Genomic DNA, 121,896 nt, shown 5'->3' with positions numbered 1-121,896 from the left:
GTGATGGACAGGATGACCTCTTTCCCCACTATGGGAGATGCTCTTAGCACTCACCTGACTGAAACTGCTCATGGGAACATTTTGAACAACATAGGAAGTGCCAGGGGATAATGCCCACAGGGCAGTCTTCAACTCATAATTGAAGGGATCAGTGTCAGCTCTTTATTCCCTCAAGTGGGGTATCAGAACCATGCTCTACACTTTCCCAGAGTTCTCGTGGGACTGTGCCCTCCCAGTGTCCCACGATGGTAACCTGCTCCACACACCCCATGTGGGGGGTCCTTCACTTCCCCACCATGCACCTTCCAGCTCTACAACTTGTACTCGAGTCTGTTTCAGTGTCTGCATTTGAAGGAACTATGACACATACCACAATTACACTGAATTTCACAGATGTCTCCTACTAAGAGTGGAGATAAGAAGAAGTTGCACATTACTCTGGAACTTCTAAAAATAATTTTCTCAAAATGAAATAGCAAAAACCCTCTCTCCACCCAAATGCAGTTTATCTCCTTTCAGCCTCTCTGATCCTGAGTGAGAATCGTCTTCTCACCCAGCAGCATGATGCCCCTTGAACTTAATCACATGGGGTCTGGTGTCTTCAGAGGTCTGTGTCAGGGTGTGGGGCTGGGGAAAGGAGGGCAGATCGCCTGTGGTGTCACAAGTTATTGCCACAAGCAAATACTTCACAAAGCACTTTGTAGGCTTTGAGAAGCCAATGACTATTCTAAACCTTTACCTGGACCTTGTTTCCAAGTTCCAGAATGTAGGGACCTCTGCTCACCTGAAGCCACCATGGGATGCCTTTCAAACTGGAAGATTGCCTTCCCTCCCCACCAAAGATGCTTCTCCTCCAGCCCCATCAGCCTCTCTCCAAGCCTGGCTGTCAGAGTGATTCCTTCTTCTCTGTCATTTTCCATACTCAATCTATCACCACATGTCATGGGTTTTTCTTGCAACCACCTCCAGAGTCTATCCTTGTCTCTGCACATCCACTGTCACTCCAGTAGTAGATCGCATCACTTTTCTCAGTTCTTCACTCACCCTGAGTCCATATCCTTTGCCATGTGACTTTGCAGCCCCTCCCACTAGAGGTGGTATGTTCTTCCATATGCCTTGACCTTGGGCTTGGCCATGTTGACTTACTTCAGCCAATGAGATGTCACAAAGACTTGAAATGTGCTTGTGTGGCAGGGCTTGCTGACTTGCACCTCAGACATCATCAAGAGAACACGTGCTGGCTAGCCCCTGGGCCCTGGAGAATGACAGACGTACGGGGCAGAGCTGCAGCAGGAAATAGAACTATCCCAACTGCTCCTTACCAATTACCATTGTTTTAAGGGGCTTGTTTGTTACACAGCTATATTGTGGCAATAGCTGACTAATATACCCCTGTAGTCCAAATGACCACAGTTTTGTTTTTCAACTTCCATAGTAATCTCTTAACCAGTTTGCATGTTTTAATTTTGCCCCTTGCCACTCCATTGTATAAACGGCAGCCACTGTGATATTTTTATTGTAAATTCAATTGCATCTTTTCCTAGTTTAAATGATTTCAATGGCATCCCATTGTAATTTTTTTAAAGATCAATTTTTTAAGATCAAGCACTTCTAACAGTCTAGTCATTAAAGGGTTTGTGTAGATCTCAAGAAGAAAAACAGAAGGCAAATACACTTATCAAGTTAAGGAAGAAATGTAAAAAAATATATATTGGGAACAAAGAAATCCTATGCCATCTCTTCTACAAATAAAATTTCTCAAAACCACACTCAGAAACAATGCTAAGTTTATACAAGTGTGTTTGTAACACTAAACAAAACTAGAATTACAGAAAGCTCTCAATTTATTCTATACTCCATCTCTGTTTTGGACTCTGCAGTAGCTCGCACTGTGTCAACCAAGCTAAGCTGGAGTCATATCTCCCAGAATTCCCTCCCCTTGGTGCGTCCAGGTCAGGGCTGGCCACAGGAGTAACTTGTGCAAGATTTGGAAAGAGACAGACAGCAGCAGCAGCAGCTGTTACATTTGGAAGATGGGTGTAGGCTTTAGATGCCACTACAGCTGCCTCTGTCCCCATCCCCATGGCCTCATCTGCCTGAGGTCAGTCAGACCGACAGCTCCTGTTCCTCACACTGGATCTCCTACATGGGCAGCTCTGAGGGTTTTTAAAATTTTTTAATTTTTTGGATGCAGGGTCTCACTCTGTTGTCCAGGCTGGAGTGCAGTGGCACAATCACAGCTCACTGCAGCCTCGACCTCTTGGGCTCAAACAATCTTCTCACTTCTCAGCCTCCTGAGTAGCTGGGACTACAGGCATGCACCACCATGCCTGGCTAATTTTTGTATTTTTTGGAAAGATTGGGTTTCTCCATGTTGACTAGGCTGGTCTTGAACATTTGGGCTCAAGCAATCCTTCTGCCTCGCTCTCCCAAAGTGTTGGGATTACAGGCGTCAGCCACCTGCGCCCAACCCACAGATATCTTCCGTAGGTCATCCTGGATGTATGAAAGACAGCCAGGTTCCAATTTGTCCTCATGGGTTTTGCTGTGGCTTCCTGGGTCTCCATTCATGTTTGCTTTTTCCCACTTCGTGTCAAGCTTTTCTTTGTAGCCTGCCCTGGCTGACCCAGGTTTACCACTACACACAAAGAACAGCCTTCTATCGATTTTTTTCCATCATTTCCCCTGTGACATCTTTCTGATCTTCAAGTAATCCTTACAGGTTTTACCTCACCAGCTTTTCCCACAAGGACATAAGGTCTAACTCCTATAATAAATCTGTGATTCAAGGGCATCCTATTGCAATAGGAACAAACCCCCAGCTCCTCATCATGGCCTGCAATACAAGGCATGACGTGGCCTCTCCCATCTCATCTTAGGTCTGTCTCGTCCCTGCTTGCCTGGGTACGGTGTCATCATTCCTTCAGAACAAGAGCCAATTGACTAGATATCGTAATCACATTCTCTGTTGAGTCACTTAGCTGCTTCAAGGCTCTCCTCCCCACGTTCCCTGGTTGCCTGAGTCTGGGGAGGAAGAGGTTAAGCTTGTTGGAAGGCCTGGATAGCTTGGGCCTGTTCTCAATCAGAGCACAGCAGGAAGGCGTGGGGCTGCTTGCTGGGTCGGGGAAGTCTCCATAGCAAAGCGATTAGGTCAAGTGTGGGAGAGAACATGCTGAACGTTCATCTCTGTGCATGGAAGAGGGTGGGCTGGGCCAGGGGCAGGAAGGATGGGCGGTCAAGGTCTCAAAGTGGTAAAGCCCTGGGAGTTGGCTTTGCCTCTGCAGAGATTTGGCCAGCTCTGGGCGGAGGGTCAGCGTCTCAGGCATCTCATGACAGGCTGGAACGGGTCAATGGACCAGTCTTGCTGGCTGTGCTGTCTCCAGCCCTCCCCTCCCTGGCTTCTTCCTGAGATTTCTTGGCCCAGGAAGCATGTCTGTCCTCCAAGAAACTTCTCCCAGCTGGCTCCTCTCAGCCGGCTCTGCATCACCATGAGAGGTGGCGTTGGCTCCCCGTCTGGCCCTACAGTTTGGACCAAGTACACACATAGGGGAAGGTGAGTTGTGTCCCTGAAACACCACAGGAATCAGGGAACTTGACTTGTCTTGAATTTTGTTTCTTGGCTGCATAAGTGGAACATGAAACGCCTTTCACCTCCCACCTTCTGTTCCAGTCACACTGGACCACACGCTGTTCTCTGGTTGAGCCAGGCTCCCTCACGGCTTTGAACGTGCTGCTGCCTCTGCTGAAAATGTCCATTCCCATCTCACCCTTAAGACCTGACCCAGTTGTTACTTCCTTTGTGAGGCCTCCCCTTCTACAATGAGTCCTGTCTTCCTAGGGGCTTCTGTGTGGTGACTGTGTTACATCCCCGGTCTCCACCTTTAACCTCCACACAGAGCACCTGAAACTTTTAAAAAATATATAATTTAGGTGGGGCGCAGTGGCTCACGCCTGTAATCCCAGCATGTTGGGAGGCCGAGGGGGGCGAATCACAAGGTCAGGAGATCGAGACCATCCTGGCCAACACGGTGAAACCCCGTCTTTACTAAAAGTACAAAAATTAGGTGAGCATGGTGGTGGGCGCCTGTAGTCCCAGCTACTCAGGAGGCTGAGGCAGGAGAATAGCTTAAACCCAGAAGGTGGAGGTTGCATGAGCCGAGATCACGCCACTGCACTCCAGTCTGGGTGACAGAGCAAGACTCCGTCTCAAAAAAAAAAAAAAGAAAAAAGAAAAAAAATTTAATCTCTACTTTGAACCTCGATTTGGCTGGCAGCAAAAATCATGCTGGTCAATTTCTGAGAAATGTGGTCATTTTAGGTTAAAATTCACTTAATTCTGAAATGTTCCTTTCTGCAGTCCCATTCCTACCTTCTCACCAGAGTCTCGTCTCTGTTTCGGTGGTGGTGGGCTGATGGAACATGGGTGTTATCATGGTTCTGGGCACAGCATTCTTCCTCCCTGGCTACTCCCAAGATGTTTGAGCTTCCATGTGGTCCCTGGCAAGACTCATGGTCCCCTTGTTCCAACCATGAGGTGCCCTCAGGTCCCCAACTTTCTCCCATCTGACTTCCATGCGCTTCTCAGGGTTATGGGAAATGTTAGCCACTCTCCTATAACATCCTGCAATCCCTAGAAGCTCTCTGGGTCTACTTAGGTCCCTCTGCTGCCAAAGATGCCTGGACAGCCCTATGCTATGGGTACCATGTTACACCAGATGACTGACGGGAAGTGGGGCAGGTCTCTACCTTCAGATCCCAAACTCATATGAAATCTGAGGGTCTTATTGTCCACTCCCATCCTTCTAGATATAACCCTAGAGAGAGGGTAGCATGCAGGACACTTTCTCAGGATCCATCCCCTCCAGCATCAAAATGACTTGCTTCCTCAGCTCACCTCTCCCTACCTGCCTTCCCCCTGACCCTCTTCCCTGCCCCTAGGATCTTTACCTTTTAATCCTTTTTTTCAAGCCGGGATCTCACTCTCACCCAGGCTGGAGTGCAGTGGTGCAATTTCAGCTCACTGAAGTGTACACCTTTCAGGCTCAAGTGAGCCTCCTACCTCAGCCTCTTGAGTAGCTGGGATGACAGGTGCAAGCCACCATGTTTGGCTAATTTTTTATTTTTTAATTTTTTGTAGAGATGGGGTCTCTCTATGTTGCCCAGGCTGATCTCAAAGTCCTGGCCTTAAGCAATCCTCTTGCCTTGGCTTAACTTTTTTTTTTTTTTTTTGACTAGTTAATATATGCACATGGAACAAAAGGAAGTCAAATAGTACAAAAGAACACTCATATTTGTATATAATTTATTTAATCCTACATTTCTTAGGATGCAATCAACTGACTTCACCAAGAGTAATGACAAAACCCCTTTCTCCCAAATCGTCTCTTTTCTCTCCTCCATTCAGTTTGGACCGGTTATTGCTATTATTAGTTCTACTGCTTTACTGCTCCATAGGGACACTGAGTGTTTGTATGAGAAAAATCGCCTTTGTTCAAGACAGTCAAGCATTTTGCAGTTTGCTCATTATCTTTGGTCCCCACACACTAAATGACATCAACACTGCCCAAGCTCCAAGACCACCAAAGAAGCAGACGCTACCTCTGGCCAACAGCCTCTCTCTAGAGGATTCTTGTATAACTTCACACTTATTTGTATCTCTAATAGCTAGGCTACAGACTTTAAACGTATCTTTTTGTGGCCTTCAATTACAAAAAAATGAGAAAATCAAGATACTTAACACATTCTTACCTTCATTGGTTTTTACAGTTTCTGCTTTATAATGGTTTATAACATTCGTTTTGTTTCACAACCATAGTTCCAATAGTTGTTTTAATTGTAATCCCGAAACATAAATGTATTCAGTGCTCACTACTGGTGTTTTTGCTTCTGTTTCTCATTTGTTTACTAAACTTAGTCTTTTTGTATTTTCTTCAAGGTAGCTGAATTTTTGTAGTTTTGAAAATATGTGCATGTTCTATATTTGGACTACAGTTTGGGTTGATATGAAGTTCCTGAATCATGTTTTCTTTCTCTGAGGACACCATAGGAGCATATGTGGCACAAGATTGTTTCATTGTATTCTAGCTTTGAATCTTACTGTGCTGATGTTTATAGTCAATCTGATTTTTTTAGCTTTAAGTTCGGGGGTGCACGTGTAGGTTTGTTAGATGGGTAGATTGAGTGTCACAGGGGTTTGGTATACAGATTATTTCATTATCCAGATAATAAGCATTGTACCTGATAGGAACTATTTACAATCCTCATCTCCCTCCCACACTCCACCGTCAAGTAGGCACCAGTACTCAATGTTTAGCTCCCACTTAAGTGAGAACATGCAGTATATGATTTTCTGTTACTATGTTAGTTCACTTAGGATAATTGCCTACAGCTTCATCCGTGTTGCTGCAAAGGACAAGATCTTGTTTTTTTATGGCTGTGTAGTATTCCATGGTGTATATGTTCATCACAGCACTGTTTTCTCAAACTTTTTAATTGTTTTGCAGATTCAGGGTCTCACTATGTTGCTCAGGCTGGTCACGAACTCCTGGGTTCAAGTGATCCTCCAGTCTTGGCCTCCCAGAGTGCTGACATTACAAGTGTGAGCTACCACACTTGGCCCTGATGGGACTATTCACAATAGCAAAGACATGGTGTTATTTTTTGTTGGATGATCTGATCTTTCTACTGAGTAACCAAAAACTCTTTATCTTTGAATTAGGGCAATATTAATAGGATATATTGGTATTAGTTAATCTGTTCCTTTAGCAATTCATTTAGTGAATGTTCACTGGGGGCTCCTAGATGCCAGGCATTATTTTAAGCATTGGGAAAACAGCAATAAACAAAAAAGGACAAAAATCCCCATTCTCATATCTCAAAGAACATACATTTGGGTGTAAACATACATTGGGTATAGTTTAGAAAAAACTATATCCATTTTCCCAGAATATAGTATTGTCTTTCAATCTATAAATTCACATTTTCAGTTTAGGGAAGTTTTTTTAATGTATATATTTGAATGCCAATTCAAATGTTCATATGTTGACTTTCTTCTGTATTTGTTCCATAGCTATTATTTCTTCTCATCTTAAAATTCACGGTTATTCTCCATGTTACTGCATTCATTTTTCCGAAATGTACTTTCCAGGCTTCTAGCTTAATTTTCATAGCGTTTTGCTCCTTCATTGGGTCTTTCATTTCTGTGATAGTTTTATTCTTCTCTTTCACTTTTTTCCTGAGTCCTGGTAGCTTATATTTCTCTTCTTTCCCTTGTCTTGTAATTCTTTTCTGGTATACTTGTAATTTCTCTTTTTTTTTTTCGTTTCTTTGTCTTCTTTCAGTCTTTCGTGCTTGCTTGCTTTCTTGCTTTCTTTTTTTTTTTTTTGGACAGGCTCTCGCTTTGTTGCCCAGACTGGAGTGCAGGTGCAGTGGCATCATCTGGCTCACTGCAGCCTTGACCACTTGGACTCAAGTGATCCTCCCACCTCAGCCTCCCAAGTAGTACAGGCAAGCGCCACCATGCCCAGCTAATTTTAAAATTTTTTTTTGTAGAGACAGGTTTTTGCCATGTTGCCCAGGCTGGTCTCAAATTTCTGGTCTCAAATGATCTATGTGCTTTGGCCTCCCAAGGTGCTGGGATGACAGGTGTGAGTCACTGCGCCTGGCCTGTAACTTTTCTTGGAGTAATTGTTTACAGATAATTTGTTTTCATTAAGTTACTGAATTCATGAGAAAATTCTTGGTCCCAATGATCATCTATCCAAGACAAAGTCTTTCTCAAATGTTAGCAAGAAGTCTCTTTCTGGCTTATTGGAAAGCTCTGAACAATAGAGTTGTGTGTGTGCGTGGTGGGTGTGGTGGTAGTTTGGCCTTTCCTATGCCAAACACAGACTGTATAGTTCACCATGGTTATATATATATATATCAATATCTATAATTTTGAATGTGTATGCAATTTGTATTGATGGGGTAACATTTTTCCCACCAAGTAATTGGTATTTCCTTCCAAAAATGGAAGGGGAGCTTTGGTGGAATGTAACCCTGGGGTTAAAAAAACTTGAATGGATTCCTAGGAAAATTATATGACATATCCCACCTAATTTGAAACATGGTTCAGTTACCAAATTGTTTATAAGCACTTTGTTTAGCAGGAAGGTGGCCAAGAGAGAGTTTAGCCTTGAGGCTGTCTATCAAACACTTTTTGTGAAAAGAGACAAAAGGTGGAAATGAATAAGTTTAGATTATGTACTTTAGGTCCTTTTCTTTTTGTTTTTTCTCTTACCAGCACCTGTTCATGTTTTAACTGAAGAGGGAAAGCCTAGTAAGATAGGTCTCCTGTCTGGGGCCCGAGACATGGGCACATGAGCCTTCTTAGATATCAGCTGAGCGAGAGCTTCAATCCACTCTCCCATCTGCAAGGATGGATCCAGGCACTGTGTCATATAAATATTTTAAATGCTATAGAAATTTCTTAGTGGTGGATAAAATGAACTCTTTTAATTAAGATAGTCCTGCCCCATGAAAGATAAACTTGTAGAGTTCAGTGACAAAATCTTTGTTACTCAAATTTCCCTTGGTCTCTCAAGTTTATGAGAACAAATGGAGTCACATTAAAAGCCATAAATCTAAATGTCACCAACTCACTCAGACTTAAACCATTTGAAAATACCTCTTATAGGCTGGGCACGGTGGCTCACGCCTGTAATCCCAGCACTTTGGGAGGTCGAGGAGGGCAGATCATGAGGTCAGGAGATCAAGACCATCCTGGGTAACATGGTGAAACCCCGTCTCTACTAAAAATATAAAAAAAAAATTAGCCGGCCGTGGTGGCGGGCACCTGTAGTCCCAGCTACTCGGGAGGCTAAAGCAGGAGAATGGTGTGAATCCGGGAGGTGGAGCTTGCAGTGAGCCAAGATCGCGCCACTGCACTCCAGCCTGGGTGACAAAGTGAGACTCCCTCTCAAAAAAAAAGAAAAAAAAAAAAAAAGAAAATACCTCTTATGCTGCTTTGGTGGTGGGGGGCAAGGGCAGGGGCACAGGGCTGGCAGTGGGGACGAATTCCTAGAGGTAACTCGCGCAAGCTCATTAGCAAATCCAGGGGACTTCAGAGTTGTATCTGCTCAATACCCTGGTCATGTCAGCCTTGACTGCAGGATCCTGTTAAGTTCTTTAACAGTTCACTATTGCTATAAAACAAACTACGCCAAACCTTAGTGGCTTAAAGTGACAACCATCTGTTTTGTTTATGCTTTTTATCAGCTGGCTATTTGGGCTAGACTCAGCTGGGTTCCCTCATGCGTTGGTGGTCAGCTCTGGATTTGGGTATGGGACTTGACAGATCTTGGTTGGGCTCTTTCACATGCCTGGGGCTTTGGCTGGGACAACCGGGCCCACTTGGCTCTGGGCTGTGTGGTCTCTCATCCTCCAGCCAGCTAGCTCAGGCTTGTTCAATGGTACAGGTAATGTTCCAATAGAGAGAGTGGGAGAATGCAAGGCTTCTTGAGGCCCAGGCTCTGAAAAGGCACAACGTGACTTCTGCCTCATTCTATTGGCCAAAGCAAGCCACACTGTCTGCCCAAATTCAAGGTGGAGATATAGACTCCACTTCCTTATTGGAGGAACTGCAGAGTCACATTGCAAACAGCATGTGTGCTGGGAGCCAGTAGTTGTGACCATTTTGGCAATCAATCTGTCTCTTTCTAGGTCGTGTTGTCAACATAACAAGCTCTTGAAATAGAGAAGCTGAACAGTGGAGGGTTGGCCCCTTAAGTTTCTTGGGTCTCAGAGTACCTGGAAGTTTACAAAACATCCCCTTCAGTTGTAACCTAAAACCCCTTCTTCTTTCCAGGAGCCCCCTACTGTGTGTCCAAGGGACCAGATTGGGAGCAGAGTTGAGTGACAATCTCATTAACCTTCTGTCAACTCAAGCCTTGTTACCACTTGTTTTCTTCTTTCCTTAGAATGCAAATTCTCTCCCAAGAGGGTCTTTTTTCGCCTGTCAAGCAGATATCCAACCGGCATGCCATGCTGGTGCACCAGATATGTGAAGAGGTGGCGGCAGCCCAGGGGTAGACTTCACTTAGGCTTCCTTATTTCTCTATATCTCATTGGATCTTCCTCTGTAAATTCTTACCTCCTGGATAGCAGAGGGAAAAAATATCTGAATATTAGTCTGGTAAATGAAGTCTTATGCAATAATCTAAACAGTCCCTCTGGTCTTCTTATGTAAACACTCTCTCAGAGTTCTTCCTTCCTGCCCAGCTCTTTTTAAGATGCATCTTTGGGAGAAGTTGTACCTTAATCTCATGGTGGCACGTGAGGCTGGTACTCAGGATCACAGGGAGGCCTCTGGGTCCTCCCTGGGCCCCACTGCAGATGGCCTGCTCTGGACCCTCCCTTGACAGCAGAATGCTGAACATGCTGCTCCCATTCCTGAGTACTGGGCTGGCATCTACTGCTGACGTCTGCAGCGTGTGCAGTTTAGGGTCTGGGTGCTCCAGGCTCTTTCAGATCTCTGCTCCCTGATCTTCACTCTGCCTTCGCTGATGCACCCTCTGGGTCTCCATTATGTCCTCCTGCCAGCCCCTGACTTAGGCAGCCCCTGATTTAGTCTCCCTGCCCCTCTTCATCCTAGGGCTTAGAGCAGAGGATTTGTGTGTTCTGTGTCGCATCCCCTCTGCCTATGTCTCATCCCAGCAGAGCAGTGGCGGATGGCTCCACGAACAGGAACTCGTTCCACCTTAAGGGACAATGGCTACTGTTTCTCTTTTTTCTTTCTTTTCTCTTGTGATGGATTTTTGTTCTGTTGCTCAGACTGGAGTACAGTGGTGTGATCTCGGCTTACTGCTACTGCAACTCCCCGCCTCCCAGGTTCAAGCAATTCTCCTGCCGCAGCCTGCCGAGTAGCTTACAGGCATGCGCCACCATGCCTGGCTAATTTTTGTATTTTTAGTAGAGATGGGGTTTCACTATGTTGGCCAGGCTGGTCTTGAACGCCTGACCTCTGGTGATCTGCCCGCCTCGGCCTTCCAAAGTGCTGGGATTACAGGCGTGAGCCACCGCGCCTGGCTGACTCCTGTTTTTCTGCCTCAGTTGTTTCTTTTAGGCCAAATAAGTCCTCACAAACCAGGAGGTAAGAGGAGGTGAGCTCAACTAGTGGAGAATGAGAGGAGTCAGCAGATGAATGCCCCAACCCCCGGCCTTTAATGAGATAATTCTAAGGTGCGTTCTACACAGTTCCTTAGACGGTTCTCAGAGAAGTCAAGTCCCAGTTGCCCACAGCAGTAACCTGTCCAATAATGCACCTTCCCCACTCTCCACTTCTTCCCTCCCTCCCTCCTGCTTTCTGGGTCCTCCTCAGTAAATGATCTGCACCCAAGTCCTTGTCTCAGGCTCTGCTCTTGAGGGAGTTCAAACTAAGATAGGCCCTGTTAAAACACCTGTGGCTCACACAACTCAGATTCCTTCTGAAGCCCCTGGTCCTTGGGAGCAGGTAGGAACTTTGGCATCACATCTACGCCACACAGGGATTGTGGGTGACCCCAGGAAGCTGAACCCAGGCCCTACCTCTGTGTACTCGTGGTGCTCCACTGAGCTGACCGGTATGAAGCTGTCTAGGTTGGAGGAGAAGCGAGTGGGCAGCCGGGGTGTTCATTTTTTTTTTTTAGGCAGAGTTTTGCTCCTGTAGCCCAGGCTGGAGTGCAATGGTGCCATCTCCGCTCACTGCAACCTCTGCCTGCCAGGTTCAAGCAATTCTCCCACCTCAGCCTCCTGAGTAGCTGGGATTACAGATGCCCACCACCACGCCCAGCTAATTTTTGTAATTTTATTAGAAATGGGGTTTCACCATGTTGGCCAGGCTGGTCTCGAACTCCTGACCTCAGGTGATTCTCTTGCCTCGGCCTCCCAAAGTGTTGGGATTACAGACGTGAGCCACTGCATCTGGCCTGTAATCCTTGATTCTGTCCCCAGAACTCCACTTAACCCACCAACATACCTCTGCTTTAAGGTCAAAGGTCATAAATCAGGGAGATGCAGCATCCAGGACTTTCTGTCTTTGTCCCTTTTCCCAGAATCCACTGGAAACTGAGGAGTGGGCTTTGGGCCTCTCAGTTCTCTGCATAGCCAGCCTCCTTTTCCCAAGCCACACAGGAGAACTCTGATCTAGTAGCAAGATCTGCCTCTCCAGTTGTTATAGGGGGAGACAAAGAAATGTAGAAGCTCCTTTTTCTTTCTCTGGCCATGCTTGTCATTCCCACTACTGTTTTGCTGAGGGAAAAAGGCACTTAGCTTTGAGACTCCAAACTCATCAGTGGCCTCCTTGTTCTGTAAACCTGTGCTGTCCCAAGCTGGTAGCCTGTGGTTATTGAACACTTGCAACATGGCGAATACCCCCGAGGAACTGATTTTTTTTGTTTTGAGACGGAGTCTCGCTCTGTCGCCCAGGTTGGAGCGCAGTAGCGCTATCTCAGCTCACTGCAAGCTCCGCCTCCCAGGTTCATGCCATTCTCCTGCCTCAGCCTCCCGAGTAGCTGGGACTACAGGCGCCCGCCACCACGCCCGGCTAATTTTTTGTATTTTTAGTAGAGACGGGGTTTCACCGTGTTAGCCAGGATGGTCTCCATCTTCTGACCTTGTGATCTGCCCGTCTCCGCCTCCCAAAGTGCTGGGATTACAGGCGTGAGCCACCGCGCCAAGCCACAAGTTGTGTTTCTATTGGAGAATTTTAGACAATTGTAGACAATGCTCACCTGTTGCTTCCTGGGCCATGAGCCTCTTCGTCTGTCCTCTGGTGGTAGAAACCCATAAGAAAACATGGTCTGGTTGGGTGCGGTGGCTCATGCCTGTAATCCCAACACTTTAGGAGGCCGAGGTGGGTGGATCACAAGGTCAGGAGTTCCGGGCCAGCCTGTCTAACATGGTGAAACTCTGTCTCTAAAAATAATACAAAAAATTAGCTGGGCACGGTGGTACATGCCTGTAATCCCAGCTACTCAGGAGGCTGAGGCAGGAGAATCTTGAACCTGGGAGGAGGAGGTTGTGGTGCGCAAAGATCACGCCATTGCACTCCAGCCTGGGCAACAAAAGCAAAACTGCATCCAAAAAAAAAAAAAAAAAGAAAACAAGGAAAAAAAAAAAGAAAATACAGTTTAAGGGTAGACTTTAATTATTAGTTTAATATATGCAAAATATTATCCCTGTTCAAATGTGTTGCTCAATTCTGCCTTGAAGGATGAAGGATGAAGGGCTATTCCTTTCTCTCCTGTGGCTTTGGTAGGCAGAAATTGATGAATGGGAACACGTTTTCTGTTGTCATGCACGAATGAATCCATCAATCAATCAATTTATTCACTAAGATGGAGAATCTAAGTAGAGACAAATGTGTTCATGGCTTGGCAAGATGGCTTATGCTTGTAATCCCAGCACTTTGGAAGGCTGAGGGGGAGGATTGCTTGAGGCCAGGAGTTTAAGACTAGCCTGGGCAACATAGTGAGACCCCATCTCTACAAAAGATAGAAAAATTAGCTGGGCATGGTGGCACATGCCTGTAGTTCCAGCTACTCGGGAGGCTGAGGCAGGAGGGTCTCTTGAGCCCAGGAGATTGAGGCTGCAGTGAGCTATGATCATGCCACTGCACTCCAGCCTGGATGACAGAGTGAGACCCCATCTCAAAATTACAAAACAAAACAAAAACAAAAGTAATGGGTTTAGTTTTAAATAGGGCCTAGGTTCAGGATTTCTGGCAGCCCAGTTTGGACAACCTGAGCTCATCCCTAGCCCCACCGTCACAGGAGGGTGAGCTGCTCTTTTGGGAGATTAGAGAATAAGGGATTCTAGCAGCATCTGTCTGATTTCCTGTACAGCAGAGCTCCAAGCCCCAGTGATAGAAGTCATGGCCACCCTTCACCAAGTGTCTGGGGTGCAGGGAGGGCCAGTCTGTGATGAAGGAGAAGAAAGAACCCCTCAGGGAAGACTTTCTGGTTACTGGAAGCCCTTTAGGCTCTGGATTTGCCTCTTATACTGAGCTCTCCATGCAGTTCTGACACTGAGATTAGATGAGATTATCTAGAAACCACTGCATCTGCAAATGCATTCCCCTAAGGTTATTTCTATTACCTGCAAAGGAAAGAAGCTTAACTAATAGAGTAGTGGGTCCAGATGGGGAAACTTAATGGGAGAGCTTTAACTTATTTAATTTATAGTGTTTATAGCTCAAGAAGAAAGAACCAGAAGATATATACATATTTTTTCTACAAATAAAGCTGATCAGTGGCTTTCTTTTTCAGGGTAGCTGACACAGTTCTCAGCACCACCCTACAGCTGCATTTTGGGTTCAACAGACTTTTGTGGCTGGCCTGGGAAGCAGATCACCATTTATAACATTGTTTCTAAGGGAGACACATTCCAAGATCCAAACAATGAATTTAGCAAAGAATGCTTGGCTTCCAGGCTGGATGAGCTCGGCTGGTTGTACCTTGGGGGTTGGCCTGAGGCTCCCTTTCCCTTTGGTCAGTAGACACTGCAGGGTTGGGGGTAGGCACGTGAGGGGGAGAGCTCTGAACAGATAGGGAACCTGCAGCCGGGCTGCTCAAGGGCCTCCTGTGTGCTGGGGGCGCCAGGAGGTCCAGGGATGGAAGAGGGGGAGGTGAGAAATGGACAAAGAAACTTGGCCTCCTTGGCATTGCTGTCACGTCTGGCCGGCCCGCCAAGTCGAAGGGGCCTGTTTAGCCCCTGTCCGGCTCAAACTCTTTTGGGAATAAGCTGGGGTGTTAGAAAAAAAAAAAAAAAAAAATCCCACAGCCTCTGCCTGGCGAACCCGGGCCGCTGGAGGTGGGCTTGGTGGGGCAGCGTGTTTGTTCCCTGGGAGTGGCTGTCACAGCGCCGGGTGAACCAAGCAGCTTGGGCCAAGTCTCCATCCCTCTTGGAGAGGGCAGCAGCAATGAGGTGAGGGGAGCCAGCTCATCCTCCCCAACCCTGCACTCCCACCCCCTCCCCACCCCCAGCCCGGAAGAATCGCTGGCGGCGGGAGCCTGGACGAGCTGGCGGGGAAGGGGACGCAGCTACAGCATTGTCTGGGAGGGAGGGGAGAAGCTCCGCCCCTAGAGGGGAGGGGAGAAGAGGAGGGGGCGGGAGACAAGGGGAGGAAGAAAGGCGAAGGCAAGGCGAAGGGGTGTGGAGTGATATGAAGATCGAGAGAAAAGAGGGGACAGCGGACTAGCAGACCCGGTAGGGGCTGAAAAAGGCCAAGGGGCGGGAGGGAGGGAGAGGAAAGAGGAGGGGAGCGAGGAGGGCGGGGCGCCCGGTCCCCAATCGCGCGGCCACCGCCTGCCCAGCCTGGCTGGATTTGAGCCCTGCCCGCCGATCGCTGGCCGAGGCGCCCCCACTTTTCAACTCCACGGTTCCCGCGGCGCGGGCGCGATGCAGCTGGCCCGGGGTACAGGCAAGGCGCGGGGCGCGGGGCACTGGGAGCTGGGCACTGGCGCGGGATGCCGGGCGCAAGGTGCAGGGCGCGGGCCACTCTCTTTCCGCGTCCCCCCACCTCGCCAAAGTTTTTCCACGATGGTCCCTATCCCGGCTGGGTCAGCCCCTTAGTCCTCGCCTGCTTCTTGTCTCCTCTTTCCTCCCCCAAGCGTGGAGCTCCCGGGGCGCGCCGACTGCCCCTCCTCACCCCCCCGGGGCCATGTAGGCGCAGAGCCCCAGCCGGCCTGCCTTGCATCCGAAGAAAGTTGTGGCTTGGAGCTTGGAAAGCCTCCGAGAAAGGAGGCTTCTCGGACCCCTGGGGGTGTCCTTACTTCTTTTCGAGCCCACGATGGGAAGGTGCTCCCACCCCATCCCCGGGGTCTCTGAGACTTCCTGGCGAGGTGGGGCGGCGTGGCAGGTGCAGGATTCCAGAGGCCCTGACAGACCCGGAGAGTGCCCGACCCCAATCCGCCGCCGTCTTCTAGGCAGATTTCCCCGAGGCGGGTCCTAGTCCCCGGCTCGGGGAGGCGGCGAGCTTCAGAAGGGCACAGGGTGAGCGGGGGCCCTTGGCCTCCGGGCACTTCCCCTTTGCGGTCTCCCCGCCCTTCTTCGGAGCTGGTGCCTGAGGTCGCTGGGGACCTCAGCCTGGCGTCTTCTCTCGCCCCAAGCGAGGCAGGTGCCGTGGGCGGCCCCGGCTACTTCTGCATTTCCAGCGCTTACTTTGCATTCAGCTCTAAGCCGGAGAGTTCTGGGGACAGCCGAGAGTGCCAGTGGCCTCACTGGGAGACTGAGGGTTCTGTTTCACCTCTGGGGCGCTGCATGGGTCCGGGCTGTCCACAGCCCCCACCGCGCCTCAGTGACAGGAGAAGCCGAGCACGAGGCCTCTCATCACTGCGTGCACTCTATTTCCCAGGTATCTGGAATCCTGGCGCCTAGAACGTGTTTTTCGGGAGAGCAGAGGCTGTGTCTAGGGCAGGCTGGGGTTATAGTAAGTACCTTGTAAATGGTGAATGAATGTATGAACCAATCAGCTGACAAACAACAATTTGTCCTGGAGGGGGACCCAGTTCCTGCCACAGTTGATCTTAGTACAATGGGAGGAAAGAATTAGAAACAATGATTCTTTTAAACAGCCGGGAAGACACAGCCAGGGGCCTTCTTTCAGGAACATCTGGATGAGGAATCTGTAGCTAGGCTTATTTGACTAATACATCCACATTTACTTACTAGGCACTTTTTCTGCAGGTGGTCTGAAGAATTAAAGAAATCTCGCATGGCAAAGATATATCGGGTTGTTTGAGGAGAGTCAATTTGCAAAAAAACCAAAACACTCGTGTTCAAATGTAGTGTCCCAGGGACACAGTGTGGCATCTTCCTGGGTGGTGGCCATTTGGGATCAGAGACCCTTGCGTGGGGGCATTGGGTGTGGGCAGCAGCTGCGTTTTCTCCTCTGGACAGGTCAGCCTGATGCCTAGGGGCTGTGGCAGTCCAGCAGGCCTCACAGGGGTAGAAGAGGGCCTCAAATGATGGCTGAGCTTGGAGAGGGGGTAGTTTGGGAAAGAGTGGGAGCTCTTCCCCTGGGAGAAGGTGGAGGCATAGTGTACAGCCTGCCTGGGCACCTGCAGTGTGGACTGGTACAGCTTGGGAGTCCCTCTGCTGGGGAGGCTGGAAGGCGAGTTCCGCTCCTCCTTCAGCAGATGGAAGAGCAGAGGTGGAATATCGGGGAGACACATGGTAAGCCTTGGGGTGCAGCCTAGACATATCCCAAGTGCTCCACTCCCCTCATTTTTATGCTGTTGAAATTGGGTTGGAATCATGATGGCCCCTTTGAGAAGACTGGCTGAGAGGAGACCAGGGATCTGAGGTCCCTTTTCATGCCTTCCTCCAGGGGAAGGGGACTGTGTGCCCTCCACATCTGGCCAACTGGGGCTGTGCCCGCATCTGCTGCATCTCCAGCCAGCATCATCCCCACTTTCCCGAGCGTGGCCTCACTCTGTCCCTGGTGCTCCACAGCCTACCTCTCTGCGTCTCTACATGGCTTCTGTTTGGAGGTTCAGGTCTTCTCGCCAGTTTGTGTCATCTTAGGAGTCAGTTGGTGTGGTGGACAACCCTATGCCTTGTTTTCAATCCTTTGGATGCTCTGACCCACCTGAGACATCCCAGTTGCTATTGGTTTTGCTTTTACTTCTTGGTCTATTTCCTGGTGCCCCGGAGTCAGGCTTCATGTCTGCGTTCCATGCGTGAGCTGCTTAGGAATGGCTGAGCGACTCGGCTGGAGAGGTGCCCAGGGTGTGCATCTGCTGTCTCAGAGGGCTGGACGACGTTGCTTGCCAGAGAAGGGACCTGTCATCAAAGCACAAAAGAACCTGGGCCTGATTATTGCTTTCAGACCTCTTTAGGATATTTTGGCAGGAAGTGTCCTTACTGAGTGGGAGGTGGGGACAGAGAGGCAGGGTCAGGTTGCCAGAGAGTCTCACAGAGAGGCTGGGAGATGGACTGAGTGACCCCATGAGTAGTCCCAGGACTCATCTCCCCCAGAGCGAGAAACAGGGCAGATCTCAGCAGTGTGCTTGGAATGGAACAAGATGTTCAGCATCTATCTTCAATCTGTAGTAGCTGAGAGCTGCCACAGCTGGGTTTATAAAGCGAGGGTAGCAATTCCCTCCTGCTACCTCCCTAATACTCTTCACAATGTGGTCCAGTTGTTTACTCCAATGACACACTGTCCTATTTCAATACCTCCCTGTCTACAAGAAGAATTTTTATTTTTTATTTGTATTTATTATTTATTTTTTTGACATGGGGTCTCTGTTGCCCAGGCTGGAGTGCAGTGGTGCAATAATGGCTTACTGCAGCCTCCATCTCCCGGGCCCAAACAATCCTCCCACCTCAGCCTCTTGAGTAGCTGAGACCCCAGGCATAGGCCACCATACCCAGTTACGTTTTTATTTTATTTTTTTAATAGAGATGAAGTCTTGCTATGTTACCCAGGCTGGTCTCAAACACCTGGGCTCAAGCCATCCTCCTGCCTCAGCCTCCACAGCCTACACCTGCAGGATTACAGGTGTGAGCCACTGTGCCTGGCCCAGAAGAATGTATAAATGTCCTCAAGGTGGAGTGAGCCCCCACAGGTCTCCCTGCTGGTTTCATTTATTTGGCCTCTTGTGGGTTCCCATGGACCACGTGGCCGTGTGAGGTGGGGGTTGGGAATGGGGCAGGAAGCACCAGGGAAGGAGGGTGGCACATCCTCTGACTTGGGCTGGGCAGCCAGTGGGTCATTTTTTATCATTTCTGGGATGGCAGACTCTAAAGCCTGTCATTACAGGTTGATGCAGCTGTTTGGGGTGACGGCTTGGGGCTGGGGAACTGCTGCTCAAGGCAGCTGTGGTGGTACCAGAGAAAGACCCTCTCATCCATTCCTGTGGAACAGGCAAAGTGACTTCCAAGGGCTTTTCCTATTCCTTCAATTGGTGAAAATTGGCAGAGAAATACCTGTGCTTTCTTTGAACATGTCGACCCAAAGTGATTTGGCAAAGTCGATTTACTTCATCGGCATTGTGCTTTAACTGTCGTTGGCATCCAGTGAAGTGCTCATTTTTATAAATGTCATGAAAAGAATATTGGATTTGGAGTTTGAATTGCATCTTACCATTTCCTAGCTGTGGGATACTGGATAATGTAATAGATGCTGTCAGCCTCCTGCCCATGTTCCACTGGTCTCAACCAATGACTGATGGGAGAAGGTGTGCAAATACTCCAGCTTCCTCGCCTCTCTGTTGGGATAAGTTTGGGGCATGTTCTGTGCTGTCTCTAAGAGTTCCCTTGCAGGACTGAATCCCGACTGCTCATAGTGTTAGCTCACTCACTTCCTCATCTCACTTTCCCACTCCCTTTGTACTTGAACTTGAGTTCTTGTTTCACGATCTACTTTTGGGTGAAACCAACCTAAGACAGGTTTTAATCTATAGTTAAAAGTCATTAAAAGTTTCAGTTTCGGGCGGGGCACGGTGGCTCACACCTGTAATCCCAGTACTTTGGGAGGCCGAGGCGGGTGGATCACTTGAGGTCGGGAGTTCAAGACCAGCCTGACCAACAAGGTGAAACCTCGTCTCTACTGAAAATACAAAAATTAGCCAGGCATGGTGGCGGGCGCCTGTCATCCCAGCTGCTCAGGAGGCTGAGGCAGGAGAGTCGCTTGAACCTGGGAAGCAGGGGTTGCAGTGAGCTGAGATCTTGCCATTGTGCTCCAGCCTTGGCAACAAGAATAAAACTTCCTCTCAAAAAAAAAAAAAAAAAAGAAAAGAAAAGAAAGAAAAGACTCAGTTTCCCCAACTGTAAGATGGAAATTATAATAACTATCTCACAGCAATATTGTGAGGGTCAAATGAGCTATCATATGTGCTCAGCCTGGCACATAGCAAGCGAGTAGAAAACCATTTGCCGGCTAGAAGCAGGCTATGATGGATTTGGGAGTGTGTATTTTGGTGGAACATAGAGAGTTACAATGCTTGGAAAGAGAGGCTGCTTTTAGGTTAGTTGAGGAAGCTGAGGTCACCTGCACATGGTTTGCATTCCTAGGTTGTGACCAGTGATGTGCTGGTAAATATTTAACACCTGGCTCTTGGTAAGGGTTTTGGGGGAAGCCCTGCTTTGTGGTGTTTTCCAATTTGTGTGATATAAATAAATATTCCCACTAGGGCTGATTTCACTCTACCAACCTGGTGTCAGTGAACACTCAGTTGGGAAGAGTTGTGCGCCACTGGCACCTGAGAGCCAGTAGGAGCTGGCCCCAGCACACATCTGGCCATGACTAAGTCAGCATGTGACCCCAGTGATTTCAATTTCCAATTCTGTACATGGGAAGGGGAGGATAAGATTTGTACTATGCATCCAAGACATGGGATATGTTCAAGCGCTGCCCTGAACCAGTTGAACCTCACCTGCATGTGAGATACTTCTGGGGTACATTTAATGATTATAATTATTATTGTTTTTTTGAGATGGAGTCTCACTCTGTTGCCCAGGCTGGAATGCAGTGGCATGATCTTGGCTCACTGCAACCTCTACATCCTGAGTTCAAGCGATTCTCCTGCCTCAGCCTCCCAAGTAGCTGGGACTACAGGTGCATGCCACCACGCCCAGCTAATTTTTGTATTTTTAGTAGATACGGGGTTTCACCATGTTGGCCGGGCTGGTCTTGAACTCCTGACCTCAAGTGACCCACCTGTCTCAGCCTCCCAAAATGCTGTGATTATAGGCATGAGCCACTGCGTCTGGCTAATGATTATTGAAATATTTATGCTGTGAGACTTTCTGACTCTCAGTTTCCCCATCTCCAAGGCAAGGGATTAAATGATTCCACGTGTCCCTTCTAACCCTTGACCTCTTTCAGAAGAGTCATCGCCTTGTCCTTCTGTCTATACAAGAACAAAACCTTTAAAAACCTTTAATGACAAAAAACCTTTTGTGTGGACTACATATGTGGCACCCACCATGAGACCCCCGGCACTGGCCCTTCCTAGAGTCCTTCCTGCTGGGAATTCAGTGGACATTAACCCAGTATAATCCTGCTTGTCTTGTATATCAGTTTCACCTCAGGGCTCCAGCATGGTGTGTCTCCAGAGGAGGACTGGAGAGGTCGGGGCGGGGAGGGACTGGTTTCTTACGGAATGGACGGTCCCTTCCTTTCTGAATCACTATGCAACATTATAGACACCCGAGTGGAGTCTGCTCACGGTTTACATTACATTCCTAGGTTATGACCAGTGATGTGCTGGTAAATGTTTAATACCTGGCTCTTTTTGGAAGGAGGTCTGGAGAAAAGTCTGTGTGGAGAAAGAGAACTTTCTGTGACAGAATTCAACATCTTGGTGTAATTTTACTCTTAATGCTCTGTTGACAACCCTCCCAAACAAGTCCCTGACTCAGCAGTTCCACCCCTAGGAATTCTTCCCCTACGGATGTAATTGGATAAATGCAGAAAAGTATGTACATGGGGATGTCCCTCGCAGCATTATTTATAATAATGACAACACTCTATAGTGACAAATGGAGACCAAATGCCCAACAGTCATACATTAGTTAACCATGGCATATCTATACTTTGGAATACCATGTGGCTACAAAAACATAGGCTGCCGGTGTGTAGCTATTAACATGGAAGAATATGATATATATATTTTTTGAGACGAAGTTTCACTCTTGTTGCCCAGGCTGGAGTGCAATGGTGTGATCTCAGCTCACTGCAATCTCCGCCTCCCAGGTTCAAGCAATTCTCCTGCCTCAGCCTCCCGAGTAGCTGGGATTACAGGTGCACCACCACGCCCGGCTAATTTTTTGTATTTTTAGTAGAGATGGGATTTCACCATGTTGGCCAGGCTGGTTTTGAACTCCTGATCTCAGGTGATCCACCTGCCTTGGTCTCCCAAAGTGCTGGCATTACAGGTGTGAGCCACCGGAATAGGATATATTTTTAAGAAGCAGGTTACCAAACTGTGTGCTATTTTTACAAACTGTATCACCCATTTATATTAGCATCTGGAAGGATGTATGGTAAAATGTTAATAGTGATTATCTCTGGGTGGTGGAGTTTTGGGAGATTTCAATCTTCATCTTTTTTCATATGTAATAGTTTATTTTTATTTTTTATTGTGGTAAAATATGCATACCATAAAATTTACCCTTTTAACCATTTGTAAGTGTACAAATTAGTGGCATTAACTATATTCACAATGTTGTACAACCCATCACCATTATCCACATCCAGAACTTTTTTGTCATTCCAAACAGAAACTCCGTACCCATTAAACAATAACCCCCTCATTCCTATCTCCTTCCAGCTCCTGGTAGCTTTTAGTCTACTTACTGTCTTTATGAATTTGCCTCTTCTAGCTACCTCATATAAATGGGATCAAACAATATTTGTCCTTTTGTGGATATTAATCTTTTCATTTATCTATATATATTTTTCTTTTTTGTTTTTGAGACAGGGTCTCACTCTGTTGCCCTTGCTAGAGTACACTGGTACAGTCATGGCTGTCTGCAGCCTCCACCTCCCGGGCTCAAGTCATCCTCCCACCTCACCTCAGCCTCCCAAGTAGCTGGGACTACAGGTGCATGCCACCAAACCCAGCTAATTTTTTATTTTTTGTAGAGACAAGATTTTGCCTTGTTGCCTGAGCTGGTCTTGAACTCCTGCATGCAAGCGATGCTCCTGTCTTGGCCTCCCAAATTGCTGGGATCACAGGTGTGAGCCATGGAACCTGACCTATATTTTAAAAATAAAACAAAAAAATGTTTATTTTACTTATGTAATAGAAAGGAAAGGGAAGCCCTGGCAGGCAGTTGTGGTATTTGGCCCCTGGTGATTCCGTCTCAAGCTGGGTCATGTGGTCCTGACTATCCTTCCCGGCCCGGGCAGTGTCAGGGTGCTGCCTCCATCTCAGCCTCACAGGACGAAAGTGGCCAGGGTGCAGGTGTGCAGCACCACTGGCTTGGGAGCTGACCACAGCGTGGCTTGCTGGCTGCTGGCTGCTGGCCCACGGGGCCCAGACCCCCTGCTGCTGAATCTCAGGGTTTTCTGTGTGGTGATGGGTTTGGAAGGGTGGGCTCATGATTCGCCGTGACTTTGATGGAGCAGCTGCCATGCAGAGAGAGAGAGATTCAAACCAGGTAGAGGTGGAGTTGTGTGGAGACTAGCTTCCTTGAAGCTCGAGAAGGAGGGTCTCTGCCTTTCTATTTCAAGCATCCTTTGTGTGTGCCAAACCCCTGCCCTGTTAAACACCCATCCCAGCGGCTGTAGGGCTGGCTGTTGAATGTTTTGTCCATAGCATGGCATGGGATGCAGGGGGCTTTGGTGGGGTCCACGAGGCCTCAGGTACTCTGGGGAGATGGGTGGTAGCCTCAGATAATCAGTGCCCCTTCCTAAAGTGCCATGTAGGGCCTTACAGCTGATCACACAGACATTTGGGGCAAGGATGGCTCTTTTGTGTACAGTCGGGGCCATGGTGCCATGGAGTGGGGGGCTGGTGAGGCAGAGTGTGCCCGCAGGTCAGCTCAGGAAACTGCGGGACCCAGAACTGGGAAACCAGGTCACATGACTGTATTCAGGGGTCACGGGAGTGGGTCAGGTGGCTTTTCTCTGGGACATTTGCTCTGAGGCAAATGCTGTGAGTTCCTTGTTAGGTGAGTTCCCTGAAGTGCCCGCGGCTCCTCCAGTGAGTTGGTAAGAGCGTGAGCCTGGGAGAGCACTCACCGTCTCTTCACCTGGCCGTGCCTAGTGGGCAGCTGCCCTTTGAATCTTAGGCAGTCGTGGGGGTGTACAGAGGTTTGATAGAGCCGCCTCTGCAGGCCGTGTGGAGGAGCAGTTCTGCTTTACATGGGGCTGACTTTCCTTTAGGGCTGGTCAGCTGTGCCCAGGGTAGACAGAGGAAGGTGTGAATGTGCTACTGTGGCAAACTTCCCCTGGAAATGGTCTGGAAACCCCCCGATGTGCCATTTCTCCTGGCACTAGGAGGGGTTTGAGATTTGCTGTGAGCGGGGAATTTCCCCACACATGTTGCTGGGTGCGTTAACTCGAGGTTAAAGGAGGGGGGATGTCAGATGCGCTGCAGTGACTGCTGCCCCCACCACACCGGAGGGCTCTGGACACACCCAGCACTTCCTTTGCTCTTCCCACTCACTGCTTTTCAAGTCCAAGGAACCTGCTGGGGTCTGGGGGTGGAGGCCAGCGATCTTAGCTTTTAGGTTTTCAGTCCTGTCCCCAGGTGTCGAGTAGAGGAAACCCCAAGATCACTGCACACAGAGCTCAGAGTCTCAGCCTATAGCACCAAAAAAGGAAGAATGCTGGGGTTCCCTTGAGGAAGGGGATGTGAAGTCAGAGATGAGTCTGAGTGGCCTGTGACTTGGAAATCACGCAGTAAACAGGAAGTGTGGCTACCAAAGAAATCTGAACTTGTAGGAAACAGGGGACCCGGAGCCAGCCCCTCCTTACCTGCTTGGATCAGTCTGTCTCTCTCTCTGCAAAGCTGGGAGAAGAACCCTCAGATAGGCCAGCAGGAGCACTTGGGGACACAGGCCTCGGGCTCTCTCTGCAGGGTGGCCTCCCTTAAATCCCGTAGTTACTGGATGGGAGGAAAGCTTACCTTGCTCTTCCCCAGGTAGACATTAAAACTACCCTATAAACTGGCTTGGCTTTGAGAAATGCAGGCCAGGGAGTATCTCGTCTTATTTGCTTTATTGGGGCCAGTGTTGTCTCCGCCAACTTCCCACTCTCCCCTTGGGTTCCACAGCCACAGGGAATTTGTCACTTGGTTGAATTGGAACCCACAAGAGGCTGTCTTGGCTGGTTAGCATTCTAGGTCTTTAGTTTCTCTGAGCCAGAGTCTAGTTCTACACATACCAAGCACACACACCATGCATGTGGACACACACATACACACATACACAGCGATACACCACTCCCCAACCATACGCTCCATCCACACACTGGACTCTCACTCACACACCGGGAGCTATGCTCACACCCACGCACACACAGCTGCTTCTTTCTGGAGTCTGTGCTTCCTCTATGCTTCCTTTTTTGTCCTGCTTCAGCGCCCTGGCTCTCTGATTAGAGGCTAAGAGCTCTGAGTTTCCTTCTACAACATCCATCCTAAAGGTCAGGCACTTGTGGACCTGGTGGGGCTTCCCTGTAAACATGTGGCTGCTTCTCTGGCCTGCGAGGCCATTGTCTGGGTGGGCCCAGGACTGCTTCCTCCCATCTCCCGCAGTCGCGTCTGGGAACCCAGGCTTGGGCAGGGAGGGCTGGGCTGGGCCGCAGTTGGTGGTGGAAGAGCCGGGTCTTCGTAGGCTGACCTGCGTGAAGAAACCCCAGCATGGCTCTTGGTGCGTCTCAGTTCCTCCTGTGTCGGTGGGCCAGGCAGGGGCAGGTCCGGGGATGGGAGTGGGGTAGCTTGCCAGGAAGGGCCTGTACCTGTCATTTACCAAGCATCGAGGCTTTTCTGGGAATGGGGTGGGGATGGTCTGTGGGGTCTGTGAGTGGGAGGGGTAGTTCATTGTCCCCTCAGTGTCCCACCCAGTGTGTGATACAGGACTGAGATTCGATGACTCTGTGACTGCAAGTACCCACGTCCTCGACCTGTGGCTCTGGGCCTCTCTCCTTGGTCCCTGCAGGGTCTGCTTTTTCCACAGCTTGTCCTCTAGGCTGGTCACTCACTCACCTCCCATCCCCAGGACCCCCCAGCCTGCTGTGGGCTGGTAACTGGAGCCAACCTGCTCCTGCTGCTCCATAGTGAGCCTCTCAGATCCAGTGCTCAGCCAGAGAGCCATAGGAGAGCACTGGGCTTCGTGTCGGCTCTGCCACCTGGGACAAGCCACCTAACCTCTGGGACCTTCTGTTTCTCATCTGTAAAATGGCTAAAGTGAAGCCTTCCCCATGAGGTTCTTGGAAGGACTAAGATAAAGCACCTAGAGCCAGCTACCAGCAGCAGCAGCAGCAGCCCCGGGTGCTTATTAGGACTGTACCTTCTCAGACCCCACCCCAGAATTACTGAATCAGAAACTGGGACAAAGGGACCTGCAATCTGTATTTTAACAAGCCCTCAGAGGGATTCCAAAACACACTCAAGTGGGAGAACCACTCCTCCAGAATACAGTTGGGTTGACTGATTTTTGGCTGAAAGCACTGTCTTCCTTACCACCTCAAGAGAAGTTGTGGTCTATTGTTGGGTTCCGCTTGGCAGCTGCACCGCCCTGGATTTGAGCCTCAGCTCCGCCCCTTCCTAGCTGTGTGTCTTGGGGCAAGTGGCATAGCTTCTTTGTGCCTCAACTGTTCAGCTGCAAAATGAGGATAATAAAGTTTCTTTCTTAATGAGGTTGGTGTAGGGGTTAAAAGAGTCCAAGCAGTGATGGGGCTCCTGTTCCATAATGCAGGAAGGCAGAAGGCAGAGTGTGCCATTTCCTTCTGAGGCAGCCTGCATTTCGCCCATGCCCAGGACAGGCTTGGGTTTGGGAAGCATGATCTGGCATCTCTTACCATCTCTAGGTCTTGGCAGGGCCCCAGCCTGCAGCTCAAGTCTCCTTCCTCATGTGGTGCAATGGGGCTGGGGTTTCCTGTTTGCCATCCACACCACTTCCTGCCCCACTACGAGGGGTCTGAAGTGCAGAGGGATCAGCACTATCTCCTCTGCCATTGCTTGGTTACAAAGCAGATTCCCTCAGGAGACCTGGCCAGTTGGTCTTTAACACTGTAGTGGAAAGCACTGTGCCCAGCAACTTTCTTCTCCAACCCAGGAGATCCAGGGTGTCCTCAGAGGGAGGTGCAGGGCTCAGAGAAGAGGCGTGCACAGGCCCCAAAAGGGGAAGCTATAGGCCCCCAGTGAGCGTTTCCTTTGCATCAGACCTGGGGCCTGGGGCTGGGGTCCGGCTTCTGTGACATGGTGCCCTGGCTTGCAAGAAGGAGCCCTTTGCATCAGCTCAGTGCCTGCACACATGGACCCTGCAGGACGCTCTACACTGTCCCCTTTCTTCTTGGAAATATTAGTAGCAGGGAGACGGTGCTAAATACCCAACTCAGTTTGTTTTTAGAAAATTCCACCCCTTCCTTTCTTGAAGGGCTGCTTTGAAATACTTATGGTGATGTCCTCAGTCTACACAGTTCTTTCCTACAGGTTCCACAGTGGTGCTCAGCCCTGGATGTACACTGGCATGACCTGGGGAGGCTTTGAAAATGCTTCTGCCTGGGCCCCTCCCCTAGAGTCTGATGTAATTGATCTGGGCTGCAATCTGGATGTCAGGATTTTAATTTATTTTATTTTTTAAAGACAGGGGTTCACTCCATCACCCAGACTGGAGTGCAGTGGTACCATCATAGCCCACTGCAACCTCGAACTCCTGTGCTCAAGCGATCCTCCCACTTCAGCCTCCTGAGTAGCTAGGACTACAGGGGTGCACCTCCTGAGTTGCTAGGACCACAGGCATTAACCGTGCCTGGCTAATTTTTTATTTTTTAATTTTTTGTAGAGATGGGGTCTCACTATGTTGCCCAGGTTGATCTTGAACTCCTGGACCCAAGCCATCCTTGTGCCATGGTCTCCCGAAGTGCTGCAATTACAGGCAGGAGCCACCATGCCCTCGCTGACATCAGGATTTTTTTTTTTTTTTTTTTTGAGACGGAGTCTTGCTTTGTAGCCCGGGCTGGAGTGCAGTGGCCGGATCTCAGCTCACTGCAAGCTCCGCCTCCCGGGTTTACGCCATTCTCCTGCCTCAGCCTCCGGAGTAGCTGGGACTACAGGCGCCCGCCACCTCGCCCGGCTAGTTTTTTTTTTGTGTTTTTAGTAGAAACGGGGTTTCACGGTGTTAGCCAGGATGGTCTCGATCTCCTGACCTCGTGATCCGCCCGTCTCGGCCTCCCAAAGTGCTGGGATTACAGGCTTGAGCCACCGCGCCCGGCCTGACATCAGGATTTTTAAAGCAACCCCTTTCTCTACTCCCTCCCTGCCCCCGCTCTGGGAGTTTAATGAGCACCCAGAGTCAGAATCCCTGCGATGTCGGGTGTCTGTAAGCCACCTCTTCCCACTGCCTCCCATCCTTGGTTTCAGTCAAGGCTTTGGCAAGTGCCCAGCCCTCCCACTGGTCAGGTGGTGGCTCTGTGGGGTTTGCCACCCCGGGAATTCTCCATGGAAAGCCCTCTGCTCCCCAAGCCTGTCTCAGAGACTGGGGCTGCCTGGATCCTATAGAACAACTGTTGCTCTCCCTCCCTTACCCCCACTGGGAGCTGAGAGGGGGGTGGTTGGAGCCTGGCCCCTGCTCTACAACCAGGAAGACAATTCAGAAAACAAGAAGCAAAAGTGACCACCAAAGGGGGGCTCTTCCCCTCTCTCACCCTGGACTTTCCTGCCAGGGCTGCCCCTCCCTTGGAGGACTTTCCAATTCATAAATGAGAGGTGCTGGGTCTCCAGGCTGGAAGTGAAACCATGTAGGTTGAGCCAGGGTCCTGGGGATGCTCTGAGACCAAGGAAAGGTGGCACATTCTCCGGGATCCTGACCGTGGAGCGTTTGGAGGAAGCAAGACCTAACAGCAGAGGGGATTCTACTGTCTTTGTTGGGAGCTCCAGATGCCTCTCCCACCTCCGAGAGCGTCTTGAGGACTTGGTGTGTGCTCTCCTCTCAGGAAGCTGAGCCTGTGAATTTCAAAGGCTTGGCCAGCCCTGCATTTATTCTTGAGGAGGCCTCGTGTGGGAGGCTGGAAACACCTGCGAGTGGGGTCTGCGGGAAGGCAGGGAAAGGATGCTTTGTGCAATTGCTGCAGCTTCAGCTGGTCCAGAGCTTGGGCGATGCTGACCCTGTTCCTGCAGCCTAGGCTCCAGCACCAGGCTGGTCCTGAGTGGGCAGCTGTTTCCTCCCAACCGGAGAGTGAGTGGGGGACAGTGAGAGACCCAGTAGTTGCTTCAATCTTGATATGGAGCAGGTGTAATGGATGCTGCTGTACCACCCAGGCCCCCTTAATCTGTGGCATGCTGTGCGTGTTGACGGTGCTGGGTCTTAGCTGCACACGTTTCCTGAGAATTGCTCTTGCAGGGAAATGCCTAGGGGCTGGCTCTCTGCCAGTAACGGACACGCAGTGGTCTAGAAGCGCCACCTGCCCGCCTCCAAGTAGGACAACTCTGGGGGCCCTTCACACCACAGAGCTCCCCAAGGGATCAGCTGTGGCTGGGCTCCAGCTGAACCCACCTCATTCCTAGCTCCTCCCGCTGCCCCCGTCCTGCCTCCCCAACTCCCTTACCGGTTTCTCCTGAAAACACCTGCACAATAAATCACATGCCAAAGCTTTCTCTCAGGCTAGGCTTCTTGGAATCCCCTGGCCTAAGGTAGCAGGTTAGTGTCCCTGGACAGACTGCTGATCCCCTTCCTGGAAACAGTAATCACGATAACCCAGGTGCGGGAGAGAGGCCCAGGCTGGGAGCTGGGGGCTGGGGACCAGAAAGGAAGCTCCAGGCCCACGGGGGGACAGAAACACCAGCAGGTGACTTCTGTGTGGGGTACGTGCTGTGCTGAAGGGCAGGCCGAAGTGGGAGTGCCTGTCCCTACGTTGTCCAGGGGCCTCAGGGTTCGTTTATAGGGGGAGGTAAGTTTTGATGAGGGTCGAGGCTAGAACATGTGAATCTGGGTCTGAGGGGGTGCATGGGCACACTCACAGAGCATAAAAAGTAGGCTCAGAAAGTTCTCTGTGACTGGGATGTCATCATATTAAACGGCCAGAGGACCTTCCCTTTGTCCTGCTAAGACCTTCCCTTTGTGAAGACGTGCTCTTGGGTCTTAGGGAAGGTCTTACCCACAAGTTGTCTTTCAGGCAGTCAGGAAGTCATGAATGGGTCTCCACGTAACCAGCTGAATTCCACTGACGAGCAGAATGCATTGCCCGGGCATTTAATGGAGCTGAGGAGAATCTGGAACATTCTGCCGAAGCATGAAGCCAGTGCCAGAGGGAAAACTGACTGGTTGGTAGCCCCAACAGGGTTCCAGCATGACTGGAACCTGGGAGGCTCATGTCTCAATGAGGCAAGCTCACATCTCTAGCTATTTTAGTAGACATGCTTTGTGGTCAGTAGACATTCAATATATGCTTTATTTTCTAAAGTGTTGTTTCTAAAAAGAAGTACCGATTTATAATTCTAGATGGGGTAAGTAACTATGTTCATAGAGGAAGTTCAGTAGATTTAAATATGTTTTTGACTTCCAAAGACCGGCTCCATATTAAAAATGATTTTTGAGCCAGGAGAGGTGGCTCGTACCTTTAATCACAGCACTGTGGGAAGCCAAAACAGGAGGATCACTTGAGGCCAGGAGTTTGAAACCAGCCTGAGCAACATAGCGAGTCTCCATCTCCACAAAAAATAAAAAATTAGCTAGGTATGGTGCACGTGGTATGGACCACGTGCACCTGTGGTCCCAGCTACTCAGGAGACTGAGGTGACAGAATCACTTGAGCCCAAGAGATCAAGGCTGCAGTGAGCTGTGATTGTGCCACTGCATTCCAGCCTGGGTGACAGAATGAGACCCTGTCTCAAAAAAAAAAAGGATTTGTGTAAATTCTGCCTCTTCTTTCTTGTCCCCTTTCTGCCCCTCTTCTCCTTTCTCTGTGTGGTAGACTATGAGGTATTTTGGTTCTGTGCCTAGATGCTGGCTGATGTGGGAAGTCCCTCATTCCTCCTTGCCTCAGTTTCCCTCCTATAAGACATAACAACCATTAGTCTGTATTCCCAAGGCACTGTGGGAAGTGATGATCGTAAATGGTTCTTACAAGGCGTTTTGGAGCCCAGGAGAGCACCATAAATTCTGGATAATAACAGGGGAGGCAGAAGCGTTGCAACCAGCCAGCTGAACGAATCCCTGTCTCCAAGGCCACAGATACTGGCAGACACCCTCAGAGGAAGTGTCCAGTTGAATCCAATTGAGTCCACATTCCTGTTCCACCACGCTTCTTCCTCTGACCTTCCTTGTGTGAGAACAATGCTCTGTTTAAGGCATATCAGAATTAACTGTGAATTTCTGGTCCTCTGTTAGTGCTGCTGCTGCTGCTGCTGCTGCTGCTGCTGCTGCTGCTGCTGCTGCTGCTGCTGCTGTTTGCCCTAAGGTGGATGTGAATGTAGCTTAGTTTCTTTAGCTGGCTGCAGGGAGCCAGTGCTTTGTGAGGGTGGTTGGAAAGTTTGTGAAGAAAGCTGCAGATGCCCTAAGGTGGGCAAAAGAGGAACTGGGTCCTAGAGTCACCTACCTATAATTTCAGTTCAACTATGGGGTAGCCTATGTAAATATTTTCTTAACACTCTTTTCCCAAGAAATGTAAAAGTAAGAAAAAAGGTGGGGAGAAGTCAGGCCATAGACAAAGATGGGGCAACATGAGCCCATAGGTCGGGGTTATAGCTGTGGCTTTCGTGAGATCACCCAACAGGTAGAGAGTGGCTGAGCCCTAGAAAATTCCCACAGTTGGGGCCATCAGACTGATTTGTACCAATCTGGTAAGTAAAAAGGAGGGACATGAGGGAAGTTGAACACCGTTTCACGGATTTATTAATTACTTGTATTGAGTTTTCCATGAACTATTGTGCATGTCCTTTTCCCATTTTATACATGAGCATAGGACCTTTTTCTTACTGATTTATTAAAGCCCTTTATGTATTAAGGACATTAGCCCTTTATCGTATGTTTTGTAAATATTTTCCCTCAGTTTTTAATTTGCCTTTTTGACTTTGTATAGCGTACTCTTTTTTCTAAACAGAAGTTGAAAATTTTCACAGATTGGTATCAATGTCTTCAGCATTTTAGTTTTTAGTGCTTAATTTTTTTATTCAATTATTTCTTTTGGTGGAAGGAGTAAGGTAGTGATTTCGTTTCCCTGTCTTCCCCCTTCCAAAGGCCAGCCAGTTCTCTAGTGATATTTTTAAAAATTAAGCTACCTTTCCCCTGCTATTTAGAACTGCTACTTACAATCCATGTTCCCAGATATATTTGGGTCTATTTCTCTATGTTTATTGTTTTGTTGCTCTATTTTTTTCTGCACAACCAAATAGGTTTAAGAATCAAATTCTCTAACTGGTATTCTCAGTGGATTTAAGAAGACATGGTATCAAAAATAATTGTCTTAAGAGCAGGATAGATGCAGAACTAAATTACCAAATGATAGGTTATGTTGGAGGCAAAGAAAGAAAGAGTCCAGGAGAAAATTCAGTTGGTGAATTAGATTAGCTGGAGAATTCTGAGAAAAATAAGGAGATAGAGGGTAGCTGCTGGGATGGATGGATGCATAGTGCTAGAGAAGAGATCGCAGAAGAACCAAGAATGGAGTGGGTGTAGTGGTTCACTATAATCCCAGCACTTTGGGAGGCTGAGGTGGGAGAATCACTTGTGGCCAGGAGTTCAAGACCAGCTTGGTTAACATAACAAGACCCTGTCTCTATAAAAGAAAAATTAAGAAAAAATTATCTGGGTGTGGTGGCTCATGCCTGCAGTCCCTTCGGGAGGCTGAGGTGGGAGGATCGCTTGAGGCCAGGAGTTTGAGGCTGCAGTGAGCTATGATGGCTCCACTGTACCCCAACCTGGCTGACAGAACCAGACACTGTCTCAAAAAAAAAACCAAGAGTGGGAGGAAGAGGGAAAATAATCAAAGAAAGATAGAATAACATTTCCTCTGACTGAAGAAAGACTCCAGTGTTGAGAGTGAGAAGGGCTGCTGACAGCAGGCGCTGCTCACCTGATTTCCACTCCAACCAGGCTGTGCCATCAGCCTGGCTGAGATCCCCCATGACCTTTATGTGGTTTAACAGAGGCTACTCAGGATTCCCCTTCCCTGGACTCCGACCACCAGCTCCTGGCTCTGCTGACCTTGGCCTCCTTCTCAAGGCCCCTAGGCTTCCTTGGTTTCCTGGGCTTCCTTGGTACCATGTCTCCTGTTTTCCCTCTTTCTCCAGGGACTCCTTCCTCTGGCCATGCTGACCCACTGGGTTAATCAGAACCCTGCCCTCAGCCCTGCCCGCTTCGCCCCTTCTGTTCTTTCTTGATGACTTCATCCTCTTCCCTGACCTCACGTGCCAGGAATCGCTCTCTGGGGTCCCAGGCCTGCTGTACTTCTGGTTATCTGCACTGGAAGTTTCCATGGGCCTGCCTGAAACTCAGTCTCGGTCCTCACATCAGCGACTGTGAAGGTGGCACCTCTGCCTACATTGCGGTCCTCGCCAGCAGCCCGTGTATCACCAGGACTCTGCCTGTCACCCCACGTTTCATCCTGCAGCACACCTGGCACACCGGCAGCACAAGAGGGTGTGCTTTCCACATCATGACTTTCCTCTTCCTCTTCGAACTCTCTAGAGTCTGTCTCTCCAACTCGGGCTCCAGCCTGGCAACTGGTCCCCTGGCCGCTCTTCTCCCGGATTATTTCTCCACAAAGCAAGGCGTTGGGTGGGTGACCTTTCTAAAATGCGCATCAGATCGCATCCCTGCCCTCAGAATTCCCCTGGTTTTCCTCTTGCTGCCGAGAAAAATGACTACGGTCTTGGTGGTTTGAAACAACAGAAATGTAATACTCATATTCTGGAGTCCAGAAGTTTGAAGTCAGTTTCTCTGGGCCAAAACTGAGCCGGTGGTAGGGCTCTGCTCGCACCAGGGGCTCTGGGGCAAATCTGTGTCCTTGCCTTTCCTGGCTTGTGAGCTGCCTTCAAGGTTCATGGCCCCTTTCTCCGTCTTTGTCCACAGTGCAGTGTCTTCAGATTTCTCCCTCTGCTGCAGTTGTCATGTCGCCTTCTCTCTGCTGGGGCAGAGCCTCCCTCTTATAAGGACACTGGTGGTTACATTTAAGGCCCCCCTGATAATCCAGGATAGTCTCTTCATTTCAAGATCCTTCATTTAATCACATCTTCAGAGTCCCTGTTACCATATAAGGTAATATTCACAGGCTCCAGGTTGGGACCCAGGTGTCTCTGGGGGCCATTCTTCATCCTCCACATACACACGGCCCAGCATTGCCCACCAGATGAAGTCCAGACTCCTCTCCAGGTTGGGGTTCTGCTTGTGCCACCCCATCTCGCACAGTTCCGAGTTGCCTGCTTTTTCTGCCTGGACCCACTTGCCTCTCATCTTTGCTGACACTGAGGTCTCAGTTTAGAGGTCCCTTCCCCCAGGATACCACCTTTATCCGTAGGTGTCCTTCTTGTTTGCTACCATAGCACTCACCCTCCCTTGACAGAGCCCTCTGCCCCCACACATCCCCCTCCTCCTGCACCATGTACCAGTGCTGGGATTACAGGTTTCCTTGGCTGCTGAGCCACCATCGCGAGCACGACGCTTGGCACGTTGTAGACACACAATAAATGCTTGTTGAATGTATAAATTTACACATGTATAGAAGCGGCACCTTTTTACAAAAAGGGGCACTGACTAGTTATGGGTAATTGTCACTTAAAAAAGAAAAGCTTTGGCTGGTGTGGTGGCTCATGCCTGTAATCCCAGCACTTTGGGAGGCTGAGGCGGGCAGATCACTTGAGGTTAGGAGTTCGAGACCAGCCTTGCCAGCATGGTGAAACCCCATCTCCACCAAAAATACAAAAAATTAGCTGAGCTTGGTGTCACGTACCTGTAATCCCAGCCACTCAGGAGGCTGAGGCAGGAGAATCGCTAGAACCTGGGAGGCAGAGTTTGCAGTGAGCTGAGATCGTGCCACTGCACTCCAGCCTGGGTGACAGAGCTAGACTCTGTCTAAAAAAAAAAAAAGAAAAAAAAAGTCTTTCTCACTAGCTTGACTTTCCTTTTTCTGCATTACATGTGCACTCTGGTTTTCATGATCAGATTCTTCTTCTTTTTTGGAAAAGTAAAAAAAAAACCATAAAATTTAAAATTTAGAGAGACCAATTGTGTTCTCAGGGTACCACTTTTGGGTACACTGGTAGGGTCCGAGTTTTCTTTTTTTTGAGATGGAGTCTTGCTCTGTCGCCCAGGCTGGAGTGCAGTGGCATGATCTCGGCTCACTGCAAGCTCTGCCTCCCGGGTTTACGCCATGCTTCTGCCTCAACCTCCTGGGTAGCTGGGACTACAGGCGCCTGCCACCACACCCGGCTAATTTTTTGTATTTTTAGTAGAGTCAGGGTTTCACCGTGTTAGCCAGGATGGTCTCGATCTCCTGACCTCATGATCTGCCCTCCTCGGCCTCCCAAGGTGCTGGGATTACAGGTGTGAGCCACTGCGCCCAGCCGGGTCTAAGTTTTCTGAATGGAATCAGCCCATGGTAACTTGCAGTAACAATTTACCAAAACTTAGTGGCTTAAAATAACACTAATTCATTTTTATTTTATTTTATTATTTAATTAATTAATTTTGAGATGGGCTTACTCTGTTGACCAGGCTAGAGTGCAGTGGCGTGATTGTGGCTCACTGCAGCCTTGACCTCCTGGGCTCAGTTTATCCTCCTGCCTCAGCCTCCCTAGTAACTGGGACCAGAGGTGCACGCTACCACATCTGGCTAACTTTTTATTTTTTGTAGAGATGGGATCTCCCCATGTTGCCCAGGCTGGTCTTGAACTCCTGGACTCAAGCGATCCTTCCTCCTTGGCTTCCCGAAGTGCTGAGATTAGAGGTGTAAGCCACTGCGCCTGGCCTTATTTTATTGTTTTTTTTTTTTTTTTTTTTTTTTTTTTTTTTTTTTTAAGAGACAAGGTCTTACTCTGTTGCCCAGGCTGGAGTACAGTGGTGCGATCATAGCTCACTGCAGCCCTGAGCTCCTGGGCTGAAGCAATCCTCCTACCTTAGACTCCCAAGTAGCTATAGGACTACAGGTGTGTGCCACCACATCCAGCTAATTTTAAAATTTCTTTGTAGAGACGGGGTCTCCTGCCGTTGCCCAGGTTGGTCTCGAACTCCTCCTGCCTTGGCTTCATGAAGTATTGCAGTCATAGGCAGGAGCCACCACGCTTGGCCAACACTAACTGATTATCTCACAGTTCTGTAGTTCAAAGGTCTGACATGAATCTCACTGGGCTAACATCAAGGTATCAACAGGGATGTGTTCTTTTCTGGAGACTCTAGGACAAGTCCATTTTCTTGCTCTTCCGGCTTCTAGAGGCTGTCTGTGTCCCTTGGGTCATGGATCCTTCTTCCAGAAGGTTGAATCCTTCTCACATGGTGTCACTGTAATACTGGTTCCCATTCCTCCCTCTTCCACTTAAAACATATATTGTGGAGTGGGTGCAGTGGCTCTCACCTGTAATCCTAGCACTTTGGGAGGCCGAGGTGAGCAGGTTGTTTGAGTCCAGGAGTTCAAGACCAGCCTGGGCAACATGGCAATACCCCGTCTCTACTAAAATTCAAGAAACTAGCTGGGCATCCGTGGCACATGCCTTTAGTCCCAGCTACTTGGGAGGCTGAGGTGGGAGGATCACTGGAGCCTGGGGAGGTCGAGGATGCAGTGAGCTGAGATTATGCCACTGCACTCCAGCCTGGGTGACAGAGTGAGTCTCTGTCTCAAAAAAAAAAAAAAAAAAAAAAAAAAAATATATATATATATATATATATATATATGTACACACACACACACATATATATGTATATAGTGGTAAAATACACATAAAGTTTACCATCTTAACCATTTTAAAGTGTCCAGTTCAGTGGCATTAAGTACCTTCACATGTTGTAGAACCATCACCACCATCTATCTCCAGAGCTCTCTTCCTCTTGCACACTCTGTTCCCATTAAGAAACTCTCCATTTCCCCTTCCTCTCAGCCCCTGGCAACCACTGTTCTGTGTTTTGAAGCATCACCATTCTATAAAATCAGTCTCTGATTTTGTCTACTCTAGGTACCTCATAAAAGTGGAATCATACGGTATTTTTCTTTTTGGGTGTGGCCTGTTATAATGTCTTCAAGGTTCACCCATGTTCTAGCATGTGCCAGCATTTCCTTCCTTTTTAAGGCTGAATAATGATCCACTGGATGCATATACTCCGTTTTGCTTATCTGCTCACCCATCAGTGGACACTTGGGTGGCTTCCACCTTTGGGCTGTTGTGAGTAATGTGATTTTGCCCCTGAGGGCACTTAGTAGTGTCTGGCAATAGTTTTGGTTGTCATCACTGGGGTAGTGCTGCTGGCATCTAGTGAGTAGAAGCCAGAGATGCTGCTAAACATCTGCGATGCACAAGACAGTCCCACGCCAAAGAACAGTCCCAGGCCAGGGGCGGTGGGGCACAACTGTAGTCCCAGCTACTCGGGAGGCTGAGACAGGGGGATCGATGGAGCCCAGGGATTTGAGGCTGCAGTGAGCTATGATCATGCCACTGCACTCCCAGCCCAGGTGACAAAGTGACATCCCATCTCTACAAATAGAAATAAAAAAAGAATGGGCCAGGTCCAAATGGTAATAGTGCTGCTGGGCGTGGTGGCTCATGCCTGTAATCCCAGGACTTTGGGAGGCCATGGCAGGTGGATCACCTGAGGTCAGGAGTTTGAGACCAGCCTGGCCAACATGGTGAAACCCCCCTCTACTAAAAATACAAAAAATTAGCCAAGCGTGATGGTGGGCACCTGTAGTCCCAGCTACTTGGGAGGCTGAGGCAGTAGAACCTGGGAGATGGAGGTTGCACTGAGCCGAGATCACACTACTGCACTCCAGCCTGGGCGAAGAGAGAGAGACTCCTTGTCAAAAAACAAAACAAAACAAAACAAATGGTAATAGTGCCAAGGTGGAGAAATCCTGACATATATATATATACCTATCTGAATAAATATTTATACATGTAAATGTGTGTATGTATATGCATATTTTATACTTACATAGATTTTAAACAAAATTGGACCCATAGTTTTGTTACCTGTGTTTTTGTAATGTATAGTTATAATTAAATTGTCTTTCACATTGTCATATTTTAGTGGTGTCTGTAGACACATACTGTGATTTCTCACACTCGGCTATATTTGGGCATTTGTAGGTGGTTTACCCATCCTCAGTAGACCTCAGTAGAATCGGGCTGTCCCTGAGATAACTCTCTATTCTGTGTTGTGGTGGTCTCTTCTGAGAGGGGGACTCATCAGTCGTCCTTGGAGCCAACGTGGGTGTCAGTGTGCTCTGTGGCTGGGGCATTCGTGCTTGGATTGTCCAAGGGTTGTCGTCTTTCCTTTGGATGTTTATTCTCAGAGGCTGTGGTAAGCCAAGGCAGCAGCCAGCAGTGTTGCCTCTCACAGCCTTGGGTCAGTGTTAGCTGTGGATCTGGGTGGGGAGGAATGGAGAGCCATGGCATCCAATTTTGTGTCCGCTCCCCACCCCAGGTTCTGCTGAGCTCCCAAGGACACAACCTGACTTTAACCTCTGTCTTCTCCTTCCAAATATAGGCCTCTCCTTCCGATGAAAAGAGAAAGGAAGAATGGACTACAGTCACCAAACGTCCCTAGTCCCGTGTGGACAAGATAAATACATTTCCAAGTAAGACGTTTTGCTAGAGAGTTTTGTCCCCAGTGACCAGTCCCACGCTGGGATGTTGTGGGTGGACCGCAGCCGCTGGCACAGGGGCCTCCCCTGTGTATCAGACTGGCGGGGCTCCTGTGTGTGGGAAGGAGTCAAGCGGCTGAACTTGGACTTGTGAGAGCATCAGGGCGGCTGCTATAGATAAAAACATGCCCCCAGAGCCTGGCCTGGAGGTGAAGTAAAGGGGATGTCAAGACGCAGTACCTTTGGGGGCTCAAAAGATGTGGTGTCTTGGAAGGCTTCCAGGAGGAGCAGTTGGCTGGTGGCAGTTTGCTATCTTCTGAATGTTTGTGTCTCCCCCAAATTCCTATGTGGAAACTTCACCCCAAGGTGCCGGTATAAGAGGTGGAGCCTAGGCCGGGCGCGGTGGCTCAAGCCTGTAATCCCAGCACTTTGGGAGGCCGAGACAGGCAGATCACGAGGTCAGGAGATCGAGACCATCCTGGCTAACACGGTGAAACCCCGTCTCTACTAAAAAATACAAAAAACTAGCCGGGCGAGGTGGCGGGCGCCTGTAGTCCCAGTTACTCCGGAGGCTGAGGCAGGAGAATGGCGTGAACCCGGGAGGCACGGCTTGCAGTGAGCTGAGATCCGGCCACTGCACTCCAGCCTGGGCGACAGAGCGAGACTCCGTCTCAAAAAAAAAAAAAAAAAAAAGAGGGGGAGCCTCTGGGATGTGATTAGATCTAAGTACCCTTATAAAAGGCCAAGGGAGCTTGTTTTTCCTCCACAGTGTGAGGACGCAGTGAGAAGGCACTGTCTGTGAGGATAGGGCTGTCACCAGACCCTGACTCTACCTTAACCTTGGACTTCCTGGCCACCAGAGCTGTGAGAAATGAATTTCTGTTGCTTCGAAGCCACCCAGTCTATGGTCCGGCAGCCAGAACGGACAGAGACACTGCTCCCCGTCCTGTCTGTGGTGTTCCTGGGGAGTCCTGGCTGGGGTAATGTGTCCCTGGGCTTCTCTGGTTCTCGCTGAATTTGGCACAGGTGCGGGCGCCTGTAGTCCCAGCTACTGGGGAGGCTGAGGCAGGAGAATGGCGTGAACCCGGGAGGCGGAGCTTGCAGTGAGCTGAGATCCGGCCACTGCACTCCAGCCTGGGCGGCAGAGCGAGACTCCGTCTCAAAAAAAAAAAAAAAAAAAAAAAAAAGAAGGGACAATTTAATTGCTTTCTATGCACTGAAGTCTCTTGAGCTCAGGCTTTTTGCTAATGTGACTGGGCTTGAGCCAAAATAGACCCTTGAATTGGAAGTTCGAAGACGTATTTTCATGTCCAGCATAGGGATTTCTTTATCTTTTTTTTTTTAGAAGGGATCTCCCTCCTCACCTAGGCTGGAGTGCAGTGGCGTCATCTCAGTTCATGGCAACCTCTGCCTCCTGAGTTCAAGTGATTCTCCTGCCTCAGCCTCCTGAGTAGCTGGGATTACAGGCATGCGCCGCCACACCCAGCTAATTTTTTAATTTTTAGTAGAGATGGGGTTTCACCATGTTGGCCGGGCTGGTCTTGAACTCCTGACCTCAAGTGATCCACCTGCCTCAGCCTCCCAAAGTGCTGGAATTACAGGCGTGAGCCACCATGCCCAGCTAGAATTTCTCTCTCTTAATGAAATATTTAATTTATCTGAGATCAAATTGTTTGAAGTCCTTAGACACACTTAACACATGTTTTGTAACATCTGACCATTCTTACCTCTTTATGGACAGATTTCCCCAGGGACTTCTACCAACCAGTGATTTTCTATCCCGGTTCAGATCTGTGTGTTCAAAAGTACCAAACAGCCTTTTGTCTTAGGTTATATGGAATCACATTTTCCACGAATTCATTTCAGCTTGCCTAGAACCACGTTGATTTATCTAGGTTTAACTTGTCAGGAGTTTCTTGGCATTTCCAGTGGGTTTTGACTCCTGGCATGGTCCAAAATCTCTCCACTGAATGGTTAGGTTCAGAGAGACTGAACTCTGTTACCCCTTACTTGAGACTAGACAAAAGCGCGCAGCGGCCCCCCCACCTCTCTCCACTCTCATCCCACCTGGAGTGCAAAACACGCACTTTCAGATGAAACTTGACTCATGCATTCTCAGGGTTGATGAGGGATTTCCCTGATCACAAAGTGGGTGAAATCTCCTCTCTGGCCACGTGCAGTAGAACTGTGTACTCTCAGGGCAGCCACTTGGAAAACTTGATGGCTAACGAGGTCCAGTACTGGGCTTCAGAGTGGGAGTTTCTAAGGATTTTTATTTTTTATTTTTTAAATTTTTATGAACTGAAAAAGTATTGCCAGGGCCCAGAAGCCACCTCATGCCCACTTCTTGTCACTACTCCCCAAGGTGAACCACTATCCTGAATTCTAACACTCCATTTTGAACTTTATATCAATTGAATATGATCTGTGCTTTTTTGTGAAAGAAACTAGACACAAGAAAAGCACAGATCCTGTAATTCCCATGAGTTACACACATGCGTGTAGTTCATTCACATTCTCTTCGCTGAGAGTTTTCCATTGTGTAGCTATTACTTCCTTTATTCACCCATTCTGACGCTGATGGGGGTTTGCAATTTTTTTTTTTTGGAGACGGAGTCTCGCTCTGTTGCCCAGGCTAGAGTGCAGTGGCACGATCTCGGTTCACTGCAACCTCCACCTCCGTTGTTCGAGCAATTCCCCTGCCTCAGCCTCCTGAATAGCTGGTATTACAGGTGCATGCCACCATGCCTGGCTAATTTATTTTTTATTTTTTATTTTTAGTAGAAATAGGGTTTCACCACGTTGGCCAGACTGGTCTTGAATTCCTGACCTCAGGCAGTCTGCCCATCTCAGCCTCCCAAAGTGCTGGGATTACAGGCGTGAGCCACTGCTCCTGGCCACAAGTTTTTAAACACATGATAAGGTCATGTCTATGAAGCATAGGTTAGTGTGGCTCAAACCTGTCCCATTTCGCTTCTGAACAGCCTGGAAACTTCTGAGTCTTTTATATTTTTTCTGAGACAGAGTTTCACTCTGTCGCCCAAGCTGGAGTGCAGTGGCATGATCTCAGCTCACAGCAACCTCTGCCTCCGAGGTTCAGGTGACTCTCCTGCCTCAGCCTCCTGAGTAGCTGGGAATACAGGTGTGCACCACCATGCCTGGCTGATTTTTTTGTATTTTTATTAGAGATGGGTTTGTACCATGTTGGCCAGGCTGGTCTTGAACTCCTGACCTCAAGTGATCTGCTGGTCTTGGCCTCTCAAAGTGCTGGGATTACAGGCGTGAGCCCACCGTGCCTGGCTAGCTTCCGAGTCTTACGAAGGCCTGTCATTATTGTCCTTTCCTCACACACAGCGTGCTTGAGGGAGAAGAGGCCACAGCCAGGCAGGAGAATGGCTGTCTGTGGGCTCTGAAGTGCTTGCCTCAGTGAATCCATGGCTTATTAACACCTGCTCATTCGGCTTGAGTTTGGGAGTATTGTCAGCAGACGAGGCCTGCCTTGGTGTCCTGGAATTGCTCTTTACATTCAGCATTGTTCTGGGGTGGTGCTCACTCTTGACTTTGATCCTGGGGGAACATGGTTATGGGGTGGTGGTGGCAGAACTCTGTGCGCATGTGCATGTGTGTGTACGTACATGTGGACAAACACCAAAGTGCGGTGACTGAAGGCCAGGTGAGAGGTGAGAGAAAGAGGGAACAACTGCATTATAAGTGGCTTCAGCTGATCATGTTTTACCTCTTATATTTTCCCCCTAAGAAATGAACTTCTCTTGCATCTGAAGACCTACAACTTGTACTATGAAGGCCAGAATTTACAGCTTCGGCACCGGGAGGTGAGGAGTCTCCAGGGAAGGCCCTGATTGGCTAGTCCAGACCTTGTCCCCGTGTGTCCTGGATCTGAAGGTCCCTGAGGTTCCGAGAGATCCCTGCCTCTCCTGCTTCTCATTTAGGATGCTAGTGGGGGTCCTTGGGGTTCTTTGGAAGAAGACTCCAGGCCCAGTTTTGTTGTAAAAAGGGTGAATGTTTCAGAGATGTGTTCCAGAGACATTCCTGTAGAAGTGTGGCTGGGCTAGCACAGTCTCATGGGGGAGATTCTCCAGAGGGAGCTTTCATGAAATGACCTTTCCAGGTGGCTCCCAAGCAGGCGTCCTCTCGTTGGGCAATTCGGGAGCCCCACCCAGTCCTCTGTGTTTAAACATTTGGGCCCAAGTCCTGTCGCTGCAGTGACCTGGGCAAAGCACATAAGCTCTTGATGGTAGCACTTGGCCCATCCCCACACCTGGTCATCCTAGTTTGCTTTTGTTATTCATCTGGTTCCCATCCCGAAACCGAGCTTCCTCATCCTGTATCCATTTCTCTAAAGCCTGTTATCAGATAGATGGTGAGTTATAAAGGAGTCTGGTAGGGTACTTTATACCCAAGCACTCGTGACTGATAAAAAGGTCCATATGTGTAATGCCCTTTGAAACACATTTTCAGGTTATCAGGCTGTGGAGATTTAATCCATAGAAACAGATAACAGATGGTGGAATTTCAGCTGCTAGGGCAGGTTGCTTGGGGACAGTATGTGGGATGTAGTGGCCTATTCTGTCCCTCAAACCACCCCACTTAGATAAAATCCTGTTTTGGGTTAAATTTTGACCTACAGTTGTGTAAAGTGATGATGCCCACCTTGACGAGGGGAAGGCCATGTAAATTGCCAATGTTTACATAAAGCCTTCCTCCCTGGGACTCCTAAGTGCCCTAAAATTGTTTCATTTCTCTCCTTCCCTCTTTTATTCCTTCCTCCCTCTTTGAGGATGATGTTGGGCCTCATTGGGCTGATGTCATTTTCACCTATGGGGCTTGTCCTGAAGATGTGGCTCATGACCCAGATCTACCACTTGATCAGCCCATAAAACATGGCTTCAAAAAGGTTCTTCTGAGACTGAAGGGAGGAGAACGGATTCTTTTCGGGATTGCCCTTCAAGCTTTTACTCATCAGCAACTGGGCCATGCAAGATTTTAAATAGTTTGTAAATAGCTTTCCTGGGTTATGTCCTATCGAATAAATGATTAAAAGTGCTCCATGATTAAAGGATTTCATAGTCATAAGCGAGTCCCAAGTCTTTGGGATAGAACATATAAATGCCTTTAGAATGGTTTTACATTTAACGTATTTAACGTCTAATTAGTCAGCAACCTTTGAGAATAAACTGGGGACTCCTGCAAGATTTATTCACCTGTTGCAGAGTTGTCATTTAGCCCGTTAGTTGATTACAGAACCTGGGACGTTCTGCTGTTTGGAAATCTGATTAGCACAGCCTCTCCCAGCTCATGATCACTTGACACCCTTTTAAAGACAACAGTTCATCTGCTAGAGGAGGTGGTGTTCTGTAGAATAAACTTCGGCAAATGTTGCTTTAAATTTCCTTCAACCACCAGGTTGGGTTGCTAAACATATGTTATAGCTACAGAGACACCATTTTCCATAGTAGGGGATGGGACGTAGCTAACTCCAGTTCTTGCTTCTGTTAGCAAGGCTAATCTCACGTATTTTAAGAGATGTATTCTGCTTTCTTTAAAAGTCGTTAGGATAAAAAGAAAAACAATGCTTTTATAATTTGCACCTATATATTTGAATTTCACAGCAACTTTTGTGCTGACCTGTGAGGTCCGCTTCAGGATCTAGGGTAGTTTACCTTAGAAAGTGTCTCAGAGCTGGGGTGTGAACTGGGCAGCTACCCCCATCCTGTGAATAGAATCTGGGGCACCCAACTAGGACATATGAAGAATGTGTCATTTGTACCTCAGCATGGTCTTGGCGTCTGTGGGGGCTTTTCCAGGCTCACCACTCTGATTGCTTTGTGGGCAGGAAGAAGACGAGTTCATCGTGGAGGGACTCCTGAACATCTCCTGGGGCCTGCGCCGCCCCATTCGCCTGCAGATGCAGGATGACAACGAGCGCATTCGGCCCCCTCCGTCCTCCTCCTCCTGGCACTCCGGCTGTAACCTGGGGGCTCAGGGGTGAGTCAGAAGAGATGGTGCCGGGAGATGACCGGGATGCCTGGGGGTTCTGTGTGTTCTCAAGCAGATAAATGCTGCCTTCTTCCAGCCAGCCCTGACCCTGGCTCCTCCTCCTGCCACCTCTACTGCCCACCTGCCTTGGCCTTGGAATGAGGAACAAGGAGCAGACATGGTTGTGATTGGACCCCCTTCCTGTCACCACAATCACTGATGAGGTCACAGAAGGGAGCTGCCGAGTCATAGGAGGGGAGATGCTGAGTCACAGAGTCCTCCCTTAGGGAGAACTCAGGAGTCTCTGGGTGGAGTTGCTAGTGGCTAGTGAGGCCCAGTCTGCAGATTTCTAACAGAGCGCCCCATGCCCCAGCATCCTCCCGACTAGGACCACTCCTCATAGAATGGCCCCGCTCCAAGGCATTTACGACTTGAACCTTCTGACCAAAGCTCTCTGAATCTTGGGGGAACCTGGAAGAGGAAAAGGAATGTCAGGCTCTGTCAGAGTCAGCTAAGCGAGATCAGCCAGGGGTCTGCTCTCTGCAGACCACATGGGGAGCCAGGGTGTGGTGTGATGGTGGGTAGTCCAAGTCCCCACCGGAAGGGCTGGGAAGACCTAGTCCATCCCTCCTTATCCTCCATGGCTGAATAAGCCGCGGAATGCACCGCCAGATGCCTCTAGCAAGGCGTGCCTTCTTCATTGTCTTTCTGGGACTTGAGTTTTAGGATCAAGTGACTAGCCTGGCTCCATCCTGAAACCTGCTGATGCTGACTGCCTTCGGCCCCAGCCTGGGTGGAGTGTGCTCGCCTCTCAGCCAAAACCACAGTGACCTTTTTTTTTCTGGTTTAAATGAGAACCAAGCCCTCTCTGTTGGTCACATTGAACATTTTGCTAAACTCCATAGCCAAATCTATGTTTCTCTACTATTGAGAGAAACCTAGTATGTGGCCAAACCCTGGGGCCGGTCTGGTTTCTTTCCAAGGGGATTTAAGAGGAAAATTGTTGCCTACCCCATGGGTGCTAGGATGTCTGGTTAACGTTCTTTGGTTTCATCTAACTTTGCTGGTTTCATGCTCTGCTTTTCAGCATTATCACCGCATTTTTGTTTTGTTTTGTTTGAGACAAGGTCTCACTGTGTTTCCCAGGCTGGAGTACAGTGGCTTAATCACAGCTCACTGCAGCCTCAACCTCCTAGGCTCAAGTGATCCTCCCACCTCAGGCTCCCCAGCAGCTGGGACTACAGGTGCACCCCCCCCATCACCTTTCTTTTTTTCTGTTGCCCAGGCTGGAGTGCCGTGGTGCGATGTCAGCTCACTACAACCTCTGCCTCTCGGGTTCAAGCGATTTGTGCCTCAGCCCCCTGAGTAGCTGGGATTATAGGTGCCCACCACCAAACCCAGTCATTTTTTGTATTTTTTGGTAGAGAGGGGGTTTCATCATGTTGGCCAGGCTGGTCTTGAACTCATGATCTCAAGTTATCCACCCTCCTTGACCTCCCAAAGTTCCGGGACCACAGGCGTGAGCCACCGTTCCTGGCCCTACCTGGATAATTTTCGTATTTTTTGTAGAAATGGGGTCTCACTATGTTGCCCAGGTTGGTCTCAAACTTCTGGCCTCAGGCAGTCCTCCCACCTTGACTTCCCAAAGTGCTGGGATTATAGGTGTGAGCCACCATGCCCAGCTGTATTTGTTACACTGTACTGTATTTGTTATACTATACTATATTATCTCTGTATTTGATTTCCAATGGCCAAGCCCATTTCACAGCCTGACCCTGACCCCCACACTATTCTATTCCCTATGTGAGATGATTTTTAAGATTTCGTTTGACCCTGTGGCCTTTGGTTTGGGCTGCTAAGGGGTCCTTCACTCTGCCTGCTTCTTCTCCCTTCTCTGTGGCCTCAAGCTGGTCTTGGTTGACTCTTGAAACCTGCAAAATACTTTGGTAGAATTTTCAGGAATAGTAAATGATGTCTTTTAGATGTCAGCTATAATACAGTGAATGCCTAGACTACTGTCTTAAGAATAAGGATCCTGAGGCTGGGCACAGTGGCTCACGCCTATAATCCCAGCACTTTGGGAGGCTGAGGCGGGCAGATCACGAGCTCAGGAATTCAAGACCAGCCTGGGCAACATGGTGAAACCCTATCTCTACCAAAAAAAAAAAAAAAAAAAAAAAAGCCAGGCACAGTGGCAACTGGCTATAATCTCAGCTACTTAGGAGGCTGAGGCAGGACAATCACTTGAACCTGGGAGGCAGAGATTGCTGTGAGCCAAGATCGCACCACTGCACTCCGGCCTGGGTGACAGAGCAAGACTCCGTTCCCCTGCCCCACCAAAAAAAAAAAAAAAAAAAGGAAAAAGAAAAAAAGGATGCTGAGACCAGTTCCTGTTTCAGCAAGAATGAGGGCTTTAAATCAGGGAGTGGGACTGGCTGCTCTGGGTCCCAAGTGTTCACCATTCCCCAGAAGCTCTGACCAGGCCCATTCTGTGGCTCAGAAGTATATGAGTTAAATTACAATAGGAAGTTCTTTCAGATTTTCCATCTTAATTGTCCTTCCTCAAAACGATCCTCCCCAGAACATGAGGTTTATCTCTACTGGGTCCCAGGGAGCCCATGCTCTTCTCACCATGGGTTGGTCCTAATTGGTCAAATATGATTCTCCTTTACAGCCAAATCCTCTGTTGATTTTAGATGTTTTTATGAGCTGCTCCCTTTGTCCTTTTTGGTTTTGAGAAGTTATTTGCCAGTTATGATGGCAAACCAGGGTCTCAGCTTGGACTGCCTACTTGTAACCCTTTCTTTAGCTTGGATGAGGACTCTGTCTTTGCAACCCTGAGAACACTGTCAGTGCCCCTTCCAAAGCTGCCCCTGCCCTTGTGGTGGCCAACCTCTTACTTTCCATTCCTTTTAAATGCCAGAATCAATTATGAGTTATTTCTTCAACAGCAATGAGTCTGAACTGGAATCTTACCCTGCAAAACAAATGGCCATTATTAGAGTTTTCCAAATAAGCTATAGAACCCATACATGCTTAGAAGCAGTGCGGGCAGCACATAGGTTTCTCTCCTTGGTATTCTCCATCCTGGGCTTGATGAATTGGATGCTTGTGTTGCTGCAGATGCTGGAAAAGAACATCTTCTCCCCTCCAGAACGCCCCCTGCATCACCCACTGCTTGACCTGGGAGCTGGGCCAGCCTTTCATGGGATGCTCAGCACAGCCCATCTGTACCCTTCATCTTCTGATGTGTGCCAGTACCCAGCCTGGCACTAGCAAAGTGCTCCCTTTGCAGGAGTGGGGTCTGGCAGGTGCAGGGCATCTTTCCACAGGGGTTAAACTAGTCTCTCCCCTCCCCTTTGTCTTCTCCACCCACAGAACCACCCTGAAGCCCCTGACTGTGCCCAATGTTCAGATCTCAGAGGTGGATGCACCGCCGGAGGGTGACCAGATGCCAGGCCCCACAGGTACATGCAAGTAGAAGGTGCTTCCAGCTAGGGACCAACTGTGTCAAGACCGCTGTGATAGATGTTGTCAACTGTTACTTATTTTTGAGAATGTAAAATGTATATGGTTCAAGATACAAAGGGAGAGAATTAAATCACCTACCTCATCCACCCACCTAGAAGCATCCCAAGAACATCCTTCATGAGATGGCCCATGCAAATATAAGCAAAACACACTCACATACCTTTATGGGTGGATGTAGTTTCTTTCTTCCTCTCCCCTCCCCTTCCCTCCCTTCCCCTGCCCTCCGCTCTCCTTCCTTTCCCTTCCCTTCCCTTCCCTTCCCTTCCCTTCCCTTCCCTTCCCTTTGTCTCCCTCTGTCACCCAGGAGGATGCAGTGCAGTAGTGCAATCTTGGCTCTGCTTCCTGGGTTCAAGTGATCCTCCCACCTCAGCCTCCTGAGTAGCTGGGATTAAAGACATGCACCACCATGCCCAGCTAATTTTTGCATTTTTAGTGGTGACGGGTTTTTGCCATGTTGACCAGGCTGGTCTTGAACTCCTGGCCTCAAGTGATCTGCCCGCCTCAGCCTCCCAAAGTGCTGGGATTATAGGCATGAGCCACCACACCTGGTCGGATGCATTTTCTTTTCTTCCCCTAGTTATACAAGTGGTAGCATTGTGCAGATCCCAGTTTTTATTTATCGGGTTATCTGGGGGAATTTTTCCATATAAATTTGTAAAGAACTTCCTTATTCTTTACAGCTCTGCATTATTTCATTGTATGGAAAAAGGATAATTTATGTAATCACTCCCTATTGGTAGACATTTAAGTCATTTTCAGCCTCTGCTATGACAAATAAGTTTGCAGTCGGTGGCCTTATACATGTGTCATGTCACACTTTTGTCAGCGTGTAGAATTCTTTCAAGTGGAATTTCTTAAGGTCATATGCATTTTTAATTTTCATAGATATTGTCAGTTTGCAAAATCTTTTTTATATTACATGGATTAAATATATTTTAATAAGAGCAGATTAACCTACTTGTGATTAATGTCAATATTTTATATTTATACACATACAAGGATAGAAATATGCCATGGGAACCCCATATATTTTTAGATATATGTTCTATTAAGCATTCTTTTTTCTAATTTTTTTATTGTGGTAAGATATACATAGCATAAGATTTACCATCATAACCATTTTAAGTGGTACGGTTCAGCGGTATTAAATACACTCATAATGTTGCGCAACCATCACCACCATCCATCTCGAAAACTCTTTCCATCTTGTGAAACTGAAACTCTGTACCCATTGAACTCCCAATAACTCCCCATATCCTTCTCTCTCTAGTCCCTGGCAACCACCATTCTACTCTCTGTCTCTGTAATTTTGAATGTACCTAGAACATACTTAGAGTGTACCTCAATTATATGAGATACACTTACATGAGGTACACTCTAAGTACCTCATATATGTGGAATCATTCCACATTTGCTGTTTTGTAATTGGCTTGTTGCACTTAGCGTAATGTCATCAAGATTCATCCGTGTGTAGCATGTGTCAGAGTTCGTTTGCAGTATCTTGTTAGCCCTTATGTCACGTTTATTCTGTGCCAGGCACTATTCTAAGTGCTTTATGCATATTAACTCATTTAAACCCTCTGAGGCGGGTGTTACTATTATCCCTATTTTATATATAAAAACACCGAGGCACAGAGAGGTTAGTGATATATGGCAATCGTGGAGCTGAGATTTGAACCCAGGGAGTCTGGCTTGGAAGTCTGTGCTCTGAACTTATCACCATATAGCTTCTCTGTAAATTCTGCATTATGTTTTTCCCCAGCAGAAAATACTATTTGTATAAAATATATATTTTTGGAGACAGTGGGTGCTGTAGCACTGGGCACAAAGTGAGGACCATGTGCCATGTTGCAGGTCCAGACAGAGTTCATTTCCCTCTCCTCTCTCAGATACCAGGGGCCTGAAGCCCCTGCAGGAGGACACCCCACAGCTGATGCGCACACGCAGTGATGTTGGGGTGCGTCGCCGTGGCAATGTGAGGACGCCTAGTGACCAGCGGCGAATCAGACGCCACCGCTTCTCCATCAATGGCCATTTCTACAACCATAAGGTAAGGTGGACGGGGGATAGGGGAGGGGGGAAGACCTCTTCCTGGGTAGACGCCACCTCAGGGCTACAGCCATATGGTGGGTGGTGTGATGCCTGGGAAGCCAAGTGTTTGCTGCTGTTTAGTCTTTGGGTTGTGGGTGGGCTGCAAGCCCTGCTGGCTTCCTGAGGGCTGAGGGACCCCAGGTCAGAAGGCTCAAAGTCCTTCTGTGGGTCCCCCTTAAGGTGGTGGGTGAATTCAGTGGGGCTGTACAAAGCAGTCCCTGCTGTAGCCTTGAAGACCCCATAAACACAGCTCATCAGTCTCTCCCAAGAAAATCCACGTGTTACCCTCTCGCGCACACTGTGCCCCCAACTGGTGTATGGTCTGGCTTTTCCCAGAGCTGAAGCAGAGCTGCAGGTCTCAGACCTGGGGTGTCAGTGCACCGCCCACCCCACCCGAGCTTGCTGATCCCTCCTTTTCTCCCGCTTTGTTCAAATCCTACCCCAGGAAGCAAGCGCGCGGTGGGAGAGCGGTCAGAGACAGCCTTGCGCTGGAGTCCCAGCGGAAGGGTCTTTTTGAGAGTGGAGCATGAACTGAATTATGCAAACCCCGAGGGTTGCTTTGTCTACAAAGCCTGCTGCTCGCCAGGCTGCCGGGGTCTCTCAGGAAGTACATTTTGAGTATCATTGTCACTGTACCCTGTACCGCACCTGGATTTTAGCACTGGGTCCTTGTTCCCACTCCCACCCTGAGCTGGATCCTTCTATTGACAGACGTCTGTGTTCACGCCAGCCTATGGCTCTGTCACCAACGTCCGCATCAACAGCACCATGACCACCCCACAGGTCCTGAAGCTGCTGCTCAACAAATTTAAGGCAAGTTCCCATTGCTGGCTGACCACAGATGGGGTCACAGGTGTGCCTCGGGCCCCTAGAGTGGTTGTGCGAGGAGTTATGGAAGTTGCGTGGTTTGCAGGATGCTGAGCAGAGGGCTTGGGTTCTTTAGATCCTCGTGATCCAAGACAAAGTCCACAGCATCAGCATCACCTGGGTGCTTGTTAGAAATTCAGATTCTCAGGCCCCACCCCAGACCCACTAAATCAGAAATTTTGAGGGGTAGGCCAGGGACACCGTCTAACAAGCCTGCCGGGGATTTGGATGCCTACCGAAGTTTGAGAAGCATCAACCCTCAAATCCTTTATGGTCTACTTTAGAAGGACCCTGGGGCCTGCTGACTGGTTTTGGGCTCAGTGCGAAGATTGACTTCTGGGACACAGTTGGGAGACCTACTTTGAAATATGACACTTTGTGCAAATTATAGTGCAGGAGTGCTTTTAAAGTTCTGTTGCTCTGTGTTTTCCACAATCTCTTGGAGACCAGAGATCTTTTGCAGACCAGGTATTCTTACTTTTAATGGAAGCCAGTGTAGCCTAACAACCTAAGAACACAGGCTCTGGGTTCAAATCTCCATTGAGCACACGCTAGTTGGATGAATTGGGCAAGTTACTTAACCTGCCCCTGCCTCTGCTTCGTCATCATAAAATGAAGATAACGGGACTTTGCTACAGTATTGTCGTGAACATTAGATGGGATGAAACCGTTAACATTTGTAGAACTATGCCTGGCACATTGTGATAGATGATAGCTATTATCCATTCTAGTTGTGTGCTACAGAACGACCAATTTGGTCAATGACACACCACATATATGACAGTGGTCCCATGAGATTATAATCCTTTTTTTATGGTACCTTTTCTGTGTTTAGATATGTTTAAATCCACAAATGCTTACCATTGTGTTACAAGTGCCTACAGCATTGAGTACAGGAACATGCTGTATAGGTTTGTAGTCCAGGAGCAATAGCTATACCACATGGCCTAGGTGTGTAGTAGGCTATGCCATCTAGGTTTCTGTAAGTACACTCTATGATGTTTGCACAACAATGAAATTGCCTAGTGATCCATTTCTCAGAATGCATCCTTGTGGTTAAGCACGTGACTATATTATTGATAAAGTCATCTACCTTCTCGATCTTCTCATCAATTCTGAGAGCTGTAGATAAATAGCTCTCCCCTCAAAACAGCCTAAAATCGACTTAGCTTTGCATTGTTAAAGAAGAGGAAAAGCCTCGAAGTTGGGATGTTTAAATAGATACTTTCAACAAGTATCTTTTGCTCCTGCTTCAGATTGAGAATTCAGCGGAGGAGTTTGCCTTGTACGTGGTGCATACGAGTGGTGGTAAGTCTGAAGACCACAGTGTACTTTCAAACTTCTAATTAACTCAAAATAGCAAGTTAAAAAAATACCTCTGCCTCCTTTGCTTGTTGTTTGGGTTTCGGAAACTTCCAAATGTTGTTTGCCTTCAAGGCCGATGGGCTTGCTGTGGGAGTCCACTAGGGATTGCCTTATATGGCCAGTAAACAAATTCTAAACCTGTCTATTAAAACAGGAACTAGATTTTCTCAAGAGACAGATAAACCCAGTTCCTCCAAGGGGTTGGAGGCATGGTGGTACTGTTGAGGGGTAGGGAGTGGGAGGAGGTTGCTTTTCACAATACCGATGGAATAGTTCATTTATAAATCAGTCTCCTGACTTATATGGTGCATCTCCTAAGGTGCCTAGTCCATTTGGACCCCTGCATTGACCACTACTTAATGTGAGAAAGGCCTCTGGCCAAACTCAGGGCTGCTCCTGGTTGTGTGTGGTTGCAGAGAAACAGAAGCTGAAGGCCACCGATTACCCGCTGATTGCCCGAATCCTCCAGGGCCCATGTGAGCAGGTCTCCAAAGTGTTCCTAATGGAGAAGGACCAGGTGGAGGAAGTCACCTATGATGTGAGTTCCCTTTGGGTCAGGTGGTCTGTCCTCAGGAGGGTGGGGATTTGCTTGGATCACCTGTAACTGGGGTATAGAATGACTTTTTTGACCAATGACCATGCCCCCTTTTACTTCTTCAGTGCCAGGTTCTCTTGAAGCCAGGTTGAAGGTATGCCCTGAGGGAGTTGCTGGAGGAATGCCCAGGCACAAAGTGATTTCCATAGAAGGACTAAATTGCTTGAGCCTTCCTAGGGTACTGTCAGAGGGATGGGAAGTGTCTGCAAACACTCTTTTAGCAATGCTAGGAAGTTAGCAGTTGGCTGGTTGCGGTGGCTCACTCCTGTAATCCTAACACTTTGGGAGGTCGCTGCAGGAGGATTGCTTGAGGCCAGTGATTTGAGACCAGTCCAGGCAACAAAGCGAGACTCTGTCTCTACCAAAAAAAAAAGTTTTAAGTAACTGGGCATGGTGGTGTGTGCATGTGGTCCCAACTACTTGGGAGGCTGAGGTGGGAGGATCACTTGAGCACAAGAGGTTTAGGCTGCAGTGACCTGTGATGGCACCACTGCACTTCAGCCTGGGTGATAGATACAGCAAGACCCTGTCACAAAAAAATAATACAAGAAGTAAGCCATGTAATAGTCAGCTTTTGCTACAGTAACAAACATCTCCAAATCTTAGTAGCTTACAACAGCAAACATTTACTTTTTCCCCATGATTCTATGGTCTAGTAGCAATGGCTCTACTCTAAGTGTGGGCTGAGTTCAAGTCTGCATTGTGTGACTCACCCAGAGGCCCAGGCTGTTGGGGCAGTACTTACTGCTCATGGCTGTGCTCCTCATGGCAGATGGTGGAGCACGAGAAACCAGGCCAAATCATGTAAGCATATTTGAAGCCTGCACTCAGATTTGGTGTGTCATGTCCACACACATTCCACTGGCCAAAGCCAGTCACATGGTGACTCAACATTAAAATTGTGGAGAAATACACTTCTCCCAGGGAGAAGAGTTGATAGAGCAGGGTGGGGATTCTGGTGGGGAAAGGGAAGCCATTTTTAAACTTTTTTTTTTTTTGTGGGGGGGACAGAGTCTTGCTCTGTTGCCCAGGCTTGAATGCAGTGGCACCTCCCTGGTTCAAGCAATTTTCCTGCCTCGGACTCCTGAGTAGCTGGGACCACAGGTGTGCATCACCATGCCTGGCTAATTTTTGTATTTTTAGTAGAGATGGGGTTTCACCATGTTGGCCAGCTGGTCTTGAACTCTTGACCTCAAGTGATCCGCCTGCCTCAGCCTCCCAAAGTGTTGGGATTACAGGCATGGACCACGATGCCTGGCGCCGTTTTTAAACTTTAACTCACCCCAGAGCCACCCACAGCCTCTCCAAAGCAAGTTCTTATTTGGATGCTTGTTTGAACCTTGAGACCCAAATCATCATTCTGAACCCTGATTCCTTCCATTCTCTTAGGGGAGAACAAAGGGGTTTATTAGACATAACGGGTTCAGTTCTTTCTCTGCATCGCTGTATCAAGAGAAAGTGCTTTTCTGTGTTTGGCGTCACCTCATCATGAATTGAATGCATGACATGAAAAATGAAAAGTTTTGAGATGGTGTCATGTAAGTGAAGTGATTGTCGCAGACTCCTTCCCAGCCTGGTGAGGAATGAGGCTTGGCTCCTGCCTTTAAGGAAATCCTGGGTTTCTGAAAAAAATAGACTTTCCAAGACTTTGTGCCAAGACTTTGTGCCTTGTATGAGGACAACCCTGAAAGGAATTGGAGTAATGCTGGGAAGGGCATTCACCCAGACTTGCTGCTTTCTCCCCAGGTGGCCCAGTATATAAAGTTTGAGATGCCGGTACTTAAAAGCTTCATTCAGAAGCTCCAGGAGGAAGAAGATCGGGAAGTAAAGAAGCTGATGCGCAAGTAAGCGTGGCCTCTGGGGTGCTGGGTGCACTCCTCCCGGGGCCTCAACAGAGGGGCCCCTGCTGGGTCCTCGCAAGGACTGTGCTGAGCTGCTGCATGGGCCTGGGTCTCTGGGCTTTCTTTGGGGGCTGCCCATTGACAAACCTGGATTTCAAGTGGGGACGTGATAGTTAAGTGTGTTCGTCTACTTCTTGTGTCAGCTTCTCATTTTGATGTGGGACATCAAAGTGTCTCTTGTCCTCCCTCTTATGGAAAGACTCTGAAAAGAATGTGTTGGTTTAAAATTTCTTTGGCGTCTAGATTCAGAAATAGGGGAGGTGACTGTACGCTGGTTTCTTAAGTATATGATCAGGCTCCCAGCAGGAGACTCTGATGAGGGTCTTTGAGGGGTGTTTGAAGAAGGGACTATTTACAAAGACTTGGGCAGAGTCTGGAGTAACCTCAAGGGATAGTGCAGTCCCTGGGGCTAGTGTTACCACCCCTTGCCTGAAGGGGTGAGGGCAAGGAGTGCTAACCAAGACCCAGAGGTTCCAGGGATTTTAGGAAGGCTGTCTTAGCAGTGGATGTAGCCTGAGCTACTGGCCTCTAAAATCCTTTCTTCTCCCGTTTCCTCCCTTTGTAACATTTATCTTCTGGAAATTGCATTTGGATTGAAAAATAAAGCTTCTTTCTGGGAAGGATTTTGTGATTTTTTTTGCTATGTTTAGTCATAGAAGAGACTGCCTTTCATCGCTATGGTGGAATAAATGATTCATTTTTGCCAATGGAGAATAAAGCCACGGCTGGATCTGCTGTATCGATGATCATAACTAGTCTGATAACACACTGAACACTTACTATGTCCTAAAGTTTTGGGGTTTTTTTTTTTTTTTTTTGTCATGGCGTCTTGCTCTGTTGCTCAGGCTGCAGTGCAGTGACGCGATCTCGGCTCACTGCAACTTCCACCTCCCAGACTCAAGTGATTCTCCCACCTCAGCCTCCGCAGTAGCTGGGATTACAGGCACGCACCACCACATCTAGCTACTTTTTTTTGCATTTTTAGTAGAGACGGGGTTTTGCCAAGTTGGCCAGGCTGGTTTTGAACTCCTGACCTCAAGTGATCCACCTGCCTCGGCCTCTCAAAGTGTTGGGATTACAGGCATGAGCCACCATGCTCAGTCAACTATGTCCTAAACTTTAAAAACAGATTTTTCTGTGTACCACAAAGTCCCGAACATAAGGAATATGTCCATTTATCCCTGCACAACAGTGCCCACTCCTATAGCTGCAGTGCCACAGCTCAGGGAAGTCGTGGGAAAACCGAACTTCCCCCAAGCCACGGACCTCCATGCCTAGTAGCTGCTATGGCCTCTTCTGCAAAACACAGGTTCTAAGGTTGCCATTTTTGTAGGATCCCCAAGAGGGTCAACTGTTAGCAATTTTATATTATCTAGCCTCGGTGAGGGTTCATGAGCTACTGTGCATATGAAGTACTATGCATAGTGTCTTGGACACAGTAAGCAAACACACAGAATTTGTAGTATGCTTATTATTGCTGTTTTTTTTTTTTTTTTTTACCTTTTTGATTTTTTTTTGGCCAGATGTTCTACCCATAGTAAAATAATCTAATTTGGATTTGGCCTCTTTATTGCCTCTCATCGTGTTGTAGGAATGAACATAAGCAACAAAGTAGCTAAAGAGGGGTCAGTAATGGAAGCGAAGGAGCAGGGCGCTTGACCGCACTGTTACCTGGTGTGACCGTGGTGTTACCCAGGTGGCCGGGAAGGTCCTGGGGAGGGGTGTGTTGCTGGCTGCTCTCCACCTGAGCTTGTTTCTTGTCTCCAGGTACACCGTGCTCCGGTTAATGATTCGGCAGAGGCTGGAGGAGATAGCTGAGACCCCAGCAACCATCTGAGCCACGAGAACGAGGGGATCCGGGTACCCCAGGAGCCGCCATTGCCATAAAACCCCCAGGAAGCTGGGCACTTTCTTTCCATGGAAACATCTAGACACAAACCTCCCCAGCTCCGGCCAAGCCATCATTTGTTACCTGGAGCTGGATGTAGAAGTCAGCAGACAGCTCCCCATCCCTGGACCCCTGCCCTCCTTTCTTCCACTCACAAGGACTTTTGATTTTAGTTATAAGGAGTACCCAAAATGTGTGTGTGTACATGTGTGCGCACGCATGGTACGTGTCCATGTGCCTACCTGATACTTTCACATGAAATTAAATTCCAGGCAACCAGCACAAGAGCCTGAGCCTGGCGAATGTGCAGCTCATGGGCAGGGAAATCAGAGGAGCCACTGATCTGAGTGGTATTTAGGTTGAAGGAAAGATTTCTCCTCTCAAGTGCCAGGGAGCAGCCATGTGTCTGCCTGTGTTTAGAAAGGGAAGAGGGTTCTCCAGGTTCACCATTTGGGTTGTTTATATGTTGGTAGAAACTCTCCCTGTATGCCTAGAAGGATCAGTGAATGTGACAGCCTTGGAAATTAACAAAATAACAGCCACATAACTTGCGGCAAGTCTGACGGAAAGAAAAAGATAAACCATCCATAGGGTAGATGCAATAAGCCCACATATTTTTACACTGGAAACCTTGATTGTTTTAAATGACAAAGACATATGTGATGTTCTCTGTGGAAACCTGTGAAGAGTGGATTTTGCCTCCATCCCTGCCTCCATGGCTACCTTTAGGAGACAGAGAGGATCCTGTGTGTTTCTCTGTACCCAGCTGACAACCCATCTCTCCGGCGCTTCCTTGAGTGGAAGGAAAGGTCTCAAGAAACAAGGATCTCGCTGGTGTGCACACAGTGCTGACCAGCTAGTGTGTCCAGGGCCTGGTGGCCTGGTGGCCAGGAAGTTCCAGGTTGAAGGGAAGTATCAAGGCTACCTGCAGAAATGACAGGTGCCTTGAACCCAGCCCATCTTCACGTCATCAAGGGTCTTCCTGCACTTGAAGCTGGGGCCATGTTTGCAGTCAAGACTTCATTCTTTCTAACCTCTGGGTTCTTGCAACTTGCCCTCACCTTGTGTGTGGAGATGCATTCCAAGAATGAAGCCTCATCTTGCTGCTGAGTGTGGGGTTCAGGAAAGCTCTTTAGGCCACCTGGTGAAGGTGCATGGGGAGGATGGAACTTCTCCTCAGCTTCTCTGAGCAGCCACCTAGGTGGTCTTTAGAGCCAACCCCAATGAGGGGGAAAGGGCAAGAACGGTCTGTGCCCTGGGACTCCCATCAGGAAGCTTGCCAGACAGCTGGGCATCAGTGCAGCTGATACAGTCTGAGGAGGGAGACAGATGCTTGGACCTGGGTGCCTGGCTGTGGAGACTGACCAAGCAACACCAGCAGCTCCTAAGAGTGGGCGTCTCTGAGTCTAGCTGAGGTAGAGACACTGCCCGTCTCTTCTCCACCTTCTCTCCACGGAAGGTTTGCAGAGCTGGGCAGTTGAGGAAAGGACAGTCCCTGGTTGGTGCCCAAAGTTGGGCCTTTTTGGTGGAGATGTTTCTGGCCCGGGCACCCTCCTGCCCCCCATTCATACCTATGGCTTCCTTAGGAGGCTCACAGCTGTGGTCTCAATGTAGACTGCAAAAAGATGGCACGCTGCCCCTGGCATTTTGCCGGGGGTTTTATAGCAAGTCTCCTTCCTCCATAGGGACAGCAGCACCAGTCCTGTGGGGCATGGAGTGGAAACCCAGAAGGGCTTCTGCAAACTGCACAGAATTGGGGTAAGAAGACAAGGAGTGGGCACCGGGAGAGGCTTCCTTTGTTACAGCTGGGAAAGAACAGTTCTGTGAATGCAAACACCTGAATCTTGCATTTGAGAAAATGATATGGGGAACTTCTCTTCTGGTAATTCTTATTTTGAATGTTCAAAGCCTCAGTTGGCCCCAGTAATTCTCCCTGGAGGACTTGGGAGAATTTCCACAAGGCAAACTACTAACCACTGGCTCTTGTTGGACAGCGATTTCTGGCTTTTAAGAGTTCTCTTTGATTTGCACTAGCACTACAATAGTGTTAAATGTGGAAATACTGCAACATGTCCAGTTGGCCAGATCACTTTCCAAGGGAGCAATACTAAGGCAGACTCACCTTTTTAAAGATGGGAGGTCAGGAGGTGGAAGTGAGAGGAGATCCCATTTTACACAACACACTTCCATGTAATGCAGACCACACTTTTCCATTTTGTCCTGCCCTGTTTAGAGGTCATTTCTCACATCCTAAGAACCTGATCAGAAATTTTGGACAGGTTCTTTGAAATAGCAGCAGTTGAAAAAGAGACGCTTTGCCACAGTGTGGAGCAGATTTTCTCACTGGTATCACATGCTCTTGCAGTTTTGAACTTTTCAACCGATTTGTGGGAGTTTACGTAATTGTGTGCAATGAACCTGAAATTGCGTAAAGAACAAAAGACCAATTTATTGGGTTGGGGTTTTTTTTTTTTTCCCCAACTTGTGAAAAGCAGTTTAGCTGCATCTGGCTCACCCCCCCCCCACCGCACCACCCCCCCCAACCGCCCGGCAGGGGCTTATGTTACAAGGTGATCAAGTGAAGGAAAAACCTGAGCCCATCTGGCTGGGATGGTGGAATTAAGCACAAGGTCATATTCTCTGTGATCACATGAGAGGGAAGGTGATGACTTAAATGGCAAGGGGGTTATCTTGGGGAGAGGCTGAAAAGCACAAAAGATAGTCTTGCCTGTACGTGTTGGTGAAGAATGTGCACATTGGTCTCCAGGCTGGATGGACTTCAACTTGGAGTTGAGTTGAAGCAAGAGGATTTCAGGATATTAGCCACCCATCTGCAAGAAAAATGCTGAGGCCTCGGGTCAGGATTTTGATCTGAGACATGCTGATGCTTCAAGGAAAAATATTTTCACCATCCTCTCTTCCCTCACCAAAAGAAAACAGTACTCTCTCCCAGAAACCTCTAGGTAAAGACATTTTATCCTAATATCGGTGGCATATAATGCCCCCCCCCCGCAAAGAAATCTGTTCTCCATGCAAAAAAGTCTCAATGAGAATTCTGTGGAGTTGAGTGGTTATTTCAAAGTGTCAGGAGGGTGGAGAGAGAAATTGGCCACAGAAGAGCAAGAAGCTCTCTTAAGAAAAGGGAATTCTCTTTAAAGAAACCACCACCAACAACAAAACAACCAAAAACCACGTTTTATGTCAAAGCTCTGTAGCACAGAGAATGTGGTGTCGTAGATACATCGCCGAGAGAGATTTCTCTTTTGTTTTTTTGAGACGGAGTCTCACTCTGTTGCCCAGGCTGGAGTGCAGTAACGCGATCTCAGCTCACTGCAACATCCGCCTCCAGGGTTCAAGCGATTCTCCTGTCTCAGCCTCCTAAGTAGCTGGGATTACAGGGACCCGCCACCACGCTCAGCTAATTTTTTTGTGTGGTTTTAGTACAGATGGGGTTTCACCATCTTGGCCAGGCTGATCTTGAACTCCTGACCTCGTGATCCACCCACCTAGGTCTCCGAAAGTGCTGGGATTACAGGCGTGAGCCACAAAGCCCAGCCAAGAGAGAGATTTCTACATGAACAAGGCAATTTCAGTGTCTTACAGTGGCCAAACCATGACGTGGAGAACGAGATAGGAGACAGGAGATCACCATGAGCGTCCCTGATATAGCAGCACACATTTTCACGTTTCCACTTCAATCGTTTTGCACAAAGTCTTGCTTCACTCAGACGAAATGAGATATGATTTCCTAGAGATGTAAAAATAAGAATGAATGTGGCACCCCTTCTTCCAGATGTAATAGAAAGCTTTGCCGTATCCCAAGGAGGGTGTTTAAGTGCCCCTTGTGTTTTAACTGTATTCAACTGAGCACAAGACGCACAGGCTATGATGGGAAACCCTCAGTTTACTTTTGGAGTCTTCCCTGCAGATCGCAGACCTGTTTCCAGGCTGATGTTTCTGGTGTGTAATTGCTAGTGTTTCTGAAGGGTTTTCCGAATTGTTTCAGCCTTGTGAAGTATTCTTTTCTTAATTATAACTTGCCTTTCAGCGATGGTACATGACTTGGTTCAACGTTTGGTTCTGAACTTATACACTGATGCATTTACTCATCTAACATAATCTGACAAGGCCTCAGTAGGGAGCCATACATTTTTGTAACGTTTTGATATGTTTTAATGCACCTGACTTAGATCTTACTGAAATAAAGCACTTTTCAAAGAGATGTGCCCCGTGGATGGGTCTGTGTGTGACTACTGGGTGCATGAGCTCTGTGTTGTGAGAAGGTGGTTGCAAGGTGGGTGACAGGAACAGAAAGGAGAACCCACCAGATAAGTTAATTTTCTTCCCTGAGTTTATGGTTTGAACATGCTTGGGACTGGCTGTTATGTCCTAAATAAGAAGTGAAATGAGAAGGTCGTCTTAGGAGCTCCCAGACGAGGACTCTGGAGAGCCAGGACCTGCAGAAGAAAGAGCTTGGAATTTCTACTCAGTGAGGCTGGATTTCCGCTCTGACTCCACCCCCAGCTCTTGGACCCTGGGACCAACTCAATGATCCTTTCTCTAGGACTTGGTTTTCTCACCTGTAAAATAGCTAAGCCACCCTGCAGGGGTTGGGCACCTGGGCTTGCTTCTGTAGGAAGCATCCCCCCCATGGGTCCCCAAGTGTAAGATTTTCAGACTAGGACCCAAGTTTCACCCTATGGTACGGGGAAGGTATGATATCTAATTTTATATGTCAACTTGGCTAGGCCATGGAGCCCAGATATTTTGTCAAACACTCGTCTAGGTGTTACTGTGGATTTGTTTTTTTAAAGTTGAGATTAATATTCAAATCAGTAGACTTTGAGCAGTCTGCCCTCCATAACGTGGGTGGGCCTCACCCAATCAGTTGAAGGCCTGAAGAAAAAAGACTGAGATCCCAGAGAAGAAGGAATTCTGCCTCAAGACTGCCTTTGGACTTGAGTTACAAGATGAATTATGTGAACCAATTCCTTAAGCTTTGTCTCCCCACACCCGCACCTCTCTCTCTCTCCACACACACACACACACACACACATATCTTTGGAGAACCCTGACTAATACAGAGAAATAATTTCATTGGTTCATAAAGTTTAATATGAGATTTGACAGTTGTCTTCCTAAGAAACCTGGCCATGGAGCATAAATAGTGACCATCATAATTTGGCCTCTAGAAGAAGGTAACAACCAAGACCAGATTTTTAATGATGCTTCTGTAAACAATGCATATGTAAGTATGAGAGAGAGACAGAAAGAAAGTGTGGATAAGTCACAGTTCCCTTCGAGTGTTGTTTCGATTTCCCATATTTAGAGTTTTTAATTCAAAGAGAGCTTTTCAGTTGCTGGATTTAAGTTGGGGGAAACAGATGAGCAGGCAGTTAACCCTTCCACAGTAGTGAGACTTTTGTACAGTGCATCACGTAGATGTAGGTGATATAGACTGAAGATAAATGGCTCATTTGGGGTCCAACCATGACCCCCAAAAGGCGGTAAGCCTTGTAGGAGTTACAGTGCCTAAAATAACCAAAAAAAATTCTAATAGCCTTCTGCCAAAGGTGCTGGCAGTTCTTGGCTTGTTTTATGGAAACAGATTTTATGAAGTAATTTGGTATGATCTATTTTAGGTAATGAAGTTATTACTGAATGAAGTTTGCTGTGAGTACAAGACTTCACTGTCAAGTTTTGAAGACATTTGAATAGGTTGCTGAAATGTTTAAATGCAAGAAAACACTGCTGAAAATTGAACTTGAGTAAAATTAACATTACTATTTTCAGTTTAAAACCATGCAAAATTTTCTGTGGATCATATGGGGGCAGAAAGAAGAAAAGAAGAAATAATGCAAAATAGAAATTGTGACTTACAGTTTAAGTATATGTTATATAAGTAAGTTAACTTTATCTAAGTGATAAATTGTAAGTATATGCTTTATAAGTATATAAGTTAACTTTAGAAGTTTTCAAATGGTAGGTAGCCCCACTGGTAGAGACCGTAAGTCCTGGTTTGCTTGGGACACTTCCACTTTATTCTGTGGTTGTATGTAATTATTAACAGCATCCCCCTTTACTCTCAAAATGATCCAGGATGGATGATAAATACGATCACCCTATGAGGTGGCCAAAGAGCAGCTTATTATAATTTTGATGAGAAGTCTGTAAGCAGCAGCCATAAGTTGGAATTTAAGTGTTAAGTTTAAACTTTAGGAAAAACTGAAATCTAAACATGTGTTTTGGCATAATGCAGAATATAATATGGATTTTTATATATCAGTGTTTTATTAACCCTGATTTAATTGTTCTTGCATTAGAGCAAGACACATTTTTCTTATTGGAGTTTTAAGCCTGGACTTACTAATTCATAAGCCATAAACATGAATATTATTTTTTCATTTAAAAAGTACTTATTTTTCAGTTTTATTGTGGTATAATTGACAAAAACGACATATATTCAAGGTGTACAACCTGATGATTGTTGTACATATACATTGTGAAACGATTACCACATCACATTAACACATCCATCATCACACAGTTGCCATTGTGTGTGTGTGTGTGTGTGCGCGCGTGCAATGTCAGGACACTTCAGATCTACTGTTTTTTTCTTCATCCAGCCCAAAATGTCAAAGATCTACTTTCTTAGTGAATTACAAGTAAACAATACAGTACTGTTAACTATAGTCACAGCACTATATATTAGATCCCTAGAACTTACCTTGAAACTGAGCATTTGTTCCCTGATTTTTAGGACATGACACCAAAAGCACAGGCAACAAAAGCAAAACTAGGCCAAGTATGGTGGCTCATGCCTGTAATCCTAGCATTTTGGAAGGTTAAGGTGGGTGGATTGCTTGAGCACAGGAGTTGAGATCAGCCTGGGCAACACGGCAAAACCCCATCTCTACAAAAAATACCCCCCAAAATTAGCTGGACATGGTGGCATGCACCTGTAGTCCCAGTTACTTGGGAGGCTGAGGTAGGAGGATCGCTTGAGCCCAGAAGGCTGAGGTTGCAGTGGGCCGAAATCACATGCACTCCAGTCTGGGTGACAGAGCGATACACTATCTCAAAGAAAAAAAAAAAGGCAAAAATTAACAAGTGGGACTATGTCAAACTAAAAAGCTTCTACACAGCGAAGGAAACAATGAAATGAAAAGACAACCTGGAAAATGGAAGAAAATATTTGCAAACCATGTATCTGATAAGGGGTTAACATTCAAAATACATAAGGAATTTCCACAACTCAATAATTCATGACTTTGAATGTCCCCTGATAGTCACTAAGCCCCTCTAAGCTGCCCTTGATGCCACCTACCCTCACCTGCAGAGTCATCTATGGTGTCAACAGCACCAAGATTGGGGTATCTTACAACATCCTTCCCTGGGACAACCGAGGGTTTCTAAGAGGGTAGTTGGTGCCAAATACTGGGACAGAGGAAACATGACAGCATGGGTATATCTTGCTGATGGAAAGTAATTATGCCTCAGTGATGTCTAGGGTATAATTTTGGGAACAAACTACTTAGAACTCCCACACATTGTGAATATTGAATGTCTGGGACTACAAAGAGCCTTGATTCCAAAATGATCTCAAGGAAAGGTCTTAACTGATACGGACGTGCTGGGAAGGGAAGAGGGAAGGGAAGAGCGTGGTCCCTTTAAATGACACAGAAGTGGGGAAGTGAAGTGCTGGGTAGAGGAGCACGTGGTCCCTAACTAGGGCTCTACCCCCACAGACCTAGGTGAGGACAGGCATTTTTGCTTTCCAGTCCAAATGTTGCATTTCCCAGGACCACCCTGGCCTGCCATGCCCCCATCCTATGCCTATAAAAACCCGGGACCCTAGCAAGGCAGGGACAGAAGCTGCTGAAGGTCGAGAGGAGCACATCAGCGGAGGAACACATGGGGGGCTGGACATGGAGAGGAGAGCATCAGCGGGCACTGGCATGCCGGCAGGCCACCAACTGGCAGAAGGGCATGGAGTTTGGCTGGGGCAGTTGGAGGAGAGCCCAGGGGACCGAGTGGCCTGACTCTAGGTGAAAATCATCTCCCTTCTGGCGCCCCCCATCTGCTGAAAGCTACTTTCACACAATAAAACTTTGCACTCATTCTCCAAGCTCACGTGTGATCCGATTCATCCGGTACACCAAGGCAAGAACCCTGGGATAGAGAAAGCCCTCTGTCCCTGCGACAAGGTAGAGGGTCTAACTGAGCTGGTTAACACAAGCCGCTTATGGGCGGTTAAACTAAAAGAGCACCCTGTAACACACGCCCACTGGGGCTTCAGGAGCTGCATTCACCCCCTAGACACTGGGGTAGGGTCGGAGCCCCACAGCTGCCCGTCTGTATGCTTCCCTAGAGGTTTGAGCAGCAGGGCACTGAAGAAGCGAGCCACAGTCTCTGTCTCAGGTCCTGCGAGGGGAATAAGGGAACCTTTCCCATTTCTTAATGTAGTGTTCAACTTCAATCGTTAAAATTCCTTAGCCAAATGTTGACTATAACACAAGTTGTCACAAAAATCACTAAGCAAAAAAGCAAATTATAACATCTATGACCCATTAAAAGAAACCAACAAAAGTTGAATTCGAGTTGGTTATAATAATCTAGAGATAAATTATTAGAAATATGAAATGAATTTTGCAAGGTTGCTAAAACAAGGAAAATATATAAACATTTATTTCTATGTATTTCTAGGTGTATAATCTAATAAAAGATTAAAAATAAAATTTAAAAATGGAAAGATATATCTCATTTATGGATTGAAAATTTAGCAGATCTCCCCCAAATTATCTATACATTCAAGTAATCCTAATAAAAAGCCAAGTATATTTTTTTCCTTTCTTTCCTCCTTCTTTGTGATAATGGTATAGGTAAAATAAAAAACATAAGCATGAATATTATTCTGCTACTGGAAGTATAATTATCAAGTTTATGTAGAAGGCTAGGTGTGGTGGCTCACACCTGTAATCCTAGCACTTTGGGTTAGGAGTTTGAGACTAGCCTGGCCAACTTGGTGAAACCCCGTCTCTACCAAAAATACAAAAATTAGCCAGGTGTGGTAGTGGGTGCCTGCAATCCCAGCTACTCAGGAGGCTGAAGCAGGAGAATCGCTTGAACTGGGAGGCGGAGGCTGCCGTGAGCCAAGATTGTGCCACTGCACTCCAGCCTGGGCGACAGAGTGAGACTCGGAATGAAATTACATAATAGTTTATGTAGAAACCTGGAAAATATTGTTATGTAAAGTAAATAAAATAGTACGTTTAATATGATTGCAGGCCTACATGTAAAGGCCTATGAAAAAAGTTATATGGGGGTGGTGCCATTAGATTTTCTTAGTGCTTCTATTACATTGGCTTTAAAATTAAAATTTCCTGCTTAGTAACTCCAAAAATATTGAGAATCCAAAAACGTATAAACACATACAAAACAAAACAACCACAACAACAAAACAATGGCCAGAAGATTAAAGCCAGTCAGGCCTTTGTGTCCCTGGTAGGGTCAGTTTTTCCAAGCGCTAGACTTCAGAATTCCTAGAAGAATAAGAGGCCCATGATGCAATGGAAATGCAATCCCATATATGAAATATCATATATATACACACACATATATACATGTGTATATATATGTAATGTAAACACACACATATGTAATACACACACAAAATGGAAGGATTGCACCAATAGTTCTAGGGCCTTTGAGAAAACCAGCCACCAATCATGCCATCTTGAGTACGCAGGAGCCTGAGGACGGAGACCCCACGTGAGGAATTGGGAAATTCCTTGTGTTTAGGATCAGTCACCCTGGATACCCAATGCACTTTCAAATTGTACTCTCAATTCTCCTTTCAGAAATTGGACACACACAAGTTTTCAAAAGGAGAGAAAAATACACACCATAAATCCTGGAAACCTGAAGTTAGCCAGAATGTGCTGTCAGACAGTTCCACTTTCAGTTTTTTACATTCTGAAGTTCTCTTGATTAGGAATTGGGTACCAGATGCGGTGCCTGATTCACAAATCAAGCCCTTTGCTTGGTGTCTTCTGGATAAATGTGTGCCTTGCCCTGCCTGGGCACGTGGGACGACCCCCACTCCCCAGCCCACTCTGCCCACCCCATGCACCTGAGGCCTGAGCTAGGAGCTCAGGAGCTGCTCTGATCTTCGTTCCCATAGAGGCCAGGACACTGGCAGTAAGCGTGATTTCTGGGCTGACTCAGATGATTATCAAATAAACTGAATTTAAAAATTGTTCACTCAGGTGCCTACTGGTACCTTCTCAGGATACACACACTAAGTAGACAATAAACAACCCTAAAATAACCCAAATGACTCTAAGGTTCTTAAAATGCCCTTAGAACTCCCCCACCCTAAAAAACCTGAAGGATCCTGAAGAGCCCTGTAAACTTCATGCTAGTGGGGTTGACCTCTAGGAAGCATCAGAATCAATCAGGGTTCCTGTTAAAATGCAGACTGCCAGGCCCCAACACCAGAGTTCCTGATTCAGCAGATAGAGTAGGGCAGAGAATCTGCGTGTCTAATAAAAGTTTTCAGGTGATGCTGATGTTTCTGGTGTACTCACTGTTCTAAACGAGCCTAAGGGGAACACTACAACCACACAGGGAGTTTTTTAGAACACTGATGTCTGTATTCCACACCAAGAGATTGTGGTTCAATTCTGGGCTGTGGCATTGGCAGCAGAATTTTTAACACTGCCTTTTTCTTACTAACTGATATGGTTTGGCTGTGTCCCTACCCAAATCTCATCTTGAATCCTAACTTGTTATGAGGGTGACCTGGTGGGGTGGAAGGTGGGTAATTGAATCATGGGGGCAAGTCTTTCCCATGCTGTTCACTTGATATCGAATGTCTCATGAAATCTGATGGTTTTAAAAAGAGGAGCTCCCCTGTGCAAGCTCTCTTTGCCTGCTGCCATCCATGTAAGACTTGGCTTGCTCCACCTTGCCTTCCACCATGATTGTGAGGCTTCCCCAGACACATAAAACTGTAAGTCCAATTAAACCTCTTTCTTTTGTAAATTGTCCAGTCTCAATTATGTCTTCATCAGCAGCATGAAAATAGGCTAATACACTAACCTCCTCCCTGATTCCTGTATGCACTGAATTTGAGGACCACTTCACGAACCTTAAAAGATCCTAAATGAGTCCAAATAATCCTTAACAATGAAACATGATCCCCTGTAAAACATTTAAAGGTGGTAGACAATTAAAATGACAAGCAATAAAATGACAGTAAGATTCCTAATGCTATTAATAAACCCTAGATGATCCCAGAGGACCCTAAAAGATGCAAAATAACTTTTAGTGACCATAAACTCTAGAAAAAAATTTAAATGCTGTAATAATTGAAAAAGATCCTAAATAACCTTAATGAAGTCAAGATACAATAAAAAGTTCTAAATGACAGCAAATGCTACATGACCAGCCAGGGTCCTACCAACTGTAAACCTAAAAACTTTAAAACCAAATCCTTGACAACAATAACCCTAAATCATCCCAAATGAACTTCAAAAATCATAAATAATAGTAAAAGATCCTAAATAGCCACAAAATATTCTAAATGGCCTTTGGTGGCTCCTGACATCCCTAGAGGTTCCTAAACCTTGAATGAGCCAACTTTAAAAACAAAGAACCCAAATGATATTCAGTGACCTAAATGACTGTAAACCTTTTTAAAAAAACATCGCAAGTCCTTATGTAGCCTACCTGGACCTGCTACTGAACCAGAGGTTCAGTCTATGTTCTACTGCTTGCCTCCCAGAAAGCCAATCACTGAGACAATGAGCCTTGCCAAGGAAGAAGTCTTTAATCAGGTGCTGCAACTGAGAAGATGGAAGATCAGTCTCAAATCCATCTCCCTGAGGGACTAAAATTAGAAGTTTATATAGCAGGAAAGAAATGTAACCATGTGTGGGAAAACAGGAATTAGCAAGGGATAAGCAAGAGGAGTTGGTCAACCAGAAGCAGGTGGTCACTTAGGCAACCATGATGGGTAAGGGGGGGTCTCGCCTCTCATTGTCCAGATGCAATGATCTGGTGAGTGTCAGATCCTTGATGCTATCTAGAAGGCCTGATAGTTGGTTTCCTGAGAAAGGAACTCAGATAAGACAAGTGTCATTTTCTCAGGTTTTAAGACTGGGAGGATCAATTTCTCTGTTTATTCAAAGAAACCATAAACATCAGCTCTATGGGACAACTGGGTCAGTTTCAGACCTACATGGTCTACCTCAGGCCTCTTCTTGGGACCAGCTACACTGGCCTTGCTGCCCTTCAAGCATGTCCAGACCTGTCCTGCTTCTGGGACTTGCACTTGCCACTTGGGCTTTTTCGGTTACTCTTCTCCCCAGCCCATCACATACTTGCCTCCTTTTTGATTCAGATCTCAGATCAACTCTTCCTTCCCAGCAAGGCCTTCCCCGAACACCCAAATCAGCTGCCCTCCTGCCAGCTATCCTCTGCTTCCACTCTCTTCAAAGTGCTTTTTGCAGTCGGAATGTATTTGTTGATTTATGTATCTCCTCCACTAGAACCTAAGCTCTGTGAAGACATCCCAATCACCTAGAGCAGCACCTGATCCTTGGTAGACACTGTGAAAGGAAAATAAACCTCAGGACCCCCAACTCACTAAGCCAAAGGGAAAAGTCAAGTTAGGAAATGGGTCATGCAAACCTGCTTCCCATTTTGTTCAGAAAAAGATAGCTACAAAGATAAAAAGAGCTACATACTTCTCTCACGATGTGCCCACAAGGAAATTCCTTGTGGGTCCCAAGATCTTTACCTTAAAACAGTTCTGTTGAATTTCACCCTGATCTTCACATGTACAGGACAAAGGACAGAACGAAAAGTCATCTCTCTGTTCACCTGAGACAAATGCGTAACTGCTTCCTCTGCCCTATGTTTGTTTTATCTTATGTAAAAATGCCAATTCACTGAGCACCAGACGAATGCATAACTGACTATCCCTCTACCCCTTTCTCATATGTATAATGTGTATTCAGTGAATGCTGACAGAAGAAGACTCAAAAGAAGGCAACTGCTTGCCTTTCTCATTGCCCACCCTTTTTTAAAGTCCCTTCCTTTTTCCCACAATAGTTGCTTTTTTTCCCTTTAAATATTGAGGTCTCCAGATGCTCTTTGGAAAAAGCAAGGACCACAGATTTTTCCTGAGCTTCTGTATTCTTTTCCAGGTTGTGTCCTTAACCTTGACAAATAAACCTCTTAAAATGATTGAGACCCATCTCGGTCATTTTCTTTGATTTACCACACCTTGATAATATTTGTGTAATGAACGAATAAATATCCAAACGTACCATAAACACCAAGACCTCAAACACCAAGTGTGCCAATGCTAACAGCCTCTAAGTCCTGAACCAAACTCACGAACAAGTGTAATCCTTCTTAAAATGACCTTATATGATCCCAAGCTGTTGAAATCACCTCAAATTGTCCTAAGTCCTTTGTGATCCTAAACTACCCCAAGTGGTATAAGACTTCAGACACTCTTAGAGATTCTGAAGAGGTATAAATTACTCAAAACAACTTTAACTGCTAAATAATCTTCATGACTATAAATGGTTCTAAGAAACATAAACCACCTGTAAAAAGCTCTAAGCAATCAAAATAGAACCTAAACCTTAAAAATCTCTATAAGACTTTCAAGACGTCTGAAACCTAAATAATCCTAACTCTAAATGCATAAAATATCCTGAATGAATAATTTCAGGATATTTTTAGAGTCTAAGCACTCTAAAGAGCTCAGTCATTTAAATGACCCTATGGTAATGTGTCTAACAACCTTACAAACCTAATATCTGGAAGTGGCCTCAGATGCCTGTAAACTACCACAGAACTTGAATATGCAAGTTTTGTGATTCTGGAGAGGATCTTGTTAGAACGTTGACTCAGATTTAGCAGACCTGGGGCGCGGTTTGAGACACTGCCTTTCTACCAACTCCCAGGGGATGTGGATGCTGCTGATCCACAGGCCACACTTGGAATAGCAAAGCTAGAAGCTATATAAACCCAAAGGATCTTAAGTCAATTAAAACTACCGTAAAGTCTAAAACACCCTCAGAGATCCCAGACAATCCTAAATCCTAAACAACTCTAAACATGCTAAAGTTTCTTAAATGATGCTTAAAACCTTAAGCCCCAGATTATCTCACATGACCCTAAACTAACCATAACAACTCTAAATGACCCTAAGTATCTCAATAGACTCTAAGAGATCTTAAGCCTTATACATCCCTGAGGGCCCTTAAAAATTTAAATGTGCTTGAAATGACTCTACACCCCAACAGTCCAAAAGACTCTAAAAGATCCAAGAAATCATAATTGCACCTAAAATACCCCAAGTATTCTAAACCGTTCTAATTGATCCAAAATTATCCTAAACCCAAAGTGACCTTAAATAGTTTCAAAGGAACCCAAGTCTAATGAGCCCAACCTTCTCAGCCTCAACAACATCAATGCTAACTCCAACGCCCTTGACATTAATGACTCAACAATCCTAAACCCTAACAGGCAATGGAGCAGACACCTCATCAGTTACCTGTCCTGACCCTCATTATCCCATACCGCAATAACTCATCTGTTACCCAAAGAGCAGAGCTCTGCTTGTGTACTTGGACTTTAACCCTGCCTTAGGGATCCTGTTGATGTTGCACCAGAAGACCCCAAATTCCAAATGATGATAAATTAATGGATGGTTGACCCTGACCCCCTTGACAATGACAACCCTAAAAGCCTAATTACTATAAACCAATGATCCTGAGCTCTAAACTCTGTGAAGAAGTTGGAGCAGAACCACATACACCCTGACCAGAACCTGAACCCTACATCTCTCTTCTTAATGATCAGATACCTTCACCCTAATAATCCAAATGATATAAGAAGAGTGACTACCCTGAGGCTTTCTTGTTCTCAAATGTAACTTTGATCCCAAGGGCTCTAAAATCTAATAACTCCAATCTTAAACCCTAAACCCTAAATAATGCTAAAGCATTATTACGATACTCAACTGTGGCCGGGTGTGGTGGCTCACGCCTGTAATCCCAGCACTTTGGGAGGCCGAGGCGGGCAGATCATGAGGTCAGGAGATCAAGACCATCCTGGCTAATACGGCAAAACCCCATCTCTACTAAAAATAAAAAAAATTAGCCGCGTGTGGTGATGGGTGCCTGTAGTCCCAGCTACTCAGGAGGCTGAGTCAGGAGAATGGCGTGAACTCGGGAGGCGGAACTTGTAGTGAGCCGAGATCGCACCACTGTACTCCAGCCTGGGAGACCGAGCGAGACTCCGTCTAAAAAAAGAAAAAGATACTCAACTGTGAGGCTAACTCTGATACTCCTGATGAACATCATCAGACTCTTCACCACAGCACTCCCTACCCTCAGCCCATGTGCATGCCCATCACCTGAGGATGCTATTATAAATTAATATGAACTCACATTTCTAAAATAAATTTATTCCACTTTTGAACTGGGATCCAAAAATCCATTTGAGGACCACGAGCCATGTTTTTCTCATTTTAATCACCAAAATTCACCCTGAATTGAGGTAAAAAATAATGCATATTTGGGGCTTTATGAGATGAAATATAAATTACCCCGGCAGCAGTAAAGTTGCTCTTCAGGCCAGTGTGACATTCAACATGTTGAAAAAGAGGGGGAAAGAGTCCCAAGGGTAGCTACTTAAAGAATAATAATTCATGTGGGATATTATACATGAATTATGCTGAGGGATAATGACTTAAACTGCTTTATACCCTCAAGGAGGATGCTCCAAAAATGCATCTCCCAGAAAATTCAAGATCCATAATACTATCTTTCTTGGGGGGACATATTGAAAGATAACATTTTAGTTTCAATGGACTACATAAATGAGATTCAAGTCCTGGTAATAAAGATGGGTCTGTGTAATAATTTCTTTATTCAGAATTTGTAGAGGACGGATATTAAAGCCTACAGACCTATCACCACACCAATTCCACTAGCTAAAAGCGGATGACAAGATATAATGTTAAGTGAAAATAGATAGTTGGTGAAAGATACATACAGGATGATACTATTTATGTATCATATACACACAAAAGTTAATCTTTATATATATATATATATTCCTTACATATATTAATACATACGCAGATAGATCTCAATAGACTCTAAGAGATCTTAAGCCCCTCACCCCCCCTTTTTTTTAGATGGAGTTTCACTCTTGTTGCCCAGGCTGGAGTGCAATGGTGTGATCACGGCTCACTGAGATGTCCACCTCCCAGGTTCAAATGATTCTCCTGCCTCAGCCTCCCGAGTAGCTGGGATTACTGTTGTCTGCCACCATGCCCGGCTAATTTTTTGTATTTTTAGTAGAGACAGGGTTTCACTATGTTGGCCAGGCTGGTCTTGAACTCCTGACCTCAGGTGATCCACCCGCCTCAGCCTCCCAAAGTGTTGCGATTACAGGCATAAGCCACTGCACCCGGCCAGATTTCAAGCCTTATATCTCCCTAAGGACCCTTAAAAATTCAAATTTGCTTTAAATGACTCTAAACCCCAATGGTCTTTATATATATATAAAGATTGGAAGGATATAATTGTTAAGGGTTATCGTGAGGCAAGGATGGGGGTTGGAGGTGGTGGCTTTACCTGTGATCAATTAACTTTTTTCAAAAGTTTGTCTTTTCTTCAATGATAGACATGAACATGGTTAAGAAAGTCAAATAAAACCAGCTGTCTCTTGCTCCTTCCACACTCTACCTCCCCTTCCTTCCCATGGCCTTCAGTTCTTCTAGCTGATTCTTTGGTACTTGCCACCTTATCTGTAAGTAGCATGTTGGTGTTTCTCTTCCTGATTTGCTCATCTGGGGCCTTATCCTTCTCTACCTCCCTCCCTGATTCTTGGGTCTCCATCCTGCCAATCATAATTTTTGGTTAGTGCGCATCCAGCCTTTACATTGTATAACTGTATAAACATGCTCTGGAAAGCCGAATGTGTACTGAATTGGGCTTATTTTTCCATTTTTAGCACAACTTTTTGTTTTCCTTGAAGTTAAAAATTGTCCATTTGTTTGCTTATGCTTTCAATGTATTTTTCATGAATTCAGCCTCATACTTGTTCCAAGTTCTCTAAACCTCTCATACGTTCAGTCTCCCCCAGCATTCTATCCATTGTGTCTCCTTCAGCACTTGTCTCCTGGGGGTGACTCTCAGCCTGGTGCTGGTTGTCAGCAGGGGTCTGTCTTCGTCATCTCCTGGGGTTCGTGCAGCACACACACACTCTCTCTCCCTATCTTTATTTCCTCTTTCCTGCAAACCACACCTTCCTCTTTTGGACTGACTTTCTGCTACTAGCAGGATTGCAAATTCTGACTTCTCAGGCAATGCTGCCCTGTAGAAGTGAAAGCCCCACAGGATTCAGGAATTCCTGATTTTTCAAGAAAATCCAGAAACCCAGATTATTATCAGAATCTCTGGGTTTTAAAAACACTATGCTAGACAGGAAAAGAGTGTCACTTGGATTGGCTTGTAGGCCACCACTTGTTATCCCTACTCTAGTTAACTCAATCTGACTAAAGTTAAACTGGTCTCCCAGGCCATGCCTTTATCCTTGTGCTCTATAGTTCAAGGTTATTAAGACTTTATGCCGGGCGCGGTGGCTCATGCCTGTAATCCCAGCACTTTGGGAGGCTGAGGCAGGCTGATTCCTTGAGGTCAGGAGTTTGAGACCAGCCTGGCCAACATGGCAAAACCCCATCTCTACTAAAAATACAAACATTATCCAGGTGCAGTGGCACATGCCTGTAGTCCCAGCTACTCAGGAGACTGTGGCAGGGGAATCGCTTGAAAGGCAGAGGTTACAGAGAGCCAAGATCGTGCCCCTGCACTCCTGCCTGGGCAACAGAGCGAGACTCTGTCTCAAAAAAAAAAAAAAAAAATTAGACTTTAGAAGTCTATATGTTTAGAAGATTATAGAAGAAAACACATGTGTTTCCCCATCCAAAAACAAATGAACGGAAGCTGCTGGCCTTACAAGATTTGTGGAAGGTTTCTTTAATCACAAGGGTTTGGCTTGGGGCTTGACATTTGGGGCAGGTACTGGTTGTGGAACCTGGGTTTGCCCCCTCCCTGAGATAAAGTTCATTCCTCCTGCATGTCCATCATTCCAGCCACTGCAGGTGAGGTGCATGCCCTTGTCTAATAGGGCACAACACTTCCACCTCAGCAGAACACCCTGGATGTCCCTGGGGCCTGGAATGTGGGGAGGCAGCACTTCTCTCCTAAAGTGCCAGCAGGGGAGCATGCCTGCCTCAAGGTCTTACAGACATTTGGCTGCACAATTGTCCCACAGGCCCGCATGGTCATTTTCACACACAGCTATGCAGTCTATCACCTTCAAGCCACTGAAACTACACCCTGACTTGGGTCAGCTTTCCCAACTCTGCCCCAGTTGCCTCCTTATATGAGAGGGCCAGGAGGGCCATTTGACTCAGGTCCAAATTCATGAAGGGCCTTTAATGCATGCTTTTGACATTCTCACTAAATGAGATGCAATAGGGTCTTAGTTTGGGCTCCTTCGGAAGCAGACATTAAAACCAGGAATGGGGCCGGACGTGGTGACTCATGCCTGTAATCCTAGAACTTTGGGAGGCCAAGATGGGCAGATCACAAGGTCAGGAGTTCGACACCAGCCTGGCCAATATGATGAAACCCCGTCTTTACTAAAAATACAAAAAATTAGCCAGGAGTGGTGGTGCGCGCCTGTAGTCCCAGCTACTCAGGAGGCTGAAGCAGGAGAATCGCTTGAACCTGGGAGGCAGAGGTTGCAGTGAGCTGAGATGGTGCCATTGCACTCCAGCTGGGGTGAGAGAGTGAGACTCCATCTCAAAAAACAAAACAAAACAAACAAACGAAAAAAACCCCAGGATTTGAGGGCTAGTAGTTTGTTTGGGACTTGATTCTAGAAAACAGTGGAAGTGGGGAAGTCCAATAGGGAGGGGAAGGAAGCTTATGAGGGTATGTCATTAAATAAGTTCTGATGGTGGGCAACTGGAGTTCAGTCCCAGCGGAGACCTCTTGGAGCCAATGTAGAAGGTACCTCAGAGTTTTTCCACCTAGGGGTGAGGGAGCTGGGGTATTTATATACCAACTTCCATTAGGCATTGGTTGAGGGCTGCTCTTGGGGGCTGGAGAGGCATTAATTGCCTGAGACATCTGCAGTGTACACAAGCAGAGCAGGCTCTGGTGGCCAAAAAACCCTGAAGACCAAGCGACAAGGTTGATTGCTATTAGAGGCATATGTGCACAGGCATGGCAAGTGGATATTACAATAGTTTAAATCAGCATTTAAACTATTCTACACTTTTGTGAACTTGTTTTGGCATTTCATCATGTTTTAATTTCCTGGACATTCTAAAAAGAAATACCTTTTTCTTCCACTCCAGATGACATTCTTGGAATTTATTTAAGGTCCACTTAAATATTAATAATCAAAAATAACCTTCCTCTCTCAAGATTCTTGACTTAACCCTATTTGCAAAGACCCTTTTCCCATATAAGACAATAATCTTAGGTTCCAGGGATTAGGACCTGATATTTTTGGGGGATATTTTTCAGCCTATCACACTCTGGAAGATCTGAACTAGTTTGGAAAAAGTGAGGTTGGAAAAAAAAAGAAATGCCCTCAATCAGTCAGATAACCCTGTTTAATAGACAAGAAGATACAAACATGGGAAGTCTACTGCATTGCCCAGTCACGAGAGACAAAGGGAAGTGAATGTGGCTGAAGCAGGGCTAACTCCAGACCAGCTCTCAGCACCTCCACTTCCCCTCTTCTCTTCTTCTAAGCCAACTCCAAACCTCAATGCTGTCAAAATTCTGGGTGAATCCCAGAGCAGTTAGTGAACTGGGGAAGCTTTGGTTCTTTCCTCAGTCCTTTATTTGACACTGGAAATAATTAAGATCCCAGGCAGAGAGAGACAAGAAAGAGTGTTTTCATTTCAGGAGAGGAGCCCTTTGGGAATCTGGAAGGCCAAACCCTCCTCTGTAGAAGCCTGAGAGACTTGCTGAAATTGCCCCTCTATTTCCTTGCTTTCCACCCAAGTGATTTGCTCCAGTTTGTCCCACTGTGGATGAGGTCATCTCCATTCTCTGATGGCCCCATCTGAGACATTCAACTTGACTTTTCCTGCTCTGGGGAACTCAGACCATTGGGTGTTTGGGGTTGACTTTGGGTTGGTTTGCTTCCTTCTCCTCTGAGCACGTGGCTGTCAACTCCAAGGCACCTGCCAGATAGAAAGAATGAGGGAAGGCATTTTGCAGACACTCTTAGGAGTTTTCAGCCACCTACTGACATTACAGAAACCCCTAGTTTTCCCTGTGTGGACCAACCAGGTGTCTGTTCCCTGGAACGCCAGACCTCCTTAGGCCCATCCTGTGGACCCCGAGGAGGGGATATTCACAGAATTCAGGCCAGTGGCTGGGCAATGCCCGTCCTGCTGACAGCACTCGGCTTTGTCCCTTTCCTTCTGGCTCTTTTTTTTTTTTTTTCCACATCTGCAACAGATTTATTTTTTAAAGGAAGGGGTTTTGAGAGGAAAAACATCGGGAAGAGAAGTATGGAATAGAAAATAAATACAAACGTAAGCCATTTAGTGGCTTTGTAACCACAACAAACTAGTACAGAGAACGACCTGTTACACAACCCAGTAAGCTGAGAGCAGTGGTGCCTGCCTGTAGTACCAGCTACTCAAGAGGCTGGGGTGGGAGTATTGCTTGAGCCTGGGAGTTTGAGGCCAGCCTGGGCAACATAGTGAGACCCTGTCTCTACAAACAAAGAAAAATGCAATGAAGTTTCAAACATTGAGATGTTCCCTTAGCAAAGCCGATAATTTTGGTCTCTGGTATTTGGTATTTGGAATTTAGGCTATAGTTTATTTATTTATTTTTTTCTCCTTTTTGAGACAGGGTCTTGCTCTGTTGTATAGGCTGGAGTGAAGTGGCAGAACGTCAGTTCACTGCAGCCTCAACCTCCTGGGCTCAGGCTATCCTCCTGCCTCAGCCACCTGAGTAGTTGGGACTACAGGCGTACCTACGCCCAGCTAATTTTTGTATTTTTTGTAGAGATGGGGCTTCACCATGTTGCCCAGGCTGGTCTCGAACTCCTGAGCTCAAGCAATCTGCCTGCCTAAGCCTCCCAAAATGCTGGGATTATAGTTGTGAGCCACCGTGCCTGGCTATCCTTCTTTAGACTCTGCCTGGAGGTGGTCCCAAGGCTGATCGGGTTGGGGACCCGTATCTTTCCTCTATGTGGTCCCCCAGTGACTTCCAATTGCACTTAGAATGAACTTAGACCTCCTACACAGACTTCAAGTCCCTCATCTGCAGCCCCTGGCTACGGTCTCAACCTCCTCTCTCGGACCTGCCCTCCTGCTCCCTTTGCTCACAATGGCCTCTCCATGCTCTCATTGCATTCTCACCATGGGCCCTTCCAATGCAGCGTTTCCTCTGCCTGCAGCATCTTGGCAGGAAGAGACAAGATCCTGGCATGGCTAACTCTTAGTTCATTCTCACTTTTCAGGTCTCAGTTCAAATGTCCCCTTTGCAAAGAGACCATCCTGATCACCCAAGTTAATGTCTTCCTTTCCCAGCTATTCTTCTTATTATATAGAAAATATTTTTGTTGAAAAATGTGCGTACAATGAAACACACCTGTCTTAAGTGTCCAGTTTGGAGAGCTTGGCCAAATGTATTCATCCTTGTAGCAATACCCCAATCAAGGATACAATAGTCTCCCCTTATCCATGGAGGATACATTCCAACACCTCCAGTGCATACCTGGGACCATGGATAATACTGATCCTTATTGCCATCAATCAGAACACATTTCTCTTCACATTTTTATCCACAAAATTAACGCCTTTTCCATCTTAACTAAGCTCTTATCATGCACCATGGCCACTACTTTGCAGTCCGAGATGTGACAGCAAAACTAGCACATATTTCTTTTTTCCATCTTCAGAATTTCATGAATCGAAGCTTCCTTGTTATCTTAGATCTTAGCAACCTCAGCTAAGGTTGCTGATTAATCCACAACTTTCACTTTTTCCCTTAAAGAAAGCACCTTGCAGCTTCTCTTTGGTATATACAAATTGCCAGCATCACTATGCTTGTGCTTTGGAGCTATTGTTAAGTAAAATAAGGGTGACTTTGAACACAAACACTGCCACACCTCGACATCATCTGAAAAACTGAGATGGCTACTAAGTAACTAACGGGCCTGGAGCACGTGCAATGTGGACAGGCTGAACACAGGAACAGGACTGCGAGAGATGGCGCAAGATTTCATCACGCCGCTCAAAATGGCATGCAATTTAAACTTAGGATTGTTTGTTTCTGCAAATTTCCATTTAATATTTTTGAACCTCGGTTGAACATGGGCAACTCAAACTGCAGAGAGCAAAATCACAGCTAAGCCTTTTCCAGCCTCTTCTTATTATCTTACCTTGTTTCATTGATGTCACTTAGCTCGTCAGGACAGTGTCGGGCTTGTTCATCTGTTTGTTGTTTGTCTCCCCGGAAAGCAGGGACCTCTCTGTCTTGCTCGAGGCTGTATTCCTCAGGTTCAAGACACCCTTCTTACTGGCACTGAAGGAAGGAACTGTCTTTTGCATTTACGTGAGCATTGCAGTCTCTGACTTCCAATGCTGCCCCTGACCCAACTTCCGTGGGCTTAGGCATTGCCCTCTCCGTGGAGGGACGGAATTCAAGACGCAGGTGACTCGGGGTGGAGGGCACCCCTAGTCCCTCTGGCCCTGAGGATGAGGATGCCAGAGGCTTTCCTCTCCGGGTCAGGAGGCGCGGTGGAAAAAGCCAAACGTCGTTTTTGGCGCCTTTGGAATGTTGGGAGCACGTCTGGGTGTGAGAGCTAGAGTTTGCACGCGTGAGGGGCGCCCTGCACCTTTCTGTCTAGCAGAACCCCCGACAGGTGTCCCCATAGTCATCAAGACAGACAGGCATTCAGAGACCATCTCCGCGAGGACGGGAGCGACGCCCTCGGGGCACTTTCTGTCTCTGTGACTATAGGAGGGTTCCACCTCCTATATCAGCCGAATATTGCAGCAGGTTTGCCTGTCTCGAGGATGTCCCTGGGAAGGATTTGGGGCTAGGAAAGACTTGGGTGGACTGGAGGGCTCCCGAGGGCCAGCTCTGCAGAAGGCGTCCCTGCGGTTCTTCCAGCTGCCAGGCGGCTGGGAAGGTAGCCTTGCCCCACGGGGTGGGTGGTGTCCGCGCGCCCCCTCGTGGTCCAGACGCGGTGCAACGCCCGCTCCCCTGCTCTCCTAGCAGTGGCGCCAAAATGAGGAGGAAAAAGACTATAACTTCTATCTTGATATAATTCACATTTTTAAATCTTAAAAATAGTGACATTTGGTCTTGGTGTCTATACTTGGTTCGTGTGTCAGCCCCGCATCACAAGGCACCTTTCCTGGGCTCAGTAGTTTGGTACCTAAAGCTTTTGACACATTCCTGGTGTGTTTTGATGCCTTCTGAACCAGACTTCTCAGGTTCAAATCCTGTCTCTCCTGCGGTGAGACCCTGGATACTCTCTGCCCGCCTCCATTTCTTCATCTGCTTAATGGACATAATATTAGTATTCATCTCATGGGACTGCTGCAGGGATTAAACATCTTTAAAACATTTACGTGCAGATTAGAAGGGATCATGGCGGAACTGGAGGCAGGACTAGATTGCACCTCCGGACAGAGCAGCATGTGGGGGCTTACACTGAATTTTAGCTCCAGATCCACTGCAAGAACAAACCAGCACTCCCAAGAAGACCCACAGACCCTCTGAAGGAAGCAGGGCGCTCCTGCAGGGCCTGGGAGACACCCCAAATACTGTGAGCGTCCCAACTGAGGAAGTGGGAAAGGGAGACTTCTTCTCCTGAACACACACCCCCAGTGGAGAAGTTGAAGTTCTGTTTGGCGGGGGAAGTTTCTGACTTTACCTGGAGATGAGTCAAGTTAGAGAGCCGAGCAAAGACAGGGGTACAGGAAGTAGCAGAAAGGCCCTGGGAGCTCGCTGGGTCCCCAAGCAGCCCATTCCTGCCTAGCACAACAGGGATCCATCGGGAGGGTGGCTAGAGGAGCAGAGGATAAAACTCCACTGGGAGAAGGAATTCCCCAGCTGAACTTTGTAACAATTTGAACGGGGCAAGAAACCTGGTCAGAATGCAGCCTGCAGACTTCACAGGCAGGGGGAGAACTAAAGCCCTTTTGTCTCCCAGCTGGGAGGTGTAAAGCCTCGGGCAAGTTTTCAAGCCTGTCACCTGCAGCCTGAAAACAGATTCCGAGCTGTTGGTGGGGGCACGGTGGGAGTGAGACAGGCCCTTTAGTTTGCATGGGAGCCAGGCGAGGCCTGTGACTGCTGGCTTTCCCCCACTTCCCTGACAACCTGCAAGATTCAGCAGAGGCAGCCATAATCCTCCTAGGTACACAACTCCAGTGACCTGCGAACCTCACCTCCATCCCCGACAGCAGCCACAGCAAGACCCACCCTAGGAGAGTCTGAGCTCAGACACGCCTAACCCCACCCCTACCAGATGGTCCTTCCCTATCTACCCTGGGTGGAAGACAAAGGGCATATAATCTTGGGAGTACTAGAGACCCACCCAACACTGGTTCCTCTCCACGCTACTACAGCTGATGCTTTCTGGAAAGCTCCACCTCCTGGCAGGAGGCCAACCAGCACAAACATAGAGCATTAAGCCACCAAAGCTAAGGACCCTCAGGAAGTCCATTGCACCCTCTGCCACTTCCACCTCCACCGGAACAGGTGCTGGTATCCAAGGCTAGAGACCCACAGACAGTTCACATCGCAGGACTCTGTATACAACCCCCAGTACCAGCCCACAGCTGGGTAGACTCACTGGGTGGCAGACCCAGAAGAGAGACAACAATCACTGCAGTTCGGCTCACAGGAAGCCACATCCATAGGAAAAGGGAGAGAGAACTACATTAAGGGAACAGCCCGTGGGATAAAATAATCTGAACAACAGCCTTCAGCCCTAGATCTTCCCTCTGACAGCGCCTACCCAAATGAGACGGAACCAGAAAACCAACTCTGGTAATATGACAAAACAAGTCTCTTCAACAACCCGCGAAAATCACACTAGTTTACCGGCAATAGATCCAAACCAAGAAAAAACTCCTGATTTACTTGAAAAAGAATTCAGGAGGTTAGTTATTAAGCTAATCAGGGAGGGACCAGAGAAAGGTGAGACCCAAAGCAAGGAAATCCAAAAAATGATACAAGAAGTGGAGGGAGAAATATTCATGGAAATAGGTAGCTTGAAGAAAAAACAATAAAAAATTTAGCAAACTTTGGACACACTGTTAGAAATGCAAAATGCTCTGTAAAGTCTCAGCAACAGAATTGAACAAATAGAAAAAAGAAATTCAGAGCTTAAGGACAAGGTCTTTGAATTAATCCAATCTAACAAAGACAAAGAGAAAGAATAAGAAAAAAGCCTCCAAGAAGTCTGGGATTATGTTAAACGACTAAACCTAAGAATAATCGGTGTACTGAGGAAGAAGAGAACTCTAAAAGCCTGGAAAATATATTTGGGAGAATAATCGAGGAAAAATTCCCCAGCCTTGTGAGGGACCTAGATATCCCAATACAAGAAGCGCAAAGAACACCCGGGAAATTCATTGCAAAAAGATCTTTACCTAGCCACATTGTCATCAGGTTATCCAAAGTCAAGAGGAAGGAAAGAATCTCAAGAGCTGTGAGACAGAAGCACCAGGTAACTTATAAAGGAAAACCTATCAGATTAACAGCAGATTTCTTAGCAGAAATCCTATAGACTAGAAGGGATTGGGGCCCTATCTTTAGCCTCCTCAAACAAAACGATTACCAGCCAAGAATTTTGTATCCAGTGAAACTAAGCATCATATATGAAGGAAAGATACAATCGTTTTCAGACAAACAAATGCTGAGAAAATTTGCCATTACCAAACCACCATGACAACAACTGCTAAAAGGAGCTCTAAATCTTGAAACAAATGCTGGAAACACACCCAAACAGAACTTGTTTAAAGCGTAAATCACATAGGACCTATAAAACAGAAATATAAGTTAAAAAGCAAAACCAAAAACCAAAGTACACAGGCAACAAAGGGCACGATGAAAGCAACAGTCCCTCTCAGTTCAATACTAACAATTGAATGCTCCGCTTAAAAGATACAGAACTGCAGAATGGATAAAAACTCACCAACTGGCCCAGTGCAGTGGCCCATGCCTGTAATCCCAGCACTTTGGGAGGCTGAGGTGGGTGGATCACCTGAGGTCAGGATTTCAAGACCAGCCTGACCAATATGGTGAAACTTTATCTCTACTAAAAAAAAAAAAAATTAGCCAGGCATGGTTGCATGCACCTGTAGACCTGCAGTCCCAGCTACTTGGGAGGCTGAGACACGAGAATTGCTTGAACCCCGGAGGCAGAGGTTGCAGTGAGCCAAGACTGCACCACTGTACTCCAGCCTGGGTGACAGAGTGAGACTGTATCAAGAAACAAACAAACAAACAAACAAACAAAAAAAACACCTCACCAACCGTCTGCTGCCTTCAGGAGACTCACCTAACACATAAGGACTCACATAAACTTAAAGTAAAGGGGTGGAAAAAGACATTTCATGCAAATGGACACCAAAACAAGCAGGGGTAGCTATTCTTATATCGGACAAGACAAAATTTAAAGCAACAGTGGTTAAAAGTGACAAAGAGGATGGGCATGGTGGCTCACGCCTGTAATCCCAGCACTTTGGGAGGCTGAGGCGGGTGGATCACAAGGTCAGGAGATCGAGACCATCCTGGCTAACATGGTGAAACCCCGTCTCTACTAAAAATACAAAAAATTAGCCGGGCGTGGTGGTGGGCGCCTGTAGTTCCAGCTATTTGGGAGGCTGAGGCAGGAGAATGGTATGAACCCAGGAGGCGGAGCTTGCAGTGAGCCGAGATTGTGCCACTGCATGCCAGCCTGGGCAACAGAGCGAAACTCTGTCTATAAATAAATAAATAAAAGTGACAAAGAGGGACATTACATAATGGTAAAAGATCTTGTCCAACAGGAAAATATCACAATCCTAAACACATATGCACCTAACACTGGAGCTCCCAAATTTATAAAACAATTACTAATAGACCTAAGAAATGAGATAGACAGCAACATAACAACAGTGGGGGACTTCAATATTCTACTGACAGCACTAGACTGGTCATCAAGACAGAAAGTCAACAAACAAACAATGGATTTAAACTATACTTTGGAACAAATGGACTTAAAAGATATATACAGAACATTTCATGCAACAACTGCAGAATATACATTCTATTCAACAGTGCATGGAACTTTCTCAAGATAGACCATATCATAGGCCATAAAATGAGCCTCAATATATTTAAGAAAATTGAAATTATATCAAGCATTTTCTCAGACCACAAGTGGAATAAAACTGGACGTCAACTCCAAAAGGAACCTTCAAAACCATGCAAATACATGGAAATTAAATAACCTGCTCCTGAATGAGCATTGGATCAAAAGCTAAATCAAGATGGAAATTTCAAAATTCGTCAAACTGAATGACAATAACCACACAACCTATCAAAATCCCTGGGAGACAGCGAAGGCAGTGCTAAGAGGAAAGTTCATAGCCCTAAGTGCCTACATAAAAAAGACTGACAGAGCACAGACAATCTAAGGTCACAACTCAAGGAGCTAGAGAAACAAGAACAAACCAAACCCAAACCCAGCAGAAGAAAGAAAATAACCAAGATCAGAGCAGAACTAAATGAAATTGAAACAAACAAACAAAAAATACAAAAGATGAATGAAACAAAAAGTGGTTCTTTGAAAAGATAAATAAAACTGATAGACTGTTAACAAGATTAAGCAAGAAAATGAGAGAGAAAATCCAAATAACCTCACTAAGACACAAAACAGGACATATTACAACTGACACCACTGAAATACAAAAGATCATTCAAGGCTACTATGAACACCTTTATGCACATAAACTAGAAAACCTAGAAAAGATGGATAAATTCCTGGAAAAATACAACCCTCCTAGCTTAAATCAGGAAGAGTTAGATACTCTGAACAGACCAGTAACACGCAGCAAGATTGAAATGGTAACTAAAAAATTACCAACAACAAAAAGTCCAGGACCAGATGGATTCATGGCAGAATTCTAGCAGACATTCAAAGGATTCCACAAGATAGAGAAAGAAGGAACCCTCCCTAATTCATTCTATAAAGCCAGCATCACCCTAATACCAAAACCAGGAAAGGACATAACCAAAAAAGAAAACTATAGACCAATATCCTTGATGAACATAGATGCTAAAATCCTGAAGAAAATATGAGCTAGTTGAATCCAACAACATATCAAAAAGATAATCCACCCTAATCGAGTGAGTTTCATGCCAGGGATGCAGGAATGGTTTAACATATGCAAGTCAATACATATGATAACCACATAAACAGAATTAAAAACAAAAATCACATGATCATCTCTATAGATGCAGACAAAGCATTCTACAAAATCCAGCATCACTTTATGATTAAAACTCTCAGGAAAATTGGCATACAAGGGACATACCTTAATGTAATAAAGCCATCTACGACAAACCCACAACCAACATAATACTGAACGGGGAAAAGTTGAAAGCATTCCCTCTGAGAACTGGAACAAGACAAGGATGCCCACTATCACCACTTCTCTTCAACAGTACTGGAAATCCTAGCTAGAGCAGTCAGACAAGGGAAAGAAATACAGGGCATCCAGGCCGGGCATGGTGGCTCACGCCTGTAATCCCAGCCTTTTAGGAGGCTGAGGTGGGCAATTTACCTGAGGTCAGGAGTTTGAGACCAGCCTGGCCAACATAGTGAAACCCCGTCTCTACTAAAAATACAAAAATTAGCTGGGCGTGGCGGCAGGCCCCTGTAATCACAGTTACTTGGGAGGCTGAGGCAGGAGAATCACTTGAACCCAGGAGGCGGAGGTTGCAGTGAGCTAAGATTGTGCCACTGCACTCCAGCCTGGGCAACAAGAGTGAAAACTCCGTCTCAGAGGGAAAAAAAAAAAAAAAAAAAAAGAAGAGAAATAAAGGGCATCCAAACTGGTAAAGAGGAACTCAAACTGTCACTATTTGCTGATGATATATATGATTGTTTACCTTGAAAACCCTAAGGACTCCTCCAGAAAGCTCCTAGAACTGATAAAATAATTCAGCAAGGCTTCCAGATACAAGATTAATGTATAGAAATCAGTAGCCCTTCTATACATCAACAGCGAACAAGCAGATAATCAAATCAAGAACCCGACCCCTTTTACAATAGCTACAAAACAAACAAACAAACAAAAAAACAAACCTTAGGAATATACTTAACAAAGGACTCGAAAGACCTCTACAAGGAAAACTACAAAACTCTGCTGAGAGAAATCATAGATGACACAAACAAATGGAAACACATTCCATGCTCATAGATGGATAGAATCAATATTGTAAAAATGACCATACTGCCAAAAGCAATCTACAAATTTAACTCAATCCCCATCAAATACCACCATCATTCTTCACAGAATTAGAAAAAACAATTCTAAAATTCATATGGAACCAAAAAAGAGCACGCATAGCCAAAGTAAGACTAAGCAAAAAGAACAAATCTGGAAGCATCACACTACCTGATTTCAAACTATACTATAAGGCCATAGTCACCAAAACAGCGTGGTACTGGTATAAAAATAGGCACATAGACCAATAGAATAGAATAAAGAACCCAGAAGTAAACCCAAATACTTAACACCAACTGATCGTCCACAAAGCAAACAAAAACATGCATGGGGAAAAGACACCCTTTTCAACAAATGGTGCTGGGATACTTGGCAAACCACTTGTAGGAGAATGAAACTGGATCCTCATCTCTCACTTTATACAAAAATCAACTCAAGATGGATTAAGGACTTAAACCTAAGACCTGAAACTATAAAAATTCTAGAAGATAACATTGGAAAACTCCTTCTAGACACTGGCTCAGGCAAGTATTTCATGAACAAGAACCCAAAAGCAAATGCAATAAAAACAAAGATAAATAGCTGGGACCTAACTCAACTAAAGAGCTTTTGCACGGCAAAAACAACAGTCAGCAGAGTAAACAGACAACCCACAGAGTGGGAAAAACCTTCACAATCTATACATCTGACAAAGGGCTAATATCCAGAATCTGCAATGAACTTAAACAAATCAGTAAGAAACAAACAAACAAACAAAAAAACAAACAAAAAAACAATCCCACCAAAGAGTGGGCCAAGGACTTGAATAGACAGTTCTCAAAAGAAGATATACAAATGGACAACAAACATATGAGAAAATGCTCAACATCACTAATGATCAGGGAAATGCAAATCAAAACCACAGAGCAAGACCACCTTACTCCTGCAAGAATGGCCATAATCAAAAAATCAAAAACCAGATGTTGGTGTGGATGCAGCAATCAGGGAACACTTCTGCACTGCTGGTGGGAGTGTAAACTAGTACAGCCACTATGGAAAACAATGTGGAGATTCCTTAAAGAGCTAAAAGTAGAACTACCATTTGATCCAGCAATCCCACTACTGGGTATCTACCCAGAGGAAAAGAAATTTGTATTATTAGAAAAAGATTCTTGTACACATATATTTATATTTAAAGCAGCACAATTCACAATTGCAAAATCGTGGAACCAACCCAAATGCCTATTAATCAATGAGTGGATAAAGAAACTGTGATATATGTATATATATACAATGGACTACTACGTAGCCATAAGAAGGAATGAACTAACAGTATTTGCAGTGACCTGGATGAGATTGGAGACTATTGGAGTGATGTGACTCAGGAATGGAAAACCAAACATCGTATGTTCTCACTGATGTGTGGGAGCTAAGCTGTGAGGACGAAAAGGCAAAAGAATAATATGATGGACTTTGGGGACTTGGGTGGAAGAGTGGGAGGTGGGCAAGGGATAAAAGACTACAAATATGGTGCAGTGTATGCTGCTCAGGTGATGGGTGTGCCAAAATCTCACTAATCACCACTAAAAGCCTTACTCATGTAACCAAACACCACTTGTATCCCAATACCCAAATAACTTATGGAAAAAAAAATTTAAATGCATATATTTTTATTTTTATTTTGAGAGACAGGGTCTCTCTCTGTCACTCAGGATGGAGCGCAGTGGAGTGATCATAGTTTACTCCAGCCTTGAACTCCTGGGCTCAGCCTTGAACTCCTGGGCTCAGGTGATCCTCCTGCCTCAGTGTTCCAAAGTGTTGGGATTGCAGGTGTGAGCTATTGCCCCTGATCTAAATGCATTTAAAATAATTTAGAGAAGTGCCTTAGTGGGGACCATACAAGTGGCAGAAATGATTACTTTTTCGGTATTTTTTTTCAGTTTTACTTAGACTAAAACTGTCACAAAAATCCTAAGAGGCTTAAGCATGACTGCAAAAAATATAGATCAAGATAATCCTGTAACACAAGTGCAAGAGGGTGAGAAGATGACCATTAAAATGAATGATATTTAAAAATACATGTATGTAATGTTATAAATAAGCATCAGCACATATTGAGAATGCTCACTGAGTGGGTGTCCAATCTGAAAAGTTTGGAGAACACTGCTTCTGTACCTGGATGAGGACCAGTGAGCCTCAGCACAGGTGTGGGCTTCCTTTTGCTCCTCTCCTTTGATTACTCTACTGCTCTTTGGGTTGGTAAGGACTTCAGAGGTCAACAGCCATGTCCAAAGTTACACGGGTGCTCATTGGCCAAACCAGGCTTCTTCACTCCAAAGCCAGCTCCCAGCTGCTTTCCTGTCTGCCCCATTCTTCTTGGCGGTATAAAGAGGGACCCCCAACAACCTTTGCACCTTGGCCACTGGCTACCTTCTGCAGCCCCCACCCCCTCGAAGAATAAGCAGGTTTGGGATGAGGGGAATTTGGAGCTGGATCCTGCTCTGAATTTTATCAGTTCTATTGTGTCCAGGGTAGAAAATATTGTGTCCATGGTCCTTGACCCAGTCAGGGCCATGTCCGCGGGCTTTTTCTTCTGCTCTGGATCAGGAGGTGGCTGTCGTAGTCCTTAGGACCATGTCCAAACAATTGCCAACAAGTAGGTATGAAGTTGCCTGTTGATTAATAAAAGACTCCATTGTTAAGCAAAAGTTTGTATCTGAGTCCATATTCAACAAAAGCCGTATCTGAGGCCGGGTACACTGGTTCATGCCTGTAATCCCAGTACTTTGGGAGGCCAAGGTGGGTGGATAACCTGAGGTCAGAAATTTGAGACCAGCCTGGCCAACATGGTGAAACCCTATCTCTACTAAAAATACAAAAATTAGCTGTGTGTGGTGGTGCGTACCTGTAATCCCAGATACTTGGGAGACTGAGGCAGGGGAATCACTTGAGCTTGGGAGGCAGAGGTTGCAGTGAGCCGAGATCAAACCACTGCACTCCAGCTTGGGCAACAGAGCTAAAATAATAATAATAATAACAATAATAATAATAAAAAAATTAAAAAGCCATATCTGAAAAGCCAATTGTTGTCATGATGGCTTTATAGTACAATTGTCATCTAGAAGTAACACATGGGCTTCCCGTCTAGGAGTTCATTCAATGTATAATAAAGGGCCCCGACCATGTTGACTCATGCCTGTAATCCCAGCAGTTTGAGAGAAGGAGGTAAGAGGACTGCTTGAGCCCAGGAGTTGAAGGATGCAGTAAGCCGTGTTTGCGGCACTGCACTCCAGCCTGAGTAAAAGAGTGAGACCCTGTCTCAAACAAACAAAAACAAAACAAAACAAAACAAAAGTATAATAAGGGACTTGTTGAGCATCTGTCACATGTCAGGTACTGCTCTAGGTGCAGTGGATACCAGGGAAAGTACACAAGATAGACAAGCTTCCTGCTTGCTCATTCTAGTGGAGGGTGGAGAAACAAAAATATTCATCATGAATCACAAATCATGGCAGTTGAATGACTGCCCTCATGTTTTATCCCTCCTCTCTGTGGACACAGGCCTGCCTGGCCTCACTATGGATGGAGGGCATTTCCCCACTCTTTGAGTTTGGGCTTGATCACAAGGATCTGCTTTGGCCCATAAAATGTGGTAGAAAGGATGTTGTGTCTGTTTTGGGCCTAGGCCTTGAGAGAGCTCACATCTTTCTGCCTGCTCTATTGTTCCTCTGCTATTACCATGAGAAAAATGTGCCCAGTCTCATTCCAGCAGGAGGATGAGAGATATATGGAACGGAAATGCCCTCCATGACCCACAGCCCTTCCATGAGGACCACAGGTGCCCAGCTGAACCCCAGCCAGCCTGCAGTTGCGAGTGATAATAAATGCCTGTTGTTTTTAACCATGGAGCTTTGAGGTGGCTTGTTACACAGCAATAGCTGACTGATACAGGAAGAGAAGGGCAAAGTGGAAACAGATAATGATGCAGCAGCAGAAGGAACCTACTTTAGAGAGAATGGCCTGGGGAGGCCTGGTGAAGAGCTGACATTTAGGCTGAGATCTGACGTTTGAGAAGGAGCTTGTCACATAACGAAGGGAAGGGAGTGGAAACAGACAAAGGTCCTGAGGCTGGAAGGAACTTGTCGTGTTTCAGGAACTGATAGAGAAACTGCATGGCTGAAACAGAGTTTGTCAGGGAAATAGGGGTCTAGTGACCTTGTAGAAAGGCACAGGGCTTTTGAAGCCAGTACAAGAGTTTGGATTCTATTTAGGTACAATGGAAAGTTTTTAAAAAAGTTTTAAGGAGAGAGGGTGAGTCAGATTTTAGATTTTTAATAGATCATTTCTGTTCCTGTGAATGGAAGCAGGAATATCAGTTAGGAGGCTGTCGCAGACATCCAGATGAAAGATGATGGTAGTGAGTGGAGGTTGCTGGGAACTGGATTAATAATGCATTTTTGAGTGGATATCATAGGATCTCAAGATTTCTGGTTTGGAGCGTGATGGAAAACTACCATCAGTTACCGATTCCTTTCCCCCAAAAAGCCATCCCTGGAAATCTAGAGGAGAGAAAGGAAGGTAGATGGTGGGTGGGCATGTGGCATTCGACTGTGAGCACACATGCTGCATCAGTGCAGTAACTCATATTGTGGAGCACTTACTATGTTCTAAGCACTGCACTAAGCACTTGGCATTCTCACAACTCCATGAAGCAGGTCACGATCTCCACCTTATGGATCAGGAAACAGAGACACCACGAGGATAAGTGACTTTCTCAAAGTCACACGCAGCTGGTAAGAGGAGCAAAGTGTTCTGAGGCCTGCCACAGTCTCTGTCACGGCCAAGTCCCAGAGGAGTGCCTCAGGTATCTGAATGGTGTTGCGGTTTGCCGTTGAAAGGCTTTCAGTTCTGAGCAATGGCCCCCAATACTGTGGCACCAGAGCTTGGATACCTGGATGCTGAAGGCCCCTGAGTCCCTCTCGTGTGTAGGTTCATGGCATAAACCTTTTCAAGTCCTTGTCTACGTATTCCCGGCCCCAACTTGCAAGCTTAGTTTTGCTCCCAGTTCTGGATGGTGGCTGATGCACTTAAGAAACCTCTTTCTTGGTTAACACATGAGTCCCCAGACTTAACATTTGCTTTTCAACAAGAGTTTTAAAGCAAATGGAAAAAAAAATCTTGTCTTTTGGACTCAAAGTTTTAAGTCTCCTTTGAGATCTGGGAAGTCAAATTTGAGATCTGAGAAGTCAAATTCTCAGGCTAGCGCCTGGTTTGATGGTGATGGGCATGGGAGTCTCTTGCAGTTTTTAGGTATATTCCCGGGAATGGCTTGTTTCCCCCACTCTGACACAATGAGCTCTGAGGCCAGCTGTAACTGGCCTCTGATTTTCCTTTGTCTTTGTTCAGTCGGTTTCCTTTCCTGCCAGCTCCCATTCTTCCCACCAGCAGGAAGAGAGGACAAAACCCGGAGCCAAAGCTTCCTTCAGCTGCCTGCTCCATGCCCTGGACAGCTCTGAGACATGCAGAGAACAATGGAGCCCTGGAGAGCCTGGGGCCAGCTTCCTCTGGACAATCTTCATCCTCACCTGATGTTTCTGCTGAAGTCACTTTGCTTTGCTCTCATGGAAAGGTGTTGGCAGTTGTGCTGCCTTGCGGGTGAGGTTTCCCTGTGTCCATATGGAGAAGGACGCTGTGTGCTAAGAAAGGGGAGGAAAGTCCAAGCACTTGAATTTCTCAGTGTACTGCATCCCTGGTTCTTCGGTCCCCCAAACAAGAGGGCAGAGCTCAAGGCCAGCCCTCTTTCTTGCCTGGAAAGGCAAGAAAGGTCTTGCTTTCTTGCAAGGGTTGTTGTGAGGGTTAAGCAAGATACATGTTGCCCCTTAGGACAGGGCCTGGCACATACTAAGCACTCAATAAATGCTAGCTGCTGTTTTTAAAACTTTGAAAGTCATAATTAGCATCTGCAGTTGTTAAATATTTTAATTTGTGTCTTCATTTTTCTTTTTAAATTTTAATTAATTAATTAATTTTCTATTTTTCTGTTTTTTTTTTGTTTGCTTGTTTTTGTTTTTTTTGAGACAGAGTCTCACTCTGTTGCCCAGGCTGGAGTACAGTGGCACGATCTCAGTTCACTGCAACCTCCACTTCCTGGGTTCAAGTGATTCTCCTGCCTCAGCCTCCTGAGTAGCTGGGATTATAGGCATGCGCTACAATGCCCGGCTAATTTTTATATTTTTGGTAGAGATGGGGTTTCGCCATGTTGGCCAGGCTGGTCTTGAACTCCTGACCTCTAGTGATCTAGCCACCTCAGCCTCCCTAAGTGCTGGGATTACAGGCATGAGCCACCATGCCCAGCCTGTTTTTCTTTTTAAACTCGGTATTAAAATCATTGCAAAGTCAGTAAGAGAGTCAAGTGCATAAAAGGATGGGCAGGGACAGGTGAGATCGTGTAATTTAATGAAGACCTGGAGCAGGAAAGGGGGCTTCCGTGTGTCTGCTCCTGGAGCTCCTGGGTGGACAAGGCAGTGACCACACCCCAAGACCCTGAGCTTGCCCTCATGAAGCAGACCTGTCCGGGGTTCTTCCGGACCTGCTTTCTGAGGGCCGCCCCATCTTCCAGGGCCCCCCTGCCTCACCCTCATCAGCATCAACAGGGACATCCAACAACAAGACACTAACCTCAGAGGGACCGTGTCGGCCCTGCTCAGGCCCTCTCTCCCTTTGTGTAGCCTCCTCAAGGTCTGGCTGCTCCTTTTAAACTCATTAGACGGAATCAGTCAATGTCTCCATCTTGTCTGCTTGTAGAATCTAGAGTTAGAGGGACTTGGGTTCCTCTGGGGGCCTGACCCCTGCTGCAGGAATTTCCTCTATAGCCCCCTGACAGAGGCAGGGGTGCTCCTTAGTGGGAGCTACATGTGTTGGGGTAACTCTTCACCAAAGGGGATGCTGTGACCCCCCACTCTATCTGAGCCTCTGCTCTGCTCCCATGCAGCCTCCTGCCCTGTCCTGAGCAGATCCCAGCTGTGCACTCTGGAGTGGCTCAGGGACCTCTCTCGCTCCCAGGACCAGGACCAAGAACGGCTCCCCTGGCTTCCCAGTCTTCATTCCTTAGCAGCTTGGAGCAAAGAGGTGACCTCGACCTGGCGCAGTGGCTCATGCCTGTATTCCCAGCATATTGGAAGGCTGAGGCAGGCAGATCACGAGGTCAAGAGATCGAGACCATCCTGGCCAACATGGTGAAACCTCGTCTTTACTAAAAATACAAAAATTAACTGAGAGTGTGCCCATAATCCCAGCTACTAGGGAGACTGAGGCAGGAAAATCACTTGAACCCAGGAGGCAGAGGTTGCAGTGAGCCCAAATCGCGCCACTGCTCCCCAGCCTGGTGACAGAGTGAGACTCCATCTCAAAACAAAAACAAAAACAAAACAAAATAAAAAAAGAGGTGGCCTTAGAGCCACTGCACAGTGGCCCAGGTTCTCAGGCCCAGGTGGAGCAAGGAAATGATGTCTCAGGCTTTTCCTGTGTGTCTCCCCTCCCCTGCCCCACCTCCCAGGACAGAATCAGGAAGGGTCTTCGTGGTGTCCTGAGCACTGGTACCAACTCAGCCCCTTCGGGTTGATGCCTTCCTGGCAGACAGGACCAGCCACTTAATTCGTGGGGGCCCAGTGCAAAATGAAGTGTGCACTTGTGTTAAAAAATCATTAAGAATTTCAAGGCGGTGATGACAGAGCTTAAACAAGTGCAGGCAAGGCCCTGTGACTGCTACACCAGGCGCATGCTGGGAAGATCCCCCAGTGATGACGGGAGCACACCCTGCTCATTGCATCTTCCTGGATTTCTGAAGCTCTTTGCCTGTGTGGTTTGTTTTTGCTTTTTGCATATATAATTCACATACAAGCTGGGCAAAGTGGCTCATGCCTGTAATCCCAGTACTTTGGGAGGCTGAGTGGGGAGGATTGCTTGAGCCCAGGAGTTTGAGACCAGCCTGGGCAACATTGTGAGAACCCCCCCAATCTCTACAAAAAAATAAAACAATTAGCCAGGCATGGTGGTGCATGCTTGTAGCCCAGCTACTTGGGAAGCTGAGGTGGGAGGATTGCTTGAACCCAGGGGGTTGAGGCTGCAGTGAGCCGTGATCACGCTGCTGCAGTCGAGCCTGGGTGACACAGTGGGACCCTGTCTCAGTAAAATAAAATAAAATAAAATAAAATAAAATAAAATAAAATAAAATAAAATGCACATGCTGTAAAATTCACCCTTTTAAAGTGTGCAATTCAGTGGTTTTTGGTATATTCACAGAGTTGCACAATCATCACTCTCTGATTCCAGACCATTTTCGTCACCCTGGAAAGAAATCCCATATCTGTTAACAGTCACTCTCCAATTCCTCTCTTCCCCGTGGGAAGTAGATTGGAAACCACTAAGCTACTTTCTGTCTCTATGGATTTGCTTATTCTGGACATTTCATCCAGTATATGGTTCTTTGTGTCTGTTTTTTTTACTTATCTTAATGCTGTCAAGATTTTCCCATGTTTCATTTCCCTTTATGCATGAATAACATTCCATTGTACAGATAGACCACATTTTGTTTATCATCCTCCTGTTTTAATGTTCCCCTTTGAAATCTGATCTCCACACATGCCGCAGGTACAGTCAATGACTCTCATTTTATAGCAATTATTCCATCTTCGAAGACTCACCTATTTCCTTTTTTCAACTTATGTGTTAACTGATGTAGAGCAGATATAAAGTGCACACATCTCAAGTGTGAAGGTTGCTAAGTTTTGACACACGTCTTTACCTGAATGACCACCAGCCAGATGCAGACATAGAACATTTCATCCTCCCACTGGGCTCTCTCAAGCCTCCTCCCAGGCCATACATGTGCCCGTACCTCCTTTCCAAGGAAACCACTATTCTAATTTCTATCACCTTAGATTAGCTCTGCCTACCCTTAAACCTCATAGACATGGAGCTGTACAATATATTATTTTTTGCATGACATTTTTGCTTAGAATCAACCTGTGAGATTCACTCATGCTGTGTGTGGCAGTAGTCTCTTCTTTTTGGTTGCTGTGTAGCATTCCATTGTATGGCTATGCCACCATTTGGCTACTCTTCTATCTATGGACATTTGAGTTACTTGTAGCTATTGTGAATAAGGTGGATATGAACATTTTTGCATGTATCATTTGGGAGCCATAAACTCTCACTTCTCTTGAGTATTTACTGAGAAGTAAGACTGGTGGGCCGTAAAATGAGCACGTTTAGTAGATACTGCCCAGTTGTTTTCCAAAGCGAGCTGTGCCAATCCCACGAATAGTGCTTGGGAGCTCTAATTCTGCTACATCCTCATCAATGTTGGTGTCAGTCATTCTGGGACATAGTAGCATCTGGGTATAGTTTTAATTTGCATTTAACTGATGGTGAATGAGATTAGGGACCTTCTTATGTGTTTATTGGCATTTAGATAGTACCTGTTACATTTGAGTCATAGTTTCCTTTACAATGGGGCAAAGGGATCATGCCTTTCTTTTTCTCTTGGTTTCCTTAAAAGTTCACCCTCGTCAATTTATACTTAATTACACAAGTATTGTATGGATACATTTTCACTGTTACCTCGCACCCTTGCTAACACTGACCTTTAAACTGAGAAAAGAAATCAGTCTTACTGATATTTTAATGGAATGTACATTTCTCTGATTATTAGTGAGATTAAGCATTTTTCTTATGTTTTTTGGACACTTGTGTTTCTTCCATGTATTGTCTTTTTACATCCTTTGCCAATTTTTAAAATCAGGTTGTTTCTCTTCCTCACTGATTCTGGAAGTTTTTAATACAGTCTGTATAGGAATCTGTTATCTGTTACATATTGCAAATACTTTCTTTTCTTCTGTTGATTGTATTTTTATGTATTTATTATTTTTTCTCACATAAGGTCTCGCTTTTTGGTCCAGGCTGGAGTGCAGTGTGTTAAACATTAACCTCTAATTCTTTCCTCCTCCCAGCCCCTCGTAACTTCTATTCTACTTACTGTCTTTATGAATTTGCCTATTCCAGCTGACTCATATAACTGGAATCATACAATATTTGTCCTTTTGTAGATATTAATCTTTTCATTTATTTATATATTCTTTGTTTTTGTTTTTGAGACAGGGTCTTGCTCTGTTACCCAGGCTGGAGTGCAGTGGTACGATCATGGCTCACTGCAGCCTTGGCCTCCTGGACCCCAGCAATCCTCCCACCTCAGCCTCCTGAGTAGTTGGGACCACAGGTGTACACCAGAATACCTGGTTAATTTTTTAAATTTTTTGTAGAGACAGGGTCTCCCCACATTGCCCAGGCTGGCCTCGAACTCCTTGGGCTCAAGGGGTCCTCCCACAGTGTTGGGATTACAGGCCTGAGTCGCTGCACCTGGCCTTGATTGTATTTTTAAAATACTTTTTTTGTTTAGAATTGTTTCAAACTTACAGAAAAATTGAGAAGATAGTACAGAGTGTTCCCATATGCTCATGGCCAATGTTCCCTTTGTTAACATCTTGCATGAGTATGGCACATTTGTTAGAAGGAATGAACCAACACTGATACATGATCTAGTCATTGCGTCTCCTTGGGCTCCTCTAGCTGTGACGGTTTCTTAGACTGTCTTTGTTTTTGATGACCTTGATAGTTTTGAGAAGTACTGCTCAGATATTTTCCTGAATGCCTATTTATTAGATTTGTCTGATGTTTTTCTCCTGACTTGACTGGGGTTATGAGTTTTTGAGAGGAAGACCACAGAAGTAAAGTGCTGTTTTCCTCACATCACATCAGAAGTATGTACGATCAACATGATTGATCACCACTGATGTTGACCTTCGTCACCTGGCTGAGGTCGTGTGTGTCAGGGTCCTCCACTCTAAGGTCACTCTTCTTCCCCATTCCATACTGTTCTCTGAGGAAGGAAGTCACTAGGCTTACTCCACATTTAATGAGTCAGAAGTTATGCCTCACCCCCTTGAGGCAGAGCATCTGCATAAATTATTTGAAATTTCTCTGTCCAAGGGACTTGTCCCTCCTCCCCCATTTATTAATTTATTCAATCATTTACTTGCAATAGTGAGGACTCAGGGGTATTTATTTGATACTCTGGATGATAATCCAGCACTGCTTTATTTTGTTGCTCAAATAGTTCCACCTTTGGCCGTTGGGAGCGCTCTCACTTGGCTCCTGTGTTTCTTTGATGTAGCTTCATTAATATGCATTTGTTTTTGTTTGTTTTTGAATGCCTTCTTATTTTCTGGCACTACAAAATACTCCAGGCTCCTCTTGCTTGTTTCTGTCAGAGGCATAGAATTGGCCATTTCTCCAAGGAGCCTTTCATTGAAGAGTGTTGTTAGAAACCAAGGTCTGGGTGCTAGGTATGCTTTTCGCTACTGGGTGCTGTTTATTTTAGTCCTTCTCGGATAACAGAGCAAGGAAATATTCGTGTGTATACTAACTTGTGAATATCACATATGTATACATGTTTCTATGTGGAATCTTCTGCCCCTGTGTTTAGTTAGACATGAGTTCATACTGACATCTCAAATTCTGCTCCATTACCAAGTGGATCATTCTAGCCTCCTTCCCTGGCTTCTCTGTAAATTTGCATTCCAACAGTGAGTGACCTGGCTCCTACTGCCCACCATTTGTTTAATTAATTTTCAATTTCAGTGTGCACATATCAGAATTGTTAATGCATATCCTCACGAGAAACAACTTTATCAAATAGAGTAAGGTCCAAAACTCATATGAGAGAAGAAGTCTTGGTGACTGATCACAGATGGGGTTATCTTAGCCTGTTTGTGTTGTTATAAAAGAATACTTGAGGCTTGGTAATGTATAAAGAAAATAGGTTTATTTGGTTCATCATTCTGCAGACTGTACAAAAAGCATGGCACCAATACCTGCTTCTGATGAGGGCCTCTGGCTGCTTCTACTCATGGCGGAAGGGGAAGGTGAACCACTGTGTGCAGATCACATGGGGAGAGAGGAGGCAAGAGGAGGCAGGAGGAGGTTCTATGCTCTTTTCAACAACTAGCTCTTGAGGGAACTAAGAGTGAAACTTACACCTGTGAGGATGGCAGCAGGCCATTCACAAGAGATCTGCTCCCATGACCCAAACCTCCCACTGGGCCCCACCTCTGACACTGGGGATGAAATTTCAACACGAGATTTTTTTTACGGGGAGGTCAAATATCCAAACCATAGCAATGGGTCTTAATTGCAGCTGGCTTGTATGGATTCAGTGCTTAACTCCAGTGGTATGTGGGAATCCGGTAAAGACCCTCAGCCAAGATATGAATTGATTTTTCTTGCTGGTGATTTATAAGATGCTGCTTAAAACCAGAACTCTCTGGGAGGTATGCCGCAGCAGCATGTCTACATTATTTCTTAAACATATGTAGATTGATGATTTGCATTTGGTTTACATGTTTACTCAGCCTGATTTAAGCTACGTAATTAGTGGAGTATACAAAACCCCTTAGTAAGCTGTGCCTTAGCTTCCCAAGACCAAGGGATTACATACATATCAAGAAGAAAGTGCTCTTTTTCAAATGAAGCATGATATAGAAATGTTTCTTCATGGTAGTGATAATGCAGTAAAGTGTATATGATTCTGAGTGATTTGCTTACGTGTATGTCAGCAACACATTCAGTGTCCAGAATGGCTTGAAGTTATGCCTTCAGGGCCAAAATAACATGATGTTAAATTCTGCGGATTCAATAAAAGAATTCATTAAGAAATCTGCCCTGTGAGGTAAATGATTAAAGATTGACTCTTTCTCAACATTAGATAATTCTTTTTATTCATCAGAGAAATGTGATTTATGACACATTTAAAAAGCATGTTTAAGGCCAGGCATGGTGGTGTATACCTGTAGTCTCAATTATGTGGGAGGCTGGGGTGGGAGGATCGCTTGAGCCTAGTAGTTCTAGGCTGCAGTGCGCCATGATCATACCTGTGAAGAGCCACTGCACTCCAGCCTGGGCAACATAGCGAGATCCCATCTCTAAAATGAAATTTTGTCTTAAAGCATGTTTAAAACATACATACACCAGCCTGGCCAACATAGTGAAACCTTGACTTTACTACAAATACAAAAATTAGCTGGGCATGGTGGCACATGCCTATAATCTTAGCTACTCGGGAGGCTGAGGCAGGAGAATTCCTTGAACCTGGGAGACAGAGGTTTCAGTGAGCTGAAATTGTGCTACTGTGCTCCAGCCTGAGCAACAGAGGGAGATTCTGTCTCAAAAAGCAAACAAACAACAAAAAAAATCATACATAGAAATGTTCCAGTAGAATACAAAGAACCACTTTCTAGAACTGAATACACCAGAGAGGATTAGAAACCCACTTATTCTCTCCCAGCTTCAAGTATTTAATGTTCCTACTTTTGCATGTGGCAGGCTTGCTGACTCAGATCTGAGCGCGTTGAAAGACAGATTCATAATTTCTGGTCCACATTTGATGCAAATATTTAGAACTATCTAGCAGAGCTTGCTGTCTTTCCAACAATCCAGTTAGTGAATTGAGAATGTTCTCATTTAATAGAAATGAAGCATAAAAGAAGGATCCACCTGGCCATGGGACTGGAGGAATAGCCCAAGCCATGCTCCGTGGAGGCACAGATAGACACCCTCAGGGAAGCTGACCCTTTGAAAAAAGGGCCTAGTGTGTGTATTTCCACACTGCCCCCTGCTGGCTGACACTGGAATATTGATTCTTCCTGTGACTCTGAGAAGACTTAACAGGATGAGGACAGTGGCCCCCGCAAGGAAACTTGAGCAAGAGGCAGCTGGATTTGGCTGAGACGCTCTCCTCAGGGAAGGCTAGGTCTGGGAGTGGGTTTGAACAGTGGTGGAGAAATAACTTCCACAGGGCATGTCAGAGTAAGTTCTGGTGTTTCCAAGAGAATGGGACAGGATCTTAGTGGAATTTAGAAGTCAGGCAGGTGGAAAAGCATCCAGGACCCCATTCCAAGGGCTCGAGTCCCTGGAGACAGCCTGGCAAGATTGGGTGCCAGCTGTAGAGAGCAGAGCAAGGCGACCAAACACAGGGTAAGGTCTGGAGGTGCTCATGGTTCACTATGGGACATGTACATGAAAGTAAATAATTATGTCCCAAGGTGCTAAGGGGGTTAGTTCCCTCACATAGGATCTTAGAAAAGGTCTCCTGGAGACCATGTCTGAGCTAGTCCTGAGGTGTGAGTAGGGATTCTCCACAGGGCGGGGAAGGGCTTGAAAGAGTCTGGCAATGTGGAGCACATCAGGATTATGGCAGGTGAGTTTGGAGAATGAGGCAGAGTCCAGCCTATAAAAGATCTCTTGCAATTTGTTGAGGAGTCATGAACTTCTCCCATGCATGGTGAAATGTCCTTAAAGGATTTTGAATAGATTTAAAAGACACTCAGAAACAAAAAATGGTAGATTCAAAATAGATGGTAGGGATCCCTTTCTTCCGTTTTCTTTGAAGAATCAGAAGTGTTTACCACCTGGATTGTTTCTGCTACATCTGAAGGATATTCTCATAAACCCGCCATATCTCTTTTCAACAATTTTGTACTTTGCCTTTTTATGGTGCAGGCAAGCTCTGGAGTACTTGGGCTTTCAGGTGAGTGGGAAAACAAAGAAATTCATGCCTGATCACGTTAAGCCACTTATGTGATGTTGCTTTGACACTAATGGAGATGTAACTTCTTTTAAGACATAATGGAATCTCCTAAGTGGGTGTGGGAGTCGTAAGAAGGAGGAATCTGGGCTTCTACAAGTGAGACAGCATGTATTCATTTATTCAGTCAGTCAGTCAGTGGGTCGATGCGCTTAGCTTTCTGCTCTGTGCTGGGTGCTGTGTGGGATATAAAAGAAGCTGAGGCCGGGTGTGGTGACTCACGCCTCTAATCCCAGCACTTCGGGAGGCTGAGGCAGGCGGATCACGAGGTCAGGAGATCGAGACCATCCTGGCTAACATGGTGAAACCCTGTCTCTACTAAAAATACAAAAATTAGCTGGGAGTGATGGTGTGTGCCTGTAATCCCAGCTACTTGGGAAGCTGAGGCAGGAGAATGGCGTGAACCAGGGAGTCGGAGGTTGCAGTGAGCAGAGGTAGCGCCACCGCACTCCAGCCTGGCAACAGAGCGAGACTCCATCTCAAAGAAAAAAAAAAAGAAGCTGAAATTCCAGCTCTTATCCCCCAAAGAATCTGTACTCTGCTTGGGAATCCACAGAAGAAGGAAACAATGTCAGCAAAGTAAGATCGTGCTGCATGACCTCAAGATAGATGTTAAGGACGTTTTGATGGGATAAAGGAAATTTTTGTTGGTTCAGAGATGAGCTTTACTGGCTTTGAGCTAGGTGATAGACGTAAGTGGGTGGAGTGCGACTGGGGAGAATTTCAGGCCTGGATAAGGGCCAAGTGTGAATGGATGGTCTCATGTAGGAAGCCATCAAGATAGGCATAGCAAATCCAGGGGTCCTGTAACCATGGACAGAGGATCTTGGCTGATGTAGGAATTGCATGGCAGGTCAGTACACCTCAGTGAGCCTGGAGACCCTGTTGCTTCCTATTCCCTACCTCGAGGCACTCAGTCTTATAACTTTGGGCTGCATCTCTGAGACAGTGGACTCTGGAGTTAATAGCCGTATCTTCTTCTTTAACATTCACTCTAGATGAGCTGATAAAGTACCTCTTTCATGAAATATCTCTATAATTTCTATAGTTAGAAGTTGAAACTACTCTCATCACATCTTTTGATGTTTATATGCACACTCTTCTGTTAAAAAAAGATTGCCCTAGTTTTTAGAGCTAATATTAGGCTAATATTAGATGTTTCTGGCATATTCTTTACAAGGTCTTCAAATTAAGTTATGGCATAATATTTGCAATTAGAAAAACAAATACCCAAAGCATGCTTAGAGGTGTTTATATGTTTTCTGGTGTCAGTTGGAGGTGGAGAGGCCACCAGTGCTCTGAATCCAGAGGCTAAGATGAGCTACCTGTTAGGCTTGGCTGTTTGGAATTGTCTGTCTTTGTAAAAGCAGACGAAATGAAGATATTGAAGTTAGTGGCATGAGTGGGCCACCCAGAAAAGTCAAAGTTCAGGTTGGACTCATTTTCTCACATATTTAAGTGTCTTTGCCATTTGTTTGCCTTCTCCTGTGCCTCCACCTCTCATCATTAGGAGATGGGACCAGCATGTTCAGAAGCCCACTCAGCCTATGCACTCAGCAGGTTGGAACTATTAGGAAAGTACAGTCTTTGGGAGCTGTCCTTAACCAGTGATGGACAGATCTTGGTGTATAAATTCCCCAGCTCCCTCACCCTGCAGGCAGGATAACCCTGAGGAACATGTTCTACTCTGGCATCCAGGGGCCCCCCAACCAGAGTGAAGCTCCAGTTGCCCATGCAATAAACATGCTAACACAGCCTTTTTGAGCTACCTTCCTTTCCCTTTTTCTATTCCCCACTTGCAGCGTTTCCAGGGATTACCTCTCGAATAAACCACTTGTACATGAATCCTTGACTTGGCATCTACTTCTTGGGGAACCCAGCCTCAGGCAATGAGTAACTCACATAGAGACGGCCTGCTATCTAAGTATAAGCGAAGATGAAGGAAAACTCTATTTTCCTTGGATTTGATCCAGTTTATTTACAATCTTGATTTTATTTTTATTATTTATTTATTTAATTTATTTAATTGAGACTGAGTCTCTCTCTGTTGCCCAGGCTGGAGTGCAGTGGTGTGATCCTGGCTTACTGCAACCTCCATCTCCTGGATTCTAGTGATTCTCCTGCCTCAGCCTACAGAGTAGCTGAAATTACAGGTGTGTGCCACCACACCCGGATAATTTTTTGTATTTTTGTATTTTTATGGAGTTTTGCCATGTTGACCAAGCTTGTCTCGAACTCCTGACCTCAAGTGATCCACCTGCCTTGGCCTCCCAAAGTGCTGGGATTACAGGTGTGAGCTACCACACCAGGCCTACAATCTCAGTTTTAGATTTCACTTATATTCTTCTGCTCTGTAACCCAGTGTGGAGTGCAGTGGTGCAATCATAGCTCACTGCAACCTCAAATTCCTGGGCTCAAGCAATCCTCCTGCCTCAGCCTTCTGATTAGCTGGGACTACAGGCATACACCACCACACCCAGCTAATGTATTTTTATTTTTTGTAGACATGAGGTCTCACTATGTTGCCCAGGCTGGTCTCTAATGCCTGGCCTCAAATGATCCTCTTTCCTCAGCCTCCCAAAGTGCTGGAATTACAGGGATAAACCACCACCAAGCCTGGCACAATCCCACTTTTAAAAAACATATTGTCACAATGATATATCCAATAGTTCTGAGGCAATTGACATTTATTTTGTATCTGGTAGTTCCAAATTCATCCTCTTATTTCATTTTTACAAAGGCTTCATGAGGTAGGTGGTATTACACCCAGTGCATGGATGAAGAAACTGAAGTTCAAAGACATTAAAGGATTTTCCCAAAGACTCCCATGCAAGGGGCCGTGCTGGAGCTTAGGTCTTCTGTCTCTCCAAGTTCTACATACTTTACCACTCTGGCCCACTGCCCCTGACATGCTCCACTTCATCCCAAGACCTTTCTGAGTTTAAGAAGAAAGCCCAGCACAATGTATGCAGTGGACCTCAGCTGGCCATTCAGATGGAGAAAGTTTGTTTTATTGAGAAACAGATTTCCTCTCAAGCACAGCAGTATGAAGGCTAAGAGGAGCCTCCTGCTTCCAGACAGGCTGCCAACTTGCTGCACATAAGCCCCTCTTCTTTCTCCTATCTTGATAGGCTAGGAAGCAGTCAGATGCCTTGGCGGCACTGCCCTGGAGAACAGTGAGATTGTGGGGAAATGACAGCCTGGAAGGTCCTCGACGTGTGGATGTAGGTCCAGGGCCAGCCCAAGGGAGTGTAGATACGAGATTGGATTGTGGAGTACTTGCCCTTCCTTTCAACATGGGAATGCAGGGAAAATCAATAAAGTAATAAAAAGAATGAGCTGTGGCTAAACCCCTGTAGCAGACCCTCCCAGCCAGATCCCTGGGAATCTCTTTTACTGGCTGTGGCCAGCGTCTCACATATCTCTGCAGCCCTTTCCAGAGGATGACCCCTGGGCAAGAGGTCCTGCTTCTCCTAATGCACAGCTAGTGTGCAGGGTATGGAAAGCTAGCCCCCTTACCTCCAGGAGTCACAAACTCTGGAGTGTGCATCACACAACAGAGCTTCCTGGGATCCAGTTGAGAACCGGCTCCAGTGGAATCCACATCTTTGCTTGGCATCATCCTCTGCCTATTGCTCCCATTTGGTTTCTCCTGTACGCCCCGCCCCAATACATGACAGCTCTAGAATTTCCTTCTCAGGCTCTGCTTCTGGGGAACCTGACCTGTGACAAAAGCTAACATTTATAAAGCATGTATTATGTGTCAGACACTTGCCAAACAATTTGCATGGGTTATTTGGTTGAATATTCATGATGCCCATGAAGCAGGAGCAATTATTCCCCTTTCACATATGAAAACACTGAGAATCTGAGAGGTTAAATAGTTCCCCCAAGGTCACACAGCGGATGTGGAAAGGCTGGAGTTTGAACCTGGGCTATCTGGTTCTGAGATCTTCACTCTTCCGTGCTTTTTTTTTTTTTTTTTTTTAAAGGTAAGATCAACTTCAGAGGGAGCCTTGAAAAAGCAGACAGCAGAAAATGTCTCGAAAATCCAAGCCAATGCCAGGATCACTCAGAGGGAACGTGGAAAAGGGTAAAGGCACAGCTCCAGCTGACAAGGGGAGTGTTAGAGAAAGCAGGGACACCAAAGCCACTGGGGCCACAGTCCCTGGTGACAGCTCACTGCCCTGCCCCAGGCCTTGAGCATGGGACTGTGGCAAGGTGAGAGCTGAAGCTTAGAAAATTCTGTAGCTGTACCTTTGAGGCAGCAAAGACAAACCCTGGACCTTGAGAAAATGTCCTTGTTTAAAAAAATAAAAGCACACATTGAATGCCATCTGTATGCCAAGCCTCAGGTTAGGTGCTGTTGGTCTGAAAGTGCTCACGGCAGGGTGAGGCCTAGCCATTGCTCCAGCCTGCTGCCTCTGGGTGCCTGCACCTCATCCTCCTGTTGTTGTGGGTCTGTCTCGACCCCAAACTGCCTGCAGGTTCTGCTCCCAGCCTTTCTCCCTGGGCCTTTGCCTCTGTGGTCCGGACTCTCAGACTCTGGTCTGCTGGCCCTTGTCTGGATGCTACCCACACCACAGGGTTGGCTGAGAGCTGTCTCTGGTCTCTCGAGCCGTCCTGACAGGTGTCAGTCTCCCAGGGGACTTGGTCAGCTGGCCATGGGACTCACCCTGGTCCCTAGGAGTACAAGGAGGTCCTCCTCCCCACCACTCCATCAAATGGGTTCTAACATCTTCACAACAAAGCCAGAGGCTCTGTTATGGCACTTGGAGCCCAGTCAGATAGAACAAAGAACTTGGGCCTTCCCTGGAGCCCAAGGACAGGAACCCACCCACCTTCTGTCCTTCCGGCCTGGTCAGTGTCCATGAGACACCCAGGACTGGGGAGGCCCCCTCTGCTCTGGCCAGTGGCTGGGCAAGGCTGAAAGCTCCCCATGTCAGATGTGTAGCCAGCAAAGAGCTCCCCACCCCAGGGGCCAGTGGTCAGAGCCATACTGTTTGTGTGCAGCTGGACACTGTGAGTGGCCTTGGTGGGGGCAAGTGGGAGGGAAGAGCTGAAGAAGAGTGTGGGGACTTGCAGCCGGTTAGTTCACTTGCTTTGAGGGTGGTGAGTGTTGGGATTTTAGGAGCTTTAAAAAAAGGAAGGTCGAATTTGCATACTGTAAAATGTATAAATTTTGAGTATAAAAGGTGAAAAAGGTATTTGTGTGTGTGTGCACCCATGTAACCGCTACCTGAATTCAAAGATAGAAGCTTCCATCCCCGACAAAGTTCTTTCCAGTTAACAGCCCCTCCCACTCCAAAGAGAATCACTTTTCCATCCTCTGTTGTTGTAGGTTGGTTTTTGTCTCTTCTCCAACTTCGGGTGAATGGGATCATGCAGTGTGTGCTTTTTTGTATCTGGCTTCCCTGTGAGATATATTCATGTTGTTCTGTTTCAGTAATTCATTCATTTTGATTGCTAAGTAGTATTCCATTGTGTGAATATACCTCACTATTATTATTCACTCACCTGTTGATGGGAATTTCCATTCTTTTTTTTTTTGATACGGAGTTTTGCTGTGTCTTCCAGGCTAGAGTGCAGTGGTGTAATCTCAGCTCACTGCAACCTCCACCTACTGGGTTCAAGAGATTCTCCTGTCTCAGCCTCCCAAGTAGCTGGGACTACAGGTACGTGCCACCACGTCCAGCTAATTTTTGTATTTTTAGTAGAAACGGAGTTCTGCCATGTTGGTCAGGCTGGTCTTGAACTCCTGACCTCAGGTGATCCACCCATCTCAGCCTCTCAAACTGCTGGGATTACAGGCATGAGCCCACGGTGCCCGGCTGGGAATTTGCATTCTTTTTTCCAGGATGGGGCTTTTATGAAGAAAGCTGCTATGAACATTTGGATACAAGTCTTTGTGTAGACACATGTTTTGATTTCTCCTAGGTATATAGCTAGGAGTGGGATTGCTGGCCCATATGTTTAACTATTAGAAACTGCCAAATGGTTTTTCAAAGCCATTGTACCATTTTGCACTCCCACAAGCAGTGAGGAGAACTGGAAATGGGTTTTTAACATGCCTCATTCTCACTTAATCTTCAGGTCTCAACCCAAACATCATTTCCACAGGAAGGTCTTCCCTTGCCCTCCAGACTAGGAGAAAACCCCATATTTTATATCCAGATCCCCTTGTTAATGGCCCTAATCACAGATGAACTAATTAAAGACCTGCATGCATTGTTCAAGTCTGCTCAGCTGCTGGCCTGTTCGAGGCTCCTTGACAGTGGCCTCCAACCCTGCATCCCCAGGCCTGGCCGCCAAGCCCAGCACAGAGACAGGCTCAGCCAATGTTTGTTCCCAACAGGCTGGCCAGTTGGGTAGAGCCCAGCATCCTGCAACTTAGCTGCCCTCATTTTGGTCCTGCACGTAGGGTTCGCTGTGTTCTGTTCTCTGGTGATTGCCCTGTTTCATTTCTCACCACTCCCCTGCTCACAGTCTATGCTACAGCTGTGTAACTCTTTTCAAAGGACCTCTTGTGGGATCTCAGACAACACAATTCTGAGCTTAGTGAACTCTCATAGAAAATACAAATATTGTTCTGGCATGGGGGCTCAGGCCTGTGTAATCCCAGCACTTTAGGAGGCTGAGGCAGGTGGATTGCTTGAGGTCAGGCATTCAAGACCAGCCTGGCCAACATGGTGAAACCCCATCTCTACTAAAAATACAAAAATTTGCCATACATGGTGGTGCGGGCCTGTAATCCCAGCTCCTCCGGAGGCTGAGGCAGGAGAATTGCTTGAACTCAGGAGGCAGAGGTTGCAGTGAACCCAGATCGTCCCATTGCACTCCAGCCTGGGTGACAGAGCAAGACTCCATCTAAATAATAATAATAAAAAAAGAAAATACAAATATCCAGCCCTAAAAGATAAAATCCTGGTTTCTGCCAAAAACCTTGATGATGCTCTGTTTTCTTTCACTAAATTCAACATGTTTTCACATAGAAAACATGTTTTCAAACACACGTTTTGTAGAAGCTCAGAAAAGACAATTTTGGGCCCAGTGGGTCCTCATAGAATGATACAAATATCCAGCCCTAAAACCTAAAAGTACGGTTTGTGCCAACAAACTTGATAACGTACTGTTTTCTTTCACTGAATTCAACATGTTTTCATGCAGAACAGTTTTCAAATAAATGTTTTGTAAATGCTCAACAAAGACTTTTTTGAGCCTAATAGACTCATAAAATGATGCAAATATCAAGCCCTAAAAGCTAATAGAAAGCCTTGGGCTTACAGAGCTAGAAAGAGATGGCAAGTTCTGCCCATGCCACACAGGCTGGTACAGGTTTATCGGGGCACCTTTCTCTGCTCCATTCTCTCACTTTTTCCTGGACTCTGCCCAAGTCTCATTTCTAATGTCCCAGGAGCAGCTACGTGTCTGCCTTTGAGCTCCCATAGCAACTCCCCAAGTTCCCTTTGAGCCTCTGATGTTTCCCCATTATAGCAGATTGTGGACATTCCAGAGGAGGGCATCCTAGGATTTTTGCAAATCTCATTATACATCATTCCCCTATAAAATTCAGTAAAGCTTGATTAGAAAACACAAACGGCCTCTCTTTAGGTCTTGAACATATACTCCAGGGACAGCCATTTATAAAGCTCCCAAGGCATACCTGAGCCCAGCACTGATGCCACCCTAGTGCCAGGCCTGTGTTCTGGGGGCAGATCAGACATACTGTGACGATGCCTCAGACAGGTATTGGACATCTCCAAGAGCAACAAGTGCAACTCCTCGTAGACAAGTGTGTTCTTTAAAAAAATTCATTATTTATTTATTTTTTAGAGTCAGGGTCTTGCCCTGTGACCCAGGTTGGAGTGCAGTGGTGTGATCATGGCTCACTGCAGCCTGACCTCCTGGGTTCAAGTGATCCTTCTGCCTCAGCTTCCTGATTAGCTGAGATTACAGGGATGCACCACCACACCCAATGAATTTTTAAAATTTTTGCAGAGTCAGGATCTTGCTATGCTGCCCAGGCTGGTCATAAACTCCTGGGCTCAAACGATCCTCCCACTTTGGCCTCTCAAAATGTTGGGATGACAGATGTGAACCGCCGTGCACCACAGATAAGTGTATTCTTATGGACGAAAATGACAGTAATATTAGAGCTGAGACCAAGAAGAATTGTCACCTGAATGAAAACATTGGGAATGGATTATTGCATCAAACTCTTAGTGTCTTCTTACTCAACACCAAAATGAGCTCCTGTGACAGCAGAGATCAGATGCTAAAATTACCCTTCCAGCCAGTTTCACCAATACTTGTTTGTAGTCATCTATTAAGTAATCCAGACAAGCTTGAGAGAAATGATGTCATTGGCACAAGTTGAGTAGCACAGAGGCATCTAAAAGCTGAATTAGGAATTCCCATGGAAGAGGCTCCTCCAGAAGAAACCTATTATCTCGCATTAACTGGCAACAAAATTCAATCTGATGACATCTGGGGACAACATAAAACTGATTATATTTTGTTTGTGAGGAAGAACAGAACTTTGAATTCAGATCCCACTGAGACAAAAACTATTTTCAGTGTATCAAAGGAAGAGCTAGAACTTCTGAAAAAAGTAGTCATTGGTGAAATTAAAATAACTCCATGGTTTCAAGTTATTATAGAGACTTTTCTCTTTAAATGGTGGGATAACTTAAATCATTTGAATCAGTTTATTGACCATGAAAAAATAAATAGGATGTGGATGTGGAGATAAATGATTAATAAAGTACTGAAAACTTTCTCTACTTAAACTTAGAATAAGCTGGGCACAGTGGCTCACGCCTTGTAATCCCAGTAATTCGGAAGGCCGAGACAGGCAGATCACTTGAGCCCAGGAGTTCGAGACCAACTTGGGCAACATGAGGAAACCCTGTCTTTGCTAAAAATACAAAAAATTAGCCGGGCATGGTGATGCATGTCTGTGGTCCCAGTTACTCGAGAGGCTGAGGCGGGAGGATCGCTTGGTCCTGGGAGGTCGAGGCTACAGTGAACCATAATCATGCCACTGCACTCCAGCCTGGATGATAGAATGAAATCCTGTAAAAAAAAAAAAAAAAAAAAAAAAGGCCGGGCATGCGGCTCACGACTGTAATCCCAGCACTTTGGGAGGCCGAGGTGAGTGGATCACCTGAGGTCTGAAGTTTGAGACCAGCCTGGCCAACATGGTGAAATCCCATCTCTCTAAAAATACAAAAATTAGCCAGGCATGGTGGCGGGTGCCTGTAATCCCAGCTACGTGGGAGGCTAAGGCAGGAGAATTGCTTGAACCTGAGAGGCGGAGGTTGCAGTGAACCAAGGTCGTGCCACTGCACTCCCGCCTGGGTGACAGAGTGAGACTCCATCTCAAAACAAACAAACAAACGAACAAACAGACAAACAAAAAAAAAACCCCTAAACTTAGGATAATTTGAAAAATATTGGCTCCCAATTAGAACACTCATATGCCACCTTGATACTTCATTCGTGTGAAAACACATTTGCTTTCTTTTGTATCACACATACTATATATATGCGCTGATCTTTGTAAAAGACATGTAAGAAAAATCATTGTAAAAAAGAGAGAACAAATAAAAATTAATTTAACTGTCCAAACACATGTTCATGACAAGTTTGGACAAGTAAGGGAAGCTCTTCACTTTTCACATGTTGCAACAAACATTTTGAGAACATTTGTAGAGTGCTTTTCTATTTTCCAGGTGCTTTATATATAATTTAATTTTTATCATAGTTCAGAAAAGTGTTCAAAGGAAACTATGTGCTTAGCTAACTCAAAACAGTTCTAATTAACTTTCCATATTAATAGATTAGACTGGTAGCGCAGATTCAAGAACAATTAAATGGTATATAAATAATGCGTCCCGATTTCTATCTTTCTAAGCTGACTTTGTGGTTTAATCATTCTGGAAGTATCACTTGATACTTAAAGTCAACCATTGCTTTTGGTAATGACATTGGATAGGTTAAATATTCTGAGTAGTATATGCAAGTTAGTCAGGTCTGTGTTTTCAGAATTACATTGAACAGAGAGGATATTCATAAAATGGGAATTGAGTTGCACTTTGCAGCAGGGTTTCTTAACCTTGGCACGGTTGACATTTGGGCTGGATATTTCTTAGTTATGGGGTTCCATCCTGTGCATTGTAGGATGTTTAGCAGCATCTTGGGTTCTACTCACTGAATGCCATTAGCTCCCCTACCGATGACAACAAAAATTTCATCAGATATTGCCAAATGTTCCCAGGGAGACAAAATCAGCACTAGTTGGGAACCACTATTCTGCAAAGTCAAGTCATCTTGTAGGGAAAAAAAATAACAAAGAGAAAGGCTAGTGTTAATGTTAAACAGATTCAGATTATGAAATATGTATATATCAATATTTAAAATTTAGCCTTGATTAATGCACTTTTAAAAACTTGGTATAGATAGATTTCTTAAATTTTAAATCTTAACACAGTTTTATTATCCTTAAAGGTTATATAATAATGTGTAATGAGAAAAAAAAGTAAAAATCTGTTTCTTATAAAGCTGAATGTTTTATAGATTCAATAGGATAATTCAAGCCTTGTTAACCCTGAACAGTTAATTTATAATTTCAGTAGAAACTATGTAGCAAGTATTTATTTTATTGAAAAGGAAAAACAATAAAAATTACTACATTAAAAAAATAAAGCTACTGAAATAGATCTGCCCCTAAAATAAATGACTTCACCCTGAAACAGGACTGAGTGACATTAAGCATGACTTTGCCCAATTCTCTAAAACCAAGTGATGCCATGCAGGCTGGCACACAGAGGCCTGAGAAGATGTCCTGGAGTAGGAGGGATCCTGGGGGCTCCAGATCCACCTTGGGAGGAGAAACAGGCGAGACAGGTGGTGAGGACAAGAAGCCTGACACAAAGCAGCATCCAAATGGTACCTCTCAAGCTCATCAACGTGCCAGATTTAACTCATTCTTTTTTTTTTGAGACAGAGTCTTGCTCTGTTGCCCAGCCTGGAGTGCAACAGCAGGATCATGGCTCACTGCAGCCTTGACCTCCTGGGCTCAAGCAATCCTCCCATTTTAGCTTCCCAAGTAGCTGGGACTACAGGTGCATATCACCACGCCTGGCTGAGTTTTTATTTCTTGTAGAGATGGGGTCTTGCCATGTTGCCCAGGCTGGTCTCAAACTCCTGGGTCAAGCAGTCCTTCTGTCTTAGCCTCCCAAAGTGTTTAGATAAGAGGCATGAGCCACCGCACCTAACCTAGACTTTAACTCTTAACCTTCTTTTTCTCCGCCATTGCTCCTGCAGCTGTGGCTGCCTGCAGCCCATCTTGCCCCCAGCAACTAGAGTCATCTTTAGAGATGCAAGCCTGATCGTGGACTCCACCTTCCTAACACCCTTCAGCACTCTCCTCTTCCTTACACCCTTGCTATGCAAAGGATAGTCCATGGACCAGCAGCGTCAACATAATCAGGGAGCTTGTTAGAAATGTAGAATCTAGTCCACCCCAAACCTGCTGAAGCAGAAGCTGCATTTTACCAAGATCCCAGGGAATTTGTGTGCCCATTATAGTTTGAGAAGTGCTTCCCAAGAGGACACAGGGCAAGCAGCAGGAGGGATCTTTGCAGATCTTGCTCCTTTCATTCTCCAGCCTCATCCTGTCACTCTCTTCCATCTGTGCCCACATTCCCATTGTACTGGACCGCTTGCAGCTTCTTGAATGCACCATAGTCTTGTTTTCTTTTTTGCAGTGATTCTGCATCTTTCCCATCTTCTCCACCTGGATGCCCCCATTCATCCTTTCAGACTTGCCTTCTCTAGCAAATCTTTCTTGCTAATTCCCATGTTTAACACAGCACTTTTCCACAGTGCATGGTCATTATCCCTTCTGCATCAGACTGTGAGCACCTTGAAGGCAGTGGCAGTGACTCATTCATTGTGGCTTCTGTGGATTCCCGTGGACTGCCAGGCATGCAATAGAAAATCAAAAAAGATTTACTGCTAAATAATCCTCAGCTCCAGCGGTAGCTCCATGTACCATTTCTCTTCTGCTCTGGCCTCGCCTCTTCCTGTGTCTACCTGGGGCTGGGCCTTCACCTAGGTGTCTGCATGGAAGGGAGAGGGACCTGGAGGACCATCGCCAATCCATCAATAGCCTCCCAGTTGAGATGACTTCAGCTCTGACTTTGAAGAGCTATGATATTGTTTGTAGGAGTAAATTAATACGTGTAAAGGCTACAAAGTAAACAGTTAAATTAAATTAATTGTTCCGGAGCAGGTCATACAGGCTCCTGAGAGATGATCATACGCATCTGTATTAACTCCACATTCAGTGACATCATGTGGGTAATTTGAAATTGGCTGGGTCACCATTGACATCATAGAAACTGGCAAATAGTACAAATTATGGCTCCCTCACCCCTACTCTGGCATAGAGCTGATACACTAGCACACCTCTGGTTATATGTGCATGCGTGTGCCACCACAACAAAACACCTAACAGCAGGCACGTTGCCTCTGTTGCCCACCATTATGGCTCCCGCACGGAGCAGACAGACTCATGGAAGGAACTGAATGCGTGTTTGTTGAGTGGAGGCACGAACAAATCCACAAAACACCCAAGTTGAGGCAAAGAAGGACATTAGCTCAAATGTTAAACATAAGTTTGGAGCTGAGATAATGCAAAGAGGAAAAATGTTCTGTAATTCTGAGTAAAACCCATCTCTAAGGCAGGATGCTGCCTATGAGGGCTCCACAGACAGATGAGGGAGGCCTGGGTCCTGCCTTCGGAGAGAGTCTGACAGCTCGACTTTTGGAAACAGCCGTCTGCACAGGTCAGCATCTTTCTAGCTGACAGGGAGCAGATTTGCAGATCACATCACATTTGAAATTCCAGAAGAAACTTCTTGGAGTCTGCTCTTGTGCAAATGAACCTAGAAAGCCCGTTAACTTTGGGTGGAGGCTTCCACCATTTGGCTGTCCTAAGTGGGCCCAAAGCTCAGGAAAACCCACCAGCCCTTTGCTTCCTGCTTCCTCTATTTGTTTTCCCTAGGACATCAGAGGTGATGACATGATTTGGCTTGGGCACCGTCAGGAATAAACGATATTTAAGAGATGTCATAAGTGCCCCCATTTTGTTCTTGATTGCTAAGTAGCCCCGAGCCAAAACAGCCAATTAAAAAAATTAGAATCTTAGTTACAGATTTAGAAATACCAGTACAACACAATCGACATGGCTTGCACCTAGCCAGGACCCTGCCTGCACCTTAACCTCTGCTTTGTTCTTGAAAATCCCTCTCCTTGGTGCTGAATGTTATTTTTTGAGCATGGAGCTCCTGGTTGCAAAACACCTTTCCCTGCTGCATGCTGGTGTCACCTCTGATAAGCCTGTGCATGTAATTCTCCCTTGGACACGGGGTGCATGGATGGTCTCCTCCCCCTAGTCAGTACCTCCCCTCTCCCTCCCCACCACCCACCTCTCACCATCCAGGGAGTCCAGCTGTGTGAGTTCCTCTGGCCTTGACCTGCCTGCTTCCAGCTTCCTCTAGTTCCTCTCTGGCCTTCTGCCAATTTCCTTCCACAGATTATGGCCAAACCTGTTGGAGTCAAAACAATTTGCATTGTTTAAGAAAGCAACGCTTTCTTGCAATACTTTCTCACAAAAGGGTTTGCATTAAAATAAGATCTGGGAATCCCCAGGATGAATGGGAGGGTGGGGGGGCGGATGGAGGGATGAAGCTCAGTTCAGGGTTCAGGGCATCTTGGAGGAGGCGGTGACACTTGTTAGAAATGTAGAATCTGGGGCTCAGTGCAGTGGCTCATGCCTGTAATCCCAGGACTTTGGGAGGCCGAGGCAGGCGGGTCACTTGAGGTCCGGAGTTCCAGACCAGGCCGACCAAAATGGAGAGACCCCATCTCTACTAAAAATACAAAATTAGCCAGGCGTGGTGGCGCATGCCTATAATCCCAGCTACTCGGGAGGCTGAGGCAGGAGAATCGCTTGAACCTGGGAGGCAGAGGTTACAGTGATCTGAGGTCACGCCATTGCACTCCAGCCTGGGAAACAAGGGTGAAACTCTGTCTCAAAAAAAAAAAAAAAAAAAAAAAAAGAAAGAAAAAGAAAAGGAAAGGAATGTAGAATCTGATCCACTCCAAATCTGCTGAAGCAGAAGGTGCATTTTACCAAGATTCCAGGGAATTTGTGTGCTCATTACAGTTCAGTCCAGGGTACAGGGATGACACTTGAGTATTGGAGGACAAGCTCTTTTTGGGGGTCAGCTTTGTGCTGACCAGGAAGGTCCCTTTAGAAGGGGCATGGTCAGTGCATGGGGCTCATTTCAGTCTGAAGCCTCTCACCCAACACCAGAGGAACAGATTCTCCCACCCTCTATTTGGGGTCTGGGGCTCAGTGTGGGAGGGAGGCCTTGGGGCTTTAGTGCTCTGGGGGTGGAATCTCGGTTGCTTCCTCATGCATGCTCCTGCTCCAAAGTGAGGCTCCCTAAAGCCACGGGTCCAGGGGAAGTCTCCCATTTGCCAAAGGAAACAGCTGAGTCTATTTTTCCGGGGCAGTCTTTGGATGATCTGGAATGTGCTTTGAGATTTCTCAAAGGCAGAGTATTTTAGTCTCATTTTTGCAGGAAATATCTGAGCTATTCCCATTTTGTAGGGATGCATTCCCAGAGGCATGAGGGTTGGGCTCCTTTTTCTTCCACTGGGGAAGCTGGATGCCCACTGAAGTGGGGTCCTCTGCCAGCACTGAGGATAAGGGATGAGGAGGCCCTCGCTCATCTCTGACTCGTGGTCTCCGGGTAGACAGCAAACTCTTAGCCTCTGGTCTGAGCCAGGCTCACCAAGAGGTCTGTTCCTCAGCAGGGCAGTGTCTGAGCTGGAAAAACTGAAACTGGTCATGATGCCAAGTCTGTGTAAGTCTTCTTGATCACTCGCCTGGCAGGTGTGGTCTGTGACAGTGCTGGTTACACGAGGGCACACGAGCCCTGCTGCCACATTTCAGTAGACACCCTGGTAGACTCAGGATGTGGATGTGCCATGCACCAACACGGAGACAGCTTAGGGTACACGTGTCCATCCATCTCCAGCCATGATGAAAAAAGTCTTGGGTGAAGGAACAAGATGTGACCACATCATAGGTACCATGTAGGGCCTGGAGTCCTTGACCCAGTCAGCCACCACCCCAATACAGTCACTTGTTGTCAGAAAGCTTGAGGTAGAGAGTGCGGGCAGCTCAAGACAAACTTAAGGCCACTGCTCGGGACACCCTATTAGGACCAGAGGGTGGAGTTTCTAGACACTGTCAGGCATATCTTAAGCAAGGTGGGGTGTGAGGGGCTCCAGGAAAACGCTGATTGTCTGCCAGAGCCTGGAGGGGAGGAACAGCATGGGCTACTTTAATAGTGTTCTCAATTCTCTGCTCCTTTTGAGCTTTTGGATCGAGAGGGTATTCTGGCTGGAATGCAAATACTTGCATGTGTAATTTTAGTAAAAGTCAGTAAAAAGGCCAGGGCATAAGCTCACCTCAAGCCTTCCCAGTGGCTGGGGTGTGTGGAGCTGTGCAGATACACCACCCTCTGAGTTGGAAGCCCGTCCACTCACTGCCTGTTTTCCAGGCTTCTCAGGCAGATGTTTTGGGCCAAGGACCAGGTTTAGAATGAGAATTGCTAACAGTTTTAGGAGGATTTTCAAACGGTCCTCATGGCCAAAAGTTTTAGAGAGCTTTAGGTGTGCCATTTGCAAAAGAGAGAAGATGCTTAGGCAACATTTGTAGAAAAGGTGGCTTCTCATGCTTAGATGACAGAAACTGTTCCAAATTAATGCCATAAACAGCTGGTGGGAATAGGATTTGCTCCAGCTATGTGCGAACATAACCCGGTCACGGCTGGTAAAATTTAAATTACACACGGGCTTTGTTCCAGAAAATTTGCACGTGTGAATCTATTCCACAGAAACAAAACTACCAGACTGCAGTGTAGTATGTACAAGGATGTTTATTGTTTGCAGTGGCAGAAAACTGGAAGTAATCTGAAGGCCCATCAACAGGCAACGATTCAATCAATCCATACATCTGTATTAAGTGAGATTATGTAGCAATCCAAAAGCATGAGCCAGCTATCTAGATAGCTGTTGTTCCAAAGAGTTTCATGAGGCAATGTTAAGTTAGGTAAGCCAAATTGCAGATGAATAAATATTTTACAAACACAGTACTTTTAAAAGGCATAATCAAGTTAAAAAACCCTCACTTATGTATCTGAGCACAGTTAAGGTGGAGGCTGGAAGGAGGGGGCGGGACTGGGGACGATGGGTGGGAAGGAAAGAAAACAAAGAGTAAGCAGGGCATGGTGGCTCACCCCTGCAATCCCAGCACTTTGGGAGGCCGAGGTGGGTGGATCACCTGATGTCAGGAGTTCGAGACCAGCCTGGCCTACACGGCAAAACACTGTCTCTACCAAAAACACAAAAACAATATTTCTGAGCTTGGTGGTGGGCACCTGTAATCCCAGTTACTTGGGAGGCTGAGGCATGAGAATTGCTTAAACCTGGGAGGCGGAGGTTGCAGTGAGCCAAGATCATGCTACTGTACTCCAGCCTGGGCAACAGAATGAGACTCCGCCTCAAAAAAAAAAAAAAAAGGTATAGAAAAATGAGTAAAAAGCATTGAATGAAGTTAAGTAAAAATTTAGAATATAAAACCACACCTTTTTATTGCGCATATGAAAGTTTATATATGCAAATGGTTAAAAACTAGGAAAGTACAGGGGAAGCAGCAAACACTGACCCAATCAGATGCTGGGATCATTGTATTATTTTGGTTTGGAATATCTGTTGTAATTTTCATGTCACTTTTACAATAAACTTATATTTTAAAAAGTCAACACTTAGCAGGGGCTGAGAAAGCAATGGTTGGCAAAATTATTCACACTGCCAAATGACGATATCCAGAAAAATTCCGAAGCCCCTCCCAATGTCTTGCACATAGTAGGCACTCCATGCCTCTTTGCTAAAGTGAAAAACCAGGTTCACTAAGCCTTTATTCCACCCCATGATTCATCTACTTGAGCAAGAATGTTCAAGCACACACGCTTTTGATTAAAATCTCCATAAACAAATTTTGCATTTGAATCACCATGTATACATTCACGTCACGCCCCACTGAAGTCTGGTTGCTGGGACTATTAACAGAATGAGAAAAGACAGCAATTACAGAAAATGAACGACATCATGGCCTAAGCGTTTTCACATCAGAAATGAAGTCATTTGGCTGACGTGGCTGCACGTGCTGTTGTAATTAAACTTAGGAGAGCGAGGAAGTGAAATGTCAGTGTCAGCCTCTGAGTACTTTTTCTTTCTTTCTCTCTTGCCATTGTTGTTATTTTTTAAATTAGAAAGCAGGAAATAAGCTTAGAGGATATGTTCTGTACTTTTTTCTTGCTCTCTGATCTAGAATTAACAGGACTGTGGAATCAGAAGGCGAGTGTAGTGCTGGCAGCAGCGTGAACCCCAGTCCTGGCTGCAGGGTGGACGTCTCCTCCATGTGCCCAGTGTAAGGCTGTTTCTTTGTGCTGCTCTGCCCCCAAGTCCTCCGCTCACTTTCAATGTTAAAACCTTCCAAATGTGTCCTTGAGAAGAACACTGATAGCCGAGGGGACTCAGCACAAGAGATGCCCTCATCAGCACTCATGTTCTGAAATGCTTTGGATCAACTGTCTGATAAAATGCATGTTCCCCCCTTACAAACTCTCTTTAAAGGAGAATTGATAATATTCAGTGGCTGTTTTCTCTATAGTTCAACTCCTCCTGGGAGTCTCTGAGAGTGGCCTAGAGTGCCTGTAGGAGCCTCTTAGAGCATTCAATTCATTGTTTTAAATTTAAAACAGATTTTAAACATTATTCATATTTTGTTATATATATTTTTAGCTAATAAGGTGGTGTATCAATTCCTGCTTATGGCATGGATTGGATTCTTTATTGGGTCTCCCTAAAGACACAGTTTTGTTTCTTTTTTAACCTTTTTGGTGAGTAATTGGATTTTTGTAGTGCTAAGTGGTTTACAGAGATGATGGCCTTCACCAGGCTGTCTTGAAAGAACTGAGAGACTTTGCACAGAACACAGATATAAAGGGATTATATTTAAAGATACTCGTATGGGTGCACATAAAACATGCACGTAGGTTTAGGGGACATTAGAAGCAAATATGCCATTAAAATTTCTTTTTTTTCTTAAATATATGCAATGTTTCAGGGATGAGAACAGCAAACACTTACCCTTCTTTTGAAAAAAAAAAAAAAAAAATCTAATCCCAGCACTATGGGAGGCCCAGGTGGGTGGATCACCTGAGATCAGGAGTTCGAGACCAGCCTGGCCAACATGGTGAAACCCAGTCTCTACTAAAAATACAAAATTAGCCAGGCATGATAGCACGCACCTGTAATCCCAGCTACTCGGGAGGCTGAGGCACGAAAAGTGCTTGAACCTGGGAGGCAGAAGTTGCAGTGAGCCGAGATTGTGCCATTGCACTCCAACCTGGGGGACAAGAGTAAAACTCCACCTCAAAAAAAAAAAAAAAAAAAAAAAAAAAAAAAAAAAAAAAGAAAGAAAGAAAGAAAAGAAAAAGAGAAAGAACATATTCATGCCACAGACATATCCTGCTGTATATGTGGTCTGCTCTGGGAATCAGCTTCCAATATTTCCTTACAATATGATTTCTGGGCCTTTGTCTAGCTTTACTTCTATTTTAGTTTAATTTCTTTATTCTATTTTAGTTTAGTTAGAAGGATTAAAATAGCCTCCATGTACCAAAGTACACAGCCACCAGCTCAGGTGTTTTCATTTATTTCTAAACATGGAGCTTCCACAATTTCATTAGAGATACACGTTTGGATGTGGGTCCCTGTGAGCCATAAAGTGATCACGAGACAGCTCTGGAATTGGACAGAGCAGAAAACCTGGGGTTAGACAAGCCAGGGTTGAATCCTGGCTCTGCCACTTTCTAGCTGGTGATGCTGGGTGCACTACTTCAGCTCTCTGAGCCTCAGTTTCCTTATCTGTAAAATGGGAATGCACCTACTTTTAAGAGTTGTTGGGAAGTGCTGTGAAGCAGGTGGCGCAGTGCCTGACGTGTTCTTCTCATCAAGCAATTACTACTAATCTAGTAGTAGTAATGTATTCAGGGAAGGGAATAGCAAGCACTTACCCTTCTTTTGAAATAAGATGCTCTGCTAGGGGCTAAGAATGGAGTGATAGAGACGCTCTGCTAGGGGCTGAGAATGGAGTGATGGAGAAGCCACAGTCCCCCATCTATCAGAACACAGGCACATACCAGGGCGCATATGTGGGAGCGGCATTTGCAGTGCGAGTGCATCGCCGCTCCTGGGCACCTTCAGAACATGCCTGGGTTTGGGGGAGAAGAGCTGGTTCACTTGCGGGGATTTGCTTGCTGCTGCGCTCTGCACTACCAGCCTCCTGGCAAGCTTATTTCACCATGAGCCAGACGAGAGCCGGCAGGCAGAGGAGCACTGGCTGGTGCATGGTGACCCGAAGTCCCGCGCCCCTCTCCAACCAAAACTCGCAGCGCTTGAGGGAGCAGAGCTCCTGGACCAGCCGCCAGAGGACCCGCTGGTGGAGCTTGTTGTCCGGCTTCTGGAACTCCCCCTGGTTTGCCGCCTGGGTGGCGTTGATACAGCCGGTGACAAATACCTCCTTGGTCACGTTGGCCTCGGAGCAGCCGTCGTAGTGGATGCCATCGGGGAACTGCCAGTAGTTGGCCTCGTAGTACCTGTTACCTTCGGCTCCGAAGTCGATGTTGAGCTTGCGGCCTTGCTTGATGAAGGCTCCCGGGCGGTTCTCAGCCACCTGGGCCTCTGTGATCTGGGCAGTGCTGGGCAGGGCCTTCCGGTTCCACTTGATTCTGTGCTTAATGCCCCTGGCCTGGACCACGGAGAGGTGGCTGAGGAGCAGCATGCAGACAGTGGCCAGCCACCACCGGCTCAGGTGCTGCCTCATCGTGTCAGAACCTGCCAGAGAAACAGCAGGGATCAGCTCCCAACCAGGCTCCCCGGGCTCCCCTGCCCCCTCCCGAGTGCAGGAGACTTTAAGGAAGGAATTGCATCCTTGTGCTATTTATGTGGTCTCAAAAGCATAATTGTTTCCCCATGTTTGGGCTGTGCAAGGTTAACTCGAACACTGAGCTCCTTTGCTATTGCTAGGATTACATTCACTTAGGGCCCTGGTCCTGGTTTTCCTAGACAGACAAGCACGGCAAAGGGCAATTACAGAGGCTTTGAATATGCATGGGAAATAAAGGAGTGGTGACTTAATACATGTAAGTTTTCTTTGATACTCCCAAGTCTTTCAAATCAAGAAATCCCTGGGAGGAAAATACAATAGAAGAGTTGGAATCAAATGCTTGTGGGCATGAACTATGTGTGTGTGTGTGTGTGTGTGTGTGTGTGTATGTATATATGCATATACATATATATATACACACATATTTTAGAGACAGAATCTGGATCTCACTCTGTTGCCCAGGCCCCAGGCTGGAGTGCAGTGGCATGATCATAGCTCACTGCAGCACTGAACTCCTGGGCTCAAGCAATCCTCTTGCCTCAGCCTCCAGAGTAGCTGGGACTGCAGGCGCACACTACCACACCCAGCCAATTTTCAAATATATTTTGTAGAAACGGGTCTCACTATGTTGCCCAGGCTCAAGTGATCCTCCCACCTCAGCCTCCCAAAGTGCTGGGATTACAGGCACGAGCCACGGTGCCTGATTTTAGATTGTACTTTTAATCTCCCCTCTTTGTTCTTTATTGCTGTGAGCTGGCACTGTCTTGGGTGCATTCTTCCATCCATTCTGAGGAATTCACTGGCTGCTGATCCTAAAGGCCTTTGCAGTAATGAGAGAGAGAGGAGGAGGAAGGTGGGGGAGAGGGAA

At 46.3% G+C, this 121,896-nt stretch overlaps 2 protein-coding genes, 3 long non-coding RNA genes and 1 pseudogene across 9 annotated transcripts in view; 3 read left to right on the top strand and 3 right to left on the bottom strand.

The window, feature by feature from the left end:
• Positions 1-3,535: 3,535 nt before the first annotated feature.
• On the top strand, positions 3,536-60,879 carry LOC105481565 (Ras association domain family member 2). 5 transcript variants are annotated; one of them, XM_011741219.3, is made up of 11 exons: positions 3,536-3,553; positions 38,326-38,416; positions 42,180-42,255; positions 44,277-44,428; positions 47,798-47,886; positions 49,840-50,000; positions 50,753-50,854; positions 52,165-52,216; positions 52,690-52,811; positions 54,615-54,712; positions 56,537-60,879. In XM_011741219.3, the coding sequence occupies exons 2-11, from the start codon at positions 38,358-38,360 to the stop codon at positions 56,604-56,606; spliced, it is 981 nt and encodes a 326-aa protein (XP_011739521.1). In that variant the 5' UTR covers positions 3,536-3,553; positions 38,326-38,357; the 3' UTR covers positions 56,607-60,879. The 5 variants fall into 5 exon arrangements, with proteins under 5 accessions (XP_011739521.1, XP_070935728.1, XP_011739518.1 ...); XM_071079627.1 differs by lacking the exon at positions 3,536-3,553 and adding an exon at positions 14,925-14,943; XM_011741216.2 differs by lacking the exon at positions 3,536-3,553 and adding an exon at positions 15,132-15,225.
• LOC139358496 (uncharacterized) lies at positions 7,359-12,801 on the bottom strand. The gene is made up of 2 exons (XR_011613494.1): positions 12,750-12,801; positions 7,359-10,135 (listed from the first exon to the last, which is right to left on the bottom strand). It is a non-coding gene; the product is annotated as an uncharacterized lncRNA (long non-coding RNA).
• LOC139358495 (uncharacterized) lies at positions 25,179-44,349 on the bottom strand. Its single transcript, XR_011613493.1, has 3 exons — positions 44,211-44,349; positions 26,157-26,295; positions 25,179-25,314 (listed from the first exon to the last, which is right to left on the bottom strand). It is a non-coding gene; the product is annotated as an uncharacterized lncRNA (long non-coding RNA).
• Positions 60,880-100,251: 39,372 nt separating the features above from the next.
• LOC139358828 (uncharacterized) lies at positions 100,252-114,070 on the top strand. Its single transcript, XR_011614339.1, has 2 exons — positions 100,252-100,543; positions 112,259-114,070. It is a non-coding gene; the product is annotated as an uncharacterized lncRNA (long non-coding RNA).
• On the top strand, positions 108,664-109,555 carry LOC105481648 (isopentenyl-diphosphate Delta-isomerase 1-like; annotated as a pseudogene).
• Positions 114,071-116,934: 2,864 nt separating the features above from the next.
• The window catches only part of LOC105481567 (prion like protein doppel), a 6,578-nt gene continuing 1,616 nt past the window's right edge, over positions 116,935-121,896 (bottom strand). The window contains exon 2 of the mRNA XM_011741221.2: positions 116,935-120,976. Coding sequence (XP_011739523.2) covers positions 120,435-120,965 — 531 coding nt within the window. The 5' untranslated portion in view covers positions 120,966-120,976 and the 3' untranslated portion in view covers positions 116,935-120,434. The remainder of the gene's footprint in view (positions 120,977-121,896) is intronic.

The sequence above is a fragment of the Macaca nemestrina genome, chromosome 15, assembly GCF_043159975.1.
Source record: "Macaca nemestrina isolate mMacNem1 chromosome 15, mMacNem.hap1, whole genome shotgun sequence".
NCBI lineage: Eukaryota > Metazoa > Chordata > Mammalia > Primates > Cercopithecidae > Macaca > Macaca nemestrina.
Note: the sequence above shows the minus strand (reverse complement) of the source record. Positions and strands in the feature narration are given on the sequence as shown.

What these genes read in the sequence shown, in the direction of transcription:
- LOC105481565 (XM_011741219.3), top strand. Translation starts at nt 38,358, where the DNA reads ATGGACTACAGTCACCAAACGTCCCTAGTCCCGTGTGGACAAGATAAA. An exon ending in TACAGCTTCGGCACCGGGAG is followed by an intron (nt 42,256 to 44,276) that starts GTGAGGAGTCTC and finishes CTTTGTGGGCAG; the next exon opens with GAAGAAGACGAGTTCATCGT. An exon ending in GCCATTTCTACAACCATAAG is followed by an intron (nt 50,001 to 50,752) that starts GTAAGGTGGACG and finishes TTCTATTGACAG; the next exon opens with ACGTCTGTGTTCACGCCAGC.